This window comes from Bos grunniens, chromosome 25 (genome assembly GCF_055505025.1).
Source record: "Bos grunniens cultivar Pamir isolate PY7600 chromosome 25, Bosgru_T2T1.0, whole genome shotgun sequence".
Lineage (NCBI taxonomy): Eukaryota > Metazoa > Chordata > Mammalia > Artiodactyla > Bovidae > Bos > Bos grunniens.
Genome location: NC_141189.1, coordinates 38,754,794 through 38,876,689, shown reverse-complemented (window position 1 = coordinate 38,876,689; position 121,896 = coordinate 38,754,794). Strand labels below are relative to the sequence as shown.

At 49.1% G+C, this 121,896-nt stretch overlaps 4 protein-coding genes, 2 long non-coding RNA genes and 1 pseudogene across 33 annotated transcripts; 2 read left to right on the top strand and 5 right to left on the bottom strand.

The window, feature by feature from the left end:
- Positions 1–1,148: 1,148 nt before the first annotated feature.
- Positions 1,149–15,852, bottom strand: C25H16orf89 (chromosome 25 C16orf89 homolog). Its single transcript, XM_086375929.1, has 8 exons — positions 15,556–15,852; positions 11,806–11,955; positions 10,556–10,706; positions 8,713–8,830; positions 6,276–6,411; positions 4,859–4,963; positions 4,161–4,247; positions 1,149–1,501 (listed from the first exon to the last, which is right to left on the bottom strand). The coding sequence occupies exons 1-8, from the start codon at positions 15,761–15,763 to the stop codon at positions 1,371–1,373; spliced, it is 1,086 nt and encodes a 361-aa protein (XP_086232055.1). The 5' UTR covers positions 15,764–15,852; the 3' UTR covers positions 1,149–1,370.
- Positions 15,853–19,317: 3,465 nt separating this feature from the next.
- ALG1 (ALG1 chitobiosyldiphosphodolichol beta-mannosyltransferase) lies at positions 19,318–33,423 on the top strand. 12 transcript variants are annotated; one of them, XR_015154790.1, is made up of 13 exons: positions 19,318–19,531; positions 20,504–20,581; positions 20,937–21,040; positions 22,668–22,816; positions 24,979–25,068; positions 25,549–25,659; positions 26,407–26,528; positions 26,680–26,718; positions 27,029–27,072; positions 28,196–28,260; positions 29,630–29,744; positions 30,610–30,685; positions 31,811–33,423. XR_015154790.1 is itself a non-coding variant. In XM_086375917.1 (13 exons), the coding sequence occupies exons 1-13, from the start codon at positions 19,324–19,326 to the stop codon at positions 31,940–31,942; spliced, it is 1,395 nt and encodes a 464-aa protein (XP_086232043.1). In that variant the 5' UTR covers positions 19,318–19,323; the 3' UTR covers positions 31,943–33,423. The 12 variants fall into 12 exon arrangements, 2 of the variants coding, with proteins under 2 accessions (XP_086232043.1, XP_086232044.1); XR_015154789.1 differs by having other exon boundaries at positions 28,196–28,306; XR_015154788.1 differs by having other exon boundaries at positions 27,029–27,088.
- On the bottom strand, positions 23,371–23,799 carry LOC147345477 (large ribosomal subunit protein eL33 pseudogene; annotated as a pseudogene).
- EEF2KMT (eukaryotic elongation factor 2 lysine methyltransferase) lies at positions 32,586–43,432 on the bottom strand. 17 transcript variants are annotated; one of them, XR_015154809.1, is made up of 10 exons: positions 43,329–43,432; positions 41,717–41,779; positions 41,469–41,562; positions 40,312–40,392; positions 39,648–39,749; positions 36,365–36,498; positions 35,985–36,280; positions 35,073–35,651; positions 34,712–34,861; positions 32,586–32,848 (listed from the first exon to the last, which is right to left on the bottom strand). XR_015154809.1 is itself a non-coding variant. In XM_086375922.1 (9 exons), exons 3-9 carry the CDS (start codon positions 41,508–41,510, stop codon positions 32,748–32,750), a joined length of 906 nt encoding a protein of 301 aa, XP_086232048.1. In that variant the 5' UTR covers positions 41,511–41,562; positions 41,662–41,779; positions 43,329–43,432; the 3' UTR covers positions 32,586–32,747. The 17 variants fall into 17 exon arrangements, 4 of the variants coding, with proteins under 4 accessions (XP_086232048.1, XP_086232047.1, XP_086232049.1 ...); XR_015154807.1 differs by having other exon boundaries at positions 34,712–35,651; positions 43,306–43,432; XR_015154800.1 differs by having other exon boundaries at positions 34,712–35,641; positions 43,306–43,432.
- A 208-nt stretch (positions 43,433–43,640) lies between these two features.
- On the bottom strand, positions 43,641–44,526 carry LOC147345474 (uncharacterized). The gene is made up of 2 exons (XR_015154811.1): positions 44,401–44,526; positions 43,641–43,868 (listed from the first exon to the last, which is right to left on the bottom strand). It is a non-coding gene; the product is annotated as an uncharacterized LOC147345474 (long non-coding RNA).
- A 675-nt stretch (positions 44,527–45,201) lies between these two features.
- On the bottom strand, positions 45,202–81,863 carry LOC147345472 (ectonucleotide pyrophosphatase/phosphodiesterase family member 7-like). Its single transcript, XM_086375915.1, has 6 exons — positions 81,611–81,863; positions 62,902–63,047; positions 53,395–54,021; positions 49,422–49,659; positions 47,930–48,053; positions 45,202–46,148 (listed from the first exon to the last, which is right to left on the bottom strand). Exons 1-6 carry the CDS (start codon positions 81,861–81,863, stop codon positions 46,094–46,096), a joined length of 1,443 nt encoding a protein of 480 aa, XP_086232041.1. The 3' UTR covers positions 45,202–46,093.
- Positions 53,364–54,629, top strand: LOC147345473 (uncharacterized). Its single transcript, XR_015154787.1, has 2 exons — positions 53,364–53,502; positions 53,802–54,629. It is a non-coding gene; the product is annotated as an uncharacterized LOC147345473 (long non-coding RNA).
- Positions 81,864–121,896: the final 40,033 nt, after the last annotated feature.

The following is a 121,896-nucleotide window of genomic DNA, read 5'->3' as shown; positions in this document are numbered from 1 at the left end:
ACTCCAGTACTTTGGCCACCTCATTCGAAGAGTTGACTCATTGGAAAAGACTCTGATGCTGGGAGGGATTGGGGGCAGGAGGAGAAGGGGATGACAGAGGATGAGATGGCTGGATGGCATCACTGACTCGATGGACGTGAGTCTGGGTGAACTCCGGGAGTTGGTGATGGGCAGGGAGGCCTGACGTGCTGCGATTCATGGGGTCGCAAAGAGTCGGAGACAACTGAGCGACTGAACTGAACTGAATATTGAAGTCTACGGGAAAGTTGAGAAAATAGTATAAAGAACCTCTTTTGCCTGGAAAAATCCCATGGACCGAGGAGCCTGGTGGGCTGCAGCCCCTGGGGTCACTAAGAGTCCGGCACAACTGAGCGACTTCACTCTCACTTTTCACTTTCATACATTGGAGAAAGAAATGGCAACCCACTCCAGTGTTCTTGCCTGGAGAATCCCAGGGACGGGGGAGCCTGGTGGGCTGTCGTCTATGGGGTCTCACAGAGTTGGACACGACTGAAGCAACTTAGCAGCAGCAGCAGCATAAAGAACCTCTGTGTACTTTTTACTTGTCTTTACCAATTGTTAATGTTTGCGCTTCATTCATAATACACATTTTTGGAACCATTTCAGCCAAGCTGTGGACATCATGAAGCATCACCTAGACACTTTTATGTACCGCATCTTAACACTTTATGTAGCCTCTGTGAGGATTTTCTTACATAAGCACGGGTCAAGTAATATTAGGATGGTTCACACCGATAGAATTCTATTAACTAATCCACAGGTCACATAATGTCCTATATAGCTAGCCAAAGGCAGCGTCCTGGGTTAAGGTGGCCTTTTGGTGCCTCTGTAATGCACAAGCCACACAGGAGCCAGCACAAGTGTTCAGGTGCCAAAAACTCATCAGCAAACAAGTTGGTCTGCTGTCAACTTCCCGGAAATCCTCTGTTCTCAATCAACCAGGAGTTGCAGGTGGCAGGCAGTCTTTGGCAAGTTTCTGACTTTTACTTTTCTCCCCACTTAGGTGTTTGTCATTCCATTGCCAAGTTGTTATAAGTGTAATGCGCGTGTGTGCTAGTCACTTCAGTTGTGTCCGAATTGGAGCCCTAGAAGTCTGAAAGGCTGAGAACCAAGACCCAACACCCCACTCAGCTGCACTCTACGTTTATTCATCTGCTCCCACACCTGGGTCCATCCCGGCCCCACCTCCCTGGCCCAGATCCCCGGGGGTGAGGGGGACAGTGATGACCCTGGGTTCTTTGCTTCAGCTGCTTCCGCCTCAGGATGCGACCTGCACCCCAGGACTTAAGAATATGATGGACTAAAGGTCTGGGCTTCATCTTCCTGGTGGTGGCAGGCGTGGAACTGTGTCAGTGGCCGTTGGGTGGTGTCATTGTGGGTGGCCGCAGCTTTCCCTCTGCTGGGGGGTATTCCGCCAGGATGTAGAGGAAGCCACCCAGGGCTGCAACAGCCATGGCTGTGTTGTGGGAGGAGCAGCCGTCTGGGGAGACAGACAGAGGTCCTGTTGTGAGTCCTGGGAGGGGGACGCAGCAGGCAGCCACTGCTCCACTGTGAGAACTTCTCAGATATTCTGCTGGCCAGCCTGGTGTCCCCAGATCCCCCTTGCAGGGCTGGGCACCCACCTGCCAATCTCCATAAATGTTGGCTGCTAAAGTCTCCCCTCTGGGAAGAAATGTCTTCAGCCAGTTGGAACCTCATCTGGGAGGTTATGTCTTATCTGAAAGACTTCCTTACATGGACAGGGGTGACTCTATGTTGTGATTCACGCTCCAGAGCCCCTTCCTGGAGGCCACATCCTGGTCCAGTTCTTTCCACCTTCCCCTATGCTCAGGACCTGCATGAGACCTTCTAGAACAGCACCCTATGGCTCCATTTCACAGATGCGGAAACAGAGAGTCTGGGAGCAGAGCTGAAATCTCAACCCTGGAGACTATAGCTCATTTCTTCTACTTGACAGCCTCCCTCAGTCCTGCCTGGGGCCTACCCATTCCCATGTTTGTCCAAACAGCAACCTGGGCCAGGAGCTCCTTTGACATTATTTATAATGGCCTCTTATTATGAGTCCTCTGAGCTCAAAATGAGCTGTCCACCTTTAGTCTCTGAGCAGGTTGAAGGCAGCCATGACTTTACTTTCCTCTGGAGAAGGGAAGGCCCCTCTGAGGGAGAGAGGATGCAGACTTCAGGGAGCCTAATTACTAAGCCTGGCAATCCATGCTTACTGACGACCTTCATAGGACAAATGTCGTGGGAAGCACGTTGCATGATGATCTGAAATTGACCCCCCAAGTCCCCTATGAATGAGGCACTGCTTGGTTCCCATTTTACAGATGAGGAAACTGAGGCTCAGAGAGATTGAGCAACTCCTACAGCAAAGAAAGGCAGAAGCTGATTTGAACCCACAGTCTGACTTCAAATCTGGTGCCCTTAGTCAACAGGTGTGCATGTCATAAATGAAAGAAGGAACACGCCTCTCCCAGCTTCCTGGGCTGCTGGTCAACCTTCAGGGGCCCCAGGAAGGACCTCAGGCTGTAGGATTTCTGCAGCTCCCTCTCCAGCCCTCAGGGCGGTCCTAGTGTCTAGCTGTCAGTCTCGAGGGAGCAACCAGCTCTCCAGAAGTGCACAGTGGGTCTTCTACCGCTGGCTACAGGCAGCCCCAGCCCCTGGGTCAGGCAGACCTTGCCAAGGCAGGGGGCCCTGGAGGTCTCCTGAGAACTCTTCCCCCTCCCCCTTCTCCCTGCCCAGCCTTTGGTGGCAGCTACAAAACAAACCCGTCGTCACTCTCCTCTCTTGTCACTTGCAGGTAGATGATGAAGCCGTGGTGGGGTTCCTGGTGAGACGTTTAGTTGTTGGAATCATTCCCCAGTGTGTGCTGGACATCTCTGTGCTGGCCAGCTCACCTCCCTTCCTGCTCTTGCCTTGTAATTATTTTAATTTTTATTAATAATTATAAAAGAAATCTTTTTTTGTGCTAAGTGGCTTCAGTCATGTCCGACTCTTGCAAGCCTATGGGCTGTAGTCCACAAGGCTCCTCTGTCCATGGGATTCTCCAGGCAAGCACACTAGAGTGGCTTGTCATGCCCTCATTCAGGGATCTTCCCAACCCAGGGATCGAACGTGCATCTCTTCTGTCTCCTGAATTGGCAGGCAGGTTCTTTACCACTAGCACCACCTGGAATGCATTAATAGTCATAGCGTGTTCTCTCTTTCTCTACATTGATGGACTGACTACATAGCGAACTCATCTCAACTAGGACACATTTGGCAGGGAAGGGGGCACTGTTCATAATGGCTCCAGGGAAATTCTCTGGAGGTCCAGTGGTTAGGACTCTAGGCTTTCAATGATAGGAACCCTGGTTAGATCCCTGGTCAGGAAACTAAGATCCCATAAGCCATGTGGCACAGCCAAAAAATAAATAAAAGGGCTCCAGGATGGCAGGTGTAAACTGGGAACACCAGGACACGTGGCCACCAGAACTGTGCTTGTCACCTGTCCACTGGGTCAAAGATCCCCCTTACGCCCTTCTTTGCTCCAAATCCCAGTGCACCAACCCCTCCAAACTATTCAATACGTTTACCAGACTGCCTTGCCCACCACAGGCAGGCACAGGTGGGATGAGGGGAGAAGCCAGGTGTCTCTCCCCCTGCCCCCCGCCCCATCTCCTCTGCATCCAGCCTCCACAGGCTTTGCTCCTCCCACGGTCCCTCCAGCTCTGCATCCAGGGAGGACGGGGGCGTCCTGCAGTGGCTAACCTCTGTGTTCTCTTACTTTTTCTGTTTTCAGCTCTTGCAGCACCTCTGAGATGAGTTTCCTGTATTCAATTCCCTCTGCTGAAGTTCCCAATTCAGGTTCTGTTTTCCTGATTAGACTTTGACCAAGAGGGGTTACCTCTGTGATGTTCAGTGTAAAATACACTTAAACATCTCTTTTACATTCCCATCACTGGAGACAGCATCTCTGGACTCCCCACTTTCAAAGAGGAGGGCATCATTGATTCCTACCCTTCCCTTCAGCTCCTAAACACAAAGACCCTCCAGTCCGGCCCCTCGGTGGTGCTGGGGGCCTGTTTTCCTGGAGTGTGAGCTGTGTGTATCTTTCCTAGGGCCTCTTGACAAGAAGGTCCCTTGGGTGTTTTCATTACCTGCAAACTGTTTCTCTCGCCTCTTCACTCTTCTCAAAAAATGCTGTTGGTACTGAATGGCTTTAGGTAATTCTTCATCTTCAGCAGCTGGGAGAAGAGTAGAAGGTGAATTTCTCAAGATGGATTTTTTTTTTTTGTATTTCTGTTTTTCTTTTTTTCAATTGGGGTATAATTGCTTTCCAATGTTGTGTTAGTTTCTGGTGTACAACGAGTCAATGGATTTTTAAACGTTGCTGGCTAGGACTTTCCTGGTGGTCCAGTGGCTAAGACTCCGAGCTCCCAATGCAGGGGGCCTGGGTTCCATCCCTGGTCAGGGGACTAGGTCCCATCTGCCACAACTTAAAAAAAAGATCCTGGGTACTGCAACTTAAGATCCCATGTGTGGCAAATAAGACCAGGTGCAGCTAAATAAATAAACACTGAAATAACTACTGGCTAAGCCCCCTCCTCTTCACAACACCTCAAGCAACACAGGTCTCCTGAATCTGGAGGCACTACCGGAAGTTTCCGCAAGCACTGATCTGCTGCCACATCCCCAACACCTGTGTGTATCTGTGTGCACGTGTGTGTGTGGACACGCATGGTGCACGTCTCTCTCCACATCCCTAACACCACTGCATCCTTTCCCCACCTGGCCTAGAAGCCCAGCACCCCCCCGCCCCACCCCTGCTCCCAGACAGGGAGGAAGTGCAGCTCACCTGGCTCCCCAAAGCATCCTTCCTGCGGCTTCTGCCAGCTGAGAATGGCCTGCAGCCACCGGAGCTTGTAGAAGTCGGAGAAGCCACTCATCCCACAGAACACGACTGGAAGCAAAGACAGGGGACCCTCTGCAGGCCTGCCCCCCAGGCCCACCTATTCCCCCTCCCCAAGGCCACCATGGTACCATCTGCTAGAGAGAAGCAGCACCAGGAGGTGGGCAGTCAACACCGTGGCTGGGACTTCCCTGGTGGTGCAGTGGATTGGAGTCCGCCTGCCAATGCAGGGGACACCAGTTCGATCCCTGGTCCAGGAAGATTCCACGTGCCTCAGAGCAACCAAGCCCATGTGCCACAACTGCTGAGCCTGAGCTTGAGGGCCTGCAAGCTGCAACTACTGAAGCTCATCCCTAGAGCTTGTGCTCTGCAACAAGAGAAGCCACTGCAATAAGAAGCCTGCAAACTGCAATGAAGAGTATTCCTGCTGCTGCTGCTGCTGCTGCTAAGTCACTTCAGTCGTGTCCGACTCTGTGCGACCCCATAGACGGCAGGCAGCCCACCAGGCTCTGCCATCCCTGGGATTCTCCAGGCAAGAACACTGGAGTGGGTTGCCATTTCCTTCTCCATTGTGTGAAAGTGAAAAGTGAAAGTGAAGTCGCTCAGTCGTGTCCGACTCATAGCGACCCCATGGACTGCAGCCCACCAGGCTCCTCCATCCATGGGATTTTCTAGGCAAGAGTACTGGAGTGGCTTGCCATTGCCTTCTCCGGAAGAGTATCCCTAGCTGACTGCAATTAGAGAAAGCCCTTGCCAAAAAAAAAAAAAAAAAAAAAATCAATGAAGACCCAGTGCAGCCATAAAACAAAAACAAACAAACCCCACAGTGGCTGGAAGGAGGCAGCCCTGAGGGCCTGCCTTAGTGAGCAGGGGCCCCTAGACCCAAGTCCTGCTTCCACTTAGGGCCTCGGTCAGGGCTGCTCAAGAGTCAGGGTCAGTACGGGGGCCTGGACACCCAAGCAAAGGAGCAGCCACCAGGTATTCCTCTTTCAGTCTCCTCTCTCAGGCTTTAAGGGTCTGTTTGCCAGTCACCTAGTTGGTCAGTCTGTCCAGAGCTCCACCACTGGGTCAGCTTTTGGGGGCAGGAAGCAGTCAAAACAGTGGCAGAAAAAATACAGAATGTGCACTTAAATTTGAGTTTCAAAAAAATGATGAATTAAAAAAAAAGTTAAGGATAGCCCATGCAATGTTGGGGATATACTAAGAATACATTCATTGTTTATCTGAAGTTCAGATTTGCCCGCGTATCCTGTATTTTCATTTGCTAAGCCTGGCAGCCCTACTCTGTGTTGTGTGTGTGTGTGTTTGCCTGAAATCAGGGACACCCTGCAGCTCTGTTCCTAGAGTAGAATGTGGGGCCCACTGTTTTCCATGAAGATATCCCGGGTCGGGTAGGCATATCCGATGGCATCGGCTCTCCGGTTCAGGTCCATCATGTTGGCGCAGAAGACGTTCATGTAGCGCTGGCTCTGGCGGAACAGCCCTTTGGTGCACCCCCTCTGGGGGAACAAACAGAGAGACAAGTCAGAGAGTGGGCGGCAGATGCACTCTCTGTTACAGGGAAACACCTGCTATTCTGAAATGGTTTTGCAAGTGGCTGCCTTGACAGCTGGAGAAGGCAATGGCACCCCACTCCAGTACTCTTGCCTGGAAAATCCTCATGGATGGAGGAGCCTGGTGGGCTGCAGTCCATGGGGTCACTAAGAGTTGGATACGACTGAGTGACTTTACTTTCACTTTTCACTTTCATGCATTGGAGAAGGAAATGGAAACCCACTCCAGTGTTCTTGCCTGGAGAATCCCAGAGATGAGGGAGCCTGGTGAGCTGCCGTCTATGGGGTTGCACAGAGTCAGACACGACTGAAGCGACTTAGCAGCAGCCGCAGCAGCCTTTGACAGCAGATCTTTCTCCTTTTTCCCCAAATTTCTTCCCCATCCGTGCTCCCAGCCATGGGAGGCTTAGTCACTGGGGGACGGAGAGAGCTGGGTTCAAGTCCTGGCTCAGCCACTTAGGAACTGTGCGACCTCTACCACCTAAGTTAACCTATCATGAGCCTCAAGGGTCTTCATGGGGAGAAGAAAGTGATGCCTCTGGGTGCTGCACCAGAGGGGCGCCGGCGTGGGTGGGAGTGCCGGACACCAGGGGGCTCTCTAAAGCTGTTAGCCGCTGTCACTGCAAGCTGATTCCAGCCTAACCACGCTGTAGCAGGCAGCTACAGTGCTTCACAAAGGAAAAAACTACCATATGGCCCAGCAATCCCGCTACTTGGTCATACACCCTGAGAAACCCACAATCCAAAAAACGCACATGTGTCCCAGCATTCACTGTAGCACTATTTACAATAGCCAGGATATGGAAGCAACCTAGGCGTCCATTGACAGATGAATGGGTGAAGAAGGTGTGGTAAAAATATACAATGGAATATTACTCAGCCATAAAAAGGGAATGAACGTGAGTCAGTTGTAGTGAGGTGGATGAACCTAGAGCCTGTTATACAGAGTGAAGTAAGTCAGAGAAAAACAAATGTCATATATTAATGTATACATATGGAATCTAGAAAAATAACACTGATCAACCTGTTCGCAGGGCAGGAATAGAGATGCAGACATAGAGAACGGACTTGTGTACTCAGCTGGGGAAGGAGAGGGCGGGACAAACTGAGAAAGGAGCATTTACATATATATGCTATCGTGTGTAAAATAAATAGCTAGTAGGAAGCTGATATATGCCACAGGGAGCCCAGTCTGGTACTTTGTGATGACCGAGAGGGGTGGGATGGGGGAGGGGAGGAAGGCTCAAGAGGGAGGGGACATATATATATATATTTATGTTATTGTACAGCAGAAACCAACACAACATTGTAAAGCAATTATCCTCCAATTAAAAAAAAAAAAGAGCCTGGACTGCAGATTGGTCTCACCACATGGAGAAAAGGACAGGTGATGAGAACAGGCTTTAAAAACTGCTATAGCAATATGTCCGACTAATTTTCTATCTGCTGAATCTAATAATCACAACACTTTTCCTTGTAATTTGGCTTTTATTGTATTTACAAAAACACTGGGCTGTGACAATTTGCAAATAAATAATAATTAAAAAATCTATTAAAATCAACAAGTCCTTTCTTGATTAAGAATTTCTGGGCATTGAGTAACATTTTTGAATAGAGATAGCAAGCTCTGCTTTGTATATAAATAAATATATGTTTAAAATGAGTATTTAGCAAGAGTTTCCTGGCAGTCTAGTGGTTAGGATTCTGTGATTTCACTGCTGTGACCTTGGCTCAGTCCCTGGTCAGGGAACTGAGATCCTGCAAGTCATGTGATGAGGCCAAAATAAAATAAAATGAGTATTTAGAAAAAATCTGAGTGCTTGGGGTTGAAAGAGTGTTAGGCACAGGGAGGTGATGGTGGGTCTCTTTTGGTCTTGGCCTGGTTTTCTGGAAGCAGCTAGTGACTGACTTTGTTCTAAGACCTTTTCCATCTGTTGTTTACTGAGTTACTTCTGCCGCTCCTCTCCCAGCCCTTCTCTGGTTCGTTGATGCCCTGTGATCCAGTTCAGCAAGCAAAGCTCTTTGTCCAACAGAACCTCAACACTACCACCCCCAACCTCGCCACCAGTTTGGTTGGATTTCACGGCCGATGAGTGGCATGCAATTTCCCACTCCTGAGGTCTGAAGCACAGGTTTAAAACCCACTTATTTTCTTGGCGTGAATGTGCAAAACCACACTGTCGAGAGCGCCTTCTGGTCATTTTCTCCCCTTCTCCAGCTATGGCTGGGCCTACGCCGGGCACTTACCATTCTGGCTGAGAGGAAGAAGAGTAGCTGGTGGGACAGGCAGTAGCCAGAGCAGCCGGGCCTGGTCATGAGACTCCTGCAGAAATTGGAGAGCCGGCAGGGCTGGCTGCTGTTTGTCCTGCGGGAGAAGTGGTTCCAGGCTGTTAAGAGCGTCCTGAATCAAGCCTGGGGGTCTGGAGCCTTCCCAGGTCCTGATTCCCCCTCTAGTTACTACAGCCCCCAGCAGGGTCCAGGCTCGCAGCTGAGCCAGATAAAAACACGTGTCCTTTTCTGGACCAGCTGAATCAGTCTCTCTGGCACAGGGAGGTGACGCTGGAGCTGTTCTGGGTTGAGGGGAGCCACCAGGGGCTGTGACATCCCATTTCTCCGTGGGACTCCCCAGTACCATCTTTCCCAGAATTGCCCTAAACAGCAGATCTCTGGGACCGGCCTGTCCCCCACATCCCCTGTGCCAGGCCTGCGCCATAGAAGGGAAGGGGCAGGTCCCTCATTGTAGCAGAGCCACTCTGCAAGCCCAACCGTGTCCTGGCCCAAACACCTTTCTGAAGGATGCTGAGACAGCAGGGGCCCAGGCACCTGCTGCCTCTTCTGCTCATGGGTTCCATGGGTCCCTGCACCTAGGGCTAGCCCTGGAGGGTTTCCTCCAAGCCTTCTGCACAGCAGGACAAAATGGTGAGCTCAACAAGGCTGGGTCCTTCTTTCTGGGACTTACAGCCCTGTCCTGCTTTTTGGAACCTGTTCTGTTAGCCGGATGCAGTTCACATTTGTTCTGCAGAACCATAAAACAAGCGTAAACTGCACCTGGCTAGGAGAACTGGTCTGCCGTGGGAGGTCAGCTTCCTGCTATGGGGTCAGGGAAGATTCTGGAAGCAGGATGCTGGAGCTGGCCTAACGTGTGAGCAGTTACTTAAGCACAGGGGCTGGGGTGAGGCAGTGAGGAGGGGAAGAGATCCCACAGAGGCGACTTCTGGGCATGGGCAAAGGCCTGCAGTGGGAGGGAACAGGTGCATCTGAGGGTCTGAAAAGAGGCCCCAGGGGCTTGACCAGAGGACCCTGGGGACCTGGGAGGGCAGAGGAAGTGCTAGTTGCTCAGTCGTGTCCAATTCTCTGTGACCCCCATGGACTGTAGCCCACCAGGCTCCTCTGTCCGTGGGATTCTCCAGGCAAGAATACTGGAGTGGGTTGCCATTTCCTCCTCCAGGGGATCTTCCCAGCCTAGGGAGTGAACCTGGGTCTCCTGCATTGCAGGCAGATTCTTTACCATCTGAGCCACCAGGGGAGGGCAGAGGAGTTGAGGCTTTACCTGAGACCAAGGAAGCTTCACACTGGGGTGGGGTGATCAGATGTGCTTTTTGGAAAGATCCCTCTGGTATGGGGAGACTAGTCAGTTGGGAGGTGCAGGGCATGGAGATGGGTGTCTGGAAGCCTTGGATGGAGGTGGGGGCTGACTCAGAGATGAGGGTGGGACAAGGAACAGCTCTCAGGGGAGCTGGCACCTAGTTTTGCCCCAAACCCCTGGGGTTTTGGGGGCTTCCCAGGTGGCACTAATGGTAAAGAACCCGCCTGTTAATGCAAAAAACATGAGATGCAAGTTTGATCCCTGGGTCAGGAAAATCCCCTGGAGCAGGGCATGGCAATCCACTCCAGTGTTCTTGCCTGGAGAATCCCATGGACAGAGGAGCCTGGTGGGCTATGGTCCATAGGGTCACAAAGAGTTGGACATGACTGAAGTGACTTGGCACAGCACAGCACTGGGACTTTGGGAAGCAAGTGGGACCAGAGGACTGGCGGAAGGCAGGCACTTTGGGGTCCTCAGGAAGTGAGGCAGGTCCAGGGGACCCACCCGGTTCCCAGCAGCTGCACCAGGCACAAGTCACTGAGCTCCTCTGAGAAGGAGTCCTCCTGCTCAAAAGTGGGGTAGACCATGGAGGACTCGGTGCGGGTCCAGGCATGTGGAAGCTTCCAAAACCCAGGTTCGATGGTCAGCTGGAACTCTGTAGAGAGGCGGGAGTGGGGGAAGACACAGGAGCAGTGAGCCATTCCATGATTAACCACCCCCCAGGCTCCTGTGGTTCTGAGCCCAGGAACTGGCTGTCCCTCTCCTGGCAGCCCTGACTGCACTTGGGTGCCTTCAGGGCTCTGAGCATTACCTGAGGGTTGAGCACTGCATTTGAAATATTCCAAAATCTTTTTATCTGAATTTTTTTTTTAATCACTAGGAACCATGTTGGGACAGGCTCTGAGTAAATCTACTGCACCCCATGGAAGCTTGAGATATCTAGGTAGGGTTAGTTGCCTCCTTTGGTTCTATTAGAACATGGAGCTCTTACAGAACCAACCTCAGGATGAGCCAGACTGGGATGGTCTTAGGGACCAGGCCTGGGAGAGGGTGTATGCTCAGTTGCTAAGTTGTGTCCGACTCTTTGAGACCCTATGGACTGTAGCCCGCCAGGCTCCTCATCCATGGGATCTCTCGGGCAAGAATACTGGGATGTGTTGCCATTTCCTCCTCCAGGGGAGAGGGTGGAGCACCCCACATACAGAGAAGCAGGCCGATGCTTGGGAGGGCCAGTTATCTCCCCACCTACCCTCCTGGACCTGGGAGAGGGAGCCTGGGAGGCAGGGCTGGACCACACAAGGAGCTGGCTTATACCCCCCACCGCCCCCGCCCAGGAACAACTCAGGCCAGGGCTTATAGGGAGGGGTCCCTTGGTAGGATGACTCCAGGCTGACAAGGAGACAGAGGCTCTGCATTCTAGGCCGAGAAGAAAGATACTGGCAAGATGTTAATGTTTGCCGTGCAAAGGGTCAGATTACCTCTTAGATCTCAACCCTCCCTCTCCTCTGTTCTGGGATGATCCTTTGCCCCCAAGCCTGGACATGAGCTGAAAAAATGAGGGAGAGTCGCTCCCTACCTTCCACCTGCCCTCTCAAGCTGAAGTCAAGGATGACGGAACACCCCCCAGGGCAGATGGTTACAGGTCCTCCCAGAGCCTCCCTGACACTGACTGAAGCTGCACCAGGCGTCTTCAGTGGATGCCCCCAGGAGCTGTGTGTGCTCCTGAAGAAATGGGACCCCACCCATGCTCTTACGTCTCAGGTACTCGGGGTCACTCAGGTTGAGGTAGAAGATGGAATCGTGGAGGAGAGGAGCCAACTTCTCCACCAGCTTGCCCACACGCAGGCTGAGCGGCTGCAGCTGGGAGTCCAGAGCCCACTTCTCCTGAACGCCTCTGAGCTGCACTGCAAGGGGGAAGCAGAGTTCATTTGTCCCAACATTGGACAAACCACATGGACAGGAAAATAAACTCCCGGTTATAATACATGCTGAGCCTCTCGGCTTCTTCCAGCTCTTGAGGGGACAATATTTGCTGAGTTTATTGGAAATTAGGCCTCTGTGGAGCTCAGCTGGGTACTGGCGGGGCGGGGAGTGGTGGTCAGAGTGAGGGAAGGTGGTGGCTAAGAGCTTGATTTCTGGAGAGGGGGGCCAGGGTTCAGATCCTGTCTCTAATGCTTTCTCATTGGGTGACCTGAGGAAGTCATTTGATTTCTCTCTGCTTCACTTTCTCCATCTGTAAAATGGGAGTAATGATATTCCTTACTTCTTGGAGATGGGGTTATAAAGATTAAATGAGCAAATGCACGGCATTAGTGCTAAAGAACCTGCCTGCCACTGCAGGACACGTTAAGAGATGCAGGTTCAATCCCTGAGTTGGGAAGATCTCCTGTAGAAGGGAATGGCAACACACTCTGGCACTCTTGCCTGGAAAATCCCATGGACAGAGGAGCTTGGTGGGCTGAGGTCCATGGGGTTAGACAAAGGGTTGGAAATGACTGAAGTAACTTAGCACTAATGCGTATAGAGGACTTAGCATTGTCCAGAGTGCAAAAAAAAAAAGCACTTAATAACGTTTAGCTATTACTATTTGTTAGAGACTTAGGCTTTGTGGTCCAGGAGGGAAAAAATGAGGGAGAGACTCAGATTGCAGAGTGGAGGGCCGCTGTGTACAGTTGAGCAGGTTGTACACTGCACAAGTGCAACACACATTCCTATCGTGGGTTTGTACATGTTTTAAGACAATTTTCCAGCAGATGTCTGTCAAGTGACTCGAGAAAGGTGGTATCCTTTTCTAATTCTCACAGAGGTGCCCTGTGGACTAGCAGTGGCCCAGAAGGGGTGGGAGAGGATGGGGTGGCTGGAAGAGAAGGTCATGGGGTAGCCAGAAAGAGAGGAGATGTGAGGGGGAGCTTCAGGGCAGAGCTGAGCAGTGAGATGAGGTAGGGCAGCTGCCGTCAGGTTGGGCACTGCATGGGGCAGAGTGGACAAGGTTTAAGGAGGGTGCTGAGCAAGTCTGGTGGGATGATGGGCTCTGTAACACCCCTCCCCCAATTCTGCTCCCTCTCTGAACTTGAACCAGGCAGTCTAGTTCTGAAGCCTTGTTCTAGACCGTTTGGCTGAACCTGTAGATGGAGAGTCCCAGGAGGGTTGCTGATCATCAGAGAGACCAGGTGAGCCCAACCTGACCTCATGGTGATCCTAGGTCCTTCGGCTTGTTCCTGTTTCTCCCTGCGTGTGTGGCAGCTGATGCCGCATTCTGGAACCCCCTTGAGGCAGCTGGAAGCAGCTGGAGGGACCCTTTGCTCTCCTAGGTCAGTGTCTGCCTGTCCAGCCCCAAGCAGAAAGGACCCAGGAGATCGATGGGCAATCTCTTATCACTGGACCCCTCCCAGAATGTGAACCCCCCTCTCTCTCCCAGGAAGGTTGAGAATGCAGGCAGGATCCTTAGAAGGTGGGCTGTGGTAGCCAGCTCATTTTCCCATCCTTTCGGCCCCCTCCTCCTTGGAATGGGGCCAGTCAGTGAAACCAACATGAAACTGGGGGAATGGCGACATGCGACTTCCAAGTGTGTGCTCAGTCACTCAGTCATCTTCGACTCTTCGCCAGGTTCCTCTGTCATGGGAATCTTCAGGCAAGAATACTGGAGTGGGTTGCCATGCCCTCCTCCAGGGGATCTTCCTGACCCAGGGATCAAACCTGCATCTCTGGCGTCTCCTGCATTGGCAGGTGGATTCTTTACCACTGAGCCACCTGGGAAGCCCCTGTGACTTCCAGCATTAGGTTGTAAGAGACACTGAGGCTTCCTCCCAGCTCTCTCTTGGGTCACTTGCTCTGGGTGAAGCAGCTGTTGAGCTATGAGGATGCTCAAGCAGTCCCTGGAGGAGCCCACGTGGTGGGGAACAGGGGCCTCTGGCCGCCAGCCAGCACCAACCCACCAGGCCTGTGTGTGAATGGGGCAGCTCTGCCAGCACTTGGGAAGCCTTCAGATGATCACAGTGCTGGCCACCATCTGGATGGGAACCTCACACGAGACCCCGAGCCAGAACCTCACAGCCAAGCTGCTCCTGGATTCCCGACGAACAAAAGCCAGGAGATAATTGTTGTTTCAAGCAGCTAAATCCTGGGGCAGTTTGTGCAGCAATAGGGCTTCCCAGGTGGTGCTAGTGGTAAAGAATCCACCTGCCAATGCAGGAGATGCAGGTTTGATCCCTGGGTTGGGAACATCCCCTGTAGTAGGAAATGGCAACCCATTTCAGTATTCCTGCCTGGAGAATCCCATGGACAGAGGAGCCTGGTGGGCTACAGTCCATAGGGTTGCAAAGAATTGGACACTGCAGGAGACACCAGAGATTCAGGTTTGATCCCTTGGTGGGGAAGATCCCCTGGAGAAGGAAATGGCAACCCACTCCAGTACTTTTACTTGGGAAACTCCATGGAGAGAGGAGACTGGTGGGCTGCAGTTCATAGGGTCACAAAGAGTCGGACAGGACTTAGTGACTAAACAACAACAGAGGCGTTATAAGACGGGACCAGGGTTACATGAAGGAGACCCACCCTGATCTGGAGGGGAGGGGACCAGGGTCTTGAGGGTCTCCAGGACGCAGCCTGGGGATGGAGGTCAGCGGCGTGGGGAGGCCGCAAGGACACAGTGCAGAAGGTCCCAGAGCCCCACCTCCTGCTGGGATCTAGAGTCTTGGTGTGTGGAAAGTTGCCGTGGCAACACAGATGGGGTGACACAGGAGTGGGGCCAGCCTGATCCCGGGATTTGTCGCTGGGGTCAGGGAGGGGCTCCCTGAAACCCTCGGTGAGTGTCGGGGGTGGCTACCTGTTTGCCTTGGCCTGTCTCCAGCCCCCTCCTCGGGGATCTTATATCCCTCAAAGCTGAACAAACAACTTGGCTCGTTTCTTGGAGCCTTCAGGCAGCTCTGGCTGGATGTAGGGGGAGCCAGGGCGGGCACACTCCCTCTGCTAGCCTTGGTCCTGGCATGTCTGGAGGGGGTGTGCTTAATAGCCCAGTTGTGACTCCAAATACTGTAGCCTACCAGAGTCCTATGTCTAGGGTATTTTCCAGACAAGAATACTGGAGTGGGTTGCCACTTCCTACCCTAGGGGATCTTCCCAACCCGGGGATTAAACCTGCATCTCCTGTGTCCCATGCATTGGCAGGTGGATTCTTTACCTGCTGAGCTATCGGGAAGCCCTGGCATGTCAGGAGGGAGGGATTGTCAAATGAATCATTTCCTCCCTGGAAAATAATAATTTCCAAATCTTTTCTTGAGAGGCCTCTGAATCCTTCCTGCTTCTGAAAAAAAAAATTAATTGATCACAGAGGGTCTCTAGACACCCTAAAAGGGGCCAGCCACCCTCTGCCCCTCTTTCCTTATAGTCAGAGCATTGTATTCGGGGACCAGAAGGTGGGCTGGTCCCGGGATGCAGAGCAGGCAGGTGACAGGCTGAGAACTGCTTTCTTGGTGGCCAGTCCAGGGCAACCACAGTGCACCCACCTTCCAGCATCCGGAACCCCACCACGCCATCCAGGTTGATTTCAGGCAGCCTCTTCTTCAGGAAGGACGTGGCTCTGTTCAGCGCAGAGAGGATGAAGCCCGTGATGGTGGCCTTGCCCTCCGGGGTGTCTGGCAGTGGCAGCCAGGAGGGCTGCAGTGGTGGGGCCGCCAGCAGCAAGAGCAGGAGCCGGAGCCCTGGGCTGGACATGGCTGGTCTTCTGAGAGAGGCTGCTGTAGCGCTTCAGCCCCGGGCCGGCCCGCCCCACACGCCAGCCTCCCGCCTCCTCCCCCTCCACCCGCGGAGAAGTAGAGGAGTGGCCAGGCGGGGCTGATCCTGTAGCCTGGAATGGCCTGGGCAGAGGGTTCGGAAAAGGGCAGCTGCCAGGGACTGATTGTGGGGATGGGGGTGGGGTGAGGTATGGTGGGGGAGGCAAGGGTTAGAGCCCCACAGTCAGGCCAGCCCTGCACATGGAGCCAGCTGGCTGCAGGCTTGGGAGAGGAACCATCCTTTCCTCTCACCCCTGACTCTCCAGGCCCACAGGCTACATCTCTGATTAAGCAACTGCAAAGTTGGTTTGGCTTTATTTTGCTTTGTTTGAAATAAGTTTGAAATGAAAAGAGGTTTGCTCTTTGGAAGGAAAGCCAATTCTTTGCAACCCCATGAACTGTAGCCCGCCAGGCTACCTGGGATTTTTCAGGGAAGAATACTGGGGTGTGTTACTGTTTTCTTCTGCAGGGAATCTTCCCCACCCAGGGATGGAACCCGGGTCTCTTATATCTTCTGCTTTGGCAGCCAGATTCTTTAACACTAGTGCCACCTGGGAATCCCTGACAAACCTAGACAGTGTATTAAAAAGCAGAGACGTCACTTTGCTGACAAAGTGACGGGTTCATATAGTCAAAACTATGGTTTTCCTGGTAGTCATGTATGGATGTGAGAGTTGGACCATAAAGAAAGCTGAGTGCCGAAGAATTGATGCTTTCCAATTATAGTGTTGAAGAAGACTCTTGAGAGTTCTTTGGACTGCAAGGAGATCAAACCAGTCAACCCTAAAGGAAATCAACCCTGAATATTTATGAGAAGCACTGATGCAGAAGCTGAAGCTCCAATACTTTGGCCACCTGAAGAGCCGACTCACTGGAGAGCCGACTTTCCCTGATGCTGGGAAAGACTGAAGGCAGGAGGAGAAGAGGGTGACAGAGGATGAGGTGGTTAGATGGCATCATCGACTCAAAGGACATGAGTTTGCACAAACTCTGGGAGATAATGAAGGACAGGGAGGCCTGAAGTGCTGCAGTCCATGGGGTTGCAAAGAGTCAGACACGACAGAGCCACTGAGCACGCGCACATCACATATTTATTGACTTCTTTGGCTGTTCCAGGTCTTAGTTGTGGCACGTGGGATCTTTAGTTGCTGCATGTGAACTCTCAGCTGCGGCATGGGGGGCTCTAGTTCTCTGACCAGGTATTGAACTTGGGCCCCCTGCATTGGGAACACAGAGTCTTAGCCACTGGACCATCAGGGAGGTCCCTGTACCTGTGCTTCATGCAAAAAAAAGCTTAAAAAAAAAAAGCATAAAGTCTTTTTTATTTCTCAAGAACCAGTATTTGCTCCCTTGGGTGTGCCACTGAGCACAACTGTTCCAGGAGAAGCTTGTCACCATCATCCCCTCTGTTAATCCTTGCAACAAACTCCTGACGTGGGTACTATACTTGTCCTCTTTTATACTGTAAAGTCTGAGGCTCTGGGGGGTAAATGACTTATTACAACCCACTGTCTCACAGCTAGGGTGGTACAGGGATTCACGCCGCAGTCCACGTAACCATTGGGAAATCCCGCCAGGGTCCAGCCTTGTATCTGGAAGGGAAACAATACCCTCTTGACCTTCGGAAGGATTGAATTCCACGTGTGATGTCGGCCAAGTGGGCGAGCAGGACAAGCAGGTCTGGTAGGTGCGGCACCTTGTTCCTCTCTCCCTAGAGAAACGATCCCAACGCCTTCCCCAATCAGGGTTTCATCTTCCAGGACGAGGTGTTTGCTCCTGGTTTGTCACAGCTGGGGCCCCTGGTCCTTAACCTCTTAGATCATAAGAACAAGAGGGGGCCTCTCAGGTGTAAAGTGCCCCTCCCTTAGTTTACAGGTCAGGAAAGCCAGCTGACAGAGAGGGATGTGCTCAACATTAAGCCCCTGAGGCCGGGGTCTCTGGATCCCAGCCCGGTCCCACCAGAGAGGGGGCCTGGAGGGGCGGAGTCCGTGTTCCGGTCTCATGACCCCAGCAAGACAACTGAAGGCAGGGCCTCCCTGGAAACTGGGGCGTTGAGGCTGCCCACAGGTGACTGTCTGTCCACCCTTCCATCTATACATATTTACTCCTCCTCCCTCACCCTCTTCTGCTCGGGTTTTAAGCCTTGCCTCTGCCACACACTCACTAAGGATGTGACTTTCAGGAGTCACAGGGCTATTGTGAGAAGCAAATGACCTACATGCCACATCCTGAGCTGGGCTCTAGGGCCCCTGGTGCTGCTCTGTCTGGGTTCTCATTAATGGAGGAGGTGCTGTGTTGATTTTTTGTCCAACATGTGAGTGGGTGGGTGGGGGGAACCCTCTAGAGCAGGTGGTCGCTGTGCAGATTCTGGGGCAGCTCCCAAGGTGAGGGCAGTGGGGTGACTTCAAGGGGACCCCTTTTAAAGTAAAAACGCTGTCACAGAAACCCACACAAAATTCTTTAGTGTGGTTACCTTGGGAGGTGAGACAGGAGGGTTAGTGAAACTTTCCCTTACTACAGTGGATACTTAAAATCATTATGGTTTTTACTTCCTTCCTTGTCCTTTTTTCTCTATATATATATTTATTTTTCTTATTTTTTTTTTCTTTTTTGACTATGTTATGTTGCTTTTGGAATCTTAGTTCCCCCACTCAGCTCTCAGCAGTGAAAGGGCAAAGTCCCAACCATTGGACCTCCAGGGAATTCCCTTTTTCTATTTTAAACATTTTATTCAAGTACAACATGTGCTGAGCTGCCATTTCAGTCCTGTCTAACTCTTTGCGACCCTATGGACTGTGGCCCACCAGGCTCCTCTCTGTCCATGGGACTCTCCAGGCAAGCATCCTGGAGTGGGTTGCCTTGCCCTCGTCCATGGGATCTTCCTGACCCAGGGATAGAATCTGCATCTCTAAAGTCCCCTGCATTGGCAGGCAGGCTCTTTACCACTAGCGCTACCTCAAGTACAACATACATCCTGAAAAATGAGTAAGTTCGCTGCTTGATGAATTTTCCCAAACGGACCACACCCACCTTACGAGCACTCAGATCGAGAAACAGCCCACCACCCGCCTCCCCACCAGCTCACAACTGCCCCCACCCCAACTCACTCCCTAATCCTCCAAAGCAGATCACCCCCTGACTTCGTACAATAATCATTTTGATTTTTATATGCTAGAACCAGCAGGTATGCATTTTGGCATCTCGCCCCTTTTTTCAACATTATACAAGGTTCAAACGAACTGTTATTTCACTATATTGTGAATTATCTTAGAAATATGAAGGGAAAAAAATGTTCCTAGCTCCCTACATAATAACAACTTGACCCTAATACCACCAAAGCTCGGCTCCCAGGGGCTCCTCGGAGGTTCCGTGGACCCCAGCTTAGGGAACCAGGTTCCCGCCCCTCTTGTCTCCGCCCACCTCGGAGGCCCGGTCTGCGGCTGCGCACTGCGCGCCCGGCCGGCGGGAGCGCTGTCACGTGACGGACGCCGACCCGCCAAGATGGCGGCCTCTATCGTGGCCCTGCTGGCGCTGTCCCTCTTCCTGCCGCCGCTGCTGCTGGTGGCGTGGAAGCACTGGCGGTGGGGGCGCGCGGCCCGCCACGTTATTGTCGTGGTGCTGGGCGACGTGGGCCGCAGCCCCCGCATGCAGTACCACGCGTTGTCACTGGCCAAGAGCGGCTTCTCCGTGACCCTCCTGGGGTTCTGCAGTAAGTGTCCGGGGCTCCGGGAGGGAGGCTGCTCTGTCAGCCTTTGACCCTCGGCTTTGACCACCCCGGGGTCGGAGAGGGTGGCCGCACCGAGGGCGCCCGCTTTCTCTCTCTCCTCCCTCAGGCAGCCCTCTGAGACTGTTCTGGCCTGGACAGATGTTGCCAGGTTTCTGCACCCCCGCCCCCGCCCCAGCCTGGATGTTCTAGAGACCTAGGAACACATCAGCATTAACCGAGCGCCTGCCATATGCCAGGACTGTGCTAAGCTAAATGAACTCAGTGCATAGTCTTATTCTTCCTAGTAAGTGGAAAGATGGGACTGGAACCCAGATGGGTGTGACCCCAGGGCCAGTGCTGGTAAGCACATTTCTGAGGCTGTGTCTGAGCCGACGGGCAACTTGTCTCCATTCCTCACCCTCAGTGCAGAGTTCTGCAGGCAGGAGATGTTTCATTTTCTCAGCATGCCCTGCTTTTTCCCTTAGTGTTAGGGGGCAGCGGTGTTTGCTCCTCCATCTTACCCCACGTTGACATTTTCAGGAGGTAGCTCTAAACATACCCCATATCAGGGGAAAGCCAGAATAGCACTGGTTGCCTCAGGTCCTTGTTTAGAGTCTGCTACCCCAGGGTCAGGGGTGGGAGTGGGACTTCCTAGAGGTCTCCCTGGGATGTGATAATTCCATCATCCAGGAAACCTAGGTCAGCTTTAGTGCCTGCTGTGTACCTGGCATTGTGTTAAGTGAAAGTGGATAAGATTCTGGCCCTCCTTCTGTGGTTGGTCTAGAGAAGTCTGGACAAGAACTGGCCTCATTCTCTGTTTTGGCTACTGAGGAACAGAGAGGTTTGGGAAAGTCTTACTTTCCAAAATGGCTCTTCCTTATTCAGTCTGGGGAGGGGGTGAGGGGTGGGGCAGGGATCATCAGACTTTAAATTAGATTGTCTTGTCCAGCACATTAAAGAGGACATTCTTTTCAGACTCCAAACCCCACGATGAGCTCTTGCAGAGCGACAAAATTCAGATTGTGGGTCTGACAGACCTTCAGAGACTTGCAGGTAGGAAGCACTCAACTCTAGATTCTGTGTGTGTGTGTGTGTGTGTGTGTGTGTGTGTGTGTGTGTGTGTTTGGGTGGGCATCTGCAAATTACCAAGAATTCCTTTACTAGCGGGGCTTCCCAGGTGGCTCACTGGTAGAGAATCTGCCAAGGCAGGAGACGCCTGTTCAGTCCCTGGTTGGGGAGGATCCCACAGAGAAGGAAATGGCAACCCACCCCAGTATTCTTGCCCGGGAAATCCCATGGGCAGAGGAGCCTGGTGGGCCACAGTCCATGGGATCACAAAGAGTCAGACACAACTTAGTGACTAAACACCAACAGCCTTCACTAGTGACAGCTGTTTTCTGTCTTGCAGTTGGGCCCCATGTCCTCCAGTACGGGGTCAAAGTTGTATTCCAGGCAGTACACTTGCTGTGGAAGTTGATGTGCACGGAGCCAGCAGCCTACATCTTTCTCCAGGTATGTGTCAGCCCCGCCTCCCACTGTGAGAACCACTGTAAATAATTTTCTTTACATTCTAGTCTTAAAAATGTACAAACTGGTAAATGAATTGCATATTCATGTGTGTGTATATAAACTTCTAAACACTTGACTAGGAGCCTGTGGTCTGTGTCCATCCTCTTTATGATACCCATCCTTTCTGTTTTTCAATGTCATTGCAGATAGTTTCTTACCACATATCTGAATGTTTTACATGCATTATCTCATTTAATTCCTCACAACAATCCTAAGAAATAGGTTCTTGTGTTATGTACACTTAGAGATGAGAAAACCTGAACCTAGGGAGGTTCTGTTGTCACACAGCTGGGAAGTGCTGGAGTCAGGATTTGAACTAGGTCTTCATTCTAGTTCTGAAGTTATGGTTTTAGCTTCTTATTGTCACTGCTTTTTAACAGAAAAGTTCCTTCTTTTAATTGACTGTATCGTATCCCAGTATGATATATACCCTGATGTATTTATTTAGTATCATCTTAATAAACACTCAGATTGTTCCTGTTTTTTTTTTTTTTTAAACATATCTGGCAAAGTGGCAAAGAGCATCAGTGAACATATGTCTTTTGCATGGGTCCACTTTCTCTTTTCGGAGAAGGCGATGGCACCCACTCCAGTACTCTTGCCTGGCAAATCCCATGGACGGAGGAGCCTGGTGGGCTGCAGTCCATGGGGTCGCTAAGAGTCGGAGACGACTGAGCGACTTCACTTTCCCTTTTCACTTTCATGCATTGGAGAAGGAAATGGCAACCCACTCCAGTGTTCCTGCCTGGAAAATCCCATGGAGGGAGGAACCTGGTAGGCTGCAGTCTGTGGGGTCGCGAAGAGTCAGACACGACTGAGCGAATTCACTTTCACTTTTCACTTTCATGCATTGCAGAGGGAAATGGCAACCCACTCCAGTGTTCTTGCCTGGAGAATCCCAGGGACGGGGGAGCCTGGTGGGCTGCCGTCTATGAGGTCGCACAGAGTCAGACACGACTGAAGTGACTTAGCAGCAGCAGCAGTTTCTCTTTTAGGATAAATTCCCAGTAAGGGAAGTGTTTGGTCAGAGTCCATATACTGTAAAATGTGGTTACTGGATAGTACTAGAGAAGGTTGGGTCATTTTATCCCCCTACCCAACAGAGAGGCCTTTCCCCCCTCATCCTCACCACCAGGGATCATAAGTGTTTTGAGTTTCCATTCTGACAGGTGAAAAATGGTACCTCCTTGTTCCATTTTTTGTCTCCTTGGGTATCAGTGCTCTTGGACTTTTTATGTTGATCACTTTTCTTTCTTTCTTTTTAATTATTTATTTGGCTGTGCTGAGCCTTATTTGTGGCGTGTAGGATCTAGTTCCATGACCAGGGATCAAACCAAGGCTGCCTGCATTGGAATGTAGAGTCTTGGCCACTGGACCGTCATGGACATCTGATCAGCTTTCTTTTTTATGACTTTTTATACTTTTTGGTGAAGAAGAGGGATCTTCTGCTTATCTGTTTTCAAGAGCTCTGTAAACAGAATTGACTCTTTGCCATGTACATTATTCTCGCTTGGTTTATTCTCAACCATGGTCTGGTTTCCTCCTCTTCATTCAAGTCTCTCTTTCCTAGAACCCTCCAGGCCTGCCCGCCATTGTGGTCTGCTGGTTCGCGGGCTGCCTCCGTGGGAGCAAGCTTGTCGTCGACTGGCACAACTACGGCTACTCCATTATGGGTCTGGTGCATGGCCCCAGCCACCCCCTTGTTCTGCTGGCCAAGTGGTGAGGGTCTGGAAGGAGGGTGCAGACACTGACTCCAAACTGCAGTGGGAAGAAGGGCCAGTGCAGAGACCTGGGGAAGCTGGTCCCCTGTGTGCCCTGTAGGGGCGAGGGCAAGGCTGGGTGTTGGCATGATGCTCGTGACCAGTGATAAAAACAGGCCTGAGCAAAGAAGGGCATTTGTTGGCCCATGAAACTGAGAAATCTTGAGTAAGGGCCAACTTTGAGCTCAGAAAGGGTGTCATCAGGACCTTTCTCTTCCCACACTTCCCTCTGGAGGTGTTTCTCAGGTCCTGGGAGCCCCTTGCTCTCATCTGCATCCCATCCGGCTCTGTGGAGAGAGCAAGCCTGCCTCCTGCTCACCTGGTGTCCTCTGACCCCCACTGAGCCTGGGGTGCTTCAATACCCTGTTGTCTCAGGCTTGGGACGAGTGCTCAGCTAGAGAGCTGGGGTCCCTGGTGCACACAGACCAGATCCCCAGATGCAAAGTGGGGGCCGCTGTTGGCAGCTGGGGGTGTGGGCCACAGTCTGTGAGCTGTGAGCTGGGGGGAGGGAAGAAGGGCCTCGGGAGCAGGCTCTGCTTGCAGGAGGAAGCAATGCCATGTTCCTTTCTTTAACAAATCCACACTTTTATTTATTTACTTTTCAATAAGTTTAAATCCTCCAAGGGTACAGTGTCACATGGATTCTGTGTCCAGTATTCTTAGCAGGAAGGTTGCTTCAGAATTTGGCAGAAACCATGCCACTCATGTTTCTATGAGCGTGAGTTGTCTTTCCCCAGATTACTCTGGTTTGTGAGGTGACGCCAGGCGTCACTTGTTCTTTGCTTTGTACACACAAGTACATCTCTTACCTGGATAGAGTTCAGCTTCATCTCGAGGACATACACCCTCAGTTTTCGGGAGAGCTGTGTGCTCCCTCTGGATCTGTAGACCCCACTTACGGCCAGCACAAATGGCCTTGGACCACCACCGCCTGCCAGACATATTGGTCGTGTTAGAAGTCCTGTTCCCAGCAGGCTTGCACAGGGTCCAGGGTGTCTGAAAGAGCCAGTGCCGGGTTCTGAGCCCGAGTTATACCGCCTGCCTCGGTGTGGACTTGTAGCCTCGAGCCATCGGCCGGCTGCGGCCTTTCCCCTGATGGGTCATTCGTGGGTAGTAGTCACGGCGGCTGTCAGCGTGCACTGGCTGCACGGCCTCAGCCCAAGCCTTTCTCCCATCCAGACTCCACTGCCACCCAGTGAGGGCGTCCCGTGATTGCTCTCCTTTTACAAACCAGGAAACTGGGGCTGGGGGCCCATATGTCACATGCCACACAGCTGATAAGTGTGAGCGCCAACCTTCCATGCCCGGGATGGACTTTCTCTGGAGCTTTCTCTGCATCTTGAGTGAGGGCCAGGCCTTGGTTCACACACACATTCAATAACCCTGTTCATTTCCAGTTCTTTTTCAGTTCTTCCGGTCGCCAGGGCTCATGTCTCAGTGTGGAACTAATCTCTTGATAATACCTTTCTAACATTTGATAGGGCTTCCCAGGTGGCGCTAGTGGTAAAGAACCCGCCTGCCAACGCAGGAGACGTAAGAGACGTGGGTTTGATCCCTGGGTCAGGAATATCCCCTGGAGGAGGGCATGGCAACCCACCCCAGTATTCTTGGCTGGAGAATCTCCATGGACAGAGGAGCCTGGCAGGCTACAGTCCATAGCATTGTGAAGAGTCAGACACAACTGAAGCGACTTAGCACCCCGCACGCACAACATTTGCCCAGCTCCCTTTGTAACACAGTGGGAGTGAGCCTCAGCCCCACAGCCTTTGCAGGGAACAGGGCAATGTGGCTGAGACTTGATGATGAGGACTTTATTGTGTTTCTCCTTCATTTTATGGCAGGAGAGACTGGATTTTCCCTTCCCTAGTGATAATATGATTTCTCCCGAAAGTAATTGTGTTTAAGCTGAAAAGCAATCTGATTTACAGAAAGGTGTGAAGGAAATATAGGTGGTGGAACTCAGTGCAAACACTGGGAAGGCACCTTGCCAGTGACCTGGTTTGAGAGACCCCAGCTCTGCAGCCTCTTCGATACCAGAAGGTGTCGAGTCCCATGCCGGTTGGTGGCGGGTGGTGGTGCTCGGCCCAGGGCTCCAGGTTGAACACTGATACTTCTCTTCAGGTATGAGAAGCTCTGTGGACGCCTGTCCCACCTGAACCTGTGTGTGACCAACGCGATGCGGGACGACCTGGCTGAGAACTGGGGCATCAAGTAGGGGTCCCTCCCAGCTGCTGTGTCGTGCTGGCAAGGCACTGGGAGTTCCTGGGGCTCCGGGGAGTGGTTGCTGGTTTGGGGGAGTGGAGCGGGCAGGAGGCTGGAGTTTTTTTTGCCAGCCAGCCAGGCGGTCCAGGCAGTTTTGGTGTTGAACCTTCTCTCTGTGCTTCTCCCAAGTAATTCTTTTTTTAATTGGACTCTTTTAAACTGTGTATCTGGGTTTTTTGTTTTGTCTGGTCACGCCATCTGGCAGGTGGGATGTTAGTTCCCCAACCAGGGATTGAACTCAGGACCCTTGTGTTGGAGGTGCAGAGCCCTCACCACTGGACTGCCAGGGAAGTCCCTCTCCAAGTCATTCTGAAGTTTACTGTTGAGACTTGGATCTCCAAGCACCCTTCTTCTGGATCCTCCTGGGTTTTTTCTTCTTTAGGCCTTTCTTTGCCCCTCCCTAGAGCCACCCCAACGATCTCATTGCAGAGCTGTGACTGTGTACGACAAGCCAGCATCATTCTTTAAAGAGACGCCCTTGGACCTGCAACATCAGCTCTTTGTGAAGCTGAGCCACACCTACCCTGTGTTCAGGGCCCGGTAAGTCTGCCGTCTTCAGCTTGCTTTCAGGTGCCTTGTTTCATGCTCGCTGCTGACTTGGGGATCCATCAGACCAGGGGTTGGCAACCTATGACTGCAGGCCTGCTCTCTTTATTTTTATATGTAAAGTTTTATTGGAATGCAGTGTGTGCGTTCATTTACATATCGTGCGTGGCTGGTTCCGCGCTACAAGAGCAGAGCTGAGCTCGGCAACAGAGACCATGTGGCCCCCAAAGCCTACAGGGCTTACTCCTTGGCCCTTTAGGGAGGTGTTTGCCCCGCACTAGGCTGTGGGTGTCCTTACCCTCCTGCCAGGGTTCCTGACCCTGTGGCAGGGTCTGTGCACCTGTTTGTTCTCTGGGCACCTCCTGGGGGGTGAGGAGAGCCTCTGTGAGCGGCTCTCCGCACACCTGGTCTTTGTTCAGTAATCTGGGGGCTGTTAGAGATGGTCACAGCATCCTCGTCTTAAGCCGACGGGGTGATTACAACAGTAAGCCCCCTGAAGGCACGGCTGAGTCAGTCTTGTCTGCTGTTGTGGGTTCGGTGCCTGGCGACACATCAGTAATAGGGATGATGAGAGAAAGCGGGGGCAGGCCAGCGCCCAGGCCCCGGGTGCTCGGGCCACCTGGTGGCTCGGCTGTGGCTGCACCCCGGCCACTGCCTGCGAGCCTCGCCGGCAGGAGACGGCTGTTTCGGGGCCCCACAGCCTGCTCTGTGGCAGCTCACGGGCTCTCTCCGCTCCTTCAGCTCAGAATCCTCAGACCCGGGCACGGAGAGGTCAGCCTTCACGGAGCGGGATGCCTTGAGTGGAGCGGTGACCCATCTTTGCGGGCGACCGGCCCTGTTGGTCAGCAGCACGAGCTGGACAGGTCTCAGGACCCTCCCGGGCACTTGGGGCTCCTACGAGTGTCAGTCCTGTGCCCCCACGTACTTGGGGCCCCGATGAGAAAGGGGAGCGCACGAGCTGGTGGGGGAAGCACGGGAAACCGACCGATGACACTCAGTTCTCTTTTCTTGTAGAGGACGAAGACTTCTCCATCTTGCTGGCAGCATTAGAAAGTAGGTGTGTGGCTGTGATCAGGAGCTGGGCTTGCCGGGGTGTCCTTAGCTGCGGGATGCTCACCCGGCCTCACGTGATGTCCTCGGCAGAGTGTTCCAGGGCCACTGGGTGGGCCAGCCTGAGGACACAGGGTGGCAGTGGCGGGCCTGGGTCCCCATTTGGGTCAGTGAGTGACCCCCTGGCTTTGAAGCGTCCCCTCCAGGATTGTGTGGCTAGGAGCAGCACCCTGCCCTCCACCCCTCCCATTAGCCCCTTACTCACCCGACTCCCTGATCTTGGTTATCACGTATTTATTTTTTTTTAACGCAGAATTTGAACACTTGATCGACAGTGGAGAAAGCCTCCCTTCTCTGGTCTGTGTCATAACAGGTACCCACCCGGGAGCGTCCCTGTTCTGTATTAGATGGGTCACTAGAGGGGACAGAAGGCCCTCCCCACGTCAGGCCTGTGATGTTTGCTGTCTCGTTGATTGTCAGCCTAACTCTTTGATGCATGGTTCTCTCTGCCAGCTTAATAGAGGGGCAGGCTGAAGTTGACAGGGACTTCACGGCAGGGCACGGAGTCTAGATTTGAATCTCAGATAGGGCAACCTCAGAGATATAGTGGTTTTCAAGCCTCTTTTCTTAAAAAATGGTTTTACTTATTTCTTCCTGGCTGCAGTGGGTCTGCATTGCTGTGCAGGCTTTTCCCTGGTTGCGGGGGGTGAGGGCCGCGCTCCAGTTACAGCGGGTGGGCTTCCCATTGTGGCAGCTTCTCTCATTGCAGAGCACGGGCTCTGGGGCCTGGGGGCTTCGGTAGCTGCAGCGTGCGGGCTGAGTAGTTCTGGCCCCCTGGGCCCTAGGGCACAAGCTCAGTAGCCGTGGCACACCGGCTTAGTAGCTGTGCAGCACGTGGGAGCTTCCTGGACCAGGGATCTAACCTACGTCTCCTGTGTTGGCAGGCAGATTCTTGAGAGCCACCAGGAAAACCCTCTTTCTTTTTAAATGAGAGTCCACTGTCCAGTGTAAAACTGTTTCCTAGTGGAGAGAGAGAAGCAGAGGAGGTTTGGTTGGAGGAGGAGGGCCCTGGGCCAGCAGCCCTGCTTTGGACACCGCTCTCCTCCTGGCCCCCAGATCCCCAGGGGTGGCAGGGGCCCACCACTCAGTCTGTGCTGCCTGGGGGTCCTGGGCAGGGCGCCAGGGAAGCCTGTGTGAGAAGCTGTCTCGGAGGGCACGCTGGTGACTGGCCAGAGTTTATCCTAGACACGTTCCCAGCCTGAGGTTCCCTGGGCACAGGTTGCTGGGGGAAGGGCTGTGGTGTTTGCCGTCAGGGTGCACACCCCCCTGGGCGGGTGTTTCTGGAGGGCGCCTGGCTGGGGCCTGATGGGAGCTGCTGAGTGTGGGCCTGCTGCTCACGCCCTCACAGGGGCTTCCCAGGCTAGGGGGCGTGGGCCGGGGCGGAGGGGTGCCCAGTGGGTGACTGAGTTTCCCCTGCCAGGCAAAGGACCTCTGAAGGACTATTACAGCCGCCTCATCTGTCAGAAGGGCTTCCGGCACATCCAGGTCTGCACCCCGTGGCTGGAGGCTGAGGACTATCCCTTGCTTCTGGGTGAGAGTGTCTGGTGGGAGGCCTGCGGGAGGAGGGAGGGCTTTACAGGGGAATACCCAAGGGCAGCGGGCCTCCCAGGGGCTCCTTGGTAAAGAACCCGCCTGCCAGTGCAGGAGACAGAGGTTCGATCCCTGATCCGGGAAGATCCCCTAGAGAAGGAAACGGCAACCCACATCAATATTCCTGCCTGGGAAATGCCATGGGCATTTCCAGAGGAGCCTGGCGGGCTGCAGTCCGTGGGGTCACAGAAGAGATCCAACTTAGCAACTAAATAGCAACAGATAATCCAGGGCAGGGGACGGTTTTTCTGAAAAGGGCCAGATGGTAAACGTTTTACCAGCTTCTTTTGCATATTGCCTGTTGTTATAACTCTTTAAAGATTTAAAGCCATTCTCTGCTTAGGCACACCCCCCCCCCCCCCCCCCCCCCCCCCCCCGCCACAGGCCTCAGGCTGGGATGGGTCCTGGCTGGACTCCTGGAGACAAGGCAGTTTCCCGGTGTGCCTGCTCCTCCCTGTCTGTTTGCCAAGGTCAAGTCTGAGTGCTCTGGGGCTCCACGCCCTCCAGCTCAGTCCTGCTGTTCCCATGGGCAGAAGGGCTGGGCGGGGCTGGGTAGGGCCAAGTCAGGGCGGTGCAGAGACCAAGAGTTCAACAGTGCAGTCTGTTAGCCAGTGAGGACAGCCGCCTGGCTCTTGCCGTCTTGATCCCTCGGGGAGAGCTTGTTGGCTCAGTGCTGATCGATCTCAGCATCTAAATAATCCGTCTCAGGCGGGAAGTTCCTTTCTAGATAGGAGTTCCCAGGGCGCTGAGTGATATGAGGGTGCTTCCTTGGCTCTATGTTCACAGTGACAGCTGGTTTTCTGTTGGGTCTGCTTTGGGTTCTTCCTGTAATTATTGTGATAAAATACAAACAAAAATATGCAATATGTGTTTTGTGGTCACCGCCACTGTGTCTTGCCAAAACATTTTCATTACCCTGAGCAGAAGATCTGAACTCAGGAAGCAGTAATTGCTGCAGCTTCTTCTAAACTAAATTGTGGTGAAGGAGAAAAAGAGGGTCCGTTTATATAAAAACGTTGGTGATGGGCCGGGAGTTCTCAGAAAGGGCGGAGCAGCCAGGAGCAGCATGTGGGAAGCGCCCCTGTGTCCCTGCCTCAGGCCAGGGCACTCGGCCAGCTCCAGGCATCTGTACGTGGGGTTGGGGGTGTGATTAGCCCCTTTCCTCTCCTCCCCGCCTGCCTCTGTCCACGGTCCTGCGGGATGCGTGGTCACTGGGCGCACGGCCGGCGCTGACGGCCCCGTCACTCTCGTCCTCGCCCCGCAGGGTCTGCAGACCTGGGCGTCTGCCTGCACCGGTCCTCCAGCGGCCTGGACCTGCCCATGAAGGTGGTGGACATGTTCGGATGCTGCCTGCCAGTGTGTGCCGTGAAATTTCAGTGGTAGGAGTGAAAAATAATCCCACTGGGTTATATTCTCAAATCAGCAGCTGGGTGGCGGGGGGTGTGGGGAGCCAGCATGGTTAGCGTTGCCTGGGAAACCTCCTGGGAGGGTGCCGCTTCTTATCTGTGCATCTCGGCCACCCCTAGGGAACAGGAGCCCCTGTAGTCCCCGTGGGTGGGCTGTGGCCCTACCAAACGGGGTGGCTTCCACTTTGATGTTGAGGCAGGCGGGGAGGAGAGTAAAAATGATGAATCAGATACTCTTCTTGGGGGCGTGTGCTCACGGCGTGGCATGGTGGCCAGGATTGCCCACCCGACTCAGGGATTTCTCTCTCTGTCCCTTTTGTCTCAGCTCATGTAGTTGGGTTCGAGTCAGTTGGATGTGTCTATTTCTGTCTCCGCTGTTCTTGGAAAAGATGGGCAGGAGAGGTCAGTGTTAGAAGAGGTTTAGGTGCAGTGGCCCCACCATGAGCGGAGGGGCCAGCTTCTAAATGGGAAAGCCAGCATGTTAGACTCCAGGTTCACATCCTTTTGGGATCAGCTCCTGATCAGTTTTGAGCCTGCCTCCAGCGTCCTGATTTCTCTGCTGTAGAATTAAGAAAAAAAACCCCAGAACTCACCAAGAAGAGCGCACACAGCACAAAAAGTCCGAATGCCCCTTCACTGCCTCTCCTTCCCCAAATCAGTTTGAATTCCTAACACGTGTCCTTCCAGGTCGTTTTTCAGTTCAGATGCTGAGTCTAAGGACAGGCTCCCTGAAGGGAAGGACAGACTGACTGTTCCTGACTCCCACCTTAGCCCGCGGGTGGGGTGGGTTCTGTTCTCTTCCCGAGAGCTCTCATACCCTCCGCCATTCTCTCTACAGCTTACACGAGCTTGTGAAACACGAGGAGAACGGGCTGGTCTTCGAGGACTCGGAGGAGCTGGCAGTTCAGCTACAGGTGGCGTTGTCTGTCTGCCCCCCACCAGGGCTCGTGGGGTTTCGGCTATTTGTTGTTCCTGCAGCTGGGCGGGTGGGCCTGGGCTGGGTCTGCTGAAGGAGTAGCAGTCTCAGAGGCTGGGCCCCAGAGGGCCTGGGGAAGCAGGGCTTGCCCCGCCTGCCATCTGGGTTTATGGAGCTCATACCACACAGGTGATGTTAGAGCTGAGTGGACCGTGTGCCATTTAAGGGGTACTGGATCGGAGGAGGAAGAGGGAGGCATGAGGGGCGCTTCCTGGACCAGCCTTGCAGGATGGGTGGGCGTCTTCAAAGGGTACTTCTTTCTTACTACAAATTACAAAAAGTAATACGTCGTCATTCTTGACAATTGAGCCCAGAGGCAAGAAACTTTGGAAAGGCCCAGAAAGAATTTTAGACTTTGCCATAGTCTCTTGTCAAAATATCTCAACTCTGTTGTAATGTGAAAGCATCTAGTCTGTGAATGAAGGCATATGGCCACGTTCCAGTAAAACTTTATTTACAAAGACAAGTGGAGGGCCACAGGTGTCCCACAGGCTGGCATTTGCAGACACCTTAGTTTAGCCAGGTTGGTGAGAACACAGGCATCGCCTGGATCTCAGCAGATGGACAGGAGGGTGCTGGGGAGATGGCAAGAGGGTGGTACTCCTGGCGGGAGCAGAGCCTGGCAGGAGCAGGGGTGGGGGCTGCCACAGGTCACGGTATGTGGATGGTGTGGATGTGAACACTGCTGCTTGGCTGTGCTGTCAGGTCGGAACCCCAGGGGGTGGAGTGGGCTGGGGCCAGAGGGCTCCCCTACGTCCGATGAAGTGGGGACTTGCTGGGTCGGCAGTGGGGGTCAGAGATGATGAGAAGGGTTATCAGCCAGGCCTGGTGGGGAAGCTGGGCCAGAGTGGGAGTTTCGCTGGAGACCCTAGGACGTGGGTGGTTCTGCAGGTGTTGGGGAGGAGGGAGGGTTTCAGTGGGATAACGGGGTTGGAGGGGGGTGATGTCTGGCACCTGGGTTTGGGGTGTGGCTGGGAAGGGGGAGGCGGGCAGCTCAGGGGGTGGGGGGGACCTGGGGTGGGAAATGGGAAGCGGTGACGAGGTAAGTTCTCATCTCTTCTAGAGTCTTTTCTCAAAGTTTCCTGATCCTGCTGGCAAACTGTACCAGTTCCGCGAGAGCCTCTGGGAGTCAGAGCAGCTCCGCTGGGATGAGAGCTGGGAGCGGACGGTGCTCCCTTTGATCTCGGACACGTGACCCCTCGGGCCAGTGAGGTGTCCCGTGCGGGACGCCTTGGATGCCCACCCCCTCGCCTTTCCCCTTCCTCCCCAGGAGCCCCCCCTTCCCGTCCTCGCAGCTGGCGCTGCTGGCGGGATGCTGTGGGGCGGTGCCGCCTGGTGGACGGCCACTGGAAAGACAGCAGTGGGCGCCGCCTGGAGAATGAGGCTACTGTTGGTAATCGGGTTGGTGGCCCAGGAAGCTGGCTCAGCCTCCTACCTTCTTTGGAGGCTCTGAATTCCTTCTTCTTTTCAGTCTTCTGTGTTTCCCCTCTCAGTTTGTGAGGAGGGAAGTAACTTTCCCGTTACTTGCTTGCGGCATCTTCAAGATCCTGTTTTGTCTCCCGCTGCATTTGCCCAGGCGTGTCCCTAATATTTTGATTCCTGCCTTGAAAACAGGCACCGCAGGTCCCCCCCACCCCGTCCCCCCCATCCCCCAACAGGGGACCCTAGGATGCATCCCACTGCAGCATGGCTCTGAGGGACGTGGGTCCAGGTTGGGGAAAACACACTTGGTATATGTTTTTATCTGCACAAATGAAATCCTTCTGTCTGAGCCAAAAATTTCACTTCTGACTTAACGGTGGTTTGCTTAAGAAATAAGCCAGCTGGCAGAGAGAGGGTACCCACACACTCGAGCAGTTTATATTTTGTTAGAACACTTCACGGTTCCAGATTCAGAATTTAACATCCTTTGAACATTCAAGTCCAGTGGAAGTTTTATCAGACTCTTTCCAGGACAGTGATTTGATTTTCAGGTTGTCCTTCAGAACCATCTGTAAAAACTACAGCGTTAGTTTCAGAATCGCCATCTCCGAGTGCTCTTCATAGGGAAACAGTTTCTGGTCATGACGAGGCACCTCTTCCCACGGGATCCCAGCCTGGCCTGGAAACAGAACAGACGCATCTCAGGGTGCTGGGGTTTGGGGGCGGGACGCCACCCTATCAGGGCGGGGCTTTGGGACAGACACCCAGAACCAGCCTCCAGGGTGGGACCAGGAATCCCCTTGGTAAGCAGCTCACAGCAGCCAGCTTTCCTGCATCTGCACACTGGGCTGTGTGTGTCCCTCAGAGGTCACAGCCCTGTCGGTTCCCCATCGCTCTGCCTCTGGGCTCCACCCTCTCACCGGGCACAGCTCAGTAGGAGCCGAGGTCTGAAACCACGTCTGCCTGACTGCTCAGCCTGGTGCCTTCAGAGGCTGGGCCTGTGTCAGAGGGGATTACGTCCTCTCTGTAAGCACAGATGTCTGACAAGTCCCTGGCAAGGGTGGTTTTGTCATCAGTTTTTTATGAATGAAAAATCAGTATTTATAAAAATGAAATAGTAGACGTACTGTGTAAGTTTCATGATCCTGCTGTCCAAGTATAACATGTTAATAATGTTAATTAGCTTGTATGAAATTTCCCCGTGTGTATTACTGTGATTATTTTTAAAAATAAAAATGGGCTGTATATGCTGCATGTGTGAGTGTGAGTTACTCAGTTGTGTCCGACTCTCTGTGACCCCATGGACTGCAGCCCACCAGGCTCTTCTGTCCATGGAATTCTCCAAGCAATAACACCGGACTGGGCTGCCATTTCCTTCTCCCATATGCTGCATATGTATATACACACACACAGCACATACAGTATATGTATATGCTGTTTAGTACTCAGATTTCTTCACTTAAAACAGCCTGGAGGGGACTTCGCTGGTGGTCCAGTGGCTAAGACTCTGCGCTCCCAATGTAGGGGCCCCAGGTTCCACCCCTGGTCAGGGAACTGGGTCCCACACGCCACAACTAGAGATCCCGTGTGCTGCAATTAAGACCTGGAGTAGCCAAATACATATAAAAAAATTGTATTAAAAAATACAGCATGGATATCTTTCCTTGTAAGCATCTGAAAAAAGGACTTCATTATTCTTTGAGGCCAAACACCAGTCAGTGGGACTCGGTATATGTGGGTGGGCACTGGTCATCTCTCTTGGCAGAGGCAGCCGTGGGAAGGCTCTGCATGGCTGTCTGGTCTGTGTGGGAAGCCCTGATGACGCCTGGCATGTGGTTGGGGATCGCAGGGCGGGGGTCATGGGGTAGCGGGTGGAGACTGCGAGCTGGGTGCCTGGGTCTAGTCCCTGGGCACCCCGGTGTTTTTCTGGGTGAGACAGGATGACAGCACCCCCACGCTCCCACCAGGTGCTACAGGGGCTGACACAGATCAGGTCTAAGGACAGTGTCGCCCCCGCCCCCCACTTCCCCACAGCCGAGTCAGGCAGACCCCCTTCCTCTAAGGCACCCCTGACTCTTACTGTGTGTTTGACCCAGTGACGGTGGCCGCTGTTTCCCTGAAGGCCCCTGCCTGCCAGCCCTGTCCCACCTCCGAGGGGGATGTTTCTGCTGTACAGTGAGGACCTGGAGACAGTGGCCCAGCTCCCGTCTACCCTGATACTGGCTGGCGCCCACCGCCCTGTCCCTTCCATAGACAAAGACTGAAGGCTCTTAGAACCCCCAAACACACAGTAGGACTGCTGCTCTCAGACTTGTGAGGTCACCGCATAAGCTGCCCCCCTCATCCCCTGCTGACCTGGGCAGAGGGTGCAGGTGTCGCTCCAGCACACCGTGGTCTGGGTCTTCCTGGTTTGTCTCCAGGTCACCCCCCACCTTCTTTTACTTTCCTGGTTTCTGTGCTCCCTGGAGTCCTGTGTGGGGCCAGTGCAGTGACCCTGCAGGCCTCTCAGAGACAGCAGCCTGGCCTGGGGCCCGGGGCTCACCCAGCTCCGTGGTGAACAGCTGGCACGTCTCCGGGTTGCGGATGGTGAAGGCAACGTAGGCATCAGGAGCCCGCTGGTCCTTCCGGCAGGTGGAGAGTTTCCGCAGGACCCCAACCAGGGAGAGGACCGTTTCAGGACAATACAGCACGTCTGTGATGGAAACCCAGGTTACTGGAAGGGCTCCCCCAGGATGAGGGCTTCCATGCTGACACTTGGAGGTGAAGGCCCAGAAAGCAGTGGTTTAATTAGGTTTGTGCTCTTGGATGGTAAGAAGACTACATTGGGTAAAAACAGAAAACGTTAGCAGGACAAAAAGGCTGCTGAAAGACACTACAACACGTGAAATATATCCAGGACTCACTGGCATTCCTTCACAAGAAATCCAGTCTTTGCCCGTGGCCTGTTTAGAAGATGCTTCATGAGGCAAACCTGACTCTGCCCCAGACTTCTGGTTTCCTTCCTGTGGGGACAGGGCCCCTCCCGCCCGCCAGCTGGGCCCGCGGGGGTATACCGCTTAGACTGCGTGCTCTGCTGCCCCCAGCCTGAGTCTCAGGGCCATGGCCGGGCCAGAGGGCAGCACCAATGGCCAGACGGGCTGGGTGAGCTCTGCGGAGCAGGATGGGCCTGTTGGTGGCCAGGCCACACGCCACTTCTCTCATGCACCAGAAGTGGGTGGGCCCTGCTTGCGGGGCTCATTTCGTGGACTAGGACAGAGGCATACAGGCAGAGCCCTAGGCCTCAGAGACGCACAGATGGGGGGCCCCCAGAACCCCTTCCGTGACCCGCGGCCCGGCCCAGGGCACACAGAGGAGTTGGGATCAGGTCGTTGTCCGTGGTCCTGGAAAGGCGAGGCTGCCGCGGCCACTTCCATCCCATCTGAAGACAGGTGTAGGTGGGCCCTGGGGCTACTCTGGCTTTCTCTTTTTTGTTCTGGAAGAGACTGAGAGGCCTCCCTCAGGCTGCTGGAGAGGGATGTGAAGTCTGGCTGCTGGGCTGTGGCCTGGCTAAGACTGGTCCCGCTGGTCTGGTGCCCTGGGGCCTGTTCTGCTCATCGCACGCCTTGCTGGGCAGAGCTGGTTCCTCCATAGGAGGGACCATTTGCGTGGGAGGACATGTGGCCTCTGTCTCAGACGGGGCGGCTGCGGCCTCAGGGCCCCCAGGAGGCATGCCCCGTGCTGTGCCGTCACCCTGGAGGCCCACGCAACCCAGGTCCCGCCATTCCTCCCGCCAGGCAGTGTCCACTGCTGTGTCCCTGCTGAAAGCCAGGCGGTACCTGCGGCAAGGACGATGTCCGGCTGGAAGGCCGCGAGCTGCGGCGCCGTCACTGTGTCCCAGTCCAGCCGGGCCACCGTCACCCAGGGGCGCTCTGCCTCGGGGGTATGCGGTCCCGGGTGCTGCGCCCAGGCGTCGATGCTTGGCTCCAACAAGAAGCCGTTGAGAAGGACGTTCCCTCGCAGCTGCTCCAGGACGTGGCTGTGACAGTCGCTGAAGACGTACGCTCTGGGCCGGCATGTCTTACAAATGGCCAGGCCTGTGAGGCCGGCTCCGCTGCCAAGCTCTAAGACCATTCTGGAAGGTGAGGAGAAGGCGTTGTGTCCACAAGTGCCCGGCAGCAGACCCTCCTGGGGGCCTGGCCCTGCGCCCCCAGCTCACCTGTGAGCGAAGACCGCTGGGTTCTCCACGGCCCACTCGGCCAGGTAGAGCGCGGCGTTCCACGTGACCAGGCCTGTGGTCCCATGAGACACGATGGCCGTGCTCTCGCAGAGGGTGACCGAGTCACCTGAAGGCTGGGCGGAAACCAGGAGAGACAATTACTAATCCAGCAGCCAGGGCGGGCCTCGGGGGGCCTCAGGGGCCATGTAAGGAAGTAGGATTGGAGTCTAAATGTGATGGGAGCCACTGGCGGGTTCTGAGCAGGTGGGTGATACAACCCTTGTGTGCTCAGCGTGTCGGTGGACAGAAGAGGAAGTAGTGGGGCTTGAGGAGGACCCAAGCCAACAGGCATTTGCTGGAAAAGCCCAGGTACCCACCTAGGAGGGAATCGGCCTGCTCTGGCAGTGGGGGCAGTGAGACTTCCGGGGCGAGGCCTGTAAGGCCACTAGAAACACTCAGGAATGTGTGATAAATGACAGAAAACAGCATTTCAGAAATAAAGGCTGCTCAAAGGAACGTAAGGATAAAAATAAAACATAAAATCAGATAAACCCTTAAGTTGAATCGTTTAGTCATGTCTGACTCTTTGTGACCCCATGGATAGTAGCCCGCCAGGCTCCTCTGTCCATGGGATTCTCCAGGCAAGGGTACTGGAGTGGGCTGCTGTTCCTTTCTCCAGGAGATCCTTCCAACCCAGGGATCAAACCTGGGTCTCCCGTATTGTGGGCAGATTCTTTACTGTCTGAACCACCAGGGAAACCCTTAAGAGAGAACATGTAAAGGAGTGAAATTTTAAAAATTGAAAAGAAATTAAGAGATTGTCACGGGTTCAATCATTTCCTCCGCAAATTTGTATGGTGAAGTCCTAACCCCTGGCACCTCAGAATATGACCTTTTTTTAGAGATGGGGCCTTTTTTTTTGGGCCACGCTGTGTGACTTGTGGGATCTTAAGTTCCTTGACTGGGGACTGAACTCTGGGCCCTTGGCAGTGAAAGCACAGAATCTTAACCACTCTTTATGGAGGGAATCAAGTTAAAATGAGGGCATAAGGGGACCATACTCCAATCTGACTGGGTCCTTGTAAGAAGAGGACATCAGGACACACACACAGGGAGAAGATGGTCATCTGAGGCCAAGGAGACAGGCCTGGAGCACATCCCTCTCTTGCAGTCTCAGAATCAGCCCTGCCGACACCCCTGATTTTGGACTTACAGCTTTCAGATCAACATTCAAAAAACTAAGATCATGGCATCTGGTCCCATCACTTCATGGCAAATAGAAGGGGAAAAAGTGGAAGCAGTGACAGATTTTTCCTTGGGCCCAAAATCACTGAGAACAGTGACTGCAGCCATGAAATTAAAAGATGCTTGATCCCTGGAAGGAAAGCTATGACAAACCTAGACAGCATATTAAAAAGCAGAAACATCACTTTGCCAACAGAGGTCCCTATAGTCAAAGCTATGGTTTCTCCAATAGCTTTGAGTATACAGACCTTTGACTATATGGACATGAGGTCATGTACAGGTGTGAGAGTTGGACCATAAAGAAGGCTGAGCACTGAAGAATTGATGCTTCTGGATTGTGGTGCTGGAGAAGACTCTTGAGAGTCCCTTGGACTGCAAGATCAAACCAGTCAGTCCTAAAGGAAATCAACCCTGAATATTCATTGGAAGGACTGATGCTGAAGCTCCAATCCTTTGGCCACCTGATGGGAAGAGCTGACTCACGAGAAAAGACCCTGATGCTGGGAAAGACTGAAGGCAGGAGAAGGGGGTGACAGAGGAGATGGTTGGATGGCATCACTGACTCAGTGGACATGAGTTTGAGCAAACTGGGAGATAGTGCAGGACAGGGAAGCCTGGCGTGCTGCAGTTCCTGGGGTTGCAAAGAGTCAGACACGACTGAGCAACTGGACAACAACAAAGTGATGTGACCTGCAACGGACTGAAGCCCTAATGGAATGACAGGAGACCAGTTCACTCTCTTTAAAGGGGAAGGGTCAAGTCTGTATCCGGCCTTTCCTCCGCAACCAAGTAAAGCCAATAGGAGGCATTTCCTTACAAAATCTCTCCAGCCAATGAAAACAAAATGATTCAGAAAGTCACTTTTACATCCTCCAATGAATTAATGGGTCTAAGCTTTAGGCATCGTAAGTGCTCCCACGAAGCGGATAAAAACAGATGATGAGCCTTCCGGGACCTATGCAGTGTTCTTGCTAAGGGATCAAACAGACAAGCGTCCCAGTGGGCCTCGGAATCCAGCCTCCAGTTTGTGGGGAACAGAGGACAAAGGAACAGGGTGAACAGCATCACGTGTGTGCAATGAAAGTCAGCCTGCACAGAGCTGTCCAGCCCAAACCGCCAGGAAGAGAAGGAGCTGGGGGAACCGTGGATGAAGGGAGGTTTTGAGCCAAACCTTGTTAATGGACAAGACTAAGTGCAGGCATTTAGAGTTGAGTGCATGTGGCAGTGAAAAGACCTCCGAGTGATGACTCTGAAAGGGAGGGAGGGCAGGCTGGGATGCAGGTGGGTCAGATGGGGGCCTTGTGGGCTGGCTGCCAAAGTCCTCGGCTAGACTGGCAGTTACAGCAATTTGATAATCTAATTCTTTGCGTGGTTTTTTGTATCTGTGTTTTATAATAAAAGGTTAAAGAACAAACAAAACAAAAACTGTTGTGTGCAAAATGGACGTTTGTGGGGCAGGAAGCCAGACGACCAGTCACGAGGCCACAGCATTTATCAGGCTGGTGATGGTGGCAGTGGACAGCAGGGAGAGACTGCCGTCCTGCAACAGCAGTAGGAACGCATGCATGCTATGATGCTTCAGTCTGATTCTTTGTGACCCTAGGCACTGCAGCCCACCAGGCTCCTCTGTCCATGGGATTCTCCAGGCAAGAATACTGGAGTGGGTTGCCATGCCCTCCTCCAGGGGATCTTCCTGACCCAGGAATCGAATCTGTGTCTCTTATGTCCCCTGCACTGGCAGGCGCGTTCTTTACCACTAAGCCACCTGGGAAGCCCACATATATCCGTCAAATGTTTATTGAGGTCTGAGCACCAGGTCACTGCTGTGCAATTCAGTGTGTTACCTAATTTAACCCTAGCCGCCCCGAAGAGAGGTGTTATCTGCAGAAGGGCTTGGTTTACAGGTGGGGAAACCGAGGCCCAGGAAGGTTAACTGACCTCATCTAAGACCACAGAGCAGAAGAGTCAGGGACTGAACCCCCATGAGGCTGACGGGACCCTGAATTAACTGTGTGTGTGGAGGGCGCGCGTCTCCTACCAGCAGATAGCTCCGGTGGCAGTGGGTGGGGTCCTCGGCCGTCAGGACCTCGGCCAGTGCCTGGTACAGCTCGTCCAACGGCTCCGTGTGGACAGCCTCGTGCTGGGGGTGGGCAGGGAGACAGCATTCACAGGAGGCTTAAGTCGACCCTTGTGATTCAAACCAAGGTTCCACCTCTTTGCTTTTACTCTGACTTGTAAAAATGGCTGGAGGATTTTCACCACATTTGGAGGTGAGATTTGGGATGTGATTGACTTAATATAGGTCACTTGGTGGGGGGAGCTGGGGGCCCTCCGAGATGGGTAGAGAGGGTGCAGGTAAGGTGCAGTGTAGGGCAGCAGGGAGCAGGTGGGGTTTCCCACACTCAGGGGCTGCCTGGTAGGACTGGGAAGGTTCTGTGGGGCGAGGGGAAGCAGGACCACAGAGGAGATGCTGCCATTGCTGGAGACCCCTGGAAGCAGACAGGAAGGACTCTGGCCTTTCCTTTCCTCCCGCCCCACCCACAGTGTCTCACTGATGGGGAGGCCCCTGCTCTACAGGGGTCTGCAGAGCAGGAAAAGAGAACAGGATGGATCTGAGCTCCAACAGGCAAAGTCCACCTCTGAAGAGCCGGCTGGGTCCCAGACGCTTCCTGGTTACTGGGTGGACAGTGCCCATCACTGACCTTTCTGATGAGCTCGGAGAGAAAGCTCCGGGAATACTTCATTGATGGTGGGTGCTTCACGCACAGAGGGTGCTTCACGGTCTGTGAGAAGGAACACAGTGTGGGTTGCGGGTGAGACTTCGTCTTAAGTCTCCCATGGGTTTCAAGTGAATACAGGGAAAACCCCAGTTACCCAATCCCTGGATTTCTGGCCCTGGGTGATCCTCATGCATCAGAAAGAGTTTTAGATATCAGCCCTTTCCTAAAAATATTTCTCCACTATAGTGGCACAAGATCAAACCAGTCAATCCTAAAGGAAATCAACCCCAAATATTCACTGAAAGGATTGACGTTGAAGCTGAAGCTCCAATACTTTGGCCACCTGATGCAAAGAGCCGGCTCATCAGAAAAGACCCTGATGTTGGGAAAGACTGAAGGCAGGAGGAGAAGGGGACAACGGAGGATGAGATGGTTGGATGGCATCACTGACTAAATGAACATGAATTTAAGCAAACTCCGGGAGATACTGGAGGACAGAGAAGTCTGGCATGCTGCAGTCCATGCAGTAGCAAAGAGTTGGACATGACTTAGTGACTGAACAACATTGGCACAGTCCACGGCAGTGTTTCTAATGCCCTTTCTGGGTAGGAACATGGAGCATATGGATTCACGCTAACACTCTGCTATAGGCCGAATATCTGTGTCCACCCCAAATCAACATGTTGACTCCAACACCCAAGGCTATCAGGAGGGGCCTTTGGGGTGTGATTATAAGGGTAAAGCCTCCATAAGTGGAATTAGTGCCCTTATAAAAGAGACCTCAAGAGAGTTCCCTCTGCCTCGAGCCATGTGAGGACATGGCAAGAAGACAGCCCTCCATGAATGAGGATGTGGGCCCTCACAAGACAGTGAATCTGCTGGCATCTTGATCTTGGACCTCCCAGCCTCCAGAACTGTGAGAGAGAAATTCCTGTTGTTTATAAGCCAAACAGTGTGTCGTGTTCTGTTATACTAAGACTAAGATATACCCTTTGGTATGTTCAAACCCCACCTCCAAAAAAGCAGGGCCCCACCCACAACTAGAAAAAGACCCAGTGGGCAAGACATGCCTGCTTATTTTCCCTTTAAACGTAAAGAAGAAAGTCTCTGAGAAGCGAGTAAAGGCTAGCTGTACCTACAGCTGTCATCCCCATTTCCTCTGTGGACGGTTTTAAAAACATCGCCCAGATTCCCTCCTCTCACGCAGCGTATTGTGTATTCTGATGTCTTTATCTAAGAAAACAAAAGAGCCCGAGTTGTCTGAGCTGGTCACGCCAGATGCAAAGTCTTTCTTTTTAAAGGACACATGCTCACCCAGGGTGCTTCTGTTACCTCTTCACCGGGAAATCAGGCCAGCGATGCATTCCAGGGATTCTGTGATTCTTACCTTCTGCAAAATATCCAGCAACAGCTCAGAGCCTGACGAGTCCCTTAGTTTCTCTTCTAGGCTCTATCCAAAGAGAGAGGCGGTAAGAGAAAGAAATTTCAAGGGAGTTATTACAGCAACATTAAACATGCAAAAGGAATTGTTGGCAAAGTGCTAAGTGATCTCTCCCCAGGAACCTGGGGCCAAATGATGCAGAAGCCACAGACAGCTGAAAGCCTGACCTTGAGAAGTCCCGAGTTACACCTGGATGAGTCACAGAAAATGTCAGAAGACAGGCTGCTGGTTTGCATTAGCCATGGCAGCTTAGTCTCGCCTGGGTCTCACAGACCAGCTCTGTGACTGAACTGGTTGGCCAGGAATTATGGGAGGAGCCATGGCCTTAACACCTGATGGACTCCCTGAGACCTCCCCGTGGCAGGCAGGCTGCTTTACTGTGCAGGTCCTAGCTCCTGTGTCATGTCCTTGGACAAAGTCACTTGCCCAGGGTCACACAGCTTGTGGGGGTCGGCCCAGGATTCAAAGCTGGCAGGCTATCTCTCAGATCTGAGCTCTGACTTCTTTTCTAGTCAAACCAATGACAGCAATAGTCCTCACCGCATGGGTGCTGTGGGTGAGCCTACGCCAGCACTTACCATGGGCCTGGTGAAGAGTAAGCACTGTAAACAATTACAGGCGATACGCGTGGGGCCTCACAGATGCTATTACGAAGGTTTAAATTTTGGGTTAAAAAATGTACATATTCCTTTCTGACGGGAAATGATCTCCTAGGATGCCAAATGATTTATGTCAGTGAAAGAACAGATGACTGACCTCCCCTCTTAAGAAGGGGCAGACCTGGGGAGGACTCTGTGTCCAAACTGAGTCATCCCAGTGAGCTCACCGCACATGAATTATGAAGGACGCAGTGTCATTAGAGCCCCTGCCTTGGCAGAATAAAGTTGCTACCCCGGCCCTGAGCCTGTGTGCAAATGGCAGGTCCCTAGGGCAGGGATGTGAGCTCTTCTGTCTTTTAGGGACTGTTTTGTACCTCCCTGCCTCTTCCATCAGCTGCCTCTGAGAGGACTTGTCCAAAGCTGCTGATACACATGAAAAGCTGGAGGCCCGAGAGGGTCTGTGACCTGGTCACTGAACTCAACACAGCGTGATTTCCCGCTGTCCTGAGCATGCTGGCTGTTTAAACGAGCAGCAGCAGCTGTTACCCAATGGTCAGGATAACAGGCTAAAAAACCTTTTTTTTTTTAAACCAACTGTCCATGACCCTAAAAAACCCAAAGAAAAGGGGAGTTGGGAGGAAATCTCACATTCCTCCAATTCTGTCTGCAAAGGCGGTGAAGGGCGGCGAGGGTCCAGGGGAAGAGGCTGTTGAGGGCTGAGCGCAGGGTGGGCCCAAGGGCGCGCAGGGAGGGCCCAGGGGCGCACCGGTGGAGCGCCTGCCCCCTCGCCGCCAGCCCGCGCGGCCCCGGCGATCCCGGGGGACCGGACGTGCCGCTCGGACCAGCGAGGTAGCAGAGGCCATCACGTGGCAGGGAGGGCGGGTGTGTGACTCCGGAGCCCCGCTCACCGCGAACTCTCGGTGCTCCCCAACCCACCTTCCGCGCCCCTTGCCGCCCACCTGCCAGGGAAAGGAGCGCAGGGCGCGCGCCGCCAAGAAGCGGCGCTCGAAACCCCGCAGCAGGCGCGCGGCATCCGCTCTCTCCTCCTGCGCCATGGTAGGGCGGGGCCGCGGCGTTGCCCAGTAGACTGGGCGGGAGCAGGGCTGTGATTCGAGGCGGCCAGAGACGGGCGCACGGGGCCGGGGTGGGGCTCGGGGCGTGGTCAAGCGCCGCCGGGGCCCTGGGAGGCGGGGCGCAGAGCTCAGGAGGTGGGGCTTAAGGAAGGAATCTGTTCAGGAGGCGGTGCAGTTCAGCAGGTGGTTAGTGCCGTGGTGGGCGGGGCGTCGAGGGGAAGTTGGAGGCGGGCTCTGGGCCTTGGAGGTGGGGCCACGGCAGAAGGGGCGGGGCCATGGCTTCGGTGGGGCGGAGTCAGAATTTAGCGCCAAGTTTCGCTGGGCGGGGCAGCGAGGGCTCCGCGGGAGAGTGTTCAGTCAGGCCGAGGGCCAGGTAATGCTTCTCGTTGTTCCAGCACTTTTTCGACAGTCTTTTTGGCAAGGCCCCTACGTGCAGAAGCGTCGTCCCTTGAGCCCTATCCTAGCCCTCCCCCGACTCCTCTGGGACTTCGGCCTCAAGCCCAGTCTCGGGTGCGAGGGTCGCCTCAGGGCCTGTGGTCTTAGGCCGGCGCTGCCCTTCCTCTCCTTGGCCAAGGGCGCTGAGGTAAAGTTGTTGGTTTGCACCTTTACCTCAGCCCTGCCCCGTACACGGAGGGCGAGGAGAGACCGAAGAGAACAGCAGGCCCCTCCAGGTTGGTGGGTGGCAGTTTTAATACGTGAGGGAGCTTGCTTAAGAGGCTTGTGTTGGGCACCCAAGGCCAATAGACCCCCACAGCCTCCTGACAGAACGCTAACAGTGCATGTGGAGGCCTTCACGGGTCCAGTCAGCCCGTGGTCCAGTGTCTCCTCAGCGCCTCGCTCTCTCAAGGCTGCATTCCTCAAACAGCTTCTACCGTGGGAACCATGGGCAGGCCGTACTTCTGAGAGCGGGAGAGGGATGAGGAGGCCCTGGTTGCCTGGGTGCGGCTAGGAGGCTCACCTCATTACCCAACCAGATTCGTTTGCCAGACGCTGAGATTTGAGGCAGAGAAGGGATTTATTCATGAGGCAGCCACTCGATACGAGGAAACAAACCTCAAATCTGCCTCCCTGTGGACGGGCAGGCGAGGGGCTGTGGGGTATTTATGGGCTAAAGAAGCAGGGTGGTTTCGCACCAAGGTGGGTGTGGAGTGAGATGATTGGAAATAAGTAAAAGGTGAGGTCATAGTTGTTTCATGCAAGGGCAACTAAACTATAGGCTTCTTCATGAGACCATCGGTCAGAAAACAGCAGGTTCTGATGGTGGAGTTTTTGACCCTCTGACGTCAAAGATCACCAAGCTCCCGCATGCCCAGTTGGAGGGTTGGTGGTCCTAATCAGTCTTAACTGGCCTGAACTAGACACAGCTGACTCCAACTTCCTGGAAAACAACTTGGGTGAACATCTTATTGTTTAGGCTTGGGGGGACGTGAAATCATTTGTAGCAACAAATAAAGTGAACTTGAACAGTGAAGGCAGGCTATAGGTGTGATGGGTTTAACCGTGATTACTCTGATTTCATTGATTTCTCCCAACACAGATAGGAACCCTTGCTCCCCCAGACCCCAATTAGGGTCTGTCTCTAACCCACAGAATCTTTAATTCACCAAATACTTTTTAAGCATAAACTATGTTCCTGGTAGGGTTTCCCTGGTGGTTCAGTAGTAAAGAATCTGCCTACAATGTAGGAGACCTGGGTTCGATTCCTGGGTTGGGAAGATCCCCTGGAGAAGGGGATGGCAGCCCACTCCATTATTCTTGCCTGGAGAATTCCATGAACAGAAGAGCCTGGCAGGCTATAGTCCATGGTGTCGCATAGAGTCAGACATGACTGAGCAACTAATACCTCACCTCATGTGCCTGGTACTATCAGGTGCTGAGGATGCAACAGTGAGAAGAACCAGGAGTGGTTCCCTGCCCTCCAGGGGCTCAGGGTTTCTATGGGGGAAATAGGTATTGAACTAATTATCACACAAATAAATGTAGAAGCACCATGGCAATATATACAGTGCCAGTGAACACATGGAACTATGAGGGCTTACAGTGGGAGCTTTGACTTTGCAGGGAAAAGAATCCAGAAAGGAGTTAGAATGGTACACAGGTGGGGATGGGGAAGAAAAGAAAAAAAGTTACTTCCATTTGACCTTATTATGTCTTGAGTAAAAAGCAGGACAGTGAAAGGCGCTGGTGCTGCCCCTGGAGTTTGAACTGTGTTCAGAGTCTAATAAGTTTACCTTCATAAATCTCTTGAAATAACTATTTGGAAGCATCTTGGGAGCTAATTTGTTAAATATACTTGCACAATGCAGTTGATGGGGACAGATGAGTCTTATTACCCCTTTCAGATGAGAAACACTTGAGCCCTGCTCAGCTATGAGAACAAGAGAGGAAAATTAATTCTAATTGAATGCGTTTGTTCTCTTATATCTGTTCTTCTACAAGAACCATGTGAGCACAGGATCTGACAAAAATTGTCCTTTATTCCATCAACAGTTGATTGAAGTAAAGAGTGTGAACTGTGGTTATTGCTGTGTTTTTACAAGGAATTAAAGGTTTCTGGGTCTGAAATGTTGCATAAATCCTCTGAGTCACAGCATCCTGGGGTAGAAACATCTGATGTAAGATGATTGGATCTTGGTCCTGAAGGAACGATGTTAGAGCTCGGTCATGCGTACTGGCTCACTTGTGCTGTTTTGGTCAGCTCTCTGCCTGCAGTGGTGAGTGGAAACCATTGGGAATGGGTCAAACTCATGAATACCAAGCTTTCTATTAACACACATAATAGCTATTAATTACCTTTCCTCTGAGGAACCAAAGGGCATACAGGGTCAAACCAGAGTAAGTGATGCTGCATGATGTTATACTAAGATATTAATAAATCTAGGCTTGTCTAGCCTCCCTGACGCCATAGATGGGAGGCAGATTGCGGAAGACCCCTAAGTGGGCCACACCATTGACCTACACACAGACAATACCTTTATCTTTGTCTGTGGGCTCTTGGGAGGGACAAAGGTCATAGGTAACATTTCTCACACCTGAGCTTGGAAGGATCAAGGCACTGAAGGGATTTGTAATGGTCCATGGACCTCACAGATGTGGTGTGTTCAGGTGTTAGTGAAGATTAGGACTGCTATTTAACATAGAAAGTGAAAATTCCAGTGGTATTGATGTGGAGAGAAGCTTTAGGGTATATCTAAACAGTCCTTTCAGTGGCAGAAGACATGCATATATGCACACACTATAGTAAAGATTCAACTTCTGGATTTGAGACTTGCTTTAATAATGATGATGATGGTGATGGTGGATGATGAAAAACTAATACATTTTAACTATATGAAATGGTTACCTTTTAGAAATTATGCTGTGGGAATGGCCATTCAATCAGTACCTTGAGGTTTTTCCTTTCTTTCTTCTATGGCTAATGGTTTCTGCAGAAAAGGACCAATTGATTTCTTTCTAAAATGTTGCTTCAGGGTATAGAGACTTTTATAGGTCATGTTTCAACTTATAGGAAAATTTTATAGTTCAAATATAAATTACATTAAATGTGGGCTTTGTAATGGAGTTAAGGTTAAGTAAAGTTCTGACTTTCCTTAGGCTATTTATGGTGTTCAGGAGGCCTCCATGCTGTTGAGACAGGAGCTCTTTGAAAGCAGAGGCATGGTCAGGATTGAGTGTCACATGGGATGTGAGAGGCTCAGTCTCCTGATGTAACTATGGAGATGTAGAAAGCAGTGTACCAGGGCCGTTGAGTGCTTTTGTTGATGGCAGGACCAGTTCAACCAGGGTTGAACTGTGTTCCCCTGAAAGGATGTGTTGGAAGTCATGACCCCTGGTACTTAGGAATGTGACGTCATTTGGAAATAGGGTCTCTGCATGTGTAATTAAGTTAGGAGGAGATCATACTGGAATACAGGTGACTGTGAATTCCATGATTGGTGTCCTTTTAAGAGGAGAGAATTCCATGTGAAGACAGAGATTCAGAGAGAAGTTGGCTATGTGATGGTGGGCACAGAGATTGTGTCTACAAGCCAAGGAATGCCAAGGATTGCTGGCAACCAAGAGGAGCTAGTAGAAGCCAGGAAGACTTCTCCCCTACACATTTCAGAGGGATCAAGTGAATACCTCGATCTCGGACTTCTAACCTCTAGTTCCACAAGACAACAAGTTTCTATTGTTGTAATCCACCCCAGTATGTGGTGCTTTGTTATGGCAATCCTGGGAAATGAATGAAACTGGAACATAGTTTTTGGTGCCAAGTGCAAAATGAAAATGGGGTCTTTGTTAAAAATCAGGATTTTTGAGATCAAACCAAGCTGGGGGCTCTTCTGAGTCTTGGTCCCTGTACTACTGCCCAGACTGCAAGTTCACAAAGATATCCCTGGTTGCTGGGTCCTCAAAGTGCTGGACCCTGACACACTCAGAAAGTGGTTGAAATGGGTTATTACAGTGTGCACTGATCAACCACAGAAAACTCTCAGACTACTCACGTCTTTTTCCGACAAAAGACTGTGAATGTCACGCCAGCGACAAACAGAACCACAAGGACTCCTGTGACAACTGTGAGACTGATTGCTGTGTTTTGGAGAGCAGATGCCCTCTTCATCTCTGCTCCTGTTAATAAAAAATCAGATGGTTTTAAATGATCTGATTAAGAGGCTGCTCCTGGGTCTCTGGGAAGTTTCCTATCCAGGCACTGGTGAATATTAATTATGGAAACGAAATGTACATTTAACCCAAGAAAGTGCTCACTGTAGAGAAATCTCATAGGACAAGTCATTGAAAGCCAATTTACTAAATGACCTATTCGCCAAATGACCCATTTGCCTAATGACCACTTTGCCAAATGACCAATTTGCTAAAACCCAATTCACTGAAAATCAGTTGGTAGGATGTCCTGCTTATCAATAACGGATGATCAAACACACCTCACCCCAGGCTCCCAGGATTACATATGGGGCAGGTGTAGGGGCCAAAGAGTTGTAACAAAACTCTAAAACTTAAAAAGAAATTCTCAATAACTTAGAGAATTGCCATTCATTTAGTTTTCTGCAAACATCCTGTTTCTAGTAAATTCACATGAAGATTGTGGGTCTAGTTTCTAATTGCTCAGTTGTGTTCCCAACTCTATGACCCCCATGGATTGTAGTCTGTGAGGCTTCTCTGTCCATGGTATTCTCCAGGCAAGAATACTGGAGTGGGTAACTATTTCTTTCTCCAGGGGATCTTCCCAACCCAGGGACCAAACCCAGGTCTCCCGCATTGTGGGCAGATTCTTTACCGTCTGAGCCACCAGAGAAGATTGTGGGTAGTGGCTTGGCAGAAGGGAAGAGTGCAGGGAGCTGTTCCTTGTACTCCATTTCGAATGAGTGTGGTTGCTCTAAGCATCTGATAAATCACTGGGCACTAAGTCTCCCCACAGAAGAAATGCTGGCGAGTGTTTGTAAACAGCCAAATTCCCAGAGATGCTTCCTTTCTTTATATCACCGAGATTTAGTTTTTTGAAGTCTTAAGGATTCTCAGCCTCATTTACAGGAACCCCTGCCCCCATGTCTAGCCATGAGAAGAGCACTAAAGCTTTTTTCCTCTCCTGTGAGCAGCTTTTCTCTGGGTACCAGCATGCAGAGTTGCTGAAGGAAGGCCGCTTTTCAGAATCTACAAGGGGCATCTGGGGGGCAGACTCTACATGTTTTCTGAGGCTCAGAAGGATTATTGCCTGATACCCTCTATGGAGAGCCTTCCTTTTTGCCCTGTAGGCACTGTATAAAATGTCACCAACACAGCAAGGGACTTCCTCCTTCATCTGCTACCTGTTCACAGCTGCTGCTGATAATCTTGTGCTGGGGGCACTGAAGCTGCCAGGAAACAGGATTGTTCTGCTTGATGTTTCCCCGATTCAGAAAACCCCTTTTTGAATCTTCTCTATCTCAGGACAGAACAAACCACACTACCAATCTCTTGGTGGTGGCTTTTGTGTCTCACCTGTGTGCTGGTCGTAAGTGTCTACCAGCATTTCCTGGGTGACTGCCAGGGAGCCATTGTGGGGCTCAGGGGTAACTCCCAGGAGCTTACACATGAGGGGGTAGATGTGGATGCTGTCAAAGGGCTCAGCCAGGTGATTCTTCTTGAAATCAGGCCCGAAAGCTCTGAATATGGTCTTCATATCCATGCAGACATTATCAAAACCATGATCTCCTTTGTTGAAATATAGTATAATTCGCTGAAAAATAATAACAACGAAACAGTCATTTAAGATTCCAGTCCTCTGAAAGAAAATTGCCCCTTAGTTAATTCCATAGTTGTTAGATCCAGGAAATCTTTGAGCACTTAAATGACAAGGAAGGACACTGCTCTCTGCAGTGGCAGAAAGGAGCAGGCATGGAAGATCTTTAAAGAAGAGAATAAAGCTCACAACTTCCCTGGTGGCTCAGATGGTAAAGAAGCTGCCCACAATTTGGGATTCCTGGGTTCAGTCCCTGGGTCAGGGAGATACCCTGGAGTGGGAAATGGCAACCCACTCCAGTATTCTTGCCTGGAGAATTCTGTGGACAGAGGAGCCTGGTGTGTGGGGTCACAAGGAGTCAGACACTCCTGAGTGACTAACACTTTCTTTTTCAAAGAAAAGCACACCTGTTGGAAGCAGTAATAAGATAGTAATACTGACGGTCCTAATAGGCGCAAACATAGAGGGCTCACTGTGCACCAAGAAGTGTTCTGAATGTTTTATAAAGTGAAGGCTCTATCCTCATCACTGCCATTTTACAGATGAATAAACTACCCTGAGTCATGTAGTAGCCAATGTTGGAGCAGGTGTTTGAACCCAGACTGGCTCTAGAGCTAGGAGCATTTATTTTCTTTTTCAAAAATATTTATTTATTTATTTGACTTCGCCACATCTTAGCTGTGGCACACTCCTAGTTGGGGCTTGTGGGGTTGAGGATTGAGTTTGGGCCCCTGCATCGGGAGCTCAGAGTCTTAGCCACTGAACCAACAGGAAAGTCCCCAGGTATGTTGTTTCTTATGGCACAAAGTTGCATATTTTTTTGGGGGGGCGGGGGAGAGGAGGATTAAAGAGGAGGGTATCAGGATTGTAGGTAATTGTTTAATGAGTACTAGATAGATTTTTGTCTGACCCCTTTTCAAGGGACAAAGTAACATCAGTCACACCACAGCACTGTTTATATTTTCTTATTTTCTTAGGACCAACAGATACTCTGGCATGTCAGACATGTGATCTCTGTGTATTGAAAAGTTGGTCTCATAGTTGTCTTGATGCCTGTCTGCTCAGCTCAGGCTCCCTCACCTGGCTAAAGAAACCAGTCCAAAGGCATTTGAGGCCATGCTATGCTCTTGTGCTCAGTCACTCAGTTATGTCCAACTCTGCAACCCCATGGACTGTAGCCCTCCAGGCTCCTCTGTCCATGGGATTTCCCAGGCAAGAATACTGGAGCAGGGTTGCCATTTCCTACTCCAGGGGATCTTCCCCGCCCAGGGATCAAATCCATGTCTTGTGTCTCCTGCATTGGCAGGTGGAATCTTTACCACTGCGCCACCTGGGAAGAACTTGATGCCATGGGGCAGCCTGTTAAGAACAGTTAAGTGATCCCAGTAATGGCCTCATGTTCTTTGCAAGCTCCTAAGAGCGCCGAAGAATTGATGCTTTTGAACTGTGATGTTGGAGAAGACTCTAGAGAATCCCTTGGACTGCAAGGAGATCCAACCAGTCCATTCTAAACGAGATCAGCCCTGGGTGTTCTTTGGAAGGAATGATGCTAAAGCTGAAACTCCAGTACTTTGGCCACCTCATGCGAAGAGTTGACTCACTGGAAAAGACTCTGATGCTGGGAAGGATTGGGAGCAGGAGGAAAAGGGGATGACAGAGGATGAGGTGGCTGGATGGCATCACCGACTCGATGGACATGAGTTTGAATGAACTCCGGGAGTTGGTGATGGACAGGGAGGCCTGGCTTGCTGCTATTCATGGGGTTGCAAAGAGTCGGACACGACTGAGTGACTGAACTGAACTGAACTGAATCCTAAGAGAGAAGAGTCACACCCACTCTGCTCTGCACATCAAGGCAGGCAGGTGGGTGGGAATATGAGCAGTGGACTCAATTAGAGCATTGAGACACAAAAGATTTTCTGTCTAACAGATAGTTTGCCAGAAGATTAAACTGATCACTGCATCCCATCCCTCAAACTATCTGGTTGGTCATGCTGGGAATAGGACTGTCCAATTAAATGTCTTATCATCCCTCTCAAACTGTGACATCATTAACCAGGTTTACAAAGGGGTCAGTACTATGGAAACTTCTTGGCAGGGCCTTTGCTCCAGGCCACGTGGGGGCTTACAAAATACCAATTAAGTTTTGCATTTTACTGTAAATGTTTCCACCAATATTAAACAATAACCTTATGAGCTTTCCCAGACCTGTTATACTCTGGACTTTCAGCAACTGAAGAGTATACAGATTGCAAATGTAATTATGACATTTGGCTTCTGTTCATAGCCTTAGACAAGGATCCTTCAGGTTGTACCTGAGACAGTCTTCTGTCATGTGATATTGAAGCATCACTTAAACTTTGTTCTGTCATGAATTATTGGTTGGTAGTTTTAAAAAAAATGGGATGCAGTGATCAATTTAATCTTCTGCCTGCCTTGATGCGCATGTCTTATGTATGTCTCACAATTAGCATTGATTTTGGTATTTTCTTCTTTAGGCTTCTTATTTTTTTCGTAACAGCTGTGTTGAGATATAATTCATATACAATGCAATGTATCCATTTAAAGTATACGATTCAATGGTATCTAATGTATTCACAGAGTTGTGAAACTATCATCACAGTCAATTTTAGAACGCTTCCATCACCCCAAAAAGAAAGCCTATACCCCTCAGCAGTTACTCCCCAATCTCCCTACAACTTCCCCTGGTCCTAGACAATCACCAATCTATGCTCCGTATCTATAAAATTGTGTATTCTAGACATTTCATTTAAATGGAATCATACAATATGTGGTCTCTGCTATCTGACTTCTTTCACTGAGCCTTATGCTCTCAAGGTTCATTCACATGATAACACGTTTCAGTACTTCATTTCCTTTTAATGGCTACATAGTATTCCACTGTATGGCTAGACCCTCTTTTGTTTATCCATTCATCAGCTGACGGGCATTTTGGTTGTTTTCACCTTTTGTTTATTAGGAATAATACTGCCATGGGCATCTGTGTATAAATTTTTATGTGATCAGGATTGCCTTTTTTCTTTTGACTGTATGCAAATGGGAATGAGAAGGTGTTTTTTTGGGGGAGGGAGGGGTGTTAATCTCTTGTTGATCCAACACATAGGCTTGGGTTTGTACATCAGCCTTACATTTCTAATACCAAATCACTCCTCTCCAGCTTTGGTTTCTTCCTTATTACAAAGGGAAGATAAGAGAATCAACCTTTAGGGTTGTTAGGAAAACAAAAATAAAGTGTGTGTGTGTGCGCTCAGTTGCTCAGTTGTTTCTGACTCTTTATGACCTGATGGACTATAGCCTGCCAGGCTCCTCTGTCCATGGGATTCTCCAGGCAAGAATACTGAAGTAGGTTGCCCTTTCTTCCTCCAGGGGATCTTCCCGACTCAGGGATCAAACCCACATCTCCTATAATTCCTGCATTGAGGTAGATCATTGAGCAACCAGGGAAGCCCAAACATGAAATAACTCATGTTAAATTTTTAACACAGCCCTAGACACAACCTTGGTCAGAGATATATGTCATTATTGTTGCATAATGGTAAGATGGAGCAGGGTAGGTAGGGTGGGATGCGGGGAGGTGGGGAACACTCAGAAAATAGTGGGCTACTACTAACTCATCATGCATGCACTTATGTTTTAATTTTTTTCAGAACAGTCCTTCCCTACTGGCTGCCTTCCAGATCCAAGATGGACTCTATTTTAGAATCCACTCACCCCGCTGATGCTATAACCAGGGTCGGCGTACATCACGATTGGCAGGACCCGCTCGTGTTTGGCAAAATGGAAGCGTTCTGGAAATTCCTCCTTCTTATAGACATTGAGGTGAGGATGAGCGTTCTTCAGCGCTTGGTAAACAGCTTCCTCTTGCCCTGGTTTGGGCAGAAGCATCCCAAAGCCGCCGTAGTCCACAATGTCAAACTGGACCAAGTCCTTGAAGCTGATGTAGTTTCTCAGGAGGATCTCGGTGATGTTGGGTTTCTTTTTCATGGTGGTCATGCCGTGGTCTGACGTGATGATGACATTGAGGTGCTCAGTCAAGCTGTGCCTCCCAATGGCTTCCAGCAGGTACCCGATGGTTCTGTCGATTTGCTGAATCATTGCCCTCCTATTCTCTGTGTCAGGTCCGTAGAGGTGTCCCACGCTATCTGGCTCTCCATAGTACAGGGTCACGAAGTCAAAATCTTCCTTGGTGAACCAGTTCATGACGATGTCGATGTTCTGTCTCCACTCTGTCTCGTTGCCATTTGGGTGGGTGTGCGACTCCACCAGGGACCGCTGGACAGCCTCTCCTTGGTACTTGGCGCCTCCCCCGGGATAGTGGAATGACGCTGTTTTCCTCCCCTGCGAGTGCAAGAATAAAAGCCTGTTAGAGCTGTTTCTTCTGTCTTTCTCATCATATGCAAAGCCCAACATGTTGGCAGCCCTGCCCCAGTCCAGAAACATGCATAGAAAACATGTGGGCTTTGGAGGCAGATGGGATTGGGCTTCATTCCTGACATCACCAGGATCTCCTGGAATCTAAAACACCGATAATTGGAAGACGTGCCTTTATTGGAGAAGGCAATGGCACCTCACTCCAGTACTCTTACCTGGAAAATCCCATGGACGGAGGAGCCTGGTGGGCTGCAGTCCATGGGGTCGCTAAGAGTCGGACACGACTGAGCGAGTTCACTTTCACTTTTCACTTTCATGCATTGGAGAAGGAAATGGCAACCATCTCCAGTGTTCTTGCCTGGAGAATCCCAGGGACGGGGGAGCCTGGTGGGCTGCCGTCTATGGGGTCGCATAGAGTTGGACACTACTGAAGCCACTTAGCAGCAGCAGTGAAGAAAAATGCTGCCAGTGAAACCGCTGACACTTCAGTGACTGGAAGATGTGTTCCAATTTGGGATGGCAAAATAAAAAATAAAAACGTTCCTTGGATTGGAGGAGAAATGGTACTTTCTAAACTGGCGGTGGTGAGTGAGTTCTTTAGTCTCGTAGTGCTTCAGTGTTTCTGCCTGTAAAATGCCAAGAAGCTGATGGGACTTTTTTGAGGATTAATCCAGATAGCTTTAAGATCAAGTGTTGGCATTGTGTTTTGGCCCTTGGCAGGCACTCTTTTCATTGCCTCTAGACCTAACAAGCCACCACAAGCCTTCCCCAGTGTGTCCAGTGTGTGCAGTGGGCAGTTAATATATTTGCCTGCCCAGCGCCCACTCCACCATCTGCAGGTTTGGAGCATCTGACATCCCCTGGAGGCTCTCCTCCTTGCTCTTGCTCCATGCCTGGTTTGGGGTGTGTTGGTCCCACATCAGGCTCCAGAGGTGGGGTGTGGCTCTGGGCTGGCCAGTCAGGGGACACTGTGTCCCCTGGCCACAGCAGTTGGTTGAGCCTTGGGCCCATGTCCCAGCCAGAGCCAACGAGATGAGATCTGCGGACTCCCTCTGGGGCTGTTAGAGATGAAAGAATTTGCCTAGCTGTTCCCATCTCTAATGTTTATAGACTCTGGGGTATTTGCAAAAGCGAAGGCTGTCATCTTATTCCCTGTGCAGATGTCTGCTTGATGCCGGACCCAGAGGCAGACAACAGAGCAGTTAAAGGTGTGCTTATTGCTGGGTTGCCTGGGTTTATCTTTTCTCTTTCATTTGGATGTGTGTTGCCAAAACGCTCTCCACCTCTGTCTCCTCATCTGTAAAGTGGGGATGTTAATGCCACCTCGTGGGGTGGTTGCAGGGACTAAATGCACGTGGAGCACATTGGTAAGCGTTCAGTGAGCTCAGCTTTTGTCTTTCCTGGAGAGGAACAAAGAGCATTGGGCCCAATCGCACGATCAGGTAGAGGGGTAATGATTATTTCCTCCAGTTTCTGTCTCATGAGGGGCATTGAAGGTGGAACTGAAATGTGCCTGTAGACCCCCGGGTTGGAGTCTGCAGAAGGAAGCTGAGATTGGAGGCTCTGGTCATGGAAGGAATGGCTGCAACAGGGAGCATGGGATTCCTCACGTCCGAGGAAGGTGGTGGGTCATCCATGAAATTCTGCTGAATCTCGCAAGGCCTGACCAGAGCCTGGGGTTGCTGCTTGACCTGAAACTGTTGTCAGTGGCCCAGCCACCTTCAACCTCTCTGTCACACTGCGGGAAACCAGGCAAGGCACTAGATTACAGTCGACAGAAGAGCCCTGGCCTCCTTAAAAGCCTCCTTAAAAGCCGTCATGGGAGGAGCTGCTTGTCTCTTCCCTCTCCTTGTCTCCAGTGGGTAAACTGGGGAAAGAGGGGTGGGGTGGGGGCTCGAGAGAGTGGACCATGGGTCACGCTCCTTCTTTTCCAGGCATCTGGGGCCACCAGAGAGTCTGTGGTGGGGTAGGGAGCGTGCTGGGGATCAGAGCTTTGACTCAGATCTGAGATGAAGGTTTTACCATGAGCAGAACTGAGTCTTCAGACTGAAAATGAGGCTGTGTTAGCAACACAAGTAATTTCAAAGTCATGAAAATATTAAGCGATAATACTCCTCGGCAGAAAGGTGTTTTTTTTTTGGATAAAGCCTGGTAAAATTGTTAGGAAAATAAAATAATTTTATGTACACTCACCAACGAGTTAACAGTAAGATGGACCCATATCACTAAATATGTTGTTGTAAAGCAGCTCCTTGACCAGGACTGGGCACATACTAGGCACTTGATAAATTTCTGGTTCCATAAATGACTGACCTGCTTATTTGGGGAGCAACTACTTTTCTTCATCCTGGCTGTTAACTTGAGGGCTGTTCTGTGACTCTTCTTGTATTACCCAAGATTTGGATATTCTGAAAAACTCTCTACAGTTCAATGGCTTTAGTAGAGCCAAGAGAGGGTACTGGTGTAATGGTGTCAATTTGGTATAGGGAATAAATTATGGGATGAACTGTGGGGTATTAGCACCTGGGTCATGGCTATGTGGCATACGACTGGGTATAAAAGTATAATCAAGTGTAATGCCAAACTTACCATGTACCATTTGAGAGAAAGAGGCAGGTAAGCTATTTGGAAGTTGTAGGGGATGCTGTTGGGGCCCCATCCAGATCCCCTTATTGGGCTTGTGCACCCACATCCATTTCTGTGGGGGTGCTGCTAATGTCTCACTGTTCCTCCATGTTTTGGAAAAATCCCGTTGCCAAGTGGCCAGACCTGCCTCACCTGAGTAGGTAGCCTATACTGGTCTTTTATCCTCAGCAGCCCACGGCTAGTGACCAGCAGCAGGACATAAAGCCAGCTCCCTGGCTTCAGGGTGGGATAACATGGGGTGCAATTCATGTTCCTGTGCTCCTGGGGGATCAGGCTGAAGCTGGTGTCCAGCAGAGGGCACATCTCACTTAGCTCATTCTCCTGCCACGTCAGTTTTCCTTACTCCCGTCTCCTGAGAGCTCTCTCTCCATATGTTACATGCACTGCGTCCCTGCCTCAGGCTCTGGTTTTAGGAAGCTTGACCCAAGACAGAAGTCCTAACACTAAACGCTTTGCACAGTTCCAGAAGTTCTTCTGTCCATAGCTGTAGGTGAATATTGTCCCTTCTGCCCTCCAGCGTTCATTTCCTATTTTGGGATCCGGTTTTATGTTCTCTAAAGCACTTTCCCCAACCTGAAATTACCTTAATTTGCTTGCTTTGAAAACTATCTAATTCCCTCCTCTAGAAAGTGTGGCTGTTTTTGTTGAATGCATTTTTCTTGGGACCTAGGACAGGCCTAGCTCAGACTTAAGTGCTGACTGCTGATTAAGTGCATGCTGCATGAATGCATGAATCACATCTCCTTTTAGGGGCAGAAAACCTACCTTCTTCTCTCTTGATTAACTTATGGAAATAGTTTCATAAATGCTTTCTCTTTTGGGTTCTAGTGTCTTATTTGTAACCTCTACAGGTAACACATTTTCCTTTCTGATAATAGAATTTCTATGGTTGCTTTAACTTGCAAATCCTCTAATATTTATTTATTGCATTTCTGATTGGCATTAGACATAATTCTTAGTTTTTAGCGATGGTAGTTTGTTTAACTCTAAGTGTAAATTGACTTTGCTCTCAAGTATGGATTGATTGGAAGGATGAAACTTCCAACATTTTGTAGAACACAGTTTGGCTATTTTATTATTTAGAATAAGCTGACATTGACATTGTGAGGGACTTAGGCAGCACTGCATATTAGTTAAGTTCCTAGGTATTTGCCTGTTAAATCTCAGATGTTCCCGACTTAAAATTGTTTTCTCGTGCTATATTCTTAACACATATTCTTTCTTTAAAGGTATCCAAGCTGTGGTCTTAGGAAGCTATGGTTTTTCTCGCTTGGTCCCATAGAAATTTTAGGATTTATGATGCTTTGTGAAATGAGCTCCAGAGAGAAATATATATGTGAGCATGTGTATACACACACATACATACACACACACTTGACTCTGTTTATTTGGGATCTACGATAATCAAAAGTGCTATTTTCAACAAATACTTCTGAGAAACAATCTGAGCACTTAATTGGATGCAAAAGAGTGGGTATTTACTATTCTACCCTTTAATTAGCATAATCAGTGTTTCCAGAAGCAATAGCAATTGGAAAATCACTAGTTTTATTAGGTGCATTATTCTTCCTTAGTGTACTATTGCATCAGTGTGGCTATTACTCTTAAGCTGCTGCTTTAAAACAAGAGTTGATACTTCTTAGGGCAAAGCCTGAGTGTTGGCTTTTGTATAGAATCTACAGAACTCTTTGGGGCTTCCCTGGTGGCTCAGACAGTAAAGAATCTGCCTGCAATGCGGGAGACCTGGGTTCGATCCCTGGGTCGGGAAGATCCCCTGGAAAAGGAAATGGCTACCCACTCCAGTATTCTTGTCTAGAGAATTCTATGAACAGAGGAACCTGGCAGACTATAGGCCATAGGGTCACAAAGAGTTGGACGAGACTGAGCAACAAACACTTAACAGAACTCTTCAGAACCAATCATTAGTGAAAGAGTTTCAGTTTGGTTTTGTGTTTTGTCTTGTCTCTTCTTTTAGTGGACGGAATTAATGTCACCAAGATGTATAGGTTTTATAAAGGGCCCTGAAGTGTTCATCCCATTGTACTTTGGTGGATAGTATGTTTAGTGGTTTAGGGAAAGGAGTTAGTTACACATTCTTGGGAATGACTGAGTGGAAAGAGATGGACTCCATGTATTGGGCTGGCCAGAAAATTTGGGTTTTTCTGTAATAGCTTATGGAAAAACCCAAACAAAGTTTTTGACCAATCCAATATTTGAAACCATAAGTTGGTTCTGAGTGTTTTCATCGTTCTTCTGTGTTCTGGAGGCGTCACTGAACAGAAGGAATAGAGAGGGCCAAGAGTCTGTGTTTTAACCCTCCCACGCCCTTTTGGAGGTCGGAGTATTATTCTTAGAACCTTTATGATGTGTGATGGAGACACAATTTGTACCAGTACTGGGATGCATTATGTTGCTATTAATGCTCTTCTAAGCAAAAACTGCTGGCACCCTCTTTCTCACAGCTTTTCCAAGTTTGGAAGCTTTTGTCTAGGAGATCTGGCTGACACTGAGAACCTTAGCTGCCCTCCCCACCGTCTCTCCAAATCCCCTCCTGGTGGCAGCCTACCGCGGTCCTGTTACAGACTCTTGGCAGACATGAGTATCTCACCCACACCATTTCACATCTTAATACTCTTTCTGTCTCTTCCATAAGAGGAGAAACATGCCCCTAGGTTTTCATGGCTTCCCAGGTGGTACAGTGGTAAAGAACCCACCTGCAATGCAGGAGACCCGGGTTCCATCCCTGGGTCAGGAAGATCCCCTGGAGAAGGGAAGGGCAACCCACTCCAGTATTCTTGCCTGGAGAATCCCATGGACAGAGGAGCCTGGTGGACTACAGCCATGGGGTTGCAAAGAGTCGGACACAGCTGAGTAACTAACACTTTCACCTTCCTGGGTCTCACAGCCATAGCTGCCTGCCTTTCTCTGAGAATTAGGACTTCTGAACTTGGTGAAATACCTTAGTCATTGATCAGGTTCAGTTATCCCAGGAGCTTGTTTAAAATCCCAGCCTGCTCTCTGGAACTTCCCCGGTGGTCCAGTGGTTAACACTTTGTGTTCCCAGTGCTGGAGGAGCTGGGTTCGATCTCTGGTCAGGGAGCTAGATCCAGCATGCTGCAACTAAAGATCGCGCATACTTCAACGCAGATCCTGCACATGGCAGTGAAGATCACGCATGCTGCAACTAAGACCCTGCTGCTGCTGCTAAGTCGCTTCAGTCGTGTCTGACTCTGTGCGACACCATAGATGGCAGCCCACCAGGCTCCTCCATCCCTGGGATTCTCCAGGCAAGAACACTGGAGTGGGTTGCCATCTCCTTCTCCAATGCATGAAAGTGAAAAGGGAAAGTGAAGTTGCTCAGTCGTGTCCAACTCTTAGCGACCCCATGGACTGCAGCCCACCAGACTCCTCCGTCCATGGGATTTTCCAGGCAAGAGTACTGGAGTGGGGTGCCATTGCCTTCTCTGCAACTAAGACCCAGTGCAGGCCAAAAAAAAGTCCCAACTTGCTTTCAGTGGAGCCTCTCCATTCATAGCCTGACCGTTAGGGAAGTCCCGATGGTGTGAGGATACCCTCGTGGACTGTGGAGATTGGATGCAAAGGTGGTTGAGAATCCCATCTCATAGGCATCATCTGCCAAGAGACACTGATTCTCATGAATCTTGATGGACTCTGGCAGCATTAGCGTCACTGAAGAAAAACATTTTAGTCCTATTAAAGGTGAATGCATCAGTATCCACAGAGCCTACCTGGAAGAGACTCAGAAGAAGGATGGATTTTCCCAGTGATGGATACAGGGTGGGCCGCCTTCCTGCAACCCCACCTGGCAATGCAAATGTGCCCACCCCATGGCATTTGGCATTTGTCACCCTGTTTTGGCAGGGGCGGTTGCTGACCTGGGACCACAGGTTTGCTCTGATTACAGGAGATTTTTGAGCCAGCTCCTCAGGGAATTGGCTGAATGGCCCTTCCTGGGCAGGATGAGATACACCAACTTGACATTTGCTTGCCAAATGAGTGGTGTGTTGTCAGCTGCCTGGCCCTGCACCAGATCCTCATTTTGCACAACCACTTATGAATTCAGCAAAGAGGAAAAGCACTCTGATTATGAATTGAGCAGGAGGAAAAAAGTCCTGCAAATAAATGACAAGGAGACAAGAACCATGCATAAGAAAGTGCCAGGAAGGGAGAATGCCACCAGAAGCCTCATGCCAGTGAACAAATTCTGTAGTGAGCGAGGCTCTGGGTTTTGAGTAGTGAATTAATCAGGGCTTTACAGACATTCTTAGCAGCCTGGCAGATATAAGAATCACTCTGAAGTCCATGACTAAATGCTTTGGCCACAGAATAAAAATTATGTCATGGTTAGCGTTAAAGAGTTGCTGAACCCAGAGTGAGTTCTAATCCCAGCCCTGCCTCTCACTAGTTTTGTGACTTTGAGAAGTTATGGTGTCACTTGGTGCCTCAGTTTACTCATCTGTTAAAGGGGCATAACCTTAGCACCACCTCAGGGTTGTGATAAATTAATATTCGTAAAGCACTTAAATCAGTCGCTGGCACATAGTGAGTGTTATGGATGTTATTTTTATTATAAGGACAGAGTTTATTTGCATGGTCTATTCCTCAAAATTTAAAAATGTGATAGATTGGGGAAGGAAGCTGCTGCTGCTGCTGCTTCTGTTAAGTCGCTTCAGTCGTGTCTGACTCTGTGCAACCCCACAGACGGCAGCCCACCAGGCTCCTGCATCCCTGGGATTCTCCAGGCAAGAACACTGGAGTGGGTTGCCATTTCCTTCTCCAATGCATGAAAGTGAAAAGTGAAAGTGAAGTCGCTCAGTCGTTTCCGACTCTTCGAGACCCCATGGACTGCAGCCCACCAGGCTCCTCTGTCCATGGGATTTTCCAGGCAAGAGTACTGGAGTGGGATGCCATTGCCTTCTCTGGGGAAGGAAACTAGGGCACAACAAATAGGAGAAAATGAACCTGAGGTAGAGAAGGGTCATGGCCAGCCTCCTGTGATTCTTCTAGAGCTGTGTTGTCCCGTATGGGAGTCCCACTTGTGTAGTATCTAGATTTAAATTGAAACTAATGAAAATGAAACACAACTAAATATTCAGTCCCTCAGTCTCACTCGCCACATTTCAAGGGCTCAATTACCACCCGTGGCTTCCACATTGGACCATGCAGAATAGAACATGTCCATCATCACAGAATGTTCTGTTGGATAGTCTTGACCTAAAGCTCTAGTGACCAGCTGAAGTCCTGCTAAAGTGCCTCAGCTTCCATTTATAACAGTGACTGATCATTTCGGGCAGTGAGCACTAAGCAACTCACGTGTGTTATCACAGTTAATCCTCCCAATGAGCCTGTGAAGCACGAACTCTGACAACCCTCATTTTAAGGGTGGGAGCAAATGAAGCAGAGAGCAGAGGTCATTGCCTGAGGTGAGGCTGCGGGAGAAGGGTGGGGCTGGCTGGATCCTGCTCTGGGAGTCAGAGTCCGAAGCCTGTGTTCTGAGCTGCTGCAGTCACACCCCTTTGCCAAGTAGCATGCACAGCGTAGGCTGGGAGCACAGAGAGGAAGGGTCAGGACTCAGGGAAGCTTGGAGCCAAGGCTGGTATCTTGGGGGAAGAGAAGAAGGATCTGTTCTGAAGTGATGACTTTGGAAGCTGACAGAGAAAACACAAAACTGGCAATAGGCTTGGGGCTTGGAGTTCAAAGTACAACTGATTTTTGCCTTTTCGAAGCAATAGTGAATGGGTGCTGGGATATTACTACTTTCAAGTGAATGTTCTCATTAGAGCTTTTCATGCATTGAGTGGTCAGCTTCACTCCTAACGGCTTTCATGCCTAAGCCAGAGGCAAGAGAAGAGATACTTATTAAAGAGTGGCTGGGTCCAGACCCTATGAGCCCTGAAGGTACAGTTGAGATCAAGCTGACTCTGCCCTCATGGGGACTTATCCATCCATAACAGCTAAAGCTTGCTGAGATGTGCATAAAGTACACATTATATTTAATCCTTACACCAACTCCATTAAATGAGCACATTATCATGATGCCTGTGCCACATTTAGGGAAACAGGTGCTTAGAGATAAGACCCTTGCTCAAGACCACACAGTTTCTAAGCCCCTCACCCCACAACATGCCTAGGAATGAGAGGTGATGTCCCAGGAAGTCAGCCCAGGGTTTCTGGCAATACCTGTCTCTGGGCTGTGATCCAGAGGGGGAGAACGCCATTGTCCCACCACTCAGTCTTGTTCTGTGTGGTCTTGAAGGAGTACTTCCACTGTGTCTCTGTGTTGAACATCATGTTGTGAATGACTCCGTGATCTTCGATCCAGCGACCTTGGAGGTGAATAAAGGAGGGAAGTTATCGGTAAGTTCTATGAATGTTGCTGCCATGGGTGTCCACGTGTTCTTAAGATGGCCCCTCCCAACATCCTTCCAGTTGGCCTGCTTAATCCGAGGGCTGACCCTCTGGGCTTCAGACTTGTTTTTCTGGGGTGCAAACATTGGCAGCCACAAAGGAAGGGTCATTATATCTCAGACCTGCCAGATTGGATCTGCTTCCTGGAACAGACCTCACAGTCCTGGGGGAAGTTGGTGTTGGCTGTGGAAGCTGATGAGGGCGGTGGGAAGCCGGGCACAGGAAGGCCAAGTTCCTCAGATTATTCTGTGTCCAGAAGCTAAGAGTCTGGGATTGGGACACTTCCTGTGGGATGGCTTTCCTCATTGGCTTGTGATGACCTGGAATATCCAGTGGACTTGAGTCTATGCAAACATCCCAGGGTTTCTCCCAGGATTCCCACAGGCTTGGCTGTTTGAGGGAACCAAGGGAATCAGGAAGGATTTAATTTTTTTGGTTTGTTTAAAAAAAAATTTTTTTTTTTTTTGGGCCACATGGCATGTGGGATCTTAGTTTCCTGACCAGAAATTGGACCCATGCCCCCTGCATTGGAAGCACGGAGTCTTAACCACTGAACCACCAGGGAAGTCCCAGGAAGGGTTTCTAGACATGTCAGTAGATGAAGGCAGACTTATTTCTCTCTGTTTAAGGGAGGAAGGCTGGAGAAGGAAATGGCAACCCACTCCAGTATTCTTGCCTGGAGAATCCCACGGACAAAGGAGCCTGGTGGGCTACAGTCCACGGGGTCGCAAAGAGTCGGACAAGACTGAGCGACTAACACACACACACAAGGGAGGAAGGCAGGTACTGGGGAATGTGAGTAAGCTAGGTTGTTGTTGAACACATAGGAACTGAACCAGATGTGGGGAAAAAACCCTGTGATGTTACATTGTACTGGGGAAAAAGGGACTGCACGTGAGGGTCAGTCTAAAGGGGGGCTGAAAGGTTCAAGGGGAGAGCTGAGGGTCCACGCCCCTCTCCTCCTGGGACGATGAAGCCTCTGGGTAACCCTGCTGATCATAAAACAGTGACAATTCCTCCACGTCCACAGTAAGAAGGACCGTCTGTGACTGGGACTTGTGGTCATGGGCACAGAGAAGGGAAATGCTTTCTGCTGGGTTAGAGTCATTGCCAGACTACTGCTGCTGCTGCTACTGCTAAGTCGCTTCAGTCGTGTCCGACTGTGTGACCCTGTAGATGGCAGCCCACCAGGCTCCTCCGTCCCTGGGATTCTCCAGGCAAGAATACTGGAGTGGGTTGCCATTTCCTTCTCCCACTGCCAGACTGCTGATGGGTAAAGTCCCCCTAGGGTGGCCAAGGCCAAGGCTTTCAATGGGGAAGAAGCAAAACTAGTTGTGGCTTTATCGTTTCTGCCTTGCAGGCAGGCCTGAGAGCCAGCCAGGCGTGGGGTCACCAGAAGTAAGTTGTGCTGCTGCCAGGGACTGGGGCCTGGAGGTGTCAAGATTCCTGGTCAGGGATCAGGTCAGACAATTGACAGGTGAAGAGCATGGACTTCGAATCCATGAGAGCTCGGTTCCCCTCCTGACTTGGCTTCTGAACTTGCTGTGTGCACGTGAACAAGCCTTGATTTGCATGTGTAACAGGGGTAGGGTCTGTGTGAGGGAATCATGGCTCACATTCACCATCACGCCAAAGAGCAATGCACTTTGGGAACATTAGCTCATGTGAAGCTCCCAATAGCCCTGCAAGGTGGGAACTGTTATATCCCTGATTAAAGCTTTCACTCTTTGCTGGAAATGGAGCACAGAGTTTGTTCAAGGTCATGTGGCAGAGCTGGGGGTGGAACCTGCGAGGTTTAATTACAACTCCCTGCTCCCCCGACCCCCAGGTAAAATTCACATAAAGTGCTAGCGGTAAAGAAGCTGCCTGCCAGTGCAGGAGACATAAGAGACATGAAGTTGATCCCGGGGTCGAATTCTTCCCGGATCGGGAAGATCTCCTGGAGGAGGACATGGCAACCCATTCCAGTATTCTTGCCTGGAGAATCCCATGGACAGAGGAGCCTGGTGGGTTACAGTCCATGGGGTTGCAAAGAATCTGACACAACTGAAATGACTTAGCATCGGCAGCAGTGACATAAAACTAACCATTAACACTTTAAAGTGACCAATTCTGCAGCATTTCGTGCATTCACGATGTTGTGCAACCAGGACCTCTTTCTAGTTCTAGTACATTTCATCACCCCAGAAAGGGACTCTGCCTATTAGCAGTCACTCTGCAGTGCTCCACTCCACACCTCCTGGTGGCCACTAATCTGCTTTCTATCTCTGTGGATTTACTTATTCTGGACATGTCATAGACATGGACTCATTCAGTATGTGGTGTTTTGTGTCTGGCTTCTTTCACTGAGCTTCATGTTTCCTGGCTTCATCTCCTTGGTAGCATGGATGTATACTCCGTTCCTTTTTATGGCTGCATAATATTCCATTGTCTCGATAGACCAGACATCCATCCATCAGTTGGTAGACATTTGGGTTGTTTCCACTTTCTGGCTGCTGTGAATAATGCTGCTGTGAACATTCATGTACAAGTATCTGTTTGAGTCCCTGCTCTCAATTCTCTTGGGTAAATACCTAGGAGTACAATTGCTGGGTCATATGGTAACTCTATGTTTAACTTTTTGAGGAACTACTAAGCTATTTTCCACAGTGGCTGTATCATTTTACTTTCCCGTTAGCAATGTTCACCCCTTTTCCTCTTTTTGATTATGTCCAGCCTAGCAGGTGTGAGTAGCTCACTGTGGTTCTGAAATGCATTTCCGAATGCCTGATGATGTTGAGCTTTGCAGCCTGTGAATCCCGTGAGTGAGAGTACTCTGTTAGGAGCAGGTAGAGGTCACATGGGCAAGAACCTTTGGAGCCTCACAAATAAATAATGGAAGCCTTCTGAAATCTACCAGGAGCCCTCTTGTTACAGCTTCCTGACGACTGAGCCATGTCATCGCAGCAGAGGACATGGAAGCACAGACATAGATACCCAGGGAGCTCTCCTTTGCCTTTATTTTTTTAAAAAACCTATAATATCCTGAATCCTGTTCTATGTGACTCTCTTCACCCAGGAAAGAGCAAATCATGTGGAATTACGAATGCCCACCATTTCACCCATTCTAGTGTTTCTCCCTGGTATTGACTACCATCAACATTCGAATCAATTGAGTTGCTTGTTAAAAACACAGATTCCTGGGTCCCCACTCTGATCCTTGCTGAATACAGAGTTGTGGGTAGGGGCCAGGAGTCTGCATTTTAACAACCTTTCTGGGTGGTTTCAGTGCACATTGACATGTTGGAACCACTGGTTCAGGGACTGTTAGTCCTTCACACAGGCATGTGGATTAGTTCCAGCAGACTGCCCCTTGTTCCAAAATCTGGGCTGACTGTAACCCCACACCCTCTTCCCTAAGGGACCAGGGAGCCCTTGGACCCTGGATCATTCTGGTATCTGGAGAAATGTGGGGATGGAGGTGTCCAGAGCCACTGGGAGGACATGGGAGGAGGGATTGGAGGAAGCCAGTGCAGGAGATGCAAGAGACGTGGGTTGATCCCTGGGTCAGGAAGACTTCCCTGGAGGAGAGCACAGCAATCCACTTCAGTATTCTTCCCTGGAAAATCCCATGGACAGAGGAAGCTGGCGGGCTAGAGTCCATAGAGTTGGACATGACTGAAGCAACTCAGCATGCACACACACTGTAGGCACAGAAACTTCTCCTGCACCCTACAAATTCTGGCTTCCATGCCCTGGAGCATCAGTTAAGTAGGCTAACCAATCATAGCATCCATTTCTCCCTCAAAATAATATTACCTGAGTTTCAAACAACTAACCTAAAATGATCTCGGGGAGGATGATGCTTCCATTCTGTGGCATGGCTCATTCCAAGTAATTGTACAAAGGGAATCTGCTCTGTAGTGGTTGGGTTATTCCCACCCTGACACTTAAAGGCAATCCAACCAGTGGCCGGGAACCACTCATCACCCAGGAGAGGTTTCCATTGCCCTGTAGGTTCCTCCTCCTTGCTGCTCAAGCCTTTTTACCCTGGTCAAAGGCCAATTCTGGAACGTGAGCAAAAGAAGACAGAGGAGAGGGGAAACTAGAAAACACGTGGCTGCCGGGAGCAGCCACCCTGGATTTACTTGAATTGCATTTTCTCTGCATTATACTCTGGGGCTTCCCAGTTGTCGCAGTTGTAAAGAATCCGCCTGCCAATGCAGGAGACACAAGAGACGCAGGTTCAATCCCTGGATTGGGAAGATCTCCTGGAGTAGGAAATGGCAACCTGCTCCAGTATTCTTGCCTGGAGACTCCTATGGGCAGAGGAGTCTGGCGGGCTACAGTCCATGGTGTCACAGAGTTGGACATGACTGAGCACACACACTCTCTGGAGACAATCGGGAGGACCTGGCTGGGAATACTGTGTGAAGGCAACAAACGCCGTTGTCTGTGCCTAGACTTCCAGAGCCTGCTGGTTTCACATGATGCTGCACAAGCGGAGTGTGTGGGGTGGTGGGGAGGATGGATGGCTGGGCTTGTGAGCCCTTGATCTCTCTCCGGACCTCAGTTTTCCTGTCTAAAGAACGAGCGGGGTTAATGGTTTCCAAGGGCCTTCCAGGCTCCATCATTCTGAGAGTCTGTCATCGCTGTCATTTCAGTGTCTGGCAAGGAAGGTAATTATGCAAGTGAAACAGGAAGTAGGATGAGCTCTTCTAGTGAATGGGATTCCTGCTGCTTGCTAATTACACTTTAATTAGGGTACAATGCAGACTCCCACACTGTATCAGTTACGGCAAGGTGTAGGTAAGTCACCCAGCTGAGTGTTTCAGGTCTGGGAGTGAACCCAGCTAGATTCAACTCCTTCACCTGGTTCTCAGGGACTGATGTGTATTTATTTCTCAAATATGGTTTAGGAAACCAGAGTTGAATTCTATCCCTTCTTTTCTCCTCTTCTCAGATATTTTCAACCAAGCACTGTGGTAGACTGTCTCATGGTATTTATACTCTAGGGGGCGGGAGAGAGTTAAAAATAGAATGTGTTCTGGGTGCTTCTAATACAGCTATTTTTTTTTTTTTCTTGAAATTCCTCTACTAATAGGCCCTGCTAACAGACATGTCTAGGTATACCGTGTTTGCCCCAAGTCTCCTCCCTTTGTTCAGCTGGTTGGCCAGAAACCCAATTCTCTCTTTCTTAAAATCTGAACCAAAAGACACAGTAACTAATCAGCTGGTGGTAGGCTCTGCTTTCTCCCACAATGAACCAGGAGTGAAAAGAGAAAGGTGGTCACGAGTGAGGGAAGCAGAGACAAGAAAGCCCACGGCGCAGATAAGAGAGCCCACAGGGCTTCTGAGAGCCAGAGGAGGAAGTTTGGTTTCTATAACTGCAGTTTCTATTCCCCAGTTGCCTCTAATTTGGTTCCCACGATCATGAGTTTGCCCATGAAGAGCCTTGCCTTGCCGTCCTTTTCCTTGTGCTAGCGTGAATGGATTTCTGTTTCTTACAGCTGTTACTTCCTGATGTGGTTGAGAGTAGGGCTGTGCCTCATTCATTTTGGTGTCTCCCTGGCACAAAGCGTAGACCTTTGCCCATAGTAGGCATTCAACAAATGTTTGTTGGATTTAATTGAACAAATTCCCTCCCCCCTCTGCCCCAACAGTAGATGGCCAGTACTAACTGAACAAGTAGGAAGCAGACCTTGATTTAGTCCAAACTCAATTTGGGAAAAAAATTACTATAGTGGGATGAAAATAAGCCTATAAAGAATAGTTAAAATCATTAAATAAACCTATAAAATAAACCTTTAGTGGAATTAAAATAAAATGCATAACTTAATATATTCAATAAGAGCATCCCCCTGCCCCCAAGGGGCTTCCCAGTGGCACTAGCAGTGAAGAACCCTCCTGCCAATGCAGGAGACATAAGAGACGTGAGCTCAATCCCTGGGTCAGGAAGATCCCCTGGAGGAGGGCATGGCAACCCCCTCCAGTATTCTTGCCTGGAGAATCCCCTGGACAGAGGGGACTGGCAGGCTACAGTTGCAAAGAGTCGGACACAACTGTAGGGATTCATCATACATTCATGCCCCCAAACATTTGCTCAATTCCTACCACAAATTTTCAGGTGCAACGGTAACTGTCTGCCAATAGATTATATGGGCACAGACACACTTTGTCATGCATTCATTTATTTAACGATATTTTAAGGACCTACTGGGCTTCCCTGGATAGCTCAGTTGGTAAAGAATCTGCCTTCAATGCAGGAGACCCCGGTTTGATTCCTGGGTAGGGGAGATCCCCTGGAGAAGAGATAGGCTACCCACTCCAGTATTTTTGGGCTTCCCTTGTGGCTCAGCTGGTAAAGAATCCGCCTGCAGTGTGGGAGACCTGGGTTGGGAAGATCCCTTGGGGAAGGGAAAGGCTACCCACTCCAGTGTTCTGGCCTGGAGAATTCCTTGGACTGTATAGTCCATGGGGTTGTATAGAGTCGGACACGACTGAGCAACTTTAATTTTAAGGACCTACTGTGTGTCAGTCGGTAATTCCTTTGAACCAACCTACCATATTAAGCTATAAACATATCTTCATTTTCCTCCCGATCTGTGGGGTCCAGTGCTTCATTAAGTTCACATTCCCCAAACCAAAGAAGAAAGGTCTTGTTAACCAGCTGATATGGAATCAGTGAGGAAGAACAGCCTTTAAATGAAGTCAATCAACCACCTTAAATCAACCCAATGCTCCAGTCTGGAGCAGAGAAGCTCAGTCAGACCTACAGCCAAGACACTGGTGGATAAATAGCCCCTAGTGGGGCTCAAAACCACACTCAACCGAAGTCTACACACTCAGAGTGCCACATGGATGATCCATTGGACCTGTAATAAAATTGCTGGGGATGAGAACAGGTGGCTCAGTGTACCATTCAAAATTTAAAACCTCATCAACTCCTGCTACAGTCATGAGGCTTGACCCCAGCAGGGCACCTCACAGTGGGAGCCCTTTTCTGGATGGGGAAGTAAGACCTTAGCGTCCATTTTAGTAAACTTCTCTTTCTCATGTGTAAGTGCAGATGAAAAGTGCTGACTGCTTCTTTTTTGGCATTGCTTTTTAATTATGACCATCAATAAATCATTCTATCCCTGAACAGGACTTGAGAATGGCCCGAAGGCAGAGACACGATTCCTCAGGAACTAGGCCAGCAGAGAACAGCTTTCTCACTCCCCACCTCTTCCTTTAATCCTCTGTCAGAAACAGAAACATTCTCTCTTCAAGAAGCTGGCAGCGGACAGCCACACTTGCGTTCTGTCTGGGAACCCTGTTAGCACCCAGTTCTACCCTTGGCCTGCCTTACTGGCCACTGTCACAGAAATGGGATCTGTCCTCTGTTCTGCATTTTTTCCCAATTCATTTTCCCTTCTTACCGGTGCAATGGCCTGAACGGTCCCCCCACCCCTCCTCAAGGATACATCCATATTCTTAGTCTCAGAACCTATGAGTACTGCCTTATTTGGGAACAGGGTTTTTGCAGATGTAATTCAGTTCAGGATTTTGAGATGAGGAGATTCAAAAAACAGATCATGGCATCTGGTCCCATCACTTCATGGCAAATAGATACGTAAAAAGTGGAAAGAGTGGCAGATTTTTTTTTTCTTGGGCTCCAAAGTCACTGTGGATAGTGAACTGCAGCCACAAAATTAAAAAGATGGGTGCTCCTTGAAAGGGAAGCTATGACAAACCTAGAAAGCATATTAAAAAACAGAGATATTACTTTGTCAATAAAGGTCTGTATAGTCAAATCTATGGTTTTTCCAGTAGTCATGTACAGATGGGAGAGTTGGACCATAAAGAAGGCTGAGCACCAAATAGTTGATGCTTTCAAATTGTGGTGCTGGAGAAGACTCTTGAGAGTCCCTTGGACAGCAAAGAGCTCAAGTCAATCCTAAAGGAAATCAACCCTGAATATTCATTGGAAGGACTGATGCTGAAGCTATAATACTTTGGCCACCTAATGGGAAGAGCTGACTCATTGGAAAAGACCCTGGTGCTGGGAAAGATTGAGGGCAGGAGGAGAAGGGGATGACAGAGGATGAGATGGTTGGAGGGCATCACTGATTCAATGGACTTGAGTTTGAGCAAACTCTGGGAGATAGCGAAGGACAGGGAAGACTGCATGGTACAGTCCATGGTGTTGAAAAGAGTTGGGCTTAGTGACTGAACAACAAAAACAACCTGCATAGGCTCTAAATGCAAAAGCAAGTGTCCTTATGAGAGGCAGAAGAGAAGAAGGCACAGATAGAAAAGGAGGAAGCAATGTGACCACAGAGGCAGAGACTGGAGTGATGTGGCCACACACCCAGGAATGCAGGCAGCCATTAGAAGTGGAAGAGGCGAGGAAGCCTTCTCCCTCAGAGCCTCTGGAGAGGGCCTGGCCCATTGGAACCCTGATTTTGGACTTCTGGCCTCCAGACTTTCTGTTGCTTTAAGCAACCCAGTTTACAGTACATTGTTAACAGCAGCTGCAAGAAACCAATACACCTGAGTCCTCAGTCTCAAGTGGTCCCAGCTTCCTCTCTCACTCAAGGCCTTGTGATCCTGAGCAGTCATTTTCTGCTTCACTGCTCTGGTGTTTTGGGCTAACCCTTCCTCTGTGTGATGCATGGATCTGTGGCACTGGCAGCACTGGGAGCTTGTTGTTGTGTAGTTGCTAAGTCATGTCTGACTCTTTGCGACCCCAGGGGCTGTAGCCTGCCAGGCTCCTCTGTCCATGGGATTTCCCAGGCAAGAATACTGGAGTGGGTTGCCATTTCCTTCTCCAGGGAGTCTTCTTGACCCAGGGATCGAAACTGTGTCTCCTGAATTGGCAGGCGTGTTCTTTACCCCCGAGCCACCTGGGGGGCAGATGATTCATACACACGTTCAAATTTGAGAAGCTCTAGTAGGATAAACTGTTTGGTGACAATCAGATCTTTTCTCTACCTGCAAGGATTCTGGTTTATTCACGTCAAATCTGTTAAATATGAAGTGGAAGTTTTGTAGATACAAACCAAACGCTTGGGATAGAATGGCACGCCAATGTGTTATGCATGCAGTGACATGATGTCTGAAACTTGCTTTAAAAGATTCAAGGAAGGAAAGAAGGAAAGAGGAAATAAAGGGCCTTGGGTGGGGACAGTGACGGACAGGTGAGGCGAAATGTGGACACATTTTTGCAGCTCGGTGCTGGGTACACAGAGCTTCCTTGTGAAATGCTCTCTACTTTTTCTGCAAGTTGGAAATTGCCACAATGAAAAGTTAGGAAATGCCTTGTTTTCCCAGCCATCCTTTATCTTTAGTTTTTTTTCCCCATGAATCCCATTTTTATCCTCTTGTGGAAATGGCTGGTGTTGGAGGGACACCTTTTCTATCGCAGTCTGTGGTTTTCTTTGCTTTGCTTCTTCATGTTTGTGGGTTTTGTTGGCTTTCAGGACATTTTTGTCAGAGTGTTGTTTCCGGGGGAGCAGGATGGGAGCTGGTGAAGGTTTATGGCATCATCTGACTGAGTTTCCAACAACATCCGCTGGGCTTGTGTTGTTACCGGCAGCAGGAATTTGATTTCCTTTCTCTTTCCCTACCTCTCCCACCTCTTTCATTCAGTCTTTTTTGTCCACTGGCTACAGTGTCATGTACATGACCTTTGGGTCTCTGATTTACATGTGATTTGCATATTACACTTCTAGTTCAGGGGTTCTTAATGAGGGGGTGGTTTTACCTCCTAAGGAACATCAGGCACTAGGAGAGGGATGCTGCTGGTCTAGTGAGTAGAAGCCAGGGATGCTGCTATACCCTCTACAGTGCACAGGACAGGCCACGCCCCAAGACAAACAATGACCTAGCCTCACATATCAATAGCAGGACAATGAGAAACCCTGATCAAGTCTTAAAGATCATCCAAGCGGGGGCTTTCCTGGTGATCCAATGGTTAAGATTCTGTACTACCAATGCAGGGGGCCTGGGTTCGATCCCTGTGCAGAGAACTACATGCCTCAGCAAAGATTTGGCACACCAAAAAAAAAAAAAAGAAATCATCCAGGTGCCTTTGGCCACAATTTTTTGCTTTGTCTCATGAAGGAGAGATGGACTCATGATTGACTGCAGTATCAATGAGGAATATTTACTCATAGGTTGATTTTGGGATAGACTGTGATTGCTCATTTGTGCAAGTGGTGCCCTGCACACCTCCAGGGGGCACCATCCATATGATATTAATGAAAACAACCCCCTCAAAATTGTGCAGCACAGAATTGACAAAGCTGTAAGTGGTTGCTCCAGTTTTGGGGTTGCCCTGGTGGTTCTGGAACTGAGATAGACTTTTTATTCTGGCCGCCAGAGGCCCTGAGAATGCTGTCAAGTGTCCTTTCAAGAAAAGAGGAAATGTGGGACTGTGAAGACCTCACTTGCTTTATTTTAGACCTTCATTCCCTGGTGGTTCAGACGGTAAAGAATCTGCCTGCAATGCAGGTGACCTGGGTGCAGTCCTTGGGTCAGGAAGACCCCCTGGAGGAGGGAATAGAGTCTGGCAGGCTAATGTCTATGGGGTCGCAAGAGTTGTACATGACTGAGAGACTAACACTTTCACTTTTTCACTTTCATCTCGTTATAGAGCATCTTCTTTCGCCCCCGGGCCGTATCCATTTGACTAGATCTAAAATTGTCAGATTACAGTATTGTGGCTTTCATCTGAAATGTGGTGGTGTTAGCTTCTTATTTTCAGTCAGTTCCTTGGGGGAGGAAGTACATGCTGCCATAAGACTTCCTATCCACCCACTATTTGCTTGGCGGGATTTCCTTAGTTTCAGCAGCATAACTTAATCTTGCTGGTCCTCAATCACTTTGCAATAAAAACTGAGATTGCAGAAAATGTTCATTGTCATTACCAGTGATGGAGCAGTAAGTACAGGCTTCTGGAGGAGAGAGAGGGAATTGTGTGATTTAAACTAGCGGAATGAGCTGCTCGCCCCCAGAGAATGGCTTTTCGTTTCAGCAAGGTCTGAGGGAAACTATGACAGAGTTCAGGGACACAGAGGGACAGCTGGGAGGTGTGGTCACTGAATCCACTGGGCACTCCTGCCCTGTGGACAGACCCATGGACGGAGTTGGGATTTCTTGGGACTCGGTCTTGGGTCACTGAGTGCACCCCCACATCCCCATACCATGGGGCCCAGGCTGGGTGGTAGATCCCTGAGGTTCATGCTAGTCCTTCTTCTGTTGCTTCTCCCTCTGGTGACAGTCCATGACTTTCCACCTGGGACCCATTAGTCCCCCATGGGTGACATGGTTTGTGTCAGGCTTGCCATTCCCCACCCTGACCTGGGTGTGGGCACGTGATTAGCATCATTCCATTCCCCTGGCCACAGAGATTGGTTCTGAGAAGCAAACTGGTGCAAGGGGAGTCAGTCTTGGGAATATGGGTTTGAACTGTGCTCCCCAAAAAAGATATTTTGGGGTCCTAAACCCCAGAGCTTCAGCATATGACCTTATTTGGAAACGGTCATTGCAGAGGTGAGGTTATTAGAGAGGAGGGTGTGCCCCTAATCCAAGTGACTGATGTCCTAATAAGACAGCCACGTGAAGACAGAGACATAGGAAGAACTCCACGGGCTGGACAGAGGACTGGAGGGGTGTACCTACAAGTCAAGGAATGCCAAAGATCATGGGCAAACCACGAGAAGCTTGGAGGAGACAAAGGATTCCTACAGCTTTCAGAGAGTATCGCTCTTGTTCATTGTTTGGCTGCTAAGTTGTGTCTGACTCTTTGCAACCCTATGGGCTACAGCATGCCTGTCCTTCACTATCACCCAGTTTGCTCAAATTCATGTTCATTGAGTTGGTGATGCTATATCTAACCACCTCATCCTCTACCGTCCCCCTTCTGTTTTTGCCTTCAACCTTTCCCAGCATCAGGGTCATTCCCAGTGAGTTGGCTCTTTGCATCAGGTGGCCAAAATATTAGAGCTTCAGCTCAGCATCAGTCCTTCCAATCAATATCCAGGGTTGATTTCCTTTAGGATGGACTGGTTTGATCTCCTAGCAGACCAAGGGACTCTCAAGAGTCTTCTCCAGCACCATAGTTTGAAAGCATCAATTCTTTGGCTCTCAGTCTTCTTTATGGTCCAACTCTCATATATGTACAAGACTACTGGAAAAAAAACCATAGCTTTATTGTTCTACTGACTCCTTGATTTCAAACTTCTGGCTTCTAGAGCCATGAAACAATGAATTTCTGTTGTTTTAAGCCCCATGGTTTGGTGGTGCTTTGTTATGATGGCCCTAGGAGATTAGTATATGTACTTTCAAATTAGCAGTCTTTCTCCTTCTCCTTCTTCAGAATCATCATTGTTATCATCACCTTTGTTTAAGCAACAGAGGGGGTCTCCTATGGATGTGGAGACTGTGATGGGGGTAGTCCAGCCTCCATGGTCAGTCAGTGTGCCCTTTGGCATTAGGGATTAGACCGTAATTCTGGGGCTTTCTGGGGCTCCATGCTGGGGCACCATCCCCTATTACCTGTCACCTTTCCACAAAGACCGATGCTCCCCCCTGGTTGTCTGAGCCCCAACCATGACCTACTCATGATAGGCAGAATTAAGATGGCCTCAGGATTGATGCTCCGGATATACATGTTTGTAGAATTTCCTTCCCTTGCTCATGGGTGGGACCTGTGCCTGGCTTCTAACCAGTGGACATGGAAAAGTTGAAGAGATTTTGCAGAGATAACTAAGGGCCCTAACCAGTTGACTCTGAGTTAATCCAGAGGTGATTATCCTTGCTGGGCCTGACCTCAGCAGGTGCGCTTTTAGCAGAGAGTCTGGAGGAGATCCTCTCCTACTGGCCTTGAAGGAGCAAGCTGCCTGGGTTCTGCAGCTGCGGGGAAAGGAAGTCTTCTAACAATTACATAACCTTGGGAGAGGACCCAGAGCCTCAGATGAGACCACCCCAGCCGGCACCTTGACTGCAGCCTCGTGAGATTCTGAGCAGAGGACTAAAGTCAGCCATGCTCAGAGTCCTGATCATGGGGCCTGAGAGAGAATAAATGGGTGTTGTCCTAAGCTGCTAAGTTTGTGTGGCTGTTATGCAGCCATAGAAAACGAATGTGCCATTCCATTTAAAGGAACAGTCAGGTGCTGTGGCCAAGACCCCTGGGTGTGTGTGTGTGTGTGTGTGTGTGTATGTGTTCAAGGAGGTGGGGGATGATGAAAGGAGCAGGGTGGAACCAGGTGGGAAGAACAAAACTACCTTGGAGGAAGTAACAGCCCTTCCGATGAGAGAGGGAAGCAGCTTGATCAACATGCAGCCCTGCCCAGTGCCCGGCCCTGCGGGGCTGGAGGGAGAACATTACCCAGGTCCTAGGAGCCTCCATCCTGCCCAGAAGTCCCACTTGCAGGCAGTGCTGGCGGCAAATACTTGGAGGAAAAACACATGCTTTGTAAGGATGCAAAGATCTTCTGACATGGAATGATGATGAAGTGGGATATTTTAAATTAATAGCCAGCTTTGTTTTTAAAATCCTCTCTCCTGGGGCTTGCCTGGTGGTCCAGTGGCTAAGGCTCCATGCTCCCAGCTCAGGGGGCCTGAGTTCAATCCCTGGTTAGGAAACTAGGTCCCACATGCCGCATCCAAGAGTTTGCATGCTGCCACAAAAGATCCTGCATGCCGCAGTGTCAAAGATCCCACATGCTGCAACTGCGACCCGACGCAGTCAAATAAATATTAAAAAAAAAACAAAAAACTTCTCTCCTTTAGTCTTTCCATCATTCAAGCAGTCAGGATTTCTGTTTTCATTTCCCGAGGAAAGGATCCCATGGGGGAAAGTGGAGAAATCAGAGACTCCTTTTGGCTTTGGGGTTTACATACTAAGCCTCTTTTGGGAGCCATGGAGGAGTTGGGGTGTAGAAAAAGGCTTCAGGGGGACACACGGGAGTAAGAACAAATCTCTCCTGTTTGATTCCCTGAGAAAGGAAGCCCAGAGGCAGAAGGATCGCCAAGGAAGGGGCTCCTTGTCCTTGACTCTGGTGGAGTTCCAGCGAGAAGGAAGCGAAACCTCCCAAAAGATGTGTGGAGTTTGGGAGCAGAGTGGGCAGGAGCCTGGGACTGTGGGTCAAGCCCTGCAAAGAGGGCCAGACTCTGGAGACACGTTAGTGGGAAGCTGGCCATCTTCTGCCCTGCCCGGCTCCACAGGGATGCTCCAACAGTATTCGTTAGTTGATAGGATGAATACAGTCCTAACAAACTCTCCAGGAAGACTTTCTTCACCAGCATCAGGACAACTGATGAGGGATCCTAGGTCTGGGATGAGGGCGCAGATACCACACACCTGACAGCCCCCAGGCACAAGAAGGCCCTGCTGCTCAGAGTTCTGACCTCATCAGGCAAGTCAGCTACGTCTCAGGCCTGGGCCACGGCCTTTCCCTGCTGCGCGCTCCTTGCCTGGGACCGCCTGGTCCCTAATCTCCTGGCCTCTGTCTGGGAAGCTTGAAGGAGTGGTTGCTTGCCTTTTTGGGCTCCGTGAGCTCCTGTGGGAGCAGCTGCCGGTGCAGCTGAGCTGAGCAGCAGGACAGCAGCGTTGTCTCCTCACCCTTCTCCTGACTTAACTGGCCCTGAGGTGTTCGTAAGAACATCATACTTTGTGTCAGGCCTACCCCCTGGAATCTGAAGAGGTCTTTGGGTGCTGGCAACACCAATTTTTATCCATTATTTTTTTCTATTACGGATGATCCTTTTCCACGTAGGAGTCAGACAGAGGTCGGCTTGAGCCCAGCTCACGAAGACAGATGCTGGTGCTTTTGCTGGGTCCAGGGTGGCCTCTGTGTCGTTAACACAACATATTCAGGATGTCTCCCTGCTGCCTGGGAGCTCTGAGGATGTGCAACATTCAAAGGTGTTTGGGATGACTACTTAATTAGAAGGAAGAACACCAAATGGCTGTAGGCATGCTAAAGGTAGGGAGACCGTGCTAAAGTGTCTGGGACCATCCAGGGCTGAGTTCAAGTCCTGCTTTGCCCCTCAGCAGAAGGTCTGCTGTGGGACCTCAGGAAAGATTTGTATGTTCATGGGCCTCGGATATCTCACCTGTTCTGACTTTTTATCACTGCTATGAGAATTGAAGGATATGGTGACTGTGGTACTTCCTGAGCATTTTTGTAAGCCAGGTTGTGGTTCAGTCACTTAAAACAGGGGTTTCAGCTGAGGGCCAGTTTGTCCCCCGGGGTTGCTGGGCAATGTCTGAGACATTCTTGGTTGTCACAATGTGAGGAAGAGACACTCCTGGCACCTAGATGATGGAGACCAGGGATCTGCCCGACATCCCACACTGCACAGGACAGTCCCCACCACAGAGGACTGTCTGGTCCCAAACGCCAACAGTGCTGAGGCTGCAAAACCTGTTTTAAAGCAGTGACTTGTTCACCACCTCAATAAATGGCAGGTTGGTTATAAATAAGAAGGATAGAAGAACATGCTTTTTTCTATAAAGTGGTGAATTTATGTATATAGGCACTTTATAGACCTATAGTACTTTATAGGCAATACATACACATGGTCCAAGATCTAAAAGGTACACAGAATGTACAATCCAAAGTCTCCCTTCCACTCTGTCCCCTTCCTGGAGGAATCAGTGATACCAGTTCCTTGTTTATTTCTTTAGAGGTTCTCTGTGCATCTATAAGCAACTATATGCACATATACACACACGTATGTGCACAAATACGTGTACTACGCATATTCTTTGCATCTTGCTTTTGTCACTTAATCCTTCTTGGAGATAACTTCCTACCAGACACAAAAAGCTTCCTCAGTTCTTCTTCGTTAAAAAAAAAATTAAAAGAAAAGTATTTTTGGCTGTGCTGCACAGCCTGTGGGATACTTAGTTCCCCGACCAGGGATTGAACCTGTGCCCCTTGCAGTGGAAGTACAGAGTCCCAACCACTGGACTGCTGGGGAAACCCCTCTCAGTTTTTCTTTTAAAGGTGACAGAGTATGCCATTCTATGCATGTCCAGTATTTTATTTAGCTACTCCCCTCTGATGGATAGGTTGTTTCTATTTTCTTTCACTGTTGCAAACTAATGTAATAAATAACTTTGTATGTGTATCATTTTCCACCAAGCAAATTATAATGGTAGGATAGAGTCCTAGAAGTGGAACTGCCAAATAAGAAAGTGTGTGTGTTTGTAATGTATGAGATGCTGCTGAATTACCCTCCATTGAAGCTGTAAGGCTTCCATTTCCTGCTGGCAGTAGTGTTGGGATGATTTTGTAATTTAAAAAAATTTGCTCTCACCTTGTGTATCATCTCATCAAAAGCCTTCTTGGGATCAGTAAAAGGTGAGCATGCCTTACAATATTTTGTGCCCCTTGTATTCTCAGCGCTCAAGGACCCAGAATCTGCCCACGGGAGATCTTTAAGTGTTATGAAGTTAATGCCGCTGGGGAGTAGAGAAAAGTGCTCTTTTGTTCCTGCTTCCTGGTGCTAATGGTTCCCAAATGACTTGTGTTTGGAAGAGTTTACATGTAGTAAAATCCGTCTCAGCAAATCTCCCTCTGAGTGGTTGCTCAGCTTTATTTTTCGAGTTTCTGATTCAAGGGTCCCTTTGAGAGTTGGATGGAAGTCCCAGCCAAAAGGCACCAGCAGTTTGCCCATCATGTTAGAGGTTCCCAGAGCTGCGCTTGGACCCCAGCAAGTGGTTCTCTGGGTGTGTGTGTGTTGAGGTCACATTACTAGCACCCCTCCCTGCCCGGCGAGAGGGGTCTGCCGATTCCCAGTTCAGAACGAGCAGAACCAGTTCTGTGTGTCCAGGGCCACCCTGGTTCCTAGTCTGGCTTCTCCCTTCCCACTTTCTGGCCAAGTGGCTGGTCAGTTTTACTCAGCCTTGTGGAGTTGTTGTTTTCTCACCTGTGGATCGGGGACAACACTTGCTTGCAGTGTTGTCCTGGAGATACCCAAGGCAAAGCCTGTGGCACAGAGCCTGACATCAGGCTCAATTTGAAACGGAAGCCACTGTTAGTCTAATTACAGGGGAGCCCTTCGCATCCGGACTGCCTCCTCCTCTGCCTCTCGTTTAGACTGGAATCTCTTTGCTTAGTGGCAACTGGCATTCTGGATCCATCACGTTCCTTCTTGTCACAGAGACCTCATACATGCTGTTCCCTCTGCCTGGAACACTTTTCCTTCCTCTGGACTCCCGAGGTCTCTTTCTTTTTATTTACTTATGTTTGGCTGTGGTGAGTCTTCATTGCTACGCAGCCTTCTCATAGTGGTGGCTTTCCTTGCTGTGGCGCACGGGCTCTAGAGCACACGGGCTTCGGTAGTTGCAGCACGTGGGCTCAGGAGCTGCGGCCCCGACTCTAGAGCACAGGCTCAGTAGTTGTGGTGTACGGGCTTAGTTGCTCTGCGGCCTAGGGGAATCTTCCTGGACCCGGGATTGAACCCGTGTCTCCTGCATTGGCCAGCAAACTTTTTACCACTGAGCCACCAGGGAAGCACTCGGGATCTTTGATCTTCCTTGCAGCATGCGGGATCTTTAACTGCGGCATACAAACTCTTGGTCGCAGCACGTGGGATCTAGTTCCCTGACGAGGGATCGAAGCCAGGCCTTTTGCATTGGGAGCATTGAGTCTTAACCACTGGACGACCAGAAAAGTCCAACCTCTCCTTCACTGGCAGCTCAACTGCCGTCTTCCTCCAGGAGCCCTTCCCTGTCTCTCTGATTTCCAGTCCATTTGCCCTTGCTGTCTTCTCCCAGAGAGGCTGTCCTCTTCCGTCTTGGTGCTTCTCTGGCTTGCAGTGACATCTATTCATGTGCTTACTTCTCTGATATCTGTCTCTCCCAGTGACCCGCATGCTCCAGGTGAGCTGGAGCGGCCAGCTTGGGCAAGACCCCAAGGCAAGTGGGGGCTGGTTGGAGGCATGTGCAGGGGGCTTTTGTGATCTGGAGGGAAGCTTGTGAGAGGAAGAGAGATGAGAGAGGCTCAGAGTGAGTGGGTCAGGGGCCAGGCTGTGGGGACCTTCTGGGTCATTGAAAGACAAGATTTAACTTCTCTTCAAAGATCGTACATGTCCCTCCAGTGCACCAGCATTAAGCAGGGGAGCTACCTGATCTAACTGATTACTTTAGGCTTTAATATTTTATTATTCTCAATAAAAACCTTTTAATGATTTACTGTATACAAGATCACCGGCCATGATATGAAAGGCAGGGTGGAGGGCAGGGTGGGCCTAGGGCATCGGAGAGATGCCTTTGGAGGCTGCCGCTGTGGCCCCCATCCTGTCTGCAGGCCATGGGTTCTAGAGACAACCCTGTGCATGCCCGAGCATGCTTAAGCTAGCACTTCTTCCAGGGAAGTGATCCCAGGTCGTGTGGGCTGCCTCAGTCTCCCCAGAGGTGCCAGAGAAGCAGCTCTCTGTTTCAGGGAACGGTGGACGCCAGGCTTCTGCTGGCACAGTGGCCTGGCTGTGGGGCAGAGCTTACCCGAGATGGTGGTGAAGTGGGATGGGGAGGTCATGGTCACGAAGGGTGGCGTGAGGTACTTGGCCTTGACGCCCTCCTGGGCCAGGCGGTCCATGTTGGGGGTGTCCACGTCCTGGTCATAGTCCCAGCGGAAGCCGTCGAAGGAGATGAGCAGCAGCTTGCGGAAGCTCTTCGTCCCGGGGACGGGGTGGCCACCGGCCCAGCCCAGTAGGACGGGCAGCAGCAGCAGCGCGAGGGCCCGGGGCCCTGTCATGTCTCAGCGCCTCCCACGCTCTCACCGCTGGGGTCACAGCCTGCTCCCGTTTTCTCCCTTGTTTTATCTGCGGTTGAGCAAAGTCCACGTTGATAATTCTGCCTCAGCTCTATTGTGGACCAGAACACCTGGAGCCTAATGAGATGGCACACGTCTGACATGATGGGAGAGCTCTGGAGGCGGGTGGTGGTGGTGGTGGTGCAACACTGATGCGCTTAATGCTGCGGCCCCATGCACTCTAAAATGGTGAAAAACATGCTCAGGATTATGTGCATCTTACTATGATATAAAAAGGCAAACCACGTGAAATGTTTTGGACTTGTACAAATTCCACTGTTGTGAACATTTGGAGAACAAATTAGGTTGGTGCTTTCCTTTACTCGATATAGCCTGTTTTTATAGGGAGAACAAATTACTGTTCGTTATGAAAACAGCCACTGTGGATTGCATGCTCATGAGGTCTGGGAACTGTACATACATCATCTATTCTATCCCATTTAATTTTTTTTGAAATTCTAGAAAGGTTATTAAGTTGAACATTCCCCATAAGAATTAAAAAAAAAATCACTGTGGTCCAATACACATAAGATAAAATTTACCATTTTAATCACTTGAAGGCGGACAGTCTCAGCGACATTTAGTACATTCGCAGGGCTGACGTTTAGTACATTCACATTCACCGCTCTCTGGCTTCAGGCTGTTTTCACCCACGCACGTTCGCAGTCTCTTCTCATTCCTCCCTTCCCCTAGTCCCCAGCAATCACTAATCTGCTTTCTGTCTGTTTGGATTTTTTTTTTTTTATTCATTTATTTGGCTGCACCAGGTCTTAGTTGCAGCATGTGGGATCTAGTTCCCTGACCAGGGATCGAACCTGGGCCCCCTGCATTGGGAGCTGAGAGTCTTAACCACTGGGCCAGCAGGGAAGTCCTGTCTGTTTGGATTGACTTATTCTGGGCATTTCATATAAGTGGAGTCGTATAGCATCTGAGCTTCTGTGTCTGGCTTCTTTTGCCGAGCACCATGTTTTCAAGGTTCTTTAGTGGTGCCGTGGCATGTGTCAGTACTTCACTCCATTTTATGGCCAAATAATATTCCACTGTATGGATGTTCCACAGCCATTCACCAGCTGATGGGCATTTGGCTTGCTTCCATGCTTTGGCTGTCGTGAATAGTGTTGCTGTGAACATTTGCATATGAGCTTTTGTTTGAATACTCCCCACTTTCAATTTAATTTTTACAACATATCTAAGAGGCAGTTTTTACTTTGTAGCTGAATAAGCAGCTCAGAGAGGCTGTAGAACCTCTCCAAGGCCACCCAGCAGAAGTGAGGCTGTGGCTGTCGTTTTAATACTTGGCTACATGTTTGGTGCACACAGGAATATAAAATTCCCCAAGGGAACAAATGGCTGTGAACAGGCTTAAGCATCTATCCCTCCACCCCACATTTACTGAGCACATTCTTTGTGCTATGGGCTTCTCCAGTGACTCAGTGATAGGGAATCTGCCTGCCAATGCAGGAGGTACAGAAGACGTGGGCTCAATCCCTGGGTCAGGAAGATCCCCTGGAGCAGGAAATGGCAACCCACTCCAGTATTCTTGTCTGGAAAATCCCATGGACAGAGAAGCCTGGCAGGCTACAGTCCATAGGGTTGCAAAGAGTCGGACACAACTTAGTGACTGAGAACGCACGTGATATATGCTAGGTGCCTGATACACACAAGCTTAGATGCAGAGTTTGCCTGTGTGGCTCAGAGTCCAGGGAACAGGCAGACAAATAAAGGGGAATCCTGCCACAGGTGCACATTGGAGGTGATGTGGGAGCACAGGGAGAGGGTCCTCGCCTGGGGAAGCCAGACAGAGAAGGGTTCCCGGGAGGAAGTGGTGCTAGACTTGGGTTTCGCAGGCTGGGAGGAATTAGCCTGTTGGTAACATCTAACTTGGGGTGCTCATCTGGATGTGACAACCATCTCCTAACAGACCTGCCTGTGGCCGCTTTCTACAAGTACACGGATGACATTTACCTTTTCTGCTTTGAAGGATCTGTGAGTTGTATAAAGCTGTCATCAGTGGACTTTCCAGTGACAGGAGGTGACAGTCTGCCCAGGTTTTTGGGTGAAGTTTTCAGGTTTTTGTCTTGATGTGGGTGGACTGCAGGCAGAATATCAGACCCAGATGAGGTGACCCGTTTCCCTCTTCCTGAAATTGCCTGAGAATTTTGATCCAGGTATTTGCTTAGGTTGAGTTTTTGGGGTGAGGAGGTGGAGCATCAGGAGAGCTCCACTCTGTATTTGCATAACTTGGCCTCTCTTATTAATTACCATGGTGTTTTGCTCTAGGATGGAATTTTGTAGAATTTTGTGATGAGTGTGCAGCGAAGCAGTTGAGGGTGTTTTGCAGCCTGCAGGCTGGGCTCACAGCTCTGCTCTGGGCTTACATTTTACACTTGGGGAAAATCTTATAACCTCTCTGTGCCTCTCTTCCCTTCTCCGTACAAAAGGAATAATGATATATTTCCTGAAGTCATGAGGCGCCGATGAAATGATGTATGTTGACATGAATGCTTACTGCTCATGGAATATCCACCTGCCCCCACCCCCACCCCTGCCACTCCCCATCCCCCTTGTAATCATGGCCCTTGTGTTTTGAGTGGAAGCCACATGTATGACTTCCAGCCTGAAGCTTTCAAGGATTGGTGTATGAGTGCCTCACCCTGTCAACTGCTGCCACAGGAACTGTGGAAGCCTTGTGTTGAGACAGTAGAATTTCCATCATGCTGGGTTTCTGAGTGGTCAAATAGATCATAGTTCCCAGCTAACCCATGGTGGATGTGCAGTGTGAGAGGTCAGCCTCTGTTGCCAAGCCACTGAGATTTTGGGATAATTTGTTACTGTGGTATAACTTAGTTTATCTTGTTAATGCAGCAGGTAAAGCACTTACATTGGTCCTTAGCACTGGTTAAGTGTTCAGCAAATGTTGTTTACTTTTTATACAATAATAAATTGCCACTGATAGCTTCCATATCTGATCTAATGATGCCAATGATGCTATTTTGTGCTTGGACAAATTGGACTTGGCACTCCTTCCAGCACATGGAAAGGACAGATGACTGAGGGCCAATAAAGCATCATTATCTTTAGTTTGTGTCCCTGGATATCCTTGGTGGCAAAGAACAATGTATGCTGCTCTGGGAAAGCCAGGCCTGGAAGAGAGCTGCTGTTGACGCTGGGATCAGGACTGTCCCAGGCCAGATGTTCTTTGGTTCAAAGAGAACCTTGAGTCTTTGGTGTGTAGATTCTTGGAAGGAATGTGAATATTTGTATTAAGTAGTTTGGCCCTTTGAGAATTGTTTGTTAATCATTTAGGCCTTTTTAGGAATAATCCACATACATCTTAACATTCTGGAAATACAGAAAACAGATACAAAACAGCCAGCAGTCATGCAACAACACACCATGTCTCCTGAATCTTCCCCAAAGTGCAACCTTTGGTGCAATCAGCAGAGACTGGGGGAGGTGGCTGGCTAGAGAGAATTCTAAGGGTGGCCACAGTGATGCTTATTGTCATAGCACTGATATCTTGCTTTCTCTTTGTTGAGTTCTAGTTTGGAAGGTATAAATCCACCATCTGTTTTAGCAAATATTTACTTAGCAGTTTGGATGTGGTGGAGAATGAAATATGGAGGAGAGGGCAAATCTCATCCTGGCCACTACGTTTTCAAGCTGTTCTAGCACTCAGCTGTGGCTCATGCAGGCTTGAGGGCCCTCCAGTTCTGGAAACATCTCCCACCCATGCCATCTTGGACTAGATTCTTCTTTGCCAGCCCAGTAGAGCTATCTTTGACTCTTACTTTCTTTTGCATGACATTTATATCAGTCACTGGGAATCTGTACAGAAGTACAGTGCATTTTGTGAAACTTTGGTTGAAATCCCATTAGACTTTGTTTAAAAAAAAAAACATATTTATGACATAGTCACTGGAATGTAGATGAGGAAATTTCCAAACACATTTTAGGAATCATCCCAGCAGAAGGTAATGGTCAGAACTCTTGGTTGCAGATGACAAAAACCTATCTCTTACTAGGGTAGGTAAGAAAAGGGACCATGCTTTAGTCTTGTTTTCCCTCAAAGCAGATCCTGAAACAAGGATGGGAGTGCAAGTGGCTTATTTGGGCGCATCCCCAGGGAGCACCCATGGGCGAGTGGGGAAGTGACTCAAGGCAGGGAAGAAGGTCATTGTGGGGAGTTTCAGCCTGGGGTGTGTGTAGGTCTAGAGCAGTTACTGCCAATGGGCTGCAGACATGGCATCTGCATGTGGCCTTTTTGGGTGTAATTTCCCAGGTGGTGGAAGTCACTCTATAGAAAGGCAGGGTCGCAGCTTGGCTCCAGGGACTCACACCCCAGATCTCTCTCCCCATCTCTGTGTCTGACTTTGCATATCACCTCAGTTTCCTCTTGCTTGGGACTGGCTTTCTCCAAAAGTGAGGAGTGTGGCCACAGAAGTTCCTCTTTGTCTCACTCCATAGTTCCTGTCATCACAGAGGATGACTGCATTTTCCCAGTTCCAGCTAGGAAAAACAAACCTGAGGGAAGAACTTTGAATGGCCTGTTTGGGTCAGATTGCCATCCCTGGACCAATCAACTGCATGGGGGCTGGGAAGTGAGGGGGTGGGGGAGGGGGGAGTCAAGTAAGAACGTGGAACATGTGTGCTAAGTTGCTTTAGTCGTGTCCAGCTCTTTGCGAACCCCACCAGAGCCATGTGACTATGGTAGGAAGAGATGCAAATCTCAACAGAAGGGAGGGTGGTAGGCTGAAAAAAAAAAAAAAAAGATATCTCTGATGAAAGGAAAGGATTAGGAGATGTATCCTGTTAAACCTGTTGATGATTGGGGCTTTGAACATTTCTTTGAATATAAAACCTCACTGTGATTCTCTCAGCTTGATTTAGCAGCAGGGAAAAACTTAGCATGGGTTGAACTGTTTACTATGGGCAGGCTGTTGCTGCAGATTCAAATACTTACCGATTGATCCAAAGATCAAGTACAGTGCTTCTCAAGGGATGTAAACTCTGATGGGGTCTGCTTATGATGGGGCTGAAGTCAAGCAAGAGGAGAGCTGGCATGCAGGACACTCTCATCTCTTTCTTCCCTTGAGTACTGTTCAGTTCAGGGTCTGGCTGGCAACAGATGTACCTGGAGGGATGGTTGCACGTAAAGGAGTGTGTGGGTGTGTTAGGTATTTTCCAAAGATGAGTGCAACACCCCAGAAATGCCTTTTTGCACTCTGATTGCAAATTCTTCCTTAAGAGATGAAGTTTATTTCCCTCTCCTTGAACCTGCACTGGCCTACGACTTGCTTTGATCAACAGAACACAGCTGAACTGATGGTGTCTGACGTTTGGTCCTGCGTCTTGAGCACCCTTCAAGCTTAGCTTATTTTGGCTCTCGCGGCAGGCAGCACCAAGTAAGCCCTGACTCTCCTGCTCAGGGTGCCGTGTGGAGATGGGCTCTGGAGGACAAGAGGGCCCATGAAGAAAAACCAAGTTCCCAGCCACTAGCAGCACCATCTGCCAATCGCATCCGTGAGGCCATTATTGACCTTCCAGCCCAGCTGGACCTCCAGCTACAAGTGAACTCCGGTGAAACCAGCAGAGGAAATGCCCAGCCAACTCACAGAATCACAAGAGATAATAAATGGTTGTGGTTCAAAGTTACTAAGTTTTGGGTGCTATAGAAATAGCCCATGAGGGTGTGAGCTTGTGGGGTACACAGATCCCTTCTGATGAAGATCTATGAGTTCCTAGGATCCAACTCAGAGCCAACTTATGTCCTCAATGTCCTTTTTGTTTGAAACTTTTATGAAAATTTTCTTTGAAGACAACATTTTTAGAGCAGTTTTAGACTCCCAGCAAAATCAGGAGGAAGGGACAGAGATTTCCCATAAGCTCTCTGCTCCACGAATGCACCGCCTCCCCCACGCCCAACATCCCCACCGAGCGGTGCATTTGTTATACTTGATGGACCTGCATTGGCACATCATAGTCCCCCAGAGTCTACAGTTTTACAGTTCACTCTTAGTGTTGTCCATTGTATGGGTTTGGGGTGAATTCCTGTGAAATTTTCACAGGTTTGGACTATCTTCAGGGAAATTCCAAAGCTCAGAAATTATTTTGCTTTCTGGAATCTTTCACATGTTGTTGAGCCCTGGAAATTCCAAAGAAGGATCTGAAATGAAGGAAATTTTTCAAAAAAGGTATTCCTGTGGCTTCACTTTGGCAAGATTCACGTTGGTTGTTCTTGAAGTGCCGAAGATCATGGCATCCGGTCCCATCACTTCATGGGAAATAGATGGGGAAACAGTGGAAACAGTGTCAGACTTTATTTTGGGGGGCTCCAAAATCACTGCAGATGGTGACTGCAGCCACAAAATTAAAAGATGCTTACTCCCTGGAAGGACAGTTATGACCAACCTAGATAGCATATTCAAAAGCAGAGACATTACTTTGCCAACAAAGGTCTGTCTAGTCAAGGCTATGGTTTTTCCAGTGGTCATGTGTGGATGTGAGAGTTGGACTGTGAAGAAGGCTGAGCGCCGAAGAATTGATGCTTTTAAACTGTGGTGTTGGAGAAGACTCTTGAGAGTCCCTTGGACTGCAAGGACATCCAACCAGTCCATTCTGAAGGAGATCAGCCCTGGGATTTCTTTGAAAGGAATGATGCTAAAGCTGAAACTCCAGTACTTTGGCCACCTCATGAGAAGAGTTGACTCATTGGAAAAGACTCTGATGCTGGGAGGGATTGGGAGCAGGAGGAGAAGGGGATGACAGAGGATGAGATGGCTGGATGGCATCACTGACTCAATGGACGTGAGTCTGAGTGAACTCTGGGAGTTGGTGATGGACAGGGAGGCCTGGCGTGCTGCGATTCACGGGGTTGCAAAGAGTTGGACACGACTGAGTGACTGAACTGAACTGAACTGAACTGAACTGAATGTTAAGCCAGATCATGTTTTCAAAGACTCCTTCAGCCTCAGGGTTGGCAGGATTCGAATGGCCTCCCTGCATTTGTGACTTACCTGCAAGGGTTGGTTCAGCTGGAAGGGACCCAGGTCTCTTTGGGTTAATATGCTCTTTCCTTAAGACAAATGCCACATTTCGTCCATTCCTTGAAATCTTCACAAATACAACCCCAAAAGCATTGAAAAAATATTAATATTCCTTTAACTGAAGATTTTGGGAGAACATAGAAAAGATTGTCATTAAAAAAAATCAGTTAATTAATTTGGCTGTGCCAGGCCTTAGTTGCAGCATCTTTCCTGCATCATGCGGGATCTTTTATTGTACCATGTGGGCGCCATAGTTGTGCCTTGTGGACTCTAGAGCATGCAGGTTTAAGGCCTGTGAGATCTTAGTTCCTGGACCAGGGATCAAACCCTCATCCCCTGCATTGCAAGGCAGATTCTTAACCACTGGGCCACCAGGGAAGTCCCAAAGAGATTATGTCTTACATTGCATGGTTAAGCCTCCACTTTTCGTAAAGTTCCTCACTCTATGGCCACCTCACTCTCCCTCCTCCCCATAATTTCTCCCTTCTGCTCTCTGTAGCCACAGCCCTTTCTCCAACCTCACCTTGCCTTTCCAAACCTCTTCAGCTTGCGTGCTTCCTTTAGCAAAATCTCTAGCTAAACCTGCATGCCTCTGCGGGACCTTAGTCCACTTGACACACCCAGTGACATCATCTTCACTGCTCCAGGCAGCCCTTTGGGTGTGGAGTCCTGCCAGCTGGAGAGCTAATCCTTATGAGCAAGGACAAGCTGAACTCTTGTCCTGTAGCTTCGAATCTGTTGTTCCTTGTTTGAAATCTTTGTTGTTGTTCTTGTTTTTCAGTCACTAAGTCACCCCAACTTTTTGCAGCCCCGTGGATTATAGCACACCAGGCTTCTCTGTCCTTCACTCTCTCCTGGAGTTTGCTCAGACTCATGTCCGTTGAGTCGGTAATGCTCTCTCATCGTCTCATCCACTGCTGCTCCTCTCCTTTTGTCCTCAGTCTTTCCCAGCATCAGGGTCTTTCCCAATGAGTCAGTTCTTCGCATCAGGTGGCCAAAGTATTGGAGCTTCAGCTTTAGCATCAGTCCTTCCAGTGAAGATTCAGGGTTGATTTCCTTTAAGATTGACTGGTCTGATCTCCTTGCAGTCCGAGGGACTCTCAAGTGTCCTGTCCAGCACCACAATTCGAAAGCATCAATTCTTTGGCATTCAGCTTTCTTTATAATATCTTGGGCCATGCTAAAGAAATCAAATTCCTCTTTCTTACAGTAGATGTTTGGAATACAGCCATATTCTGTCTCTTCTCTCTTGCCTCCCTCCCTCCCTCCTTCCTTCTCTCATTCCTTTTTCTTTCCAGAGCAGGGGTCGGCAAACCTTTTCTATGATGACCCAGATAGACCTTGTAGGCCTGACAATCTCTGTCACAACTACTCAGTTCTGCCACTGCAGCATGATAAGCAGCCATAGGCAATATGTAACCAAATGGATATGGCTATTAAGTTCCAATAAAATTTTATTTGTAAAAAAAAATGGTAGCTCGCAATTTTCCTGACCCCCGCACCAGCATATTCTCTCTAGACTTAATATCTCTAACTCTTTCAACCATTGCTTCTTTGGTGTATCTTTGATTTTCTTCTCCATCATGGCAATCATATTCTGAATGCCTGTTAGTTTGTCCACCTCTCCTAAAATGTGGCCCTGAGAACAAGGTACATGCTCTACAGATGTGATGATGTAACACTCTCTCCTGCTGTGTTTTGAGCGGGAGAAAGAGAGCAGGGGCGACTGTCACCCTTGTAAGCTCCAACCTCGTGAAAATTTGGTGAGACATCTCTGAGAAGGATGTAAACCTATTCACCCATGGGCTGGTAGGAAAGAAACCAGAGGCATGGCCTGTCGAGCATGAACTTAATGTCTGATGTACAGAGATCTTTGACTTGTCTGATTGAGATTGGAAGGGGGGAGGACTTGTCCTCAGAAAACAGTTGCTATCCCCAGGTGAGGAACCAGCAGATAACTGTGTAAGCAGAACTTTCTGAGAACAAAGACGAAGGAAGGGGTGGTGCGAGAAGAGTGAAAAGGTCAATAATTAAGGAGATGACTGTGCTGGGAGAGTCTAACAAAGAAAATTAGACTGCCAGGCGTGAATAACGAGAAATCTGATGGAATTAGTGGTGCAGAACAGATGCTGAAGGCTTCTTTATTCCTCTCATACTCAAGTTTTTGCTTAGGCTGGATGGAGGAGGAGAAGGCAGGTATGTTGAGAATCCTGTTTCACTAAGTATGGAAGGGAGGTTTTGGAAAAGGTCTCAGGAGAAAGAGAGATACCTGGGGGATCGCTGGAAGTCTGCAGAGGCTGAGCCGCATCTTGGCACATTGCAGGGTTGGGAGGGAGGGGTATGGCACCGGATCACGTCTTTGCTTGTGCAACATAATCACCTCTTAGCTGTTGGCTGTTCCCACAGCCTAGTCCAGACGCCCCCTCCTTCTCCCTCTGGACTTGCTCCTAGGTGGGTCCATGCACTTCCATTGCTTTACCTGCCACTCCTTGGCCGACGACTCCTAAAGGTGCATCTCCAGCTCACACTTCTCCTTCAATCACCAGCTTATGCATCCAATGTTTTTCTTGCCTTTTCCCCCCTTGTCAATAGTCGACATCTCACGCTTAACACATCCAAAGTCACCGAAGCCAGACCCTTGCTTTTCCTCCCCCCTGCCCTGTGCCCCAGCCGTGTCTCCCATTCCTTCAATAGCACATAGGCTGTTCCAGGCAGTAACCTAGGCACTGTCCTCTTTCCCCCTCTCCCCACCATCAGCAAGTCCCGTGATTCTGAACTTGACCTCAACTTTTCCATTCTCTCCATCTTTGCTGCCACTGTCTTAGCCCAGGACATCATATCTCAGCTGGGCCATGGCAGCAGCATTGGAACCGGTCTTCCTGCCCCTGCTCTCAACCCTCAGCAATCCATTTTCCACCTGGAAGCTAACGGGATCTTAGGGTTCCTGCTTTGGCTTCCCACTGTGTGGACAATAAAATCCAGACCTTGGGTTTCCTGCGGGCTCCTGCCCAGCTCCCCACTTCCTCCTGCCTCTTCCCCTTTGCCTACTCTCCTCAGTCACACTGACCACCTTTTGGTTCTTTGGACCCAACAAACTTTTTCCCACCCCAGGACCTGTTGTTTAAGCCTGGAATGATTTTCCTCTTCTCCTCCCTAAACTAGCCTCTGATCATCCGTTAAGTGTTAGCTTAAATATCTGCTCCAGGGGCTTCTTTGGCGATCTAGTGGTTAAGACTCCATGCTTCTAATGTAGGATGCCCAGGTTTGATTCCTGGTCAGGGAACTAAATCCTGCATGTCACAACTAAAGATCCCACACGTGGCAACGAAGATCCCATGTACTGCAACTAAAATCTAGCACAGCCAAATAAGTAAATGCATGTTTAAAAAAATGTCCACTCCATAGAGAGGTCTTTCCTGACCCCCTTTATAAAGCAGACTCCTTATGATTCTCCACCTCAGCCTCTTGCTACTCTTCATGGACTTTCTTATTTTTCATTTGTCTCCCCTAGTAGCCCATAAGCTTCTCAAGGGTGGGGGCACAGCTACCCTGTTCATCATTTTATCATCAGCACCCAGCACAGTGCCTGACACATGATAGTTGCTCGATAAAGAAATCTAGAGTGAAGGGGTAAAAAAAACAAAACAAAACAAAAACAAACGGAGAGCTATTTCTCTGAACTATAGATAATGAGATTAAACACTTTGTGTTTTCCTTAGTCAGACATTATGTGCAATGGGGGATACAATAAATGATGATGATGACAACATCTGTGTCTTGCCTGATGTTCTTCGCCAATCGCTTAATTAGTCAGTTGTGCCTCTTTTGACAGTTCTGTTTCCAATCTAATGATTTGTTGCTTTTATGGCTGTTGGCTTCTTTGGGGTTCATTAGTCTGACAAAGTAGCAGATTTTATTGGTATTTGCTCTGTTATTCACAATGTCATCAACTTAATAACTGTCTTAGTCTTTGGTAAGAAGCCCGAGTTAGGGCAGTGTATTAGTCAGGATGGTTTGGCTTACGCTGTTGTAACGACAATCCCCAAATCACAGCGGCTCAGTGTACCAAGTTTTATTCTCGGTCATGTTACGTGTCTGGTGTATATCTAGGCATTTTAGGGGGTGATCTGTCCATTCGTAGACACTCAGGGTTGCAGGCTGATGGAAGGTCCATCTGTATGTGTCTCCTTGATCACTAGTGCAGGGGAATCACACAGTCTTCCACTTGGAAACAACACACGTTACGTCTGCTCTTGTTTTATTGGACAAAAAAGTCACATGGTCATGCCCAACTTCCACGTGCCTGGAAGGAGAGCCAAAATATTTGTGAACAGCCTCATTGCTCTTCAGTTACACAGAAGAACTCACTTACATATGGTTACTTATTTGTGATTCCCCTCAAGTTTTTCTCTTTAGCTTTTTATTTTATATTGGAGTATAGCTGGTTAACAATGCTGTGATAGTTCCAGCTGCACAGCAGGGCGACTCAGTCATACGTATACCTGTATCCATTCTCCCATCCAGGCTGTCATGTTAACACTGAGCAGAGTTACAAGTTTGAAGCAAATTGTAATCCACTAGCCTTCAGAAGATATGTGTATTTCCAAGCTATGATCAGGCACCCACTTGTTTCAGAATGTCAGACTTAGGTTTGTGGGAGGACAGTTTGGTGTGATGGTTAAAGTGGCTTGGGTTCAAGTGCTATTTCTACTGCTTGTTGGTTGTGTGATCTTTGGCAAGTTCCTTTACCTTTTTATGCATCATCAATAAAGTAGAGGTAACAACAACAGTAGTAATATCATCTATTCCTAAGGGGAGAGCCCAGTGATGGAGACACATGGGCTCAAAATACTATTTATTATTATTGTTGTTGATCTGGGGGGGTTAGTTACTCAACTTTGTCAGAATGAAGAGTATGATACCTTGAAACTCTTGGTTGGGATTTCTCACTGAAGGAACAGGTTTCTGAAGAGCAAGGCTGAGGGGGAGGGGCAAAACTTAGTGGATGTCTTAAAGATTGTGGACTTTATTTGTTGGGCTTGGGGCCGAGTTCTAGCTCAAGTGCCAGACAGCATGGCGGCCTTCAGTAAATTCCTTCGCTTTCCTGGGCTTCAGACTTACCTGCAACAAACGGAGTTAACAGCATCCATTTTTCAGAGCTGAGATAAAGATGATTAAGAGGGAGTGGAAGTAACTTCCACCAATGGTCAAAAGGGTTAGCTTACTTCTGTATTAAATTTCTATTACTGGGCAACACATTAACATAAACTCGGCAGCTTAAAATAGCACCTAGTTTTTTTTTACCTTACTGTTTCCATGGGTCAAGAGCCTGGGCAGGACCTAACTGGGTCCCACAGGCTACAGTCAGTGTGTCAGCTGAGGCAGGGTCTCAGCTGAGGCCTGGGCTATTCCTCTAAGTGTTTTCAGTTTGTGGGCCAGATTCAGTTTCTTATGGTTGTGGGTCTGAGACGCTCAGCTCCTAGAGGCTGCCCCTCTCTCCACAGGCAGCTCGCAGCATCACTCCCTGCTTCTCCTTGAAGGCCAAGGGGTTGGATCTCTCTGAAACTTCACCTGCTCTAAAGGGCTTCCCTGATTAGGTCAGGCCCACCCATTCATGGTCTCTCTTTTAGCTCCAGGTCAACTGATTAGCGTCCTTAATTGCATCAGAAAATCCCTTCCCCTTTGCCGTGTAACCTAATCACAGAGTCTGACCCTACTCAAGGAGAGATTATACAGGTCATGGACACCAGAGTGTGGGAATCTTGGGGCCCGTCTTAAAATTCTGCCTACCACAGCTTCCTTCCTCCCACATGAGCAGATGTGGGTGGGGAAGGAGGGATTAAAACAGATAAGTGCCTCCCAGAGTTCGAGGGAGCCTGGTGTCGGGCTAGGATGGAGGAGGCTGAGAGGCAAGTGTGAGAAACTTTGTCTGAAGTGTGAGAACTTTGTCCAGCTTTGTTGGGGCTACAGTCTCCCATCTAGCCACATCCAAGGTAAGACCTGGTTGTTTAGAATCTTTTTCTCTCTTCCTCCTGAGGCAGTGTCTGTCGCCCCCCAGCCCTGCCCCTCCCTACCTAAGACCTAGCAGCCATGAGCTGGAATCACGAGGTGCTGTGATCAGAGATGCAGCTGAGGAACAGCTGGGACCCCAGGAACAGAGCAGCACCCCTGTGCTTCTTCCCAATGGCTCCGCAGAGCGCGGGCTGAGGGAAATAAGTCTTGGATGGGATAAAACCCAGAGAGAAGACAAATTTTAAGTGGTGATTTTTTTTTTTTTTTTGGAATCTACCAGATGTCAGAGGCTCTCTGAAACAACACAAATGCTGTCTCAGTTCTGCAGGAGGAGGCTCAGAGAAGCTGGTGTGAGGTGCCAAGAACCAAATTACCAACCACCTGTGCAGAAAAACAGTCTCTTTGTGCTCACAGGGCCATGGGGTACACTCGATAACAAGTCATATAGAAGTCAAGGTCGGCTAGACACAAAAAGCCACTCACCCTGAGGTTTCTAGATCCTTCTCAGTGAAAGCTTGAGTGTAATGAGGTTGTTGCCAGGGAGCAAGCCAAGATGGTCACTCTGAGACCCCTTTGGGCCTGTGGCAGATGCTCACAGTTCCACTAATGGGACTGTAGGGGAGGAAACCCCTGGGGATGTCTTGATTGTCTCCAGAGCCCCCCTCCCTCCCCTCTGCAAATGCAGCTCCTTCTGCTCTTTGAAATGTACTGAAATGCCAACGTCTGTCCCACAGAAGGGACAGGAATTGTTCTCTTGTACATCACTGCCAGGCAGGATGGAGGGGGACCCTCCCTCTCTCAACAAAAAAAGTGGCATGACAGAGTAAGATGGAGTGTCAGTTTGGATTATGAAGGATTCTTCAGATCGATATAATTCCAAAGGAGGAGGGAGGGCCAGCTTGGGGTGGGAATGACAGTGATAAATCCCATGTCGCTCATGGGATACAGATTAGAAGAAGCGTTTGTCCTCGCCTGATGCTAAATGGGCTGTCTGCAAAATGAACTAAAATTCAGAGCCGGGAAACAATTGCAAAAGCCCATGTTATCATCGAGCTTGTTGATAAATGTTAATGAGACAGGATCAAGCACTGAGATGGGGCAGTATTGATCAAGAGAGGAAATAAAAAGTGCCGAGCAGCTCCTGACAATCTAGGCATCTTGTTTAAAGATTCTCTTGCCACAGCATCCATCCTTGTAAATCTGAGCTGTGATATGTGTTATTGTCAGTCCCTCTTCTTCCTCACGCTCTCCCTTCCATTCATTCTGTTTTTTATTCGTTCATTTAACAAACATCTGAGTAACTACTACACATTCACAGGGTGAATACTAGAGTGAAATGCATACTAGAGTGAAAATAGTGGACAAACTCCCTCTGGGAGTTTACAGACTGTGGTAGGAGAGATACTCTAAAACGCAACTTTAAGACATGGTGTGTGACTTGGGAAAAGACAAGGGCCCCTTAAAGGGGGCCTGGGGGTGAGAAGGCTTCCCAGGAGAAGTGATGGCTGGGCTGAGACTGAGATGGGGGCCAGGAGGAGGAATGCTGAAAAGCATCTCCAAGAAGGTTCAGGGGACAGAGCAGAACTTCTGAGGGTTGTGGTGGGCAACTGGGATGGGCAGGGGGAAGGGTAGGCACTGAGGTGGAGGGGAGTGTGATTAGTGGCGAGCACTAACCTGAAAAGATGTGTCTGAGTCCTAACACCTGGCACTCATGAATGTGCCCTTATTTGGAAATAGGGTCTTTGCAGATACAGTCAACCTTGAATATTCATTGGAAGAACTGATGCTGAAGCCAAAAGCTCCAATACTTTGGCCATGTGATGCGAAGAGTTGACTCATCAGAAAAGACACTGATGCTGGGAAAGATTGAAGGCAAAAGGAGAAGGGGACAACAGAGGACGAGATGGTTAGATAGCATCACTGACACAGTGGACATAGATTTGAGCAAACTCTGGGAGATAGTGAAGGACAGGGGAGCCTGGTGTGCTGCAGTCCATGGGTTGCAAAGAATCGGACACGACTTAGTGACCGAACAATCAGGTTAAGGTGAGATCCCACTGGATTGGGAGCAGGGAGTTCTAATCTAGTGACTTGTGTCCTCGAAGGCAAAGGAGAGGGAGGTTTAGGTCTGGAGACACAGAGACACAGGGAGAAGGGAATGTGCAATGGAGGCAGAGACTGGAGCCATGCAGCTACAGGCGGAGGACACCAGGGCTCGCCGGAGCCACCAGCGGCTGGAAGAGGTGAGGAAGAAATCTTTCCTAGAGTCTTCAGAGCGGGGCACAGCCCTCCTGACACCTGGATTTCGGACTCCTGCCTCCAGAAATGTGATAGAAAAAATTTCTGTTGTCTTAAGCCAGCTTGTTTTTTATAGCAGCCATGGAAAACTGACACAGATGGGTGGAATGTGTAAGGGGGTAGACCTGTTCCTCCAGTTTCCCCGAGGAGGAGAGCCATATGAACATCAGAAATGTAATATAGGGAGTTGATGACACCATCGCCCTCGGGGGTTTGGTGGAGCTGGGGGCAAACAGAGGCCCAACCTAGAGCGACGGCCACCCCTCAGCTTCATTTGACTGTGCCACGTAGTCTGGTTTTCCAGTAAAAGTTATAAATCAGATTTTTAAAAGCACGTGGAAATCCTCACTTAAAAGTATTGGCAGCTAGTTAACAGAAATGTAAGAACACTGTGCAGGTGAAACTGAACTGGTGTGCAGCCCTGATTTGGACTGTGGTCTGACTATCTGAGACCTCATGACAGAAGTTTAAGTGATATCAGGACTTCCCTGGTGGTCCAGTGGTTAAGAATCCACCTTGCAATGCCAGGGGATGCGCATTCAACCCCTGGTCAGGGAACTAAGATTCCCACATGCCTAGGAGCAAGTCAGGCCACAAGCGGCAACTAAAGAGTCTGTGAGCAGCGATGAAAGATCCTGCAGGATGCAACGAAGATCCTGCGTGCTGCAACTAAGACCCGACGCAGCCAAATAAATAAATAAATACAATTAAATTAAAAGGAGCTTAAAAAAAAGTAAGTGAAATCATCTATGTAAATTGCCAAACACAGCTCTGTTTGTTTGGGGAGTATATAAAAATGACCGATTTCCCGTTAATATGGAAAAAAACATATGCTGGAGAAGACCTGGGTGCGGTCTCCAGGGAGATCTAGAATGACTCTCATGGAGACAGTTAGGTCCTTACCCCCCCCCGACCCCTAAGCTTCCTGAGGCAGGGGTCACTGAACGTGGAGAGGACTCCAGGCCTTATTCTGAGGACAGTGAGGACCTCAGACTTTGATGTGTGCCTACAAGTCACGTGAGGATCTTGCTAAAATGCAGATTCTAATTCAGTGCCTCTGTGGCGTGGGGGTCGGCGGGTGGGGGCTGAGGTTCTGCATTTCTGGCGAAATCCTGAGTAGGTGCTGTTGATGCTGCAAAGTTTTCAAGGCTGTGTGCACATCAGAGGGGAAATTCCTCAGCTCTGACATGCACTGAACGTAGCCTGTCTGCCCACTGTCTGGAGATGGATGGGGGGATAAGCAGGCAAGGTGGGAACTACTTTCACTCTCAGAAGCAGGGGCTAGGGAGTGTCATCGCTCAAGGTGGCAGAAAGGTTTGGAGAGGTTCCTCTTGCTGCCTTTGGCTCAGGAGATGGAGTGGGAAAAGAGTGAATTGGAAATAGCAAACAAAGGCATCTGGAGAGCCGGCTACCTTCCCCAGACCAGATTCCAAGTTCGTCCTGGTGGAATGCGGCTGTTTCTCTTTCTCACCCAGGCCTGTGGCATCTGACTGTTCTTCTCATGAAAACATTTCTCTTTGCATTCCTGGAAATATTGGATCCACCTTTAGGCAGTATAACTTGCATGGCCAGCACTTACTCAGCAGATAACCACCAGCCTCATTAACCTTGGTTCATTCTCAAGGCTTTTTTTTGGGGAGGGTAGAATTGGTGGTGGTTGTGGTGGTGGTGGAACATGAATTATTCTTTGATAATTTCTGAGTATGTCAGGAACACAGTCATTTATTTTGTTGAGTCAACACAACTGGTGTTCCAAGTCCTGTTTGTTGGTGGTGTTGATGTGTGCATGTAATCATGTGAGTTCACTCGTATATATTGTTGTTGTTCAGTCACTCAGCTGTGTCCAACTCTTTGTGACCCTGTGGACTGCAGCACATCAGACTTCCCTGTCTTTCACCATTTCCCGGAGTTTGCTCAAATTCATCTTCACTGAGTTGGTGATGCTCTCTAACCATCTCATCCTCTGCTGTCCTCTTCTCCTCCTGCCCTCAATCTTTCCCAGTATCAGAGTTGGCTTTTCACATCAGGTGGCCAAAGTATTGGAGCTTCAGCTTCAGCATCAGTCCTTCCAATGAATATTTAGGGTTGATTTCCTTTAGGATGGACTGGTCACGTGTACGTGCTCATTTTAAAAGCTGAGTAGTGATCTCTTCTTGGAAGCATCTCTTACCCACGTAGTGTTGCCAGGAGATCTGAAAACTTTTGTTCTGTTAGCACCTTACTTCTCAAAATGGGGTCCTGTGTTCCACCTGTATTGAATCACCAGGAGAACTTCCTAAAAATACAGATTCCTGGGCCCCAGCAGGGAATGGCTATATTAGAATCTCTGGTGCCAGAGCCCAGGAACCTGCATTTTATCAGCCCTCCCTAGTGACCCTGGTGCACAGAACCTAGAGAATCAGTGCTGTAGGTGACTCGCAGCATCCTTTCTGCATGTCTGTGGGGTTGTTGTCTTGCTTAGGCTTGTATTTTACATTACCAAGCATTCATGTTTCTCAAGGACCGCTGGGTTGACGTTTTTACATGAACACTGTGGCCCAGTGGAGTGACTTTTGCTGCTCACCTTCATGTCCTCCTGTTCCGTCATCAGCCCTGGTTACCAGCTGGGGTCTCTTGTCTCCCTTACTCCCTTGAGGCCCACAGTTTGTAGGTGGTAGGGTCAGGAATCCACCACAGGCAGCCCAGCTTTGAAGTTTGCTCTCTTGTCCACTATAGCATGTGGCTGTTACAGACACTCCTGTGAGCACAGAGCTTCTTCCTGCTCCCGTGACCACCTGCTTGCTCAGCCATTCAGGGGGTAGACCAGATGCACCAGACAGTTATCACGCCGGGAACATCCTAAAGCCAAACACAGGCAGTTTCTTTCCACAACCCAGCTTCCTTCCCCTTCAGCAGACAAGGGGCCGAGACTCACTTGAGGTCGTCTGCCTCAGTTTCCCACTGTGCCTGAGTTCTTGTTGCCCACGACAGGGACCAGCTCATGACACCTCCTGTATTTGCTTCCCCACTGTCTCATATCCCCACTCCCCATTCAGTGCTTTTGAAGATCGTCTCCCCGATTAGCTACTTATGTTGTTGTTTCATCGCCAAGTCGCGTCTGACTCTTCACGACCCCATGGGCTGCAGCACGTCAGCTTTCTCTGTCCCTCACCATCTCCCAGAGTTTGCCCAAGTTCATGTCCAGTGAATTGGTGATGCCATCCAACTATCTCATCCTCTGCCACCCTCTTCTCCTTCTGCCCTCAATCTTTCCCATCATCAGGGTCTTTTCCAATGAGTCAGCTGTTCACCTCAGGTGGCCAAAGTATTGGACCTTCAGCTTCAGCATCAGTCCTTCCAAATAGTATTCAGGGTTTATCTCATGTAGGATTGACTGGTTTGACCTCCTTGCAGTCCAAGGGACTCTTAAGGGTCTTCTCTAGCACCACAGTTCAAAAGCATCAATTCTTTGGTGCTCTGCCAACCCCTTATCTCAAGGGGTTTGCTTCTGGGACATCATCTCATTTAATCTTCACATCAGCCCAGTAGGAATCATCATGCCCCACTTTATAGATGAAGTGGAGGCTTAGAGAATGAAAGCTACTTGAGCCAAGCCAGGACTGGGACCCAGGTCTGTTGGCTCCAATGCCCAAGCTCTCAGCCTGTACTTTGTGCAGTGGAGTTATTGGGTAAGTAGTGGTTGGTGCATGGTGTGTATTAGGTTGGGCGAGTTCTGGTCTTCTCTTGCCACTCCCCACTCCGCCCTCTCCCCCACTCCAGCTGAGAGGGTGTACATGTTTAAACTTACAATACAGGTAGAGAAGGGAAGAACCCTGACATCAGGCACCACACCCTGTGTTGAGCCAGTGTGCCAACCTGGAGCCTGGCTCACTTGTGTCCAAGCCTTTTGATAATGACTTGGGCTGAATGAAGAGCAACCTCCTGGCAAAACAGACCCTTTGTGGTGGAGCCCCGCCGCCTCCCCCCCCCCCCCCCCCCGCCCAACTGCTCTTGACCTAAGTACTGCCTTCCTTCCTCCTCTCCTCTGCCACCCCTGTGAGCTGACCTCTGGGTACCAGCAAAATGCTTCTGTCAAAACCTACTTTTCCTGGTGGGAAGGCTTGCAGGGGTTTTGTGTTGATCGATTTTGAGTCTGTGATCTTGTTTGCGGCTGTCTGGGTGGTTCCCAAGGTCTGCCTTCATGTTATAATTTTGCACTTGAGCCCACAGGCTATTCTGCCAAGAGCAGAATTTCTATTTTTTTTAAAAAAGTAAATAATCAACCTCTCCAGAATGGTAATAAACTTTCAGAGTCTCCTGGGGTCCAGTCTCTCACTTACTCATTTGGTGAATTCAGCAAGTTCTCGGGCTCCACAGGTATGAGGCAGTGGGGCCACATACTCACCTGGCAAATATCTATGGAGTTTTAATATGCACAGGCCTTGTGTCATCACAGAGTTGAGATGTGCTGTTGTGGAAGAAAAACGGTGATTTGAGAGAGAATAACAGCGGGCCAAATTTTATCACTGTTACTGGGTTTGTCATATAGATTATTACAGAATTTATAAATTTCATAATTAAATCATTATACATCTTGTAATTATTACCTGTAATAATGATTACAGATGATTCTCCACACTTAGTCATTAAAGCACTCACACACAAATAAATGGGGTTGTACTGCATATATTATTCTTTAATTTGCTGCTTCTTTTAATTAAGAATATATCATCAACCTCTTTCTAAGACAATGCAGAAAGCCTGCCTCATTAAAAAAAAAATCCTTATGACAGAGCCTTTCAAACATATGCAAAAGTATTTCTACTTTTGTCCCAAGTATTTCTACTAGGGACACAGAACAGGTTGGAATGTTGTAGCTTCCTGGGGCTGCTGCCTCAAATCTCCACAGTTGAGGGGCTTAAGACAACAGAAATATATTCTCATGGTTCTGAAGTCCAGATGTATGGAATCAGGGTGTTGGCAGGGTCCTGCCCCCTCGGAAGGCTTTAGGGGAGAATTCTTTCTTGCCTCTTCTAGGTTCCGATGGCTCCTGGCATTCCCAGGCTTGTGGCTGCATCACCCCAATCCCTGCCTCCCTCTTCATATGACCTTCTTCCCTGAATACCTGTATGTCATTTTCTTATAGGGACACTGTCATTGGATTTACGGCCCCCCCAAAATCTTATCTCAATTCTTACCTTAATTATATATGCAAAGACTTATATTTCCATATAAGGTCATATTCTGAGGTTTGGGGTAAATTTGATTACATTGTAGGGGTGGGGGTGGGGGGGATACTCTTCAGCAGCCTACTACAGGGATTGTCCTGGTATTTCCAAGTGCCCAGGCAAAAGGCTAGGACTTTTCTGAGGCTGAATGGGTGCTTCTGTGGCAGCCAGGCCACATAGCGGTTAGGACACATTCACCCCGAAGCAACCAAGAGACTAGCACGTGATGGGGAAGATCCACAGGAAGCCTGGAGGTTGGTGTTTCTAGGGATGGTTCAGAAGTTACATGATGTCTGGGCTTTGGGTTGGGGGTTCTGCAATTCTCTTGGCCTTTTCCTTATGGTTATAAGATGGCTGCTGTGGCTCAAGCAGAAAACCTTTTATAGAGTTCCATTCAAAGGTCTGGGAAGAGAGAGCAGAGAAGAAGGAGGAAGAGGAGGAGATGGAGGCGGAGGAGGAAAAGGGCTGGAGAGGGAGAAGGAAGAAGGCGAAGGAGATAAAGGAAGAGGAAGGAGAGGAGGAGGAGGAAGGAGAAGATGAAATGAGATCAGTTTTCTTATGAAGGGGGAGACAGCTTTCACAGGAGACTTCCCTTTTTATCTCATTGGTCAAGACTGGGTCATGTGGCAGCCCCTGGGTCACGTGGCCGCTCCCTATAACGGAGGCTGGGAAAGCAAACATCTCTCTTGCTCAACCTCTGTCGATGAAGCTAAGAGGGAAAGAGTGGAGGAGGGGCCTCTACTCATGGACCAACAACCCCATACCACAACTCTTCCAAGTAAATTTCCAGCTGACCCCTTCTGCTCTTCTGTTTCACTATATTCAGTTTCCCCGGAGCAGGAAAGCACTATCATCTTGTTATTTCTAAGGACCTATGGGCATCTGCTCACATCAGGGGTTGTTTCATTACAAGGCAGCCTCTGTTTGGAGGGCTCCTGTCCCAAGAGGGGATCTTTCTGGAGAAACCCTATTAAATCAGTAACTTTAGTTACTTTTTCCCTCCACAATTAGGACAGTGCTGAAATGCATATCCTTGTCCATAAATATCTGTACACCAGCAATTGTATTTTGGTGGGTTGCATTTTCGGATGTGGGATTGCTGTGTTGAATACCCTGTACTGTCTTGATGGGAGCTTTCTCTAGGGCTAGATGCAGATCCCACTTGCTCATCTGACGGTAGCCCACAGATTTCAGGGAAAACCGAACAGGAATATGCATATCTCTCACTTCCCTCTCAAATCCATTATCTCGGCCCCGGCATGCCTTCCCTGTTTTGGCAGCAAGGTTCTCTGATGACTCTGAAGCTGTTGTGTACATTATTCATCCATCTTTTTATATCACCTACTGTGGCACCAGCTGGGGACAGCAAATACTACAGACATGGCACCAATAAAAAAGAATGTGTAATTAGTCTTTAAAAATTCCTTCTTGTCTGCCAAGAGCAGCACGTGAGGGTGGAAAGTGAGCAGCTGGCTGGTCCTGCTAGTTTTGAGGCGACTTTACTCCAAAATGAATGAGACCATCATATCCAAGCCATTTGCTGGGTGTGGGGTCCAGGACTCATCTGGCAGGGTTTGGACTCATCCAGGAAGATCTTGGCTTTGTCATTGTCAGGGCCAAGGTTGAAGTGAAGAAAGTGAAAGTGTTAGTCTCTCAGTCGTGTCTGACTCCTTGTGACCTCATGGACTATAGTCTGCCTGCTTTCTCTGACCATGGAATTCTCCACGTAGGAATACTGGAATGGGTTGCCATTCCATTCTCCAGAGGAATCTTCCTGACCCAGGGATCAAGCCCTTGTCTCCTGCATTGCAGGCAGATTATTTACCATCTGAGCCACCAGGGAAGTCCAGGCCAAGGCTGACCTCAGGTTATTTCAAGGGTCTAGTTTAATTCTGTCCAAACCTTTGTCCATCCACATGGGATATGTTCATGTCATACCTAGGAAACCCCAAATTACTAGATTTATTTGCTTTAGAAGGGAAACATACATGGGTCCAGGAGATGATGGGGTGAGTGGATGAATCACTGGATGGAGGCCAAGCGGTACCAAGCATCAGCGGTGCCTCAGTTTCCCCATTTGGCAGAGTGGTTAGTAATAACAATATCTGTCTCATAGGGTTGCCTAGAGGAATAAATGAGTTAACACAAGTAATATATTTTGAAGTGTGTCCGGCTGGTAGCAAGTGCTGAGTCAATGTTCTCCTGTCTATTTCTGAACTCCAGTCTGGACCCGGCTCATAGTCTTTGAGCTTGGGCGTGCCTGCAGCTGCCTCCGCCCAGTTGTCCAGGAGGTCAGGCTGATGCCGTGGTCCAGGTGCAAAGGTGAGGGGAGAGAAAACCCCCAGGGACTGATAACACTAGGCCAACCTTTGTTCTCTAGTCAGCTCTCCACCACCCTGATTTTGAGCATGATAAAAGTAAGGCTCAAAGAGATCTGAGGGTATGGGGGTCACATAATAATTGTAGTGTATTTTAATATTAATATTCAAATTAGAATTCGAGTGAACTTGGATAATCAAAAACTTTTGAGTCCAACTCGACTCCTCTTTCTCTGCTAGGCCTTTACAAGGCTGAATAGCTTTGAAATGACCATACATTTGCATAATAACTTCCATAAAGCTGATCATTTTAGGCCTGGAAGCATTTTTGCCTGGGACTCTTACAGTCTTCCACCGGTCCCCTGTGTGTGTGTGCACACTCAGTCACTCACTCAGTCATGTCCCTTTGTGACCCCATGGACTTTAACCTGCCAGGCTTCTCTGTCCATGGAATTTTCCAGGCAGGAGTACTGGAGTGGGTTGCCATTTCCTACTCCAAGGGATCTTCCTTGACTCAGGGATAGAAATTTTGTCTCTTGCGTCTCCTGCATTGGCTGGCATATTCTTTACCGCTGCGCCGCCTGGGAAGCCTCCTAGCTGATGTATAAAATCAGGGCAATTGAGGACTTTTTCAGGTTGAACAAGGGGTGTTGCAGAGTCTAGCTATGGCCCACATGGAGGAACAGACTCCAGGAAAAGCGTCTTTGGCCTTGTTCCTTCTGCCATTTTGGGATGTGCTGGGGGAGGGAGAAGAGCCCTGAGGAGACTGGAGAAGGTCTGTAGTGCAGGCTTATTTATTATTTGGGAGAAATATCCCAAGTCAGTCCTGAAGGGGGCCACTGAGCAACTCCCTTTGTGAGCTGGTGAATGCCATGTAGTCAGTGAAATCCGGTCAGATTTTCCTCCTAGTTTTGTCTGTTTCTCAGTCAGGAGCCCTGCCCACTGAGTAGTGATCCCTCGTTTCCATGCTTCTTGAGCTTATTATACACCTAAAAACAATCCAAACCTTGAAAATCTGCATGTCATGGTAATAGAGGGAGGCTTTTAAATTTTTTTTCTTCTTTTAAAATTTATGGGATTGAAACATGTATAATATCATATAAGAAACAAATCACCAGTCCAGGTTTGATGCATGATACAGGATGCTCAGGGCTGGTGCACTGGGATGACCCAGAGCGATGGTACAGGGAGGGAGGTGGGAGGGGGGTTCAGGATGGGGAACACGTGTACACCCACGGCAGATTCATGTTGATGTATGGCAAAACCAATACAATATTGTAAAGTAGTTAGCCTCCAATTGAAATAAATAAATTTAAATTAAAGAAAAATTTATTTCTTTGTTTGGCTGCACCAGGTCTTAGCTGTGGCCCGTGGGATCTAATTTCCTGACTAGGGATTGAACCGGGGTCCCCTGCGCAGAGAGTGTGGAGTCTTAGCCACTGGATCACCAGGGAACTCCCTAGGGAAGTTTATTTTAATGGAAATTTTATTGTTTTCCCTAGCCAAAACATTCAAGTGGTACAAAACTCAAAAAGGTGTTAATACAAAGGGCTGAATGTGTGTGTCCCATCCCGCACCACCACCTCTCAGATTCATATGTTGAAACCCTACCCCGTCATGTGATGGTATTAGGAGGTGGGGCCTTTGAGAGGTGATTAGGTCATAAGGGTGGACTTCTCATGAGTGGAACTAGTGCTCTTACGAAGCAGACCCCAGAGAGCCCCCTCACGCCTTTCTGCCATGTGAGGATACGGCCAGAAGATGCCTGTCTCTGAGCCAGTAGACACCAAATCTGCTGGCACCTTGCCCGTGGACTTCCTAGCCTCCAGAACTGCGAGAAAGAAATTTCTATTGTTTGTAAGGCATCCAGCCTATGGGTCCTGTTATGGCATTCTGAACGGACTTAGGGGGACACATGGAAAAGGCCCACTTCCATCCCTTTTATTCTGCCTCCAGTTCTCCCCACAGGCAATCAGTTTCTTGTCTCCTTCCAGAAAGTATATTTATAACTATATCTATACCTCTACATACCATCTCCTATAAATGAAGCTATAAACCTGTTTTGCATCTATTTTTTCCATGATGTGTTGGTTTCCTCCTGCTGCTATAACAAATCACCACAAACTTAGTACTTAAAACAGCACCAATTATTTTTTGTATACTCTGGAGGCCCCAAATCCCCTTGGGTCTCCCTGGGTTAAAACCAAGTTGCTGCCTTGCCTTGTGCATCTTCTAGAGGTTCCTGTGTTCCTTGTCTCGGGGCCCCTTCAAACTCAGCAGTGTAACATCCTCAGATCCCTCTCTGGCTCTGACCCTTCTTTTTCCCTATTATAAGATCTCTTGTGATGCACTGGACTCACCTGGATAATCCAAAATAATCTCCTGATCACAAAATCCTTAACTTAATCCTACGTGTAAAATCCCTTTTACCATGTGAAGGGACATATTTTCAGGTTCCAGGAATAAAACTTAGACATTTTTTGGGGGGCGCATTATCCTGCCCATCACATTTTATCTTGGAGTTTGTCTCATGTTAGGACCTAGAAAGTTCGTTACCTTTTATCTGCTGCACAGATCTATTCCATTGTTTGATGGGCTATAATGTAACTAACCCCCTCATTTTTTTTTTTTTTGAATATTTATTTATTTGGTTGCTGCAGGTCTTAGTTGCGGTATGAGAGATCTTTTAGTTTTGGTGTTCGAATTCTTAGTTGCAGCATTCAGAACCTAGTCCCCTGACCAGGGATCGAACCTGGGCCCTCTGCATTGAGAGCATGGAGTTTAGCCACTGGACTACCAGGGAAGTCCCTAAACAGTCCTCTCCTGAAGAACACTTGTTTCCAGCATCTTGCTCTTAGAACCAGTGCTACAAGGAATAACACTTTATTTGGCATTTTTGCTAGTATATCTGGTGAATTTCAAGAGGCGGAAGTGCTGTGTCAAAGGGAATGTAATTTTATTAGATATTGCCAAATTGCTCTAAAGTGGTTAAAAATTTATTCCAGAAAATTTCAAATATATAAAAAGTAGAGTAGTTTAATGCCTGCTGTGTAACCATGAAGCCATTCAACAATTCCTAGTTTGTGGCCAACCTTGTTTTATCTACATCCTCCCACTCCTGCCCCCATAGCCTCTGTAATATAGAAGTAAAACCCAGACATCATATATGTCAAAGGAGAGATTTTAAAGTTTTAAACATGGTAGCATTTTTTCTTTTTTCTTAATTTACTTTTTAATTGAAGGATAATTATAATATCGTATTGGTTTCTGCCATACATCAATATAAATAAGCCGTAGGTGTACATATGTCCCAGAGAAAATGGCAACCCACTCCAGTACTCTTGCCTGGAAAATCCCATGGACGGAGGAGCCTGGAAGGCTGCAGTCCATGGGGTCGCTGAGAATCGGACACGACTGAGTGACTTCACTTTCACTTTTCACTTTCATGCATTGGAGAAGGAAATGGCAACCCACTCCGGTGTTCTTGCCTGGAGAATCCCAGGGACGGGGGAGCCTGGTGGGCTGCCGTCTGTGCGGTCGCACAGAGTTGGACACGACTGAAGTGACTTAGCAGCAGTAGCAGTACATATGTCCCCTCCCTCTGGAACCTCCCTCCCACCTCCCACCCCATCACACCCCTCTAGGTTTTCACATAGCCCCGGTTTGAGTTCCTTGGTTCACACAGCAAATTCCCACTGGCTCTTTCTTTTACATATGTTAATGTATGTATTTCCATGCTACTCTCTGTTAGTCCCATCTTCTCCTTGGTACACACCTCCCCCGCTCCCAACCCCATGACAATAAGTCTGTTCTATGTCTGCACTTCCATTGCTGCCCTGCAAATAGGTTCATCAGTATCATATTCCTAGATTCCACATATATGCATTAATTTATGGTATTTGTTTTTCTCTTCCTGACTTACCTCACTCTGTATAGTAAAACATGGGAACATCTGTTAATGAGATTCCCGTGTGGGACGCAACAGAGAGGAGAATCCTTCTTAGATGTTACATTTGGAACACCTGTGATCCTAGGACAGTTCCCCACCCTCCGCCCCCACCCGGGAAAGCCTGGGCTTCTACTGTTGTTGCTGCTTGTTGTGGAGATGGTGGCCCATCCCATCCCACCCCTAGAGGTGGTTCCTTTTCACCCAGAGGGTGATCTAAGAAGTCAGCGTTGCACTGCAGATTTCCAGAGACGATGTTCTGGAAGGTTGAGTGGCTGAAACGAGCTGACTCAGCCCCCTGCTGTAGAACTCTGACACTGAGCGGCTCCAGAACAATAAAAAAGTACTTTTGACCTGCTGTGTCCACATGTTATCAGCAAGAGAGCGCCCTCCCTGTCACACACCAGAACTTTGGTATCTCACCTTATCAAATTTTCGCACCATTTTTTCTGAGAGTAATAAGCCCATGCAGGAAAAAACCCCAGACAATAAGGAAATAATACCCCCATTAACAACATAACTTTGCAATATTTGGTTCAGACCTTTTCTGGTTTCTTAAGAAACAACATCACAGATACAGTCAAGCCATCTCACCTGATCCCATATCCCTCCTTCCCGGAGGGCAGCACCTTCTGAAGCTCCTTCCTGCACATGATTCCACGAGCACGTGCTTGCCCCACAGACTAACCTGTGTGGTGGCTTCTAGCAAGGACACTACCCCAGGAACAAGTTTGTATGTGGCCCCTTGGTATATGACAGGACAACTGACCTGAGAGCTAAAGAGAAAGAAATATACAATTGGTTTCATCATTTTCTTTTACACATGTGTGTACATTATTTTGGGCTTCCCAGATGGCTCAGTGGGTAAAGAATGATGCAGGAGACGCTGATCCCATTCCTGGGTTGGGAGAATCCCCTGGAGGAGGGCATGGCAACCCATTCCAGTAGAATTGCCCGGAGAATCCCATGGACAGAGGAACCTGGAGCGCTACAGTCCGTAGGGTCGCAAAGAGTTGGATGTGACCCAAGCGACTGAGCATGAACGCACGTACATTATTTTAACTCTTGTCTCTTTTCTATCTCTCAGTTGCAACTTGCTGCCAAAAGTTAAAATGAGTGTTGAGATAACTCAGTGACTGACTTTTAGTTTCTGTCTGGATGCTCAGCATAGCAAAAGAGCTGCCAAGGGGATTATTTGTGTCTGTCACTGCACAAGTTTGCAAGTATGTGCATGCTTACCGTCCCCCACCCCTGCTGTCCTGCCCACCAGCGACACAGAGTTGTTCCTTCCATGGTTGTATTGCTGCACAATTCAGCTCAGTGTTTAGTTCTCTGGAAGAAATAAGAATGTTCTTATCAATTCCCAGTTGCTGTAAAAGTAGGTAGGGTTGAAATAAAACAACCACTGCCTCCTAGAATGACATGATGAAAGTGAAAGCCAAGTAGCTGAATGAGTCCATGTGAAAAAAGACATAAATATATAGTTTTGTTGTCTTTCAGTTATAAATATTTAGTAATTTCTATTGTGATTTCTTCTTTAACTCACAGGTTATTCAGAAGGGTATTTTTAATTTTCCAAATGTATGCTTGTGTTTTAACTGTCTTTTTACTGTCAGTTTCTAATTTTGCTGCATTATAGTCAGAAAATGTCATCTGTATAATGCCAATTATGGGGGTTTGGTTGTGGTTTCTCTTATGGCTTTATATGTGCTTAATATTTTGCATATGTGCCATGCATGCTTAAAAGGAATATGGATGATCTGTTTTATAGGATGATCTGTTTAATTTTTAAAGATGTAGTCAAGATTAGCAGTGTAATTGAAGTCTGACTTCTTTCTCTGTCGTTAGATCTCTCAGAACCTTGTATGTTAGTCAAGATAACACTAGACAGTGCTGTTGTGACAAAGAAATCCTGGAAAGTCAGAGGTTTCCCACAGTAACCATTTAATATCACCCATATAACAGTCCAGTGCAAGGCAGGGGCTCTTTTGGTAGGCCTTCTCCAACAGCGTTTCAGAGATCTTGGAGGTTTCCAGCCTGTAAATCTGCCATCTCTTGTAGCCATGTGGATGGGAAACAGAGGCAGCATGGAGAACCCACAGTTCAGTTCAGTTCAGTTGCTCAGTCGTGTCCGACTCTTTGCGACCCCATGGATCGCAGCACGCCAGGCCTCCCTGTCCATCACCAACTCCCAGAGTTCACTCAGACTCACGTGCATTGAGTCAGTGATGCCATCCAGCCATCTCATCCTCTGTCGTCCCCTTCTCCTCCTGCCCCCAATCCCTCCCAGCATCAGAGTCTTTTCCAATGAGTCAACTCTTCGCATGAGGTGGCCAAAGTACTGGAGTTTCAGCTTTAGCATCATTCCTTCCAAAGAAATCCCAGGGCTGATCTCCTTCAGAATGGACTGGTTGGATGTCCTTGCAGTCCAAGGGACTCTCAAGAGTCTTCTCCAACACCACGGTTCAAAAGCATCGATTCTTCGGGGCTCAGCTTTCTTCACAGTCCAACTCTCACTTCCATACACTTGCTTTTAATTACCTTGACTCAAAAGCAGCATATGTTTTCTTACATTCCTGTTGGTGGAAATGCAGTCACGTGGTAATCACAAGGGAGGCTGGGAAATGTAGTCTTCCTGCATGTTCAGGATGTGATCATGGAATGGTAGTTCTTTGAGGGAGGCTTGAAGACCCTCCTACTCCTCCATTTCACAGACAAGAACAACTGAGTTCTAGAAGGGAAGTTATTGGTTCCACTGTTTAGTGTCAGGATTGAGATCAAGACTGCAATCATTTCACCTTTCTGCCATCATGTTCTTCCCCATCTCCACTCTACTGATTTCTTAAATTTCTCTCTGCAGGCCTCCGAGTGCTGAGTAGTAAAAGACAGTGATTAATCTGCACTTTTCAAGAAAGTCCGTTCCTAGTTGGCATCAGGAACAAGAAATCTCAGTGGATAAAAAATACCAAGTAGTAGCACTTATGTGAATGGCTCCCAAATTAGTCCCTTTACTGTTTTTTTTCCTCCCATGAAGTGCAGTTGCAAGAAACACACTTAACCTGAGATGAAGTACATATTAGAGCAAGGTTCTCTCCATAGCATTATCTATTACTCTAATGAGCATGAAAAAGGAGAGAGAGGATGCTCTCTCTTGAGCTATTATTACCTCCACTATAGAGTTGACATACACAAGCTCATTATTGCGTTATGTTTTATTCAACAAAATAACTTTAATGTTGTAGCTTAAATTGAATTCGCTAAAACATCTTCATCTCCAGCATAATGTGCCTCAAGTGTCTTCTTGGTGCCTGCATTTTCTCTAGAATTATAGTGCTGAAGCTATGGAGATGGTGAAATTGTATGCAATCTGCAAAACAATGTGGCTATAACATGGTAATTGGCCTTCCACATAATTAAAGGAACATTTCCTCATCAGAGCTGTACCATCAGAGACCCAAAGGCTATCGTTGTACAAATCATCCACTTAGGAAAACCTTTATTCCCAGTAGCCTATAAAAATCTGGTTATGCAAACAGATTTGCTTATTCACTAACATTAATGGCTCCTCACAGTTAAAAAATAATCAAGGTTATTGACCTATACTCTGCCTCCCCAGTGACCAAGCGTCATTTTTATTTTGACGTTTGGGAGCTACTGTGAAAATTATACACAGCTTGCATCAAGACAGAGGGAAAGAATCTCAAAAAACCAACACGTGTATTCCCAGCCTGTTAATCAATGGAAAATCACTTCAACTGGATTAGGGTCTTGTACCTGGCAGAAAGGCTCTTACAGACAATGGGATTGGATTCTTACACTTGATGTGACACCCTCTTGAGTCAGATCGGATTTTTGTTTGATAGATACTTGCCAGAAAATTGCTTCAGGGTCTGTGCAATAAGTTGAACTCCTGTTTTTTAGATTTAATTTAAAAAAAGGCAGGATTAAATGTTTTGAGTTATTTTGAATATGATATTTAAATATGGTCCTGAATAACTCATACTGAGGAAACCAACAATCAGTGGGTCTTTTGGGGAAGGTATCTGAAGGTTGGTTGGTTTTAATCACAGGTCCCTTCACCTGTCCCCTGGGTTCTATTCTTATTCCTCTGAACCTTATTGTGGGGGATCATCTACTCCCAGGGTCCTTCTGTTGCAGGAAGAGGGACCCCTTCCAGGGCTAGAGAGTGGACACTTGTCTAACACTTGGTAATGAATTGTCTGAGGATAAATATACATTGACAAAAAAAACGACCTTATTGGGAAGGGGTGCCTGGGGGAGGGCAGCAGGGTAAGGGAAACCAGGAGAACTGCTCTGCCACGTGGCTCACAGCCTCAGGTTGTTTTGTTTGTTTTATTGTAATGGGGCTAGTTTCTGGTTTGTCTATGGCCAGTTATCTTGCTAGTCACACCTTTGGTCTGACTCAGGGTCCTTTCTGGTGGTGAGAGCATCTCTCAGCCAAGACGGATTCCAGGGAGAAGGATTCTGGGAAGTTGGTAGAACACGTGGCCTGGTGTTTCCCCCCACTCTTGAATTCGCCACGGTAGTTTTCGCAGCAGCACGGTGTTCCCTATCAGGACCTCTCGTGAGACAGCTCACATAAGTGGTCATCATCGTGCCTGGCCAAGGTGGGTGGTTTCAGTCAACAGTTCCCTAACACTTCAGTCTTTATTTACCTTCTGGAACTTTCTGCATGACCCCACTGTGTATCAAATAGCACTTGAGTCACCTCCACTTGAATGTCCCTCTTGCACTGACCTCAGCTTACCCTTCCTTTCCTGACCTCCTTTTTATGCTTGGGTTCATCAGGGCCAACTCACCCCACCAACCATCGCGCTTCCAAAAAGCTTAGACACCATCCTGCATTCTTCCTTCAACCCCACCTCTGTCAAGTTAATCCACCTTCTCCCCTCCATCCACCTTGCTACAACCTTGGTTTGGCCAACTATCTCATCTCACTTGGATTATTGCAGCCTCCCCCCTGATAACCTGCCTTCCTTCCCACCCTCTAGCCAGATTTCTCTTCTTAAAAACTGTTAATTATGTGTTTATTTTTATTTTTGGCTGTGCTGGGTCTTCAGTGCTGTGCACAGGCTTTTTCTAGTTGTGACGAGCAGGTCTGCTCTCTAGCTGCGGTGTATGGGCTTTTCACTGTGGTGGCTTCTCTTGTTGAAGAGCATGGGCGCTGTGGTTCATGGGCTTCAGTAGTTGCTGGGTGAGGGCTTGGTTGCCCCATAGCCTGTGGAATCTTCCCAGACCCGGGAAGACTGTCTACACTGGCAGGCAGACTCTCAACCACTGGACTACCAGGGGAGTCTTAGATTTCTCCTCTTAGATTTTTGCTTTTCTTTCTTTTGGCCGCACCCCAGCATGTGGGATCTTACTTGCCTGACCAGGGATTGAATCTGGGCCCCCTGCAGTGGAAGCACAGAGTCTTAACCACTGGACTGCCAGGGGCACCCCCAGATTCCTCTTTTTATAGTACAAAGAGGATTTTACTCCTCTGCTTAAGGGCACTTTCTGGCTCCCTTTTTCCCACACGATGAACATGGCTGATAAGAACCTTTTTGGTTTGGGTCCAGCTTACTTCTACATTCCTCACCCCTTATTCCAACAATTATATGAACTTCTTTCAGCTCCTCAAACAATTTTTCACCTCTCAGTCTTTGGATATGCTGGTTCTCCGCTTGGAAGAATCTTCCACCATTTGCCTCATCACCTAGATAACTCGTATATCACATTCTAGTCTTTAACTTAAGGGTTGTCTGATGGGGGAAGTATTTCAGAAAACCACCTGATACTCAGTTAGGGGCCCCTTTCCACTGCCTGTGCAGATCCTTACCCTAGCACTTTCCAACACCAAAGCAGATTACAAACAAGTAATCTTTGTAAGTAATTTTTCCCAACCTCTGGTTTGGCCCAGAGCTTGGGAAAAAAAAAATTTCAAAGCATACTGAGATTCCAAGATGCCTAATGGAATTCCCCTGAAACCTCCTGCTTTCTCACCTGAGTTCAGCATCACCTGGGGGCTGGCAGGGCAGGGCTGGTGACCATTTAGGGAGCAGCGATGCTTTGAAAAGTCAGCTGGAGAACAGACAGATGGTACCTCAGAGTGCAAATTAACTCTTGAGAGAGAAATGCACCCCCTGGAGAAAATGTGTCCAGCCTCATGGCTATAGCAGAATAAAAATATTTTCTTGTGGTCTCTTGTTGGTGTGAACACCTGGAGAGTTTTCCTTTCTGAGCAGAGAGGAAGCATGCTCTTGGCAGCATATGCCAATCTGTGGCAAAAGTCCATTCCTGTTGCATTGATTCAAAGTGCTTACAGGAGAGGTTTGGGGGGAGTGGTGACAGCGTGAGTCGTGGCTCCACCAGCTGCCAGTGGAGCTGGCCATCAGCGCAGCTGTGTGAGGGTGTTTTGGAAAGTGACTTGACTTACCAGGAGCGACGGATCTTGCAGCCTGATTGGGGCTATGTTTTGTTGTTCAGCTGCTCAGTTGCACCAAGCTTCTCTGTTTTTCACTGTCTACCAGAGTTTGCTCAAACTCATGTCCATTGAGTTGTTGATGCCATCCAGCCGTATCATCCCATTCTCCTCCTGTCTTCAGTCTTTCTCAGCATTAGGGTCTTTTCCAATAAGCCGGCTCTTCGTATCAGGTGGCAACAGTATTAGAGCTTCAGCTTCAGTCCTTCCAGTGAATGTTCAGGGTTGATTTCCTTTAGGACTGACTGGTTTGGTCTCCTTGCTGTCCAAGGGACTCTCAAGAGTCTTCTCCAGCATCACAGTTCGAAAGCATCAGTTGTAGAGCTTGTTCCGATGCATAACCAAACTTACCTCCCTACACCCTCTGCTGAGCTCCACTTGCTCCTTTACCCAGGTCTCTATCTGTAAGGGCTTTTAGCAACAGTTACCCTTCTCCAGTCTCCCCTTGTGGCTACCTCTCAGCAGGGGGCAGGAGGAAATCCTTGATGAATCACAGTTACAGGAAGGTTTGGAGGACTCAGGCTAGACCCTGAGGTGTTTGCATTTTTTAATTGGTTACTAGTTATCTCAAATGAGTTTCTAATGAGTAGAGCTTCAGGCATTGTAGGGAAATGAAGTGAAAATATGTAAATATCTTGGGGAAGTTTTCCTTCTCTAAGCCTGCTTCATGAGTGACTTTTACTGTCTCTGGTTTCCTTTCTTTGAGTCCAGTGGTTTTCTAAAACTCTTAGTTGGGGAGTTTGTGGATGGTTGGTTGAAGCAGTTATTTTAAGTCCGGTTTGTAAGTTACTGGCTTGCCTGGCGGTCAGCAGTCTGTGGGGTCTCAAAGAATCAGGTACAACTGAATGACTAACACTTTCACTTTGTAAGTTAGGACAGCCTGGTGAAGTCATGAAATACCCTGTTGGCTGTGGCGGATTGTAATATCAATGCTATCTCCCATCATAAGGATTCTTCTAGAAACCTGTTATACCCCCATGGGGAGGTGGAGTACCTTTGAATCTGTTTCCACAAATAGGACACAGCGGCAGTAGCTCTCTGTGACTTTGGAGCCCAAGTTCTCTGCAAATTCACGATTGGAACCCAGCCACTAAGCAGCCCACGGTAAGGCCCACGTGGAAGAGCTGAGGCCTCTGGCTCACAGCCCCATCTGGGCTCTCAGCTGACACTGGCATCAACTCTCCAGCCACAGAATGAGCCGTCTTGAGAATGGCCCCTCCACTCCCACTGAAGTCATCCCAGCTGACACTGTGAAGAGTAGAAATAAGCCTTTTTTGTGGAGCTCTGAACAAATTATGTAGTTTTTTAAGCCTGAGCCCTGAAGAATTGATGCTTTCAAATTGTGGTGCTGGAGAAGACTCTTGAGAGTCCCTTGGACTGCAAGGAGATCCAACTAGTCCATCCTAAAGGAAATCAGTCCTGAATATTCATTGGAAGGACTGATGCTGAAGCTAAAACACCAATACTTTGGCCACCTGATGCAAAGAGCCGACTCATTGGAAAAGACCCTGATGCTGGGGAAGATTGAAACCGAAAGGAGAAGAGGGTGGCAGAGGATGAGATGGTTGGATGGGATCACCAACTCGTGATGATGCCATGAGTTTGAGCAAACTCTAGGATATAGTGAAGGACAGGGAAGCCTGGTGTGCTGCAATCCATAGGGTCACAGAGTCAGTCATGACTTAACGACTGAATGACAACAACAAGGCTGTACACAATGACAGACAGGATGCGTGGGGATGTTGGCCGCAGACTGACAAATGTCCATGCTCACATCTTTCTTGGAGTGCTTTTCATGAAGGAGAGGGTGGCTGTGTTCCTTGGTCACCCTGGCTTCCCTGAGAGAAGTAGTGACTCCAGAATTCATTTGGGATGCATTTCTGCCTTTCTCCCACCTTCTCCTGATGAGTGGCACCGTCAGGTCTGAGAACCTGTCTGACCAGGAAGTGAGCACCAGCCTTGTTGCAAGGCAGCAGTGTTCTCACATGACATCACTGCTTTGGACTCCTTCCTAATTCACTTGTGGCTTTTATAGCCTTGGCTTCCTGACATGAGTGTACAGCATTTGTCATTTTACGGGACTCAGTGCAGTGTCAGGCCTGGTCTCCCTCATTTCTTCTCTGCTCTTTACTTTCATTTCGTTGGAAATAATCCAAAGCGTTCTCTCCTTTGTGCCCAGTGCACAGACCTTGGCTCTGAACTTAAGGTGGAAAATTGTGACCCTTTGTCAATACATAGGTGGATTTGACCGTGAGGTGTTCTGGGCCTCCGTGGGGTGGGTTGATGGGGAAGGGCAGGGAGATTGAGCAGAGTGGGGTTAGGGGAACTGAGTTAACTTTAACGAGTGGGCTGTGAACCCCACCATTCTTGTCATTATGTAAAGAGAGGGTGGGGAATGTAGGCAGGCTTTGGTGGGGGTTGATGCGATCCAAAGTGGTCCAGCCATGGTCATAGAGCCAGCAACTGCAGTTGTGAATCAGTGCCGATCCTTGATCCAATTTTGGTGGCCTGAGAATTGGAGCAAAGGTGCTGTCCAGGGCCTGAAGGTGTGGGTGTCAGTGATAGAGTCCAGTGTCTTGGAGGAGAACTGGGAGGGTTGGGCAGAAGGGTACCCTGGCATCTTAGCTTTGGAGTCAGAAAGAATTCATTTGGAATCCTGACTGTGCCATTGACTTGGTGAAATGGACTTAATTTCTTTGAATTGTAAGACTATGAATTCTCCTCACCTGTAAAATGGAGATAAAAGTGGAATCTTTACCTCATAGGCTTATTGCAAGAAATAACTGATATGATGCCTGCTAAACTCTTACCGTGGTTCCTGGTGCCTAGAAAGTGCTCAAAACATGTTAATTATTGTTAGTAAAGACTGAGAAGGCTGTCACCTGCTGGGCATGGAGGTGGATGCTCTTGGCTTATCTCAGGACCACTTCAGTTAACTCTCCATCTGCAAGGTGGCTTCCAGGAACCACTGCTGATGATCTGAGCTCATTTGTCCAAACTGCATTGACATCTTTAGTGCCCATTCTGAGGCTGCAGCCTTCCTATAAAATGGCTACAACCACTATCTCATCTCCATGGACAGTCCCCCCAAAGCCCCCCCATTTCTCTTTGATACTCCACCCCCTGGGATCCTCAGATCCCTTCCTTCTTTTTTTTTATAGTTTTATTTTATTTTTTATTTTTTTAAATTTTATTTTATTTTTAAACTTTACATAATTGTATTAGTTTTGCCAAATATCAAAATGAATCTGCCTAGACTCTTTGGAGACCCAATTTGTTTCCCTGCCTCCCACAGTTCTGCTTCTCTTTAGGTAGCCCATTGGCTAAGGGTGCCCACAAAGTGCCAAGTTCCTGTTCTTGAAAGTCTAACCCCAGGCAATCCAAGAGGAGTGGTCAGGTCCCCCTCACTGTTGGTTTATAGAAACTAGTGAAATCTTTTCCAGTTCCTGCAACTAGGAGGATGGAGGAGCAGGAACCAACAGCTTTTGCTCTTTTTAAAAAATATTTTTAATGCATTTATTTGTGCATCTTAGTTGTGGCACACGGGATCTTCGATGTTCACGTCGGTATGTGGGCTCTTTAGTTGCAGCATGTGGGATCCGGTTTCCTGAGCAGGGATTGGACCTGGGCCCCCTGCACTGGGAGCGTGGATTCTCAGCCGCTGGACCACCAGGGAGGTCCCAGCCTTTGCTCTTGGCTGCTGAGGTTCTGGTCTTTTGGATTCTGTCACCTAAGTTGGGGATTGAGGTTAAAGTATATAAACATCGATTGCAGTGAAGGCCAGAGGGGTGGGTGTCTTGTCTTTATCTCCTCATGGGGTATTTTTTCCAGGCTTAAGCATTTGACTCACTGAAGCAGAAAAGGGAACATGTTGGCTGAAATAACCAGACCATGGAGCAGCTCTCTCTTGTCCATTTTCTTTCCATCTCTCACTTCTGTGTCTTAGTTTCTTTCCTCCTACCATAGATGGAGTTTTTGTGTATGATGGGGATCTTGGCAGATGTGTCTTGGCAATTCGTTCTGATGGCTTTGTCACCAAGAAGAAAATTGGCTTCTTCTTTCCAGCTCCAGTATGAAAACTCCCAGCAAAGGGTTGTGATGGACTCTCCTGGGCTGCTTGTCCACCTGTAGACCAGGGGTTTGAGATGCTATGGTTGGCCCAACTTGAGTCCAGGGGCAGGGGTGGATGCACCTGGTACCAGAAGGCTGATGGTGGTTGTGGGGGAGCACAGGCAAGACCACCAGAGGAAATCACTTGTGAAATCAGTGTGTGACTTGACTCTACTTCAATGCGTGGTTCTGGCAAAGCTATTTCCACTGCACTGTTTGCAATTCCCCTTTGGAATAAGGTAGGGCACCCATACACTTATCAAAAAATATATATATATAGATGATTTAGTTATAGCAGAAAAGAGTGTGAAGTAAAAATCAAAGAAACCCAACAAAGAGTTACCAGTAACCAGGAAATGACAAATAAATCAGGTCTGCCTTATTGTTCTTGATTATTTTTAGCTTAGAAGGCGTGGGTGAGTATGAGGTGTGGGTGAGTTCTTAGGCTCTCAGCCCGGAGACAGTTTGAAAAATGGAAACCCAGTACTTTAAATCGCCATGGGAGCATCTTTACAAACCTTGACTATGCAGAGAATATGGGCTTCATGTCCATATGAAGGTGATTCCAAGGCTTGGGCAGCTCTGCAGAACACCCGAGGCAGCTTCTATGGGAAGCCTAGAGTTACGAATACAGCTTGAAAATGACATCTGAAGTCCCTGAGTAGAAATATTTTGGAAATATGTTTATTTTATTGTATGTACAATTCTACATTGCCCTAGAGGGTGGCCCATGTGGCTTTTAGCTGCATAATATACAAGGTGGGTAGTGTTTGCAGAGGGATGAGGTAACTGAACTACGGAGGCAGTGCCACATTTTTAATTAACTATTGATTTGTAGGATTTGTGTATTGAGGTTAATCAGGTACAACAAGAACAGATAACTTTACTTGGCTTCCTTTAAGTTCAAGTATATAAATCTGATGTGGATTGACTGTATTTTAGAAATGGAACTCTTTTTTTTTTTTTCATCTAGAAGTAATCAATGCTGCTTCGAAGCTGAGAATAACAAACACAATTCAACCCTCTCCTATTTGTGAGAATCTGTGTTTTATTTTCTTCTTGGGTTATGGAGCAAATGGGACATATTTCTTTCTTGGGTTTGGAAAAGCCTCACTCCATATGGTGAGCAACAGCCCTTCCTATGGAAGGGACAGATGCAGTATTTTCCCAACGAGGAGTCACCTTGCGTTCCCGGAGATCACTGGAGCTGGAGCTCAAAGATCTGTCAGGAAAGAAATACTGCTGGGCTTCCTACTAACTCAGGAGTATCTTCGGGTTAACTGAAGTTCTAGTGATAAGGCTGAGAAAAAATACACCAAGTGAGATTTCAAACTTGCTGAAAGATTACTGTCTCTTGATGCCAGACGTATAGAACCATGATTGCATTTGTCGTGAGTGTGAGCTCCAAGAGGGAGTTTTAAAAACCACATGGTTCTTTATCTGGCAGCCTCCCAAGAGATCCTGGAGCTCACATCTTTCTTTACTGAATCAAAACCGATGAGCAAACAAGTGGCTCACCCAGCTGTCTGTCCTTTTGGACTTTGGGAACAGCTATGGTTTTAGGGTCCTGGAGCATAACTTGATGCTTATCTTAGAGCCCTTCATGGTCTCCTGGCTTCTTCAGATCATGCTTTTTGGCCTCTGGGTATGAAAGACAGGTCAGCACCTCTACCCTGGCTGGAATTCCTCTGGTCCAAAGTAGTCATGTGACTCAAGCTCGTACAACTAGAAGGCTTGATCCTGACGGCTATTGACGGGTTCAGGAATGGCATGTTATAAGAATGGGGCCCATCATGGTTTCCCACACATCCTTTCTTACAGGTTTGGGGAAAGACACTTCTTCATAAATTGGCATTGGGAGCTGTATCTGGGATGTAGGCTAGAGGCTGTGAACTGCCATCTTGTGTCCACCTGGATCAAGTTTGTCTGATAGTAAAGCAGAGCTGAGATGAGGGATAAGAAGAGAGAGATACAGAGAGCACCGATGACACTGTTTGGACCTGGATCCAGCTGAGCATGAAGCTAGGATCATTCCCTCAAGCTTCCTGCGTACATAAGTCAACAGCATTTTGGTTATTTTTTTATGGACCAGGAAGGGAACCAGCCTCAGGAGGAAGTGCAGATTGAGGTTGGTAGAGGCCAAAGGAGAAGAGGGCAGCAGAGGATGAGATGGTTAGATAGCATCACCGACTCAGAGATGTGAGCAAACTCAGGGAGATGGTGAAGGTCAGGGAAGCCTGGTGTGCTGCAGCCCACGGGGTGGCAAAGAGTCAGACACAACTTAGTGAGTAAGCAACAGCAAACAACAGCAGAAGAGAGCAACGGAAAGAGCCGAGATATTGCTGGAATTATCCAGATGCATAAAGCACCTGGGCCCTGCTGTCCCTCTGGCCCGCCACTTGTATGAGAAAATACATTTCTTTGCTGGGCGAACCAGCTCAAGTCCAGATTTTCTTGTTACTTAGCTCCAAAAGCAACCTAACTAACACAAGCTTCAAGGAGACTGGATGAGTCTACCTTACCAGTCACTGAGTGAACCCAAGTGGGTTAGGGGA

Coding starts and splice junctions, on each gene's coding strand:
- C25H16orf89 (XM_086375929.1), bottom strand. CDS start 15,763: ATGTCCAGCCCAGGGCTCCGGCTCCTGCTCTTGCTGCTGGCGGCCCCA. Junction 4,248..4,858: donor AGGATGCTTTGGGGAGCCAG/GTGAGCTGCACT, acceptor CTCTTCTCCCAG/CTGCTGAAGATGAAGAATTA. Junction 1,502..4,160: donor GCGAGAGAAACAGTTTGCAG/GTAATGAAAACA, acceptor CTGTCTCCCCAG/ACGGCTGCTCCTCCCACAAC.
- ALG1 (XM_086375917.1), top strand. CDS start 19,324: ATGGCGGCCTCTATCGTGGCCCTGCTGGCGCTGTCCCTCTTCCTGCCG. Junction 22,817..24,978: donor CTTGTTCTGCTGGCCAAGTG/GTGAGGGTCTGG, acceptor ACTTCTCTTCAG/GTATGAGAAGCTCTGTGGAC. Junction 25,069..25,548: donor GCTGAGAACTGGGGCATCAA/GTAGGGGTCCCT, acceptor ATCTCATTGCAG/AGCTGTGACTGTGTACGACA.
- EEF2KMT (XM_086375920.1), bottom strand. CDS start 43,424: ATGGCGCAGGAGGAGAGAGCGGATGCCGCGCGCCTGCTGCGGGGTTTC. Junction 40,393..41,716: donor TGCTGGATATTTTGCAGAAG/GTAAGAATCACA, acceptor TCCTTCTCACAG/ACCGTGAAGCACCCTCTGTG. Junction 36,281..36,364: donor CCAGCGGTCTTCGCTCACAG/GTGAGCTGGGGG, acceptor CTCACCTTCCAG/AATGGTCTTAGAGCTTGGCA.
- LOC147345472 (XM_086375915.1), bottom strand. CDS start 81,863: ATGACAGGGCCCCGGGCCCTCGCGCTGCTGCTGCTGCCCGTCCTACTG. Junction 63,048..81,610: donor CCACTTCACCACCATCTCGG/GTAAGCTCTGCC, acceptor TTCACCTCCAAG/GTCGCTGGATCGAAGATCAC. Junction 48,054..49,421: donor CACTTACGACCAGCACACAG/GTGAGACACAAA, acceptor TTTTATTAACAG/GAGCAGAGATGAAGAGGGCA.